We start from the raw sequence: 144,179 nt of genomic DNA, 5'->3' as shown, positions 1-144,179 counted from the left end.
CTCCAATATGTTCTTCCAATGATCCAAGACGTTGTGCCGAAAAACTTGTTGGTACAACTCTCTCATGCGAGCCATCACCCTCCTCCCCTCATCATTCATGATGATGGCTCCTGACCTACTATCAACCAGGTATCCATAACCCCTAGGAGTCTTCCTAAGATGGGTCATCTCCCATCTCCATCCACGCTCCTGGGCATATCCAGGAGACCCCTCTACATCTGATGTACCGACGGGGGTAACCTCTCTCTGAGTGGCACTCAAAGGGGTGCCACCAAAGGGGGTGCACCTACTGATGGCTGCGCAAAAGCCGGAGTAAGTGGAGTAGACGTCCCCACAGGTGTGACAAATCCTGGAGGTGACGCAGCTCCAACTGAATGACGAGACCGAGACACCACATCCGTGTCCCCACAACATCATCCCCCTGATCCCAATGCAGTCCCTCCCTCTGGCCCAAGTCGTGAGCGTCGAGATCGTCTGCTCAAAGCTGAAGCATCTGATCGCGTTGAAGCAGATCTAGCAGAGCGCCCTAACGAAGAACGAGACAACTCTCGGTCTGCCATCTCTCTGAATCTCACGAGCTGGTCTGGAGACATGCGTGTCATTATGTCCTGAAACTCCTCATCTCTCATCCCTCGACTCATCCTGAAAATGTCACTTGCACAGATAAAAAATGGTGTTAGAATAATCAATTTAAACTATACAAAGCACAGTAATATAAATCATTTTTGAAAAATCTCTCTTAAAATGCATATCTTATGTACCTTTATGGAAGATCTAAACAACGAATTGAGTAATACAATTCTCCAAGAATGAAGTATCCTATGGTCCCATTTTAATCTCCTGACACAACTCTGTATACACTGGAAGGTCGATAGACATGTCACCACAAAAGAATGAGTCTGCCTCGTTCTCAAAAAATTCCTGGACTCTTGTATTTCCATCATTGTTAGCCGATGCGGGCTCCAAGCTTGCGGCGGCCTCCACCCTTTGTAATATCAACCCCTCTATTTGCATATTATCTTCATCTATGCCCGAAACATCGCTTTGATCATATACTCTCGCACTTCGAGGAGTTGAAGGTATAACATACCACCATCAAGGTTGTCGGGGGTTTGGATAGAAGATTACCTATTCACAAACACGTACAAAGCGAGTTCAAACCATTGTGACATAAACCATGTTGTATTACAATTAGCAAGCAAATGACTCTATGCACATGTTCACAATGGGCCGACAACACAAAGGTGTCGCGCAAATCCGTCCATTTTTTTTCGAAATCTATTTTGAGAAATCCAGATGGACCTCGTCAAACTATTGCTCCAGCTCCTCCAAGTACCACTTTGAACCAGTGCACATTGAATAGTATCATGGCGAAGCTACGGTAATCCACCGTAATAATACTTTGCAAGTTCCCAAAATACTCCATCTCATCCACAACCGTGTTCGGATCCATTGCTCGTCGCCGGATCTCTTGCTCAAACCTTGCCATGATACCACAGTCCATTGTGGAGCGCATTTTGTCAATACGCTCCACGTGAAAATGCCGTCCGTGCGACCACGCTGCACTATATATTTTGTACTATACATTGAAACACTCAAATTAGATGTCGCATATAAAATTTAGATACGACATATTCTAAACCCCTCATCACCTTTGGACTACATCCCCTCGAGAACTCCCACTCCTCCATTGAGACCTCTGTCCCTTCGCTGGATGTTGCGGTCAAGGCTCCATACAACCATCGTGTTGACATAAACCGGCATCTCCTCCATGCCTTCGGGATATCGAATCGGTCAATGACGCATACTGCGTCGAATTCAGCTCGTGCTTCCTCTCGATATTGCCTTGCAATCTGGTACTTGGCGAGCCACGTCTCCATGGAGGCATGGTGCAACATACAAAAGCGATTCACCTTCTCTTCCATTGAGGCATCCATTCTTTTTTCTACCCCATTTCCAACCACCACATCTCCAGTCAGTCTATCATCGTCCTTTAGCGTCCATAGCATTTCATTGTCTAGTTCCACCGTTGGTAGCCATTGTGAGATATACACTAACGCCTCTGACACCAACCAACCTTCCGCCATGCTACCTTCTGGACGAGCTCGTTGTCGCACAAAGCTTTTCAGGGTTTTCATGAAGCGCTCTAGGAAGAACATCCATCGCGTATGGACAGGTCCAACAATCTCCACTTTGTCCACAAGATGCACAAGAAGGTGAACTTGTATCATGAGCATGCTAGTGGGCAGGTATTTCTCAAAGAGACAAACCGTCTCCACTGCTCCCCGCCTCGCAGATTCAATAGAGAATGTCTTAATCTCTTTCTGTGAGATCTATTGCACCAAAGTCGACAACTTGTAAATGGCCCCGCGAATTTCTGGAGTAAGGCATCCTGCGATCACGATTGGTAGAACAAACTGCCACAAATGAGAAAGCATTATGAATAATGGCCACTTTTTAAATTCCAAAATGCCCGCGCTAATTACAATCCATTCTGTTCACAAAACTGACATATCTTATGCCAATCATGGGATTTTAGCCTCGACAATTGGTCATCTTTAGAAAATGCAGACCTGAGAGAACGCATCATACCCGTCGGAGTGCGGATAGACTTGATTACTTGCTTCACAATGCGCTCTTCTTTGGTGGACAAAACCCAAGGAGCGCAAGGAAGCTACACTCCCCCTTTAGCACTCGACTGCGGCCAAAGCGCCTCCATCTTATCTACCTCCTTCAAATCCATTCGTGACCCTATAGTGTCTCTCTTTCCTGTGATGTGGTCCCATAGCAAGCTGCCCACATTCTTGAAAATATGCATGGGATCCAACAAGTGGTTGACCTGTAAGTGGGTCCAATATGGCAACTCGTAGAAAACTGAGAACGGTCGCATTCCATTTGGATGTGATTCCGGGTTTACCATTTTCAGCTCGTACCAGCTTGCAGCGTTCATACGTGTTGGAGGTTGTCCAAGAAAACCTTCCCTGAGTTCATGATCCTCTGGCAAGAAAGCGGCGTGTCCTTGATACACCATCTTCTTCATGGTTCGTGACCTTCGGGAGTCTAACTATGGCCCACACAATGGACATGCATGATAACCTGAGGTAACTAGACCTGTAAGGCGAGCCACGACCTAGTGAATACTTGATTGAATGAAATAAAATATAGATATTACGAGCAAGAATGGAGGTCTGCTCACCTGAGCACTCTCCCAATCCCGGAAAGTCATGCATCGTCCACATGAGAATGGCTCGAATGTTGGCTGACCGCCGACCATCGTGCCTGCTCATATCTTGCACAGTGACCCCCTCCTCCCACAAAATCTTAAGCTCATCGACTAATGGACGAAGATACACATCCATATTTTTTACTTTGTAGCGGCCCGGGACGAGCAAGCTAAGGATGAGATGTCCTTTCTTCGTAGAAATCCATGGAGGGATGTTGTAGTTGACAAGCACTATAGGCCACACACTGTAAGAAATCGAGCGCAGACTGAATGGGTTCACACCATCCATGGCAAGACCGAGCCGAAGATTCCTTGGCTCTCGTGCAAAGCCTGGGAAGGTAGAGTCAATGTGGCTCCATGTGCGTAAATCCGCTGATATTCGTTGAACTCCATCCATGGACCTATTCTGCACATGCCACGTTGTCAAGCTTGCCATGCCAGATGTGCGAAACATGTGGTTTATGCAGGGGATGAGCAGAAAGTGTCTGAGAACTTTTTGAGGGATGGTTTTCCCTTGCAAGTCCTGTTGATACCTGTGAGCACCACACTTTGGACATGTCTTCATAGTCTCGTATTCATCTCGAAATAGTATGCAGTCGTTGATACATGCATGGATGTTATTGTAGTCCATGCCAAGCTTCCGTAAAACATGTCGTGCATCATCACGAGACTCAGGCATGGTATTTGCAGGTGGTAATATATGATATTTCAATAACCTGAAAAAAATCATAAAACACCTTGAAAAAGCATAAATGTTTGTAATAATACTGTAAAAAATAATAATCAATGAAGCCTATGTGCAAGGTACCTGAATAACTCGGTCACACTCGTATCGCTCCAACCGTATTTTGCTTGCACACTTAAGAGTGCAAGCAATGTCTTCAACCAAGATACTTGGCACCCATCATATAATGGTATGGATGCTTCCTCTCTAAGCGGGTTAGATGTCTCAACATCCATGGGAATCAATGCATTGATCATTGCCTCCATCTCAGGCTCCAAGATTGTAGGTAGGTCGGGAAGGTTGTCTATCTCCTCTGGCATTGACGGTATAGATGGGCCTTGCGAGTGGTGGATTGGCTCATGCAATCCATCCATCCCACGTCCACGAACTCTTCTAATTGGCCGCAAAGGGTGCACTCCCCCTTGGGTCAAGACATCACCCCCTTGGATAGAAAATTTGCCAACAAGACCCAATCTTATTGTGTATGGTTTTCAATTAGCTTGCGAGTACAATGCATGATTAATATTAACTTCAAATTACTATTTGCTGAAAATTCGCAATCGCCTGATCAATGATCTCAGATTGAAACTCGCCAAATCGTCATACGTGTTCTATAGACAATCGGCGTTTTTGTCTAATTGCCAACTTGCATTGAGAGCAATGACATAGAACACACTGATTAAGATACGTCTCGCGATCTTGAACAATAAGACCTTCTTCGTTTTCCATCTTATCTACATTACAGCAAATGAGGCTTAAATGGATAGCTTTATGGAGATGTACGTCAAGTTGCAAGTTGACCATAAATCTTGCATTGTACATAGTAGTTGAGAGATTTATTGATGTTCTATCTCGGCCTTGTATCATGCTCAAGGATTTGTTTGTCCCGGTAGATAATTATTCGTTATTGTAAAAAACTGCACTAGAGGGCTTTGAGTATAAGTAATCCATTTATGAGCATCATTGAGGATCTCTTAGTCTAATAATAAATCAGTCTCAACAAAAAGCATCTTAGAAATGTGGTTTGTTTGTCCTAGGATCGCGTATTAAAATTAATGCCATCTATGAAATTTATCAACTATAGTAATAAAATTTATTTCAATCAATTCTACTCATAGTCATAAGACCTGAGAGAAAATATCCTATACTCAATTTAAGGGATTCTTCTTCTATAACAATACTTTTGGGTTCATTTTGATGAAGTACCGTAATGACCATTAGCTAGGGTATCATTTTCTTTTAGTCCTTCCGTTGACTAGTTGGCATGATTTCTAATTTGTTATGCCTATAAAGTTAATACAAAAACAATGAATTATGCATATCACAATTAGATCCCCTACTTGGACATTATGAAGGACATGACCAATTTTAAGCCATCTTAAAGAGTCACCAATGTACGTGGCCCATGGCAAAGCACATTGCATACCATTATCGATAAGTCTATTATTGTGCATCTTAAATCTCCTAATTAGACTTTATAAACGGTATGACTAATTTTTAGCCCCCTTAAGGAGTCAATGTAATGGTACCCATAAAAAAAGTAAAGTGGATACCATTACCATAATCATGGATATGCTATCATTCCAATATATGTTATCTTTCTCTTTCTCTCCCTCTCCCTCCCTCTCTTTCTCTTTCTCTCGTATTTCCTCTCCCTCTCACAATATATCTTAACACTCTCCAAAAGCAAAAGGGAGAGGGAGAGAGAGAATGCACTCTCCCTCCCTCTCCCTCTCCCTCTCTCATTTCCTTCCCCTCCCTCTCCCTCTCTTTCTCTCTCTCTCTCTCCCTCTCCCTCTCTTTCTCTCTTTCTCTCTCATTTCCTCTCCTAAACAAGCAAAAAAGAAAGTGATTCAAACATTAAACAAGCAAGAGGGAGAGTGAGAGAGAGAATGCACTCTCCCTCCCTCTCCCTCTCCCTCTCTTTCTCTCCCTCTCTCATTTCCTTCCCCTCCCTCTCCCTCTCCCTCTCTTTCTCTCCCTCTCTTTCTCTCTCATTTCCTCTCCTAAACAAGAAAAAAATAAAGTGATTTAAATATTAAACAAGCAAAAGGGAGAGGGAGAGAGAGAATGCACTCTCCTTCCCTCTCCCTCTCTTTCTCTTTCTCTCCCTCTCTCATTTCCTCCCCCTCCCTCTCCCTCTCCCTCTCCCTCTCCTTCTCCCTCTCTTTCTCTTTCTCTTTCTCTTTCTCTTTCTCTTTCTCTCCCTCTCTCTCCCTCTCCCTCTCCCTCTCTTTCTCTCTTACTCTCTCATTTCCTCTCCTAAACAAGCAAAAAAGAAAGTGATTTAAACATTAAACAAGCAAAAGGGAGAGGGAGAGAGAGAATGCACTCTCCCTCTCCCTCCCTCTCCCTCTCCCTCTCCCTCTCTCTCCCTCTCTTTCTCTCTCATTTCCTCTCCTAAACAAGCAAAAGAGAAAGTGATTTAAACCTTAAACAAGCAAAAGAAAGAGAGAGGGAGACTCACCGATGAGATATGGCGAGCGTGGAGCGGCTCGTCTTTGCGATGAAGGCTCCTCCTCTCCTTCATGAACAACGGCGACGGCGGTGGCAAGTCTTCTTCCTCTCCTTCTCTCACGACAATCGCTCTCTCCCTCGCTCTCGCTCTCAAAACTCACAAGCCGCAAACGCAAAATGAAAACCGCACTCAGTTTCGGCCGCTTTTTTTCCCTGCGTCGCATTTGCGACGCAAATAGCGATGCCAATAGCGACGCCGCTATCCGCCGTCGCTAATCGGTGTCGCTACTAGCTCAAATCCTTGTAGTGTCTATATCATTTTCTTCCACTTTTATAATGTTCTCACTTTTAAACAAAGCAACATCAAATCCCTACACTAATTGGTTCTCAATATCCTCCTAAAACATTTCACCCTTCTCTTCAACTTCTTTGTCTTTGCATGCAATATCCTCCATCTTGTTCTCTTGTATTCTATCTGAAGAACAACTATCCATATATTGAAGATATACAAGAAATCCAACATCCTTCTGTACAAGAAGACATTGTTGCTAATTCTGATGAAAAGGACAATCTACTTTCCACTTCTTGAATTCTTCATTAATAAGGCTAAACCTTATTTGCGAAGTTGTTCTAGCAACATTAGAGGCTTCCATTACATCTCTATAATGAACGAATCCCTCAATCTCTAGGCCTTCCACATGTTTATCATAAAACACCTTAAAATCCTTCAGTTTATCTTCAAGATCCTTCAAAAGCTCTTACAAATCAAAGGGAACATTGAGCATATCTTTGATGTAAATAAATCTAGATGAATTTCCAGTTGCATGAAGAAAATCAAATAGCTTTTCATCACAGGTGACCTCCATATCCTCCTTCTCCATTCCCTCTAATGAAAACTTTCTTTTAGTCATCTTGATTACTCACAAAAGAAAATCCAGAAAACAAAAATAAGAGTCATAATATACAAATCCACATTTACTCATATGTAGTAGACTAAAGAAAGATCGCTAAGAAAATTTAGGAAATGCAAGATGAAAGAAATGAATTAAAAATTTATATAGCAGAGAAAGCATGAAATTCCAAGTCTCATCGATCAAAATTTGTTTAACATTTTTGACTCATGAAACGTGAAAACAATTATTTAGACCGTCTCACAATTCACAAAATCACGTTTCACATGTCACTTGTAAAAAAAACTTGATGAATTTGCATTTTAAACATCCGAAAAATTTGAACAAAGCAATGTCTCAAGAACATCAAAACCCCATCGTTTTACATGTTTACTAGACCAATACTACTAGAAAAACAAAGTAAAACCATTATAGAATTTCTAAGTTCCTAATGTATCTTTCTCGTTTTAAAATGACTAACATCTTCAATGCTTCGAAATTCAGGATTGTAGAGAAAAATATTTAAAAAAGTGTGATACCTGATATTTGCAAGCCTTGCTCCTGAGAATAAATGGTTTCTTGTAAGCATATGCTTGGTTTGACTTGTGATGCTTACAAGATAAAAAGCTGGTCGAAGAGACAAAACAAGATACGTGAAAGAAATAGTAACCAAGACCCGAACCTGAGTGTTCTTATATATATGCCAACAATCACAGTACGTTTGATCAAACATTACGCTGCACTAATTCGGAGGATTTGCGCTTAAAATGAAAAAGAAAAAGAAGAAAACTGGAAAATCGGAGCCATAAAAGCGCTATCATGCCGAAAACTAAGTGACACGTGGCACAACTTCCCAGGCAATCTTCAGTCGCACGTGTGAAATTAACTACGGATTATAGCAGCCACACATGTAAACCAACATTGTTATAAACATGATTTCTGAACCACAAAACCCTCTCTATGCTCAATCACACCAACACAACGCTAACTTGATCACAGTACAAAATTATTCTTCCACGCAAGGGTACTAAAGAAGGTTTCATCGACAGCATACACACTCAACACTCAAGAATGTAAGTTTTTTTAAAAAATATGAGTAATTCTAAACACTCCTACTAAATCATCCCCAAAAATGCCAAACATATGAAATGTGATGGGTGCTAGGTTTCTCTTGTCTAGATGAGACCTCCTCGTGTTTCATACGACAAAGGTCTGCAAGTTTATGTTGTAACGTGGGTGCTAGGTTATAGAACTTTGAATCTCTTTTAAGTTTCATAAATTATAGAACTTCAAGCTTCAAGTAAATAACTAACTTGAAATAAAAGAATATCTTTTAATCTTTCAAATGCATGTGTGTCTGTTGGAAAAACATATACTACAAAGTCAAAATTTTAAAAAAGTATCAATCAAGAAGGATAAAGATGTTTAGGGTAAATAATTTTGTCAAAAAAGTAGTCTAAAAGATGAGTTGATTCTCCTAGAATATATGAAACATAAACCGTGTTATGAAATTTTTTCCGAGTAAGGCCATATCACCTTTCATTCAACTTGATCATGCATTGTTCCCGTTGTGCTATATGAAACACGATATGGTGTTGAGTTCCCTCTGTCTTCAAGGCCTACTCGTGTTTCATACGTCTTTGTACTGTTTTATTGAAATTGGATTTATACTTTGTGATTAGTGTTTGCCTTCTACTTCATGATTGTAGATATATTGATATGAGAGATTAGGAGATCTTTCCTAATTTGTTAGTATTATTTGTTTTTTTGGATGTTTCAGATGGCTAGAACTAAGTCCACTATAAGGAAGCAGAAAGTTGATCCTAGAGGTCTTGCTTCAAAGATACATCAGTCCTCCAAGCCTTCCAACCTTTCAAGGAAATCAAAGCCAAGAAGAAGGTTCTCACATCATGTGAGGTGCCTTAAGGAGATTAGAAGTGCAATGAAGGCTCTCAATAATGCAATTTCAAAGCTGTCTTTTCAGAGGCTTGTCAGAGAAATCTATGACAAGCATAGTCTACAGAGTTTTAGATGGACTAGGGTAGGTCTCAACTGTATTCAGGAGGCTACAAAGGATTTTTTGATTGAATTTTTCCAAGATTCATATATCTGTGCTGCTCATGCGCATAGGCTTATACTTATGGATAAAGACATGATTATTATTAGGAGATTGAGATATAGGATTTCAAAGGACCTTGAGCCAGTCTCTCTTTCTGATGTTAAGGCTTTCAATATTTTAAATGGGCCTCCATATAGAAAGAAGAAAAATGATACTGGTATGAAGGTTAAAGATGTTACCCATGAAAAGGACACAAGACAACAACATGAGAAAGAGGAAAAGGCCACAGTAGAGTAGGGAGATAAATGGAGGGAGTTTAAAAGAAAGAAGGAAGAAGAAAAGGAAACATAAAAATTCCCATCTTTTGAAGAGGAGTTATCTACCCTTCTTGAAAGGGCTGACCCTAAGGGTTCAATGTTTCTTGTATTTTACCTACTAATATTAACAAGAGATCTGATATAGTATTTTTGGACCATGATTGTGTTCAAATTCTCCAAAATAAAGTGAGAGAAGTAAATGACTCGATTCTTCTTGTTGGGATTATGTATAGTTTACCAAAATTTGTTTAAACTCACTAAATTTTTCTAGCAATAGACTTTCATGTTGATGCTTACTATCTCCATTCCTTTGCTAGGTGTGTAATGCATGAGCTCCCCTTTGATATACAAAAGATTGAGGTTCTTGATCCATCCATCTCATACTATATGAGGAGTGAGCTTGATGCAAGTGCCTTTGACCATTGGTTCAATTCAATTGACTTTGAATCTTTGGAGCTTCTTCTAATTCCATACAATGAAAAGTAAGTAATTTGATATTTTTTAGAATTTATGAGATCTTATTTTGCTAGATTATTGAAATATTTTTGTTTTCAGTTGTCATTGGAGCCTAATTGGAATAGGCTGTGTGGAGAGGCAATGTTTCCTCATCAATTCTATAAAAGGAAGCCATGGAAATGCCAAGTTGTAAGTTATATAATCTAGGGTCTCCTTGATATTTTGATCTTTTTGTTGCAGGTAATCTAAATATTTTGATCTTTCTTTTGTAATAACTCTAAATTTTATTGCCTTTTTGGTATAGAGTTTGCAAAAGATTGATTGAAGTGTTGGAGAAAAGGCCTCCTATGCCTCTAACTTACTTGCAATAATGCAATATAGAAAGTTGCGGTAAGTTCTTGATTATTATGGCTGGAACAAACTAAGAAAATTTATTCTAAAAACTACCATAAACAAGTTGCTCTTGTTGATTGCAATGTCCTCATCAAGATGATAGTTACTCTTGTGTAGAGAAAGAAACCTAAAGAGAGAGGTCAAGGAGACATTAAAAATACTACGAGCGCCAAGAACTTTGAAAATTCTCCCGATTCTCAAAATGGTCTTAATTAACTTAACTTTGTAACTTAACTTTGTCATGTCTTTGTCAGAGGTTTTGTCAGCTTTTATTGGTTAATAGGGACCGTTGGGACTATCGAAACTTGTCAGGGCTTGAAGATTTTGGCTAAATAGGAGGGGAGAACCACAAAATAAACTCTACTATCTCAAAAGCAGAGGAGACAAGAATATCATATTTTTGTCCACGTGGCGAAATCTCTTCGGCCCTAATATGATAGGAATAATTAGGAGTCAAAGTACTTTTCCTTTTGGGATGATTTAACACCTTTAGAAGCCAATCAGGGGGTGGAGAAATAAGGATTTTAAATACTCTTTTTTTTTGTTTACCATACACCCATAGGCTAGGAAAAACTTTGCATATAATTCTAGAAGGTTCTAAGAGAGGTATCTTCAATTCAAACTCACTATTTGTGTCATCAATGAATTTGTTTCAAACTATTTGACGATTGCAATTTGGTGGGTTAATCCCATGTAGTCTACTAGCATCTATTTTAGATTGGATGAGCCATCCAAGGGTATCTCTGGTTATTGCAAAAAGAAAGGGGGCAAGTGGGTATCCTTGCCTAATGGATTTCCTAAGAAGGAAGGGAGGAGTTAGTTGACCATTAAGAGAGACTCTAAAGATGCATTTCCAAAAAGAGTCATCATGAACTTAATAAATCTCCTTCCAAATTCCATATCACTCAATGATTGAAAAATCCCATTCTAATTGGTCATGCACTTCGCCAAAGTCTATTTTAAAGAAGACAAAGTCTCACTTGGTGTCTTGGGCATAGTCTGTACACTCCCAAAGAGCAATTACTGCATTCAGGATAAATCAGCTAGAAGAAAAACGTAAGCAAAGTAGTCAAGCTAGCCACTGTGCATCACCGCCTATAGTCACACAAGCTCCATGGATATCTCACTATGACACCAATATTCCTTCACTAGAGCATCAACATGCCCTTTCGGTCCCCTCATGAAAGATCACCACGAACACAAGATGTTACTTGTCCCAGCATGAATTTATTGACACTCAACAGTACACCAGCCTAAGGTTTGGATAGTTAGAAGATGTGAACTTGATGACACACCAAATCCACCAGTGAAAGAACATCAACATGCCCTCTCTCCACCCATACATCCCACATCACTATAGGAGAGATGAACCATTCATTTGAGCCATTGGTAGGCCTCAAGAGAACCAGAATGATATAAACATGTTTATGGTCTCATGCTCCGCCAAGCATGACCATGATATCAACCGTAGGAAGGATAGTTAGAAGATGTGAACTTGATGACACACCAAATCCACCAGTGAAAGAACATCAACATGCCCTCTCTCCACCCATACATCCCACATCACTATAGGAGAGATGAACCATTCATTTGAGCCATTGGTAGGCCTCAAGAGACCCAGAATGATATAAACATGTTTATGGTCTCATGCTCCGCCAAGCATGACCATGATATCAACCGTAGGAAGCAATAACATGTCTTTTGTATTATCCTTCTCTTCATATGTGACACTATGCCACACTGCATTCCATCTCTTCACCTTCATGTGCATGATCTCCATGCCATTGTATTGTGATGGAAGTAGAGACTCTTCCGAAGGCTGGAGCAATCCGATAATGGCTTTGAAAAGCACTAGGAAGTATAGGAACACGAAATCATACCTCCATGAGATAGATTGCAAGGTATGATTTGGCAACCCAAAATAGCATTCATGGAAAGGCAGCTAAAAGATACCATCCATTTTGACAGGAACAGTGTAGTAATACAATACGGTGAATTAGTCAAGGATTATGTGATAGAAGGACTTCATGATAGCATAGGCATTGCAAGCTATTAAGGGATCAAGGAAGTAGTGTTATGGTCTTCTTCTCCTCCTCAATTCATATTTACATGGTCTCTTCCTCAGTTACTCCTTGCTCATCCCCCTCCTCCTGACTTCACATTCGGCTGTCTTCCTCTTTACTTCCTCCTTCCCCCACTATTTGGGTCTTGAAATTTCCTAAGCTCTAATGATTTCCTTGTGATCCTCTAATATGGTGTAGCACAAGGAGGGCAATTGAGCTACTTCAGTCCATTGTCATGCATTTTCTCTTTGTAATTACCTTCTAAAATGTACTCTATGCTCTAACGTCAGTTATTAGACCCTATATACACTTGATGGAATATATAAGAATGATCTTTTTTGGATTAATTGTATGTCTCAATATTGGATAATGGTAGTTAACTATGTTGCTATGCTTTGTTGTTAAGTCTGCAATGCTAGCATTCCCCTATGTCGAGTCCAGGTATGATAAGGCTCTACAGTTTTGTAGAGCTAGTGCAACTAGTTTGCACTTGACCACCACATTCGGAACTTGGACCCGATTACAATTAGAATATTAAATCTCTCAATCACAAAGGGCATTGGTATGATCATAATGAAGGGAAATGAGAATGAAAAATTATGCGCTTGTATCTTGGTAGAAAGAGAGTAGCAAAGGAAGTGTGAACAAGTGGCATATATTGTTTAGCTCAAACAAGGCAACCAAACGATTGAACACGAGACAAATGCAATATAGCTCATAAATTCACAGAAATGGCCAAGGTACAAACATTTAATGGGAATGAGCAAAAGGGAACCGACCATCAACGTCATTAGCCAATCAATGAAGTCCACACATTAAATCAAGGCAAAATGATTTGAAAACGCAAAAACTATTAAGACAAATTAATCACAACATCATCAATGTCCACGTAGCAGCCGAGAAGATATTAAGAGGAGTAGCACGTCCAAGATAACCCGGCCTAGGTCAATAGCCAGTCAACAATGCAATTGGTCAACAGCAAATGATGACTATCGCGCAGCAGAGGCAGCAACACGTCAAAGTACACAGGCGCAGGGTGACAAGATAATGTCAGCGGCAACGAACATCGCACCGGGTAGGGCAACGACAATAGACGTAGGATCAGCGCCTGGTACGCTGACGGGCACATGCTATAGAGAGAGCACAGGTCAGCTCACAGATCAACGCAGGCAATGCACTGTACCACATCACTGCCCAGTTAAGTCAAGGGACGACAAGAAACCAATGCCGCAAGCCAAAGCAGTACGGCCTGGGCGCAAGTCAGAATCGTACTCGGTGATTGCCAGCCCACGTACAGTTCTCATCATTATCACTCACTAACATGCCACATGCCTTAGCAAGTCACATGCAATCAATCATTGCAAGTTCGAGCAACATGATCAAATATCACAACATCGTCGACGGCCGGTCATGAATTACATGCAGAATCAGCAAGGCCAGGGCCAACCATGTGACACGGATCATGTGGGCTAGTATATAAACGGAAAGCGCAAGGTCAACGTGGGTACTAATCAACACCATCACCATAGAAGCAAATGCAAACCCACCAAGGTCGATGTAGGTGGCCAACTGTCAGCGTAGTACTGGTCTCAAATTTGCAGCAATAGTAGAGGCATGAGCATCACTCCTTCCATCAAACCTAAATATCACATACCTTGTTAGAAAACTAAAACGGGCAGCAAAATAATGAAAGACACAATATCAATCAAAGAGATTACAATGCATAAGATGTCATTGGGAATAGGAATCCACTATGACAAGAGTACAAGGTTCAGTACCAACTTACACACTCCACAAGCTCCCTCTCTCCACACAAAGAATATGCAAGTTTCTTTTATAGACAAAAATAAAGGAGTTTTCCTACTATAAAATAGATTAGCCAACTACAAAATAAAGAATAAAGAGAGTTCCCATAACTTAGGCCATGGGTGCTTGTCAACCAATAATATGACCACTTCTAACGGAATCCATCCTTTATAAAGCCTTTTTATTCATTTATTATCCATTCGTCCTAGTTCCTTACAATTCTATGAGCTAGGGTTTTGTAAAAAAAATTATAGCCCAAGGTTAAGGCCTTCAATTGCCTAGAACAAACTTGTCATCACATTTGTGAATGAGTTTTGATATCTCCTACATTTATATAGTGGGAAAGGGGTCAAGCTCGAAAGTGTAGGGCTTCATGCCACAATTTAGAAGGGGGTGAATTAGGCTTTCTTTGAATTCCTGAAAGAACTCATTTGGGAGTCCATTCAATCCAAGGGGTTTTCCCTTCTTTAGTTCATCAATGGTGTCTTCAACCTCTTTCCTCGAGACATCCGTACCTAGAAGTGCAACAAAGGATTGTAGGACTATAATTTGGTCTAGCCATTCTTATTTTAGATTGACTATTGGGATATCAACCAGAGATATGGAATAGCAACTAGAGATATTTTGAGGACATCGATTTTACTTAAAATAACAAAGATTAAAAGAATGCTAGAAGCCACTAAGATGGCATCTTCAAGAGGAGGAGGTTGAGTGCACATTTGAGATGTGGGAGTAGGTCAAAGGTTAGTGACATAATGGCATGGCATGCTAGATTGTCTGAGCAACAAGGCAATGTGCCATCAACTAGATGGTATGTAACATTCTACTTTTTTTAATAAAGCAAAAGGTATCAATAAATCCTTTAATAGTACCTTCTCTCTTGCAAAGAAAGCTCCAGTTCCATCAAAATTCTAATCGGATTAAAATGACAAAATAGAACGCTTTGTCAAGCTACTCACAAATGAATTAATTTCCATCACGAGCATTATGAAGAGTAAGATTAATTCCAATAAAAGATACTAGCCCTCCACTTTCTTTTTATTTTAAAAGTGTAGTAAATTATGTTAGTAAACAAAAAGAAAGTGTTTACATGAAGGAGGCTAAAGTATCTTCATATGAGAGGATCTTTTCCTTCCTACACAACCAATGGAAGGATGAGGGCATGTAAGCTAGAATATTGTATACATTATTGTTTCATGGACACGTGCTTATCTCTATTTGTGCTTTTGTGGAGCCAATGGGCCTTAATATTTGGTAGGTTTCCATATGATATGAGCCCACAATTGAAAAATGCTTCATTTAGCTAATATCTCAAACTAGACTGGGAAGAAAGAAAGTGATGAGTTTCAATTATGTGAGTAGTTTCTCCCTCATTGATATGGGTAAGTTTGACATAATCACCATTAGAATGTCTCGTGTTATAGAATTGTTGTAGCATATATTTGTTTGCACATCCTCTATGCACTAACCCCTTGCATACACACTCTTTCATGTGAGCATACCTCCACAATAGTGTGCACAACCCTTACACATCCTCATGCACTATGCACCCATGCACTCACTACCTCCACATGAACACTCATGCATTAGTGCACCCATGCACTATGCACTTGTGTATCCACCAATATGAACCCCTGCACACATGTATTAGTACACCCGCCTTGCACTTGACCATGCATATAGCTTGCACTTTGCACTTCCATACCTTGCATTTAGCCTTGTGTGCACACATCGTGCACATTCCTTAGTGTGTACATGCACTATGCACCCATGCATTTGTGTACCATGTGCCCAGCTCATAGTGCACCTATCACTATGCATACATGTGTTTGTGCACCCATGCATATGTGTACTGTGTTCCCATCATAATTCGCATATCACCATGCATCCATGTGTCTATGCACCATGCATCCACCCTACACATACACTCTTGCACTTAACCTAGTGCAAACCCTAGCACCTAGTTTAGTCACACACTAGCACCACTACAGACTATTGTGCCGATGTCCCACCTTACACTTGACTTAGTCCACAAACCTTCATGCACAACACCCCTACACACCATCATTTGTAAATCACTTTAGGGTATGCACATTGGTAGTGGCATAAGAAGTCCTGCATGGAGCCTTTTACTCCTTATACCTAGATCTTCATGCACAAAACCTTGTTGGGGATTCTCATACACAAAGACTAACAAACATACACTTTGTGCACAAGGATCTTGGACACCCAGCATATTAGTGCACTTTCACAATAAAGCACCAAGTTTTCACCTTGGAATACCCTACATTAGTACACGCTCACTAGACCACTTGTGCATATACATACAAGCATACTAGTGCGCCCATGTACTTATGCATCATCCTTGAGACTACACACACATACACCGGTGCACTCGTGTACCAGTAAACCCACCTTGCACTTAGCCTAGTGCACACATATCCTAGTGCACATCCCCACATGCACATCCTCATGCACACATGCACTAGTCCATATGTTGAATTACTCTAAGTGTACACACCCCCTCTACACATATAATCCCTTACACAATAGAATGCTTACATGTGCACATGCACTAGTGCACACTTGTAATAGTGCAATCACCCCACACTTGGCCTAGTGCACTCAGTCAAGTGCCCAAGTCCCTCCGCACATCACTTCAAAATTGATATCCTCAGCCCACCTGTGCACAAGAAGCCTACACACATCACTTTGAAATTTATATCCTTAGCCCACTTGTGCATAAGAAGCCTTGCAATACATCACACAATTTCTCATGGCTAAACATTCATGCACACAGTCTTGTCAAGAAGTCTCATATGTAGAGATTGACAAGCATATGCCTTGTGCATAAAGGACTTGGACACTCATCACATTAGTGCACTCTCATAATTGGGCATTAGGGTTCATCTAGGAACACCATCCTAGTATCTCTACACTAGCCTACTAGTGCACATGTGCATAGGTGTGCATACCAAACTAGTGTGCATATGCACATGTGCACATGCACTACTAATGCTCCCATGAACTAGTGCACCATCCTCAAATTGTGCCTAAGGTCAACACATTGTGCACACCCCTAATACACTTTCTATCTAGGTTGATACACATCATAGCCCTTTGAGTTTCACCTCTTAGAGTATTCCTAGTCACTCTAATACACACATGCACTACAATTATTTCTTGTGTGGTGATCACCAAGCGAGGAAGGCCCCTCATTGTGTGGTAGAGGGCCATCCATTGCTTGGTGACCATCATGTGAACTTTCTTGGAGGACCCCCATCGCTTGGTAGAGGACCTCCTACCGCTTGGTACTTTTTTGGTAATTATGGTACTATTTAGTATTTTTTATTTTTGAATATGAAATATGGTTTGGTACTCACCATCCCTTGGTGGAGGACCCCCATCCCTTGGCAAAGGGCCCCTCCATCGCTTGGTAGTGACCCTCATTTGAACTTTTTCAAAGGGGTATCTATACCCTAGTGCACACTATCACTGCACATGTGTGCAAGATGTTGCATGTACATCCTTGTGCATACCATTGTAAGTCCACCTAGCACTCTAGTACATTTGTTAATACACCCCTCCTAGTTCACACATACGTACACCATAGTGCATTGTGTATATGTGCACCAATACACCTTACATACCCAACACACATCATTTGGTGTGTGCATCTAATTGTCTGACCTCACCCATAGTGCACTATCCTTGCATACATACACTAGTGCACGGCAAGCCTCATACACAGATGCTATTGCCCATTCCTATGCGTGCAATTCTTGCATACTAATCCTCCACACATCACTCCATTATATGAACATGGGCACACTTGGCCCAAGCACCCATTGTCATCTAGTCTAGCACGTACTCTAGTGCACATGTACATGTGTACATGTGCACTAGTGCACCTTGTGCATGCAACTTTGGGTGTAGAGTATCGTACATAGAGGCTCTTATGCACAAACCATCGAGCACATTCAAGCACATTAGCGCATTACACTCAACACACTCCACGTACATTCACACAATCCAATGCATTGAAGTCTCAACTTTTGTGCACACATCCACACATATATGTGTGTACAAGTGCACCTCCTTTGTGCACCCCCATAAATAAATATATTGGCACACACACTATTACACTCCGAAGAACCCTCGATCATGTGTAGATATAATCCTTTGTCCCTAGTAAGCATAATGCACATAGGTTTTTGTATTTCCTTGCACATGTGCAAAGGCACACACCCCTATGCACATGTGCACTAATGAACACCTCTTGTACATAGTCCCATACGTATGAGACCGGTCCATATGTTGTGATGCATTTTCAACAAAACCCTAGAAATCCCAAAGTTTGCAATAGGTAGCCAGGTTCTCGGACCCTGTATATATGTGTAGTTGTTGATTTTTTGGGTGTTTGTACAAGAAAATAGAAGGAGTCTAATGTAAAGAGAAAAACAATGCAAGAAAGGGGCAAGGTGATTTGATACCCTAACTATTTCACATCATAGGGGACTAAGCCAATCCTATGCATTTCATTGCAAAACAACGATCAAGGACCTTTTGGAACATGTGACCCGTTGCTAAAATATTAGCCTTCCTTCATTATATGCACTTGCAAAGTGACAAGGAATCCCCGAACCCTTCCCAACAATTCTTGCCTCTTCTCTAAAATTGAAAACTTTGCACCCCTAGTCTAGTACAATGGATGAGGACACATTTCTTGACTCTCTTTCACAGAGATGTTCGAGAGTCGTTGGATAATTACCAATAATCTACACTCCTTGATTGTGCTCTGACTATCACATATGGACCTAGAAGTAAAACTCATGGCCTTCAAAAGATCAAAGAACGAGTACTTTCAATAAGATATGGACCTTGATTGTGCTCCGAGTATCACATATGGACCTAGAAGTAAAACTCATGGCCTTCAAAAGATTAGAGAATGAGTACTTTTAGCAAGATCCTTGAACACACAAGGGATATGATGCAAGAAATTTTAAACATGGAATCTTAATTGGATGGGATCAATAACATGCTTTTGAAAGCCGCAATGCCAGGCTCATCCATCGATTCCTTAACAGACCTTGTTCAAATTAGGCTCTTTGATCACATAAATCTACTCACCATAGGAGCTCACATGGCCCAAACTTGTTGATTTGGATGGGGAATACTCCTACCCAACAATACCAAGCCAAAGTACACTTAGTGGCCAAGCAAATTGATAAGTATCATGTGGGTGATGATCCATAGAACTCCATAGAGCAATTCGAGCAAGGCCAATAACCTTCTGTGAGATGCCAAGCAAGCTCAAGCCTTTGGGCTCTACATGGGTGAGAAAGGTCATACTTAGTTTGCTGTCCTCAATGCTACCGAGAAGGGTTCCTTCACAACCCTTAAGTCTCTCTTTATTGAGAGATTCACAAAATCCGTGGCTAGGGGGACAATCTTATTTCCCACCTCATGAACATAGAGCAATAGGCTAAAAGAGCATGAGAGATTATGTATCTAAAGTAAGAGAGCCATACAAACACATTTTGCTAGTAGAAAAACTTTCAAGACTTGGTGGTATTGAGCAATATGCAGTTCTACTTGTGGATACCCTTGGTGACTCCACATGATGAGATACAAGTGTTGGTGTCAATATCATGAATCAGGGAATGCTTAAGATATGGAGCAACCCCCTAAGATTAAGCCTATCCATTTAAATCTTACCCTCACATCGATGGCTCTAAGGTGTCCCCCTTGGGTGAGCTGAAGGAGTAGCTTGTGAAGATCACTAGTGTATAGTTCTCTATCATATTTTGTGGCCATGAAAGGAGTTGACTATCACCTATTGCTTGGCCAACCCTACATGCGTAATACCCAACTCATTGAAGATTACGACAATGATCTAGTCTTTTGGGAAATCGCACTAAACACTATATTTGGGAATTTGGGATTTTCCATGAAATTTGGGAACCCCTAATACCTTTATTATTTGACCACATGGTCAAAATCTTATTGTCTTACTTAAAGGTGGAGACTACCCTAAATACTATATAAGCTACCTTTCCAAATCTCACTTTCAAATATGGATCAAGATTTAGCCATGTGGTCAAATATTTATCACTTATTTTAAAATAGAACTTGAGAAATTGCCAAATTCTCTAATATGATGTTACTAAGGCTATGTGCATTGAAATGAATAGCTAGAAGACTATCCTAGATGACCTAGAAGCTATTTCTTGCTTGTTGTCTAGTGGCGCAATCTATCCCCCAACTGCTACAAGATATAGGCCTTATACCGACGTTAAAAGTGACGAAAATGTAAATAACAAAATTTTCCCCCGTCGTTGCAAACATCGTCGTTATTGGTGATGCCATAGAACAGTCGGTATTAGCATTGTTATCAGCATTGCTATTTGCATCAATATCAACGTCGCAAATAACAACGCTTTACGATGCAAATAACAACGCGTGCAGGTAAATTTGCAACGCTAATAGCGATGGTAACATGCAAAAAAAAAAGTGACAGGGCAACAAGTTGCCCTGCTACATATAGCACTGTGTGCTTTATTGGGCCATACAAAATAGTTTCTGCACTGTATACAATGCTCGTGTAAACAAAAACAAAATATACTAAAATCATAGCATTGATACATGAAATAAATACATGATCGCATAATGAAAGTGACTGGTACAATCATGACAAGATATCACTACTACATAGAAAATGTCTACACAAATAGGGTGACCAAAAAAGAAGGGTGTGTGAGCTCCGGGGATCCAACGCGAGCTACATATCCTCGCCGTCTGAAAGCTCATCCTGCTGCAAAGGAGCATCAAAGGGACTCTACAAAAAAGAAACAACAACACATCAGTCCACCATACAATAATGCATTCTAATTAAACATGGTAACTATGAACAAGAAAGATGAGTGACTTACAGGGCCGTCGCATCTATACAATCGGTCGATCAATGCAGTGAAACCATGCCTCTCTGCATATCAAGTCTCAAGGTCGGTCGGATCACGATTTGTAATGGAGTGCTACAAAGAAAATAAAATACTAACTGTTAGAAACATGATTGTCAGTACAAAGGATATTGCAAAAAAAAAAAGTAAGCAAAACAAAAGAAATACTTACAAAGTCCTCCAGATATATCATGTGGCCGCCACTCCCAAGATGATGGACCACTCCAACCTCTAGTCGTGCCCTCGCCACCTCGCGCTACTGACTCCAACGTCCTAGAGAATCTGTATCCTCCTCCCTCAGTAGGCGCCAGTTGTCCGCGTCTAGCTACTTGGGCTTTGCAGCCCCACTCTTGAGTACCTTACGTGCGTCCGATAGTCTGTGTGACATATAGGCATGCATGCAGTCCATCATCCAACCTGTAGAAAATCTATTTGTTGTGGCTGGACCTGAAAACTCCTCATGCAAGGATGCTACTATGTAGTCCTTGCTCCCCTCCGGTATGTTTTTCCAATGATCTAAGACATTGTGCCGAAAAACTTGTTGGCACAACTCTCTCATGCGAGCCATCACCCTCCTCCCCTCATCATTCATGATGATGGCTCCTGATCTATCATCGACAAGATAGGCATATCCCTCTAGGGTATGCCTAAGATGGGTCCTCTCCCACCTGCGTCCACGCTGCTGGGCATATCCAAGAGACCCCTATATATCTGGTGTACCGACCGGGGTAGTATCTATTGGAGTAGCACCCATAGGAGTGCCACCTGTAGACAACTGAGAAAAAGACGAAGTAACTGGAGTAGACGTACCCACAACTGTGACAAATCCTGGGGTGACGCAACTCCAGTAAAACGACGAGACGGAGACACCGTGTCCGTGCCTCCATAGCATCCACTTGAGCCAGGCTCCCTGGAACTTCCACGAGAGTAAGGAGTCGCACATGTATCCTGTGCCAACTGTAGGCTCACTGCCTCTGTATATCTACAGTATCCCCCTGACCCTGAAGCACTCCCTCCCTCCGGCCCAAGTCTGGAGCATCTGATCGCGCCGAAGTAGATCTAGTAGAGTGGCATGATGATGTCCAAGACAGCTCCTAGTCTGCCATGTCTCTGAATCTTGCAATCTGATCTAGAGACATGCACGTGAAGATATCCTGCAACTCCTCATCGCTCATCTCTCGACTCATCTTGAAAAGGTCACCTGCACAGACAAAAAATGATGTTAGCATAATCAATTTAAATCATACAAAGCACGATAATATAAATCCTAAAACAATGATCTCACTTAAAATGCATATCTTATATACCCTTATAAGTGATTAGTCAACGAATTGAGTAAGTGGATGCTCCAAGTATGAAGTATCCTATGGTTCCATTTCAATCTCTTAACACAACTTCGCATACACTAGAAGGTCGATAGACATGTCACCACAAAAGGATGAGTCCACCTCGTTCTCAAAGAATTCTTGGACTCCTGTATTTTCATCATTGTTAGCCAATGATGGCTCCTCTACATGCTCCAGGTTTTCGGTGGCCTCCACCCCTTGCAATATGGACCCCTCTATTTGCATGTTGTCCTCATCTATGCTCGCAACATCGCTTTGATCATATACTCTCGCACTTCAGGGAGCTGAAGGTATAACATACCACCATCGAGGTTGTCGGAGGTTTGGATAGAAGATTACCTGTTCACAAACACGTACAAGAGAGATTAAACTATTGTGACATGTACCATGTCGTAATACAATTAACAAACAAATGAGTTCATGCATCTGTTCACAATGGGCCGGCAACACAAAGGTGTCGCGCAAATCCGTCCATTTTTTTTCGGAATCTATTTCGAGAAATCCAGATGGACCTTATCGAACTATTGCTCCAACTCCTTCAAGTACCACTTTGAACCACTATACATCGAATAGTATCATGGAGAAGCTATGGTAATCCACCATAACAATACTTTGCAAGTTCCCAAAATACTACATCTCATCTATAACCGTGTTTGAATCCATTGCTCATCGTCGGCTCTCCTACTCGAACCTTGCCATGATACCACAGTCCATTGTGGAGTGCATTTTGTCAATACGCTCCACGCAAAAATGCCGTCTGCATGACCACGCTACACTCTATATTTTGTATTGTATATTGAAACACTCAAATTAGTTGTCACATATAAAATATAGATACGACAAATCCTAAACACGTCATCACCTTTGGACTACATCCCCTCGAGAATTCCCACTCCTCCATTGAAACCTCTGCCCCTTCGCAAGATGCTACGGTCAAAGCTCCATGTGGCCATCGCGTTGACATGAACCGAGGCATCTCCTCCATGCCCTCGGGACATCGAATTGATCGATGGTGTGTGCTACGTCAAAATTCAAATCGCGCTTCCTCTCGATCTTGCCTAGCTTGCTGGTACCTAGCGAGCCACGTCTCCATAGAGACATGGTGCAACATACAAAAGCAATTCACCTTCTCCTCCATTGCAGCATCCATTCTTTTTTCTATCCCATTTTCAACCACCACATTTCCGGTCAGCCTATCATCGTCCTTCAGCAAGCATATTGTTGTTTGGATCCACTGTTGGTAGCCATTGTGAAATATGCACTAGCACCTCAGATACCAACCAACCTTTAGCCATGCTACCTTCTGAGCTCATTGTCACACAAATCCTTTCAAGGTTTTCATGAAGCGCTCCAAGAAGAACATCCATCATGTATGGACAGGTCCAACAATCTCCACTTTATCTACAAGATGCACAAGAATGTGGATTTGTATCATGAGCATGCTGGTAGGGAAGTATTTCTCAAAGAGATAGACCATCTCCACTGCCCCGCCTCGTGGATTCAATAGAGGACATCTTAATCTCCTTCTGTGAGATCCATTGCACCAAAGTTGACAACCTGTAAATGGCCCCCCGTATTTCTAGAGTAAGGCATCCTGCAATCGCGATCAGTAGTACAAACTGCCACAAATGAGAAAGCATTATGAACAATGGCTACACTCCAAATAGCAAAATGTGCATGCCAATTACAATCCATTAGTAGTATAAACCTGACATATCTTATGCCAGTCATGGGATTTTAGCCCTGATAATTGGTCATCTTTAGAAAATGCAGACCTGAGAGAACGCATCATACCTGTTGGAGTACGGATAGACTTGACTACTTGCTTCACAATGCGCTCTTCTTTAGTGGAAAAAACCCAAGGAGCGCGAGGTAGCTGCACACGACCATCAGTACTTGACTGCGGCCAAAGCACCTCCATCTTGCCTACCTCCTTCAAATCCATTCGTGCCCCTATAGTATCTCTCTTCCTATGATGTGGTCCCATAGTAAGCTGCCCACATTCTTGAAAATATGCATGGAATCCAACAAGTGGTTGATCTGTAAGTGGGTTCAATATGGCAACTCGTAGAAAACTGAGAACCATTGCATTCCGTTTGGATGTGACTCCGCGTGGACCATTTTCAGCTTGTACCAACTTGCAGCATTCATACGTGTTGGAGGTCATCCAAGAAAACCTTCCCTGAGTTTATGACCCTCTGGCAAGAAAGGGGCGTGTCCTTGATATACCATCTTCTTCATGGTTCGTGACCTTCGGGAGTCTAACTATGGCCTGCACAATGGACATGCATGATAACATGAGGTAACCAGACCTATTCCAACACCTCTATCCAGTGAATACAAACTTGAATGAGATAAAATATAGATATTACCAATGAGAACAGAAGCCTATTTACTTGAGCACTCTCTGAATCCCGGAAAGTCATGCATCGTCCACATGAGAATGGCTCGAATATTGGTAGACCGTCGACCATCGCGCTTGCTCATATCTTGCACTACTATGACCCCCTCCTCCCACAAAATCTTAACCTCATCGACTAATGGACGAAGGTACACGTCCATATTTTTGACTTTGTAGTGGTTGGGGACGAGTAAGCTATGAGATGTCCTTTCTTCGTAGCGAGCCATGGAGGGATATTGTAGTTGACAAGGACTATAGGCCACACACTGTAAGAAGTTGAGTGCATACTGAATGGGTTCACGCCATCCATTGCAAGACTGAGCCAAAGATTCCTTGGCTCTCGAGCAAAGCCTAGGAAGGTAGAGTCAATGTGGCTCCATGCGCGTGAATCCGCTGATATTTGTTGAGCTCCATTTGTGGACCAATTCTACGCATGCCACGTTGTCAAGCTCGCCATGCCGGACGTATGAAACATGTGGTTTATGCGGGGAATAAGCAAAAAGTGCCAGAACTTTTTGAGGGATGGTTTGCCCTTGCAAGTCCTGTCGATACCTGTGAGCACCACACTTTGGACATGTCTCCATAGTCTCGTATTCTCCTCGAAACAATATGCAATCGTTGATACATGCATGGATACTATTATAGTCCATGCCAAGCTTTCGTAAAACATGTCATGCATCATCACGAGACTCATGCATGATATTTGCAGGTGATAATATATGATATTTCAATAACCTGAAAAAAATCACAAAACACCTTGAAAAAGAAAAAATGTTTTTAATAATAGTACCGAAAAGAAATCAACGAAGCGTACGTACAAGATACATAAACAACTCGGTCACACTCGCATCGCTCCACCCATATTTTGTTTGCACACTTAGGAGTGCAAGCAGTATCTTCAGGTGAGATACTCGGCACCCATCATATAATGGTATGGATGCTTTCTCTCTAAGCGGATCAGAAGTCTCGACATCCATGGAAATCAATGCATCGATCATTGCATCCATCTCAGACTCCAAGATTGTAGGTAGGTCTGGAAGGCTGCCTGTCTCCTCTAGTATTGACAGTATAGATTGGGTGGTGCCTTCCAAGTGGTGGATTGACTCATGCACTCCATCGATCGCACGCCCACGAACTCTTCTAATTGGCCGCAAAGGGTGCACTCCTCCTTGGGACGAGACGTCACCTCCCTGGATAGAAAATTTGCCAGCCACACCCAATCTTCTTGTATATGGTATTCAATTAGCTTGCGAGTATAATGCATGATTGACATTAACTTTTCTTACCGTTTGTTGAAAATCTGCAATAGCATAATCAATGATCTTAGATTGAAACTTGTCGAAGCGTCGTACGTGTTCTATAGACAATCGACATTTTCATCTAATTGCTAGCTTGCATTGAGAGCAAGGACATGGGACACGCTGATTAAGATACGCCTCGCGATCTTGAACAACAAGACCTTCATCATTTTCCATTTTGTCTACATTACGACAAACAATTTGTTTTTGTTATCATTCTTTTTTTCTTTCTTAAATTATTCTCCTCTTCTTCTATCTCTCTCTCTCTTTCTCTTTCTTTATTATGCTGTATGTATTTCCTCTCTCTCTCTCTCTCTCTCTCTCTCTCTCTCTCTCTCTCTCTCTCTCTCTCTCTCATTCTTTCTTCTTTTTTCTCTTCCTTCCCCTCTCTCATTTTCCTTAACGATCATAGCTACGACTACGATGAAGACCACGACCATGACTACGACTACGACCACGACCACGACCACGACCATGACTACAACTATGACTACGACCACGAATATGACCATGACCACGACCACTATGATGACCACAACCACGATCATGACTACGACCACGACTACGACAATCATGACCACGACTACGACTTTGACTATGACCACAACTACGACCACGACTACGACTACGACCACGACCACGACTACGACCACGACCACGACCATGACTACGACCACGACTACGACTACGACCACGACCACGACCACGACCACGACCACGACCACGACCACGATGACCACGACCATGACTATGACCACAACCACGACTATGACCATGACCACGACCAAGACCACAACCATAACCACGACTATGACTACTTATATAGAGATGAAGAGAGAGACAAGAGTTAGGGAGAGAGTAAAGTTAGAGGATAAGAGGAGAGAAGTGAGAGAGGTAGAAATAGAAAGAAAGATAGAGAGAGAAAAGAGATAGGGGAGAGAGAAGGATTTAGGGAGAGTATAGGAAGAGAGAAAGAGGGAAGATTGAGAGAGAGAGAATGGTTGAGAGAAGAGAGAGGAGAAAGAGAGAGAGATCCGACTAGAGCATTTGACACCCATAGCCAACACACCGTGGAGAACACAAGCACAAATTTACTACGACTACGACTATGACTGCGACTATGACCATGACCACGACTACGACCATGACTACGACCACGACCAAGACCATGACCACGACCACCACCACCACCACCACCACAACCATGACTACGACCACGACCACGACCAAGACCAAGACCTTGACCACCACCACCACCACCACCACCACCACTAAGAAGAAGAGGAGAGAAGTGAGAGAGGTAGAAATAGAAAGGGAGATAGAGAGAGAAAAGAGATAGGGGGAGAGAAGGATTTAGGGAGAGTATAGGAAGAGAGAAAGAGGGAAGATTGAGGGAGAGAGAATGGTTAAGAGAAGAGAGAGGAGAAAGAGAGAGAGATCCGACAAGAGCATTTGACACCCATAGCCAACACACCGTGGAGAACACAAGCACAAATTGACTACAACTACGACTATGAACATGACTACGACCATGACCATGACCACGACCACAAGTTCCACTTTACCATTTACAACTCACCCACCTTCTCTCCACACTATTGCACACTACAATCTCTATGAGGGCATGAGATTGGGATCTCCACAGATACCAAAGCATGATCTGTAGCTTGATGGTTGCATATATACTACTACTACTCATGGAAGAAACCTTAAAATAGTTATTATGCTCAAATATATGCTTGTTAGAGAAAAAATTTGTTCCTAAGACTATTCTAAGGATGAAAGAGAGTTAATGATAAGAGATTATACTTCCTTGCAAGTGATTATTTATTAAATTTTTAATTAAAATTGATAGTTGAAGATGAGTTTCCTAAAAGATCTTGTGGTGATGTTATTTTAGTTTTTGCGAAGCATTAGAATGATGTTGTTTTAGTTTTTGTATTTGTCTTTTTAAGAAGAGATTGATTTTTATGGAATATCCAAAGTTATTTTTGGATTTACTTTATGAAAAATGAATGTTTTTCTAACTAATAGGCCGATTGCCTTCGTTGTATACTTCTACAAAAGTTCTTATGCCCTCATAGGTGGATATTTGGTTACACACTAAACCTCCCCCAAGGTTACTAGCTAGATCCCTTCACCAAGGGGATAGTTTGAGCGTGGTGGAGGCCAGGACAAGCCCCATGTATAAGTGGTCTCTTTGTAGGAAGAACATTATGCTAGGAGGTGCAAGTGTGCTAGGGTTCTCTAGCTATATATCCCTTAAGTTTGTTGAGGATCGACCTAACCCCTATGAGCCTAGGATGAGCTTATTGTAAGGTCTTATTTCCTTTTCTCTCTTTCTCTCCCTCTCTCATTTCCTCTCCCTCCCTCACCCTCACCCTCTCTTTCCCTATTAGGTTCAATGATTTTTCTCTCTTTTTCTCTCTCCTCTCCCTCACTCATTTCTTTTTCTCTCTTTCTCTCCCTCTCTCATTTCCTCTCCCTCTCTCTCCCTCTCCCTCTCTTTCTCTCTCATTTCCTCTCCCTCTCTCAATACACACAAATTTATATACCAAAAACAAGTAAAAGAGAGAGAAAACTCCCTCTTCCTCTCTCATTTTCTCTCCCTCCCCCTCTCCCTCTCCCTCTCTTTCTCTCTCCATACCTCTCTCTTTCTCTCATTTTCTCTCCCTCCCTCTCTCTCTCTTTCTCTCTCATTTCCTCTCCCTCTCTCAATACACACGAATTTATATACCAAAAACAAGTAAAAGAGAGAGAAAACTCCCTCTCCCTCTCCCTCTCTCATTTTCTCTCCCTCCCCCTCTCCCTCTCCCTCTCTTTCTCTCTCTCTCTCCCTCCCTCTCCCTCTCCCTCTCTCATTTCCTCTCCCTCCCTCTCCCTCTCCCTCTCCCTCTCTCATTTCCTCTCCCTCTCTCAATACACATGTTTTATACCAAAAACAAGTAAAAGAGAGAGAGAAAAATCCCTCTCCCTCTCTCATTTTCTCTCCCTCCCTCTCTCTCTCTCCCTCTCTCCCTCTTCCTCTCTTTCTCTCTCTCTCCCTCTCCCATTTCCTCCCTCTCCCTCTCCCTCTCCCTCTCTCATTTCCTCTCCCTCCCTCTCCCTCTCCCTCTCTTTCTCCCTCATTTCCTCTCTCTCTCTCAATATACACAAATTATACAAAAAACAAGTAAGAGAGAGAGAGAGAGAGAGAGAAAACACAAAAGCAAAGCAAGAATGGACAGTACACTCATCGTAAAGACTCGAAGAAGGGTTTGGCGGCTCCTCTTCGCAACGGCGGCTCCTCGTTGCCCTCCGTACACCTATCCTCTTCTTTGCAAACGGCGGTGGCGGCAGTGGCGGTGGCAACGGCAGTGAGAAGCTTTCTTTCTCTCTTTCTCTCCCTCTCAGCAAGATGGTTGCTCTCCCTCTCGCTCTCTGTTTCGTGAATGCACGAAAAATGACGCGCTCGAGTTTCGGCCATCGTTTTTTTGCTCTGGGTACTGTCGCTATTAGTGTTTGCAAATGCGACGCTAATAGCGATGCAAATAGCGACACCGCTATTTATCGTCACTAACACCCGTCGCTATAGGTTCATATCCTTGTAGTGAACATAGAAGTCATTTAACAAATATGTTTCATGCCCTAAGGATGAGCAAGACTAGCTTCATATTCTTTCCACCTTGGAGCTTTCATTCACTAAAGAGAAGGAGTACAAAAAAACTAACAAATGGCTAAGCTAACACAGACTTGAGAAAATCTCTACCCACCTGCTTGATGCCTAAGAGGATCTTCCTTTTGTGCCCTTTTTCATGGTGCACGTTGGTCCCTTAGGAACATCTAAGCATAAAGGCTTTCTTTCACACACAGGTAGGTTGGAACTACATGAAATCCTCTCATTGTGGAGACCATCCTTCAAGGGTTTGAATCTCATCATGCTCGAAGAGCTCTTAACATGCCCCAAGGACTACATCCATCAAGTGGTATTTGATTATCACAATAATCTATTTGTCTCGATAATCCCCCCTAATGAGTTTGATACTGAAGATGCAAGTGACTTTGTCGATTAACTGCCTACATACGAGAGTGACATAGACCTGGATGAGGAAAATGACTTTGATGGGAGGACCATTGATGTAACGTGCAGCCCGAGCTATTTCTTAGCGGTATGTTCTTAGTAGCCCATCAAGATATGTCCTAGGAAGCATCATCTATGATTTTGATAAAACCCTCAGAGTTTACTAACTAGGCTCGCTTGAGTCTACACCGCAGTAGTGGAAGTTTCGGCCACTCCCACAAGGATTGACCTAAGTTTTTCTAGTCAAATCTATTACTAGTGGCTAATTAATATTAGTGAATTCTAAAGTGATGTGAGTCAGTCTTGGTGGTTTCTAATGGTCCATCAAGTGTGATTTTTATTCCTTCTTAGGAAAGCTCTCGGCTTACTGAGACCACCCAGCCATAAGTGTAGATTCGTCAGGGGTCCATCCTCCCACTTCACTCAAGAGGGTAGTTTTAGTTATTTAATTACCTACCACTTTAGGTTCAACATATAAAATCAACTTGCTTGAATTATCTCCTGATATAAATTTGTTACACACCTTTTATTCACAATACAAAAATAGAGTAAAGTTATTTCTTCTTGATAGTTCCTTTCAGAAAAAAACATCACATTTGTAATGTTTTCTATTCAAAGTATTATCCTCTCCAAGTTCCCTTTCTCAACTAGTATTGGAACGTCCAGACACAGTCTGAAAATCGAAGGATAGTTAGTAGTTTGTAAGAGCCTAAGTATTTTATGACTAGAGCCCCATGGTATCCTCACCTCATTCTGTCGATTAGAGTTCCCTACAAGATCTTTCACTTCATGATTGGTCTAAACTCACTAATGCAAAACAAAAAAAAAAACCCTTGGAGTAGATTTTATTCACGTTGGCCTTGGGAGGTCTAATCAAGAACACTGCCTCAGTCGGTATTCTGTGTTCATCAAAATACTTCCTCAATCGCTGATCTATACTCAGTCATCCATCGTTTAGCCTAATGATTTTAGGAAAGATCAGTACCTAGCTTACAATCACAAGCATCTTATTTCCAATGCATTATACATAAACTTTTAACAATTTTATTTCTAAGAAAAATATCTTCTTTCCAAAAATAATAACATCCAGGAAAATTAGCATAAGTGGCAAAAATAACTTCGAGACAATTCAGCATAAGTGGCAAAAATAACTTCAAGACAATTCAGCATAAGTGGCATAATAGCTTTGTGACAAATCAGCATAAGTGGAAATACCTTCCAATAGTCTTCTTGGACTCCCTCTTTCTTCTTCGGGATTAGTTTGGATTTATTTTAAGCAAGAATTTCATACTTGATGATAACTCCCTTGGAGTTTTGTGGGTTTTTGCCTGCAATAAAAGAAAATCTTGATTAGTTTAATTACAAACAATATCATTTGGCAATAGCCATTTTTTTAAAAGAGAATTAGTACCTGAAGATCCATGACGTGTGCTTGTTTGATGGTATTCGCGACTTCATTTGTAATCCTCGTACTTGCCATCCTGTTTATAGTAATTATGTACGTAGCATTGGCAACTCCTGCCTCCACCACCTTCGTAACTTTCTTCTTCAAGGCCATGAACTTTAATCGCAAGATTACAAAAAATGAAATTTGGCAAAGGATCTTGGAAGTAATTAGATTGACAGAATTTTGATTAATGGGGGGAGAAAAAAGTGATCACCAAGAATTTTGAGAAATCAACAAGAGTCTTGATTCCACATGGAGGAAATATGATAGAAGGGATGGAGGAATTTAATTTGAGAGCTCGCATAGTATCCTCCTTGTCTTCTTGACGAGAAGTTTCTGTGCTCGTGCTTCTCTTGCTCCACTCCCTCTCTGCTCTATACTTCTAAGAAGGGCCTCTCCCCTCTTGCTCCGACTGCTCTCAATGGTTCTCCATACCTCTTATTTACAACTAAATCAGAGAAGAAGGGTTACGGCTAAGAATAAGAGTTCTTTATGGAGGGGATCTTGGCAAAATCAGCAATTTGAATCTTCCAAGATGCAATCTGATGCTCAGACCACAAATCTGATGGTTCTGTTGGCTCAAAGGGGAGTAAAACCTTAGGATGTCTTGTTAGAATTCTTCCATATCATCCTCCTTGTTCGAAGTGATGTTTGCTAGTACATGTAAACTATGATCACAATGCTTGCAATTTTGTCAATCCTTCTTTTTGTATTAAATCTCCAAAACTGGCTAAAAAAGCCACTTGTTTTTTTTACTTAACACCCTATTCTAGAAGTCTTCATATCTTTTTATTATATTTACAATAAATAATATCCAATATATAAAATATATGCTAGTTTTCTCCAAAAATCTAGTGTTTTTGGACCATCCATACTATAGACACTAACACTAATGACTAATATGGCTCATAACTCTGATTCACGCGGTAACTTGTGTGATGGGTGGCTATAGTCCTTGTCAATCCGGAAAAATGTCGGGTTACGATCCTCAGGTCTTTTTGCTTGAGATGTTTTCTATTTAATGATTTTAGAGTTCTTCAAGTCCATTTTGCGAGAAGTTGGAAAGATGTTAAATTAGAGTCTAGATATCACATCCTCTCCCCCTTCCAGGAATCAAGATGTCCTCATCTCAAATGAAACTAGGGATATTGGTTACATAGTGACTCGTGGTCAATCCAAGTCGCATCCTCTTCAAGGTAGTCCTTCCACTAGATGAGATATTCTCGAAGGGTTTTGCTTATGAGAGTCTTCTCCCGCATGTCAAGTATCTTTTCTGGTTGAAGTTCGAGGATTCCTTGACTAGGCATTACAATTTGTTGGTTGTTTAGTACATGGTATGGGTTAGGGACATATGCTTTCAATAGATTGACAGGAAATACATTATGTACTTTTAAGTTATTAGGGAATGGCTATGTGTAGGCATTTGGCCCTAGACACTTTAGTACCTTATATGGCCCACAAGATGTGGGACTTAGCTTCTTGAATTCCCCCAAAGATAAGGAACTTTTCTTTGGGCGAACTCGTAGGAAAACCATGACACCTTCTTTGAAGATGCGTTCTTGTCTTCATTGATCAGCATATGCCTTCTATCAATCCGTGGTGGCTTAAATATCTTGCCTTATAGCTTTCACTTGTTGCTAATCCATTTCTTCCAGTATTTGCCTAGATGCTTCTACCCATAGGGTAGGATTGGAAAAATTTAATGGTGTAAGACAATCTTACCCATATAGTGCGTGAAAAGGAGTCATTTGAATACTTTGATGGTATGATGCATTGTAGGAAAATTCAACTAAGGGTAGGTATTGGATCCACCATTTGGGTTCCCTATTACAATAAGCCCTCAATATGTCCTCAATAACTTGGTTGACCCACTCTATTTGACCATCTATTTGGGGATGGTAAGCAATATTGAAGCAGAGCTGGGTTCCTAGAGCTTTGAACAAACTTTTCCAAAAGTTTGAGGTGAAAAGAGAATCATGATCTCACTGATGATTCTTTAGGATAGTCCATGTAGGCTGAAATTTTTCTTAATGAAAAACCAGGTAATATCAAAAGCCTTGTAATTGGTTTTTACATGAATAAGGTGTGCAACTTTTTTGTCAGCATATCAATGACTACCATTATGGAGTTATATCCTCCTTATATCAGGTGTAATCCAACTATGAAATCCATGCTGATATACTCCCATTTCATTTGAGGGATGCCAAGTGGCTAGAGCTTTCTTGGCATCGTGACACACTCAGCCTTAATTTATTAGTAGTTTAGGCATTTAGTGGCATACTTGAGTACATCACCCTTGAATCTTTCCCAATAGAAGCTTTTTATGACTGTATTAAGAGTCTTAGCATAACCAGGATGACCTAAAAATGGGGAATCGTGAAATTTCCAGAGTATTTTCCTTTTGAGTTCCTAACTTGCAAGAATACATAGTCTTGTCTTCTAATAGGCAAGCTCCTCATTTATGGAAAAAACTTGATACTGAGTCTCGATTTTTGGATTTGAATCCTTAACGAAAATTTCTCTTAACAAGTACTGATAGCTTGGATCCTTCACCACCTCTTCTTTAGCCATTTCTAGGAGAGGGTTACTAGGCATTGAAATCATTGTGGCAAGATTTCCAGCCCTAGAGGGTTCTTCTAGGATTAGAGCATTAAGGAATGATTTATGGCTTAGGGCATCTACAATCACATTATCCTTACCTGGTCTATACTTGATTTCAAAGTCAAATTCTTGCAAGGTCTCAATCCATCAACGTTGTCTCATATTGACATCTAGCTGAGTAAAAATCCACTTTAGGCTATCATGATTAGTGACTAGAGAAAACCTATTACCAAGCAAGTAATGTCTCCATAGTTTAAAGGCATGAATTACAACAAGTAATTATAGATCATGTGTGGCATAGATTCTTTTGTGGATCCTTAATTTTCTTGAAGCATAGGCTATTAGATGTCCTTCTTGCATAAGCACACAACCCAAAGCAAGAGAGCTTGCGTCAGTTATGGCTTCAAATTTGTTGCTAACGTCGAGTAGCCTTAGGATAAGGGGCAGTTACTAAACTCTACCTAAGCTTCTCAAAGCTAGACTATTTGGTGGACGTCCATGTAATGGAGACCTACTTTTTGAGAAGATCTGTGAGAGGTGCGGCGATTGAGGCATAGTCTTTAATGAAGACTCTATACCAACCCATTAGCCCTAGAAAGCTTCGCGCTTTCTTGATCCTTGTTGCGGGTGGCCAGTCTTGTATATCTTCGACCGTGGCAGGATCCATTGAAATGCCATTTGTTGATACTATGAGTCCTAGATATTCAATCTTCTTCTTGAAGAAAGCACATTTTTTCTTTTTAGTATACAGTTTGTGGGCTCTCATTGTTTCAAGAATTGTTCGTAGTTGTGGTTCGTGGTCTTCTTCATTCTTCGAATATGTTAAGATATCATCAAAGAAGATGAGAACAAAATTATCAAGGTAGGGTTGGAAAATGTCTTGCATCAACCTGTTGAAGGTGGTAGGAGCATTTGTTAACCCAAATGACATCACAATAAACTCATAATGATTGTACCTTGTGTTAAAAGTTGTTTTAGGGATATCTTCCTTCCTAATTCTTATTTGATATTATCCTGATCTAAGATCGAAAAAGTCATTTTCTCCCTAGAGTTTGTCAAGCAACTCATCTATCCTAGGGATTGGATATTTTTCTTTCACTTGTCACTTGGTTTAATCCACAGTAATCAATATAAAGGCATGATAAAACTAGGGCTCCCATCGATGAATTACTTGGTCAAATGTATCCCTAGTCTAATAGCTACTTGAGTTGTTTTTCCAACTCAATGGCTTCAAGAATCAACATTTGGTAAGGCCATTTGGCGACGGGGGCAACGCTTGGAATGAGTTGAATTTCATGATCTACTTCCCTTCCTTGTGGGAGCTCTGTTAGGTATTCTAGAAAAACGTCTGCATATTCTTTTAGTCAAGATGGTTAATCCTAAGCTTCACTATCTTGCTTAGTCTTGTTGGGTTTAAGTAGATAGATGGGTAATCCTTTCTTCAATCCCTTTACTGTTCAGGAGGCTTTAGCCAGCTAAACCTTAGGGTTTCCTACTTTTTCCTGAGTGGTTACTTCTTCTCCCTTTGAACAATGAATATGGGCATTATTTCGAATTAACCAATCCATTCCTAGCAAACACTCATTAACTCCAAGGTTCATAATTTGGAAGTTCATTTTGGAAGAATTGCCACCCAAGCTAAATTCTACCTTGCTAGTTTGTTGTGTTGATAGAAATTCTTTGTCGTTTGCAATTCCACAAGCATTCTAGGTGCAAGATTACTACTTATGCCTAGCCTTTTTGCAAATTTTGGTGATATAAAAGAGTGGGTACTTCCACATTCAATTAAAATTCAAAAGGGTTTACCTTGATAGTCTGCTGGTGTTTGAATTACTGAGAATTGGCGATTTGGGCACTTCTATTAAGAGTGGTGTATACTCTGGCTCTTTCCATATCGGATTCCATCGTGGGATCTTTATCATTATTGTCCTCCTTTAGGTTTATTCCAACAACCTTTTCCCTTGCAGCTTAGCTTTGCCAGCGAAACTGACCTTGGCTAAGCTTTGGGCACTGTCTCTTGAAATGTCCTAGTTCATTGCAATAGAAACACTTTGGAGTCTCATTGCTCCTTCCTATGGATATAAAGCTTCCCACTACATTTGATTTGGCTTTCTTCGTCTTTTTTGGTTGGTACTATCCTTGGGCTCTTTTTGCATAACCTTGGAAGTTCCCCTTATTCTGACTGTTTCTGTTCCAAATTTTTGCATTTCTTGGCCTTTGTTCAATCTCCTGAACTATTGAAGCTGCTTCTTATGTGGGCGGAAGATATGTGGGCGGAAGATATGTGGGCGGAAGATTGAAGAACTCGTCCATCTTCTGGGCTTGATATGTGGGCGGAAGATATCTCCCACGTACGACGTCCCTAATTTTATCCCAAGTGATAGCGCCTTTGGCATTCTTTGGTCCTTGCACCACTATTTCCACCAAAGATGAGCATCTCCTATGAGTTTTAGTTGGTCAATTATGGCTTGATTTGACGGTGCAGTTCTTGATGTAGCAGTGAAATAGTCTTCCATAGATTCTATCCATGTTTTTGCTTCAATTGGAATGTCCCTTCCTTTACCATCAAACTTTGGTGGCTTGTACTACTTGAGAAGAAATTTCTTCTCTTGGGCTTCTGTAGTACTGAGATTCAAGGTGACGTTCTGAGGATTATCCAATTTTATTATCAATTTTCTTTCCAACCATATTTTAAAAAAACATGTTTACTTTCTTACTTTATCTCATTAATTTAGGAGGGAAAATATGTACTACTTGTCCTTCTAAACAATGATCAAGGTTTATACTTCAAAAGAGAGTTTTAACTTTTAATTAGGAGAAAAAAGTCTAACTACTATTTTTTATTTATCAAGGAGACAAACAGATGGACTAAAATAATTCTTTATGTCAATAGGAAGGGAATACATTATTAGAGGAGTTCAAAAGCTCATATTATTCTTGGAAAATATTTTCCTACCATAATCTAGGCATGGCATTGCGATACATCCATCACATAGTAATTTGGATTCTGAGAATAGATATCCAGAAATCTATATTTTAGAGAAAGATCAGGTAATCCATCTTTCTTGTAGTTGCAGCAACTAGAGCATCCTACAACCATGACTCGATCAACTGGTATAACCCTTGTAACCTCCTCATAGATGTAGTGGTTTAGTTGACATGTCGCCCTCTAGTTAACATATTTGAGTTTACTCTAGCCCCATAGAGAAGATAAATCTTGGAAACCTTAAGGGCTTTCCTCCACCTTAGTCTCTTTAAATTATTCTAGAGGTAAGCAAGATAGTTTGCACCAATGTAACAATACCCTCTACTTAACACCCATTGCCTTTCGTAATACAGGGGTGAAGGATTGTATATCTGATCTAATATCCGCATCATCCGATTTCTCCAGCTGAAACTAGAGGAGTGCATTGCTAACATAAACGTAACTTGGAAAATCAAGAATTGTTTCCAAGGTTCATCTTTCTACCATAAATCAAGAATATATATCAACAAAAGAAGATTCTACTATTTAAGGAAATGATATTATTTTGCTGTAAATATAACTAGTTTTATTTACTTGTGTCATGTCCTACATCAACATATGCTTTGATACAAACTGTAATGCGCCGCCCAAGCTATTCCTTGGTCGTAAGTTCTTAGTGGCCCATCAAGATATGTCCTAGAAAGTGCCATCCAGGATTTTGATAAAACCCTCAAAGTTTGCTAACTGGGCTTGCTTGAGTCTACCCCACAGTGGAAGTTTCGATCACTCCCACAAGGATCAACCTGAGTTCTTCTAGTCGAATATATTACTAGTGGCCAATTAATATTAGCGGATTCTAAAGTGATGTGAGTCAATATTTCTGGTTTCTAATGGTCCATCAAGTGCGATTTTTATTCCTTCTTAGGAAAGCTCTCGGCTTACCAAGACCACCCAGCCACCATAAGTCTAGATCCATCGGGGGACCATCCTCTCGCTTCCCTCGAGAGGGTAGTTTTAGTTATTTAATTACCTACCACTTTAGGTTCAATATATAAAATAAAATTCCTTAAATTATCTCCTGATACAAATTCGTTACACGTCCTTTATTCATGACACAAAAATAGAGTGAAGTAATTCCTTCTTAATAGTTCCTTTTAGAAAAAAAAAAGACATTTACAATGTAATCTATTCAAAGTATTATCCTCTCCAAGTTCCCTTCCTCAACTAGTATCAGAACTTCCAAACAGAGTTTGAAAATTGAAGGATAGTTGGCAGTTCATAAGAGCCTAAGGAGTTTATGACCAGAGCCCCCTGGTATCGTCACCTGCTCTTGCTGAGTAGAGTTCCCTACGACAAGACCTTTTGCTTCATGATTGATCTAAACTCACTAACGTGAAACAAAAAAAAAGAAAGAAAAACCCCTTGGATTAGGTTTTATTCATGTTGTCCTTGGGGAGGTCTAGTGCCATCAAGAACACTACCTCGGTCGGCAATCTATACTCAGCCATCCATATTTTAGCCTGATGATTTTACGAAAGATTAGTACCTAGCTCACAATCACAAACATCTTATTTCCAATGCATTATACATAAACTTTTAACAAGTTTATTTTCAATGCAAATCTCTTCTTTTTAAAAACAATAACATCAAGGAAAATTAATATAAGTGGTAAAAATAACTTTGAGACAATTCAACATAAGTGGCAAAATAGCTTTGTGACAAATTAACATCAGTGGCAATACCTTCCAATAGTTTTATCAGACTCCCTCTTCCTTGGGGATAAGTTTGGATTGATTTTAAGCAAGAATTTCATGCTTGAGGATAACTCCCTTGGATTTTCATAGGTCTTTGCCCGCAATAAAAGAAAATCTCGGTTAGTTTAGTTAGGAACGGTATCATTTGGCAATTGCATCTCAAGGTCTCCTATATACTGAGGATTAGTGTTTGTGATTCAGCGATTTTGTTTGATCAATACAAAAATAAAAAATATTAAATCTTTTAGGGACACTCATCTTCTGCAGACCCAAGCTACCCCTTGGAATTTGTGCTTAAGAATTTCTCAAACAAATTATATGCATGAATCGAATAAAATCTTATTTTATGCATGCAACTTTTGTTGCCTATTCATGGGATGAAGGCTTGCTAGCTGTTTTTATTTAAGAAAATTAGTACCTGAAGATCCATGATGGGTGCTTGATTGATGATAGTCATGGCTTCGTTTATAATCCCCATCCCATTTGTAGTAATTGTGTCTGCAGTGTTATTGGTAGCTCCTGCCTCCGTGACCTTTGTAGCTCTCTTCTTCGAGGCCATGGTCTTTAATCGCAAGATCACAAAAAAGGGAATTTGGCAAAGGAGCTTGAGGGTAATTAGATTGACAAAATTTTGATTGGTGGGGGAGGGGGGGGGGAGGGGGGGAAGCCATCACCAAGAATTTCGAGAAATAAAGAAGACTCTTGATTCCACATAGGGGGGAAAGGATAGAAGGGATGGAGGAATTGAATTTGAGAGGTCGTGGAGTATCCTCCTTGTCTTCTTGACAAGAAATTCTCCTGCTCATGCTTCTCTTGCCCCACTCCCTCCTGCTCTATACTTCTGAGAAGGGCCTCTCCCCTCTTGTTCCGACTGCTCTCAATGGCTCTCCATGCCTCTTATTTATAGCTAAATTAGAGAAGAAGGGTTGTGGCTAAGAATAAGAGTTCTTTATGGAGGGGATCTTGGAAAAATCAACAATCTGAAGCTTCCAAGATGCAATCTAATGCTCAAACCACAAATTTGATGGTTCCATTGGCTCCGAAAGAGGGGTAAAACCTTAGGACACATTGTTAGAGTTCTTCCATATCACTCCTCCTTGTTTGAAGTGTTATTTCATGTAAACTGTGATCCTGATGCCTGTGATTTCGCCAATCCTTCTTTTTGCATTAAATCTCCAAAATTGGTTGAAAATTTCACTTGTTTTTTTGACTTGACACCCTATTGTAGAAGTTTTCATAGCTTTTTAGGATATTTACAATAAATAATATCCAATATATCAAAAATATGCCAGTTTTGTCCAAAATCTAATATTTTTGCACAATCCATACTATAGACACTGGCAATAATTACTAATATGGCTCATAACTCTTGTTCATGTGGTGTCCATGGCAGGTGGCTATAGTCCTTGTCAATATAGGAATATGTCAGGTTACGATCCTCGAGTATTTTTGCTCGAGATCTTCTCGTTTTAATGATTTTAGAGTTCTTCAAGTCCATTTTGTGAGAAGTTGGAAAGATTTTAAATTAAAGTCGGGATATCACAATTGAGCACATTATCATCAACCAAAAAATCCTCAAAACATTGCTCATTGCTCATTGATGCTAGCCCTTATCCACATCAAGCAAATTTAGAATGGTTGAAATACCTAAAAGCCATAGATTATGATCAACTCAATTCCCACACCTTTGACTTACCGTCCAACCCTTATTTAATCACTATTAAACCCTCAAAACTACCCTTGATGCTCCACCAATCTTCGAGGAGTCCAATTTAGAGTCGTGCTAGTACTGATTGGAATCCTGAAATACCTCAATCTACCCCAACCCCTATGCTCCAAGATGAACTTGCCCATTCATTTGAGAGGGAATCATCTTAAGAAATCCCAAAAAACCCCTACTCTGATGCAAGCTAAAGATCTCAAAGGATTTCCACCTCACGTACTTACTCACACCATTCCCTTACGGCCTGATGCTAAACTTGTCAAGAAGAGGCCTTATCCCATGAATCCTCATTACGCTCAATATATGGAGGAATCACAAAAATTGTAAAAGATATGATTCATTTATGAGATTGAACATACTAACTAGATATCACACATTGTCATGATACTCAAGAAAAATGGTAAAATGAGGGTATATGTCAACTATAAGAAAGTCAATGTAGTGACCAAATGAGACCATTATCCATTGCCATACATAAATTATATGATTCAAAGACTGCCCAAAAAGGAGGCTTACAGCTTCCTGGATGGATTCTCTTGACATAATCAAGACCAGGTTCAGCAAAACTACCTTTGCCATGGAATGGGGTGTCTTTGCTTACATTATCATACCATTTGGGTTAACCAATGCACCTTTCGATGATTGATTCGCACCATTTTTAAATACATTTTGCAAGTGGTTGGAAGATTTTGTTGATGATTTGTGTGTTAATACCAATTGGGCAGAATACCTAGCCAACAAGCTTTGCCTTGTCTTTAAAAGATGTTGGCAATATTAACTATCCCTACATTTGCGAAAATGTCGATTCTGGATAAGCACCACATTATTCCATGACATATTATGTCCAAGAATGGCATTGCCACTGAAACAACCAAGATTAAGCTTATTATAGAGCTTCCACCTTCCACCAATTTGAAAGGCATTCAATGCTTTCTTATGCACACTAGCTATTATTGCTACTTTTCTCAACTATGATGCTATTTCCATGCCCCTTAATAAGCTTTTGATTGTGTGGGCATGGACTATTGAAGCCAACAAGACGATGAGCCCCTAAGGAAGCCTCTTGTTTCAACACCTATTTTACAAGCCCCAAGTTGAATAATTACATTCCATGTTCATATAGATGCATTCAAAATTGCCATTAGAGTTGTTTTGTGCCAACCTAAAGAACACGACCTAGACTTTTCAATGAACTTTGCAAGTAGGCAACTCATTAAGATCAAGATAAATTATTCCACCATTGAATAGGAATGTTGAGAAATGGTTTATGCAGTTATGAAGTTTTGACATTATTTTCTTATCACTCCCTTCACATTTTTTGTTGATAATCAATCTCTGGTTTATCTTGTGAACAAGCCATGCACTATAGGATAAATTTCCAGGTGGCTCTTACTTTTTCTTGAGTTTGATTTCTCTATGGTCGTGTGCAAAGGAAAGCAACATCACATGACTAATCACATGTCCCGATTGACAAGTGGAGAAAAGGAAAATGGTGTAGATGACAACTTACTTGATGCACATTTGTTTCAACTTCAATAAGAGGCCCAATTGTTCAAGGTCGATCTCACACCTCATTAAGCAAAAGATATTATTGCTATTTTGGAAAATGGGATTCTTGAATGCCCGTTGAGAAGGTCATATCACTTGCTAATTAATTAAGAATCGACCCTACAAGATGGTTCCTGGTCAACTTTATCCACTAGGATATGATGGTCTTCTTTGATGATGTGTGTGTGAAGATTGAGTGTATGCTTCAAGAATCCCATGGTGGCATTGTGGGTGGACATTTTGATGGGCTAGAGGCCATAATCCACAAGGTTTTGCAATCCTAACTGTGTTGGCCCACCTTGTTCAAGGATGCATCACATTTTATTAAGCATTATGAGTAATGCCAGTGCGCTAAACTTCTAATTTGCAAGGACAAGCTAGAGCGCTCACTAGTCATTGCTCAACAACCCTTTGAAAAGTGGAGAATTGACTTTGTAGGATCTATCACTCTAGCTACCCAGTACTCCCAAGCATGCTACATTATTGTTGCAATTGATTATATGACCAAATGGTCTCAGGTATGAGCCACATGCAAGAACAATGACCACACCATGGATAAGTTCTTGTGGAAGCAAGTGATTTATCACCTTAACCACCCTATTGAGTTGATTAGTGACCAAGGGACTCACTTTTTGAAAGAGATTATTGAGCATTTTCTCTCTACCTTTCTAATTATCCACCATAAATCCTCTCCTTTATTATCCTCAAGCCAATGGCCAAGCTAAGTCTACAAACAAGATTTTGCTTTATATACCAACCAAGATTGGTTCTGCCTCACATTCGGATTGGGATAACAATCTTATGGCATTCCTATGAGCTTATCGCACAACCTTTAACTCCGCAAGTGGCCAAACTCCATTCCAACTTACGGCCTTGATGTCAATATGCTAGTAGAGTTTCTTATCCCCAATCTTGACATTGTAGTTTAGGAGCATTGGGAAGGCAGTAGTACTTGGCAATTGCCTTCTAGAGATACAACACCTCATGGAAATCCATATTTTGGCCACACATGTCCTCGTTGTTTGTTAAGAAGGCCCGATGTAAATCCTAGTTTGATAGTCATGTGCAACAATGATCCTTTGATAAAGGTGACTTTGTGCTCCTATACATATCTCTTAAGGGCCAAGAGTATCAATTGAAACTCTGAGGTCTATGATCCTATCGTGTTTGGCAAATGAGTAGGATAGTCAATGTTGAACTTGGGACACTCAAGGGGGAAGGCATTGGACACTTTAATGACAGCCATATTAAGAAGTATGATCCCCTAAGCTATCACTTACGTGAATGCCCCATGCACCCTCTTAGTGTTCATGCTCACATGATCCTAGTGGTTGAACAAACATGGTATGAGCAACTTGAGCAAAAGGCTAATGCCCAAGCTGCTTCCAGCAAGCCCTACACAAAACTCCCATTCATTCTTTAATGTTCAGGCTATCTCTATTTCTTTAGTGGATCTCGAGAACCTTGTTATTCCTTTGGCATTTCTTTGATTCCAAATGACTATTGCACAAGTCACTATTGATGCCCTCGTTGATGAGGGTTTTCAGACTATAACACTCTTCCATATAACATCTAGATGCAATTGGGCCAACCCACTTTGAACCCCACTCATACCAAACTCAATCCCTATGGTGGTCAATCCTACTCACTCTTGGGAAAATGTAAGCTCTTGCTCAATGTTGCAACTGAAAGCATCCCCCTTCTTTTAATGTTCTTATGAACCAAGTAGAAGTGGGGAAGACACTTCTCTTGCATCAACCCTTTAAATATCAAGGTCCTTCCAATATCAACTATGTTGATCTGCAATTTCTAGGTGCCTAAGTTGTTTCTATTTTCAAAAAAAAGGATCTTTCTGTTGGGCCAATGCCAACTACTCATCCCAACCCTTCTCAATCCAATGGTTCATTACTTCATTAATTGCTTACAACTCAACACCATGAAGCCACTCCTATTAGTCATGCCTCTACACCAAGCCCTACGAAATCCATCCACTTCCAATGGCAACCTCCCATCATCTTCCCAGTTCCACCTCCCCCTTCTAAACCCTCACAACCCATGCACAAAAAGCCAATCCAACATTGTAAAACTCCTCAACAACCCAATAGTTCCTTGTGTTGGGTGGCCCATTCCCTTTTAGAGACTCAAGGCTACTACAAGGATAATGCCTATATTTGGGACCCCCAATAGTGTAAATCCCCATCTATCCTTGCCCCTTGCTCTTTCCCTATAGTTTCTCCAAGCAGATCCCAGCACCAAACTTCCCATCAATAGTACCTTTGCCAATCCCCACCCCTAGTTGCACTGTCTCAAGTAGAGTTTCCTCCTTTTGCCTCTCCCTCTCTACTTATGCAACCACTTTCTGCAAAGTCTAATATGTCCTCCACTTCCAGCCCATGACCTCCATCTCCTACTACTTCCCATTTCCATGACCCACCTACTTCACCTATTGCATCATCCTCCCTTGACATATCCAAATCCTCTAAGGCATTCTTCTCCACTCCCTCTCGGCCAATCCATCAATCAGCGCAGGCAACACAAGCTAAACTCTAGCACGCATACAGAAAACTAATACACCCTCATCTCCAAATGAGTTCCACTACTCCTGATCCCCTCTCTGGTCTTAAACCTTCACTTGTCTACCATTCTCTCAAGGACATGGAAACCAACCTAGGTAAGAAGGACAATTCTTTGAAATCTAGTTGGTTACTCCTATTTGATTCCATGTGCACCACTTTTGCCAAGCTGTTTTTTATCTCAATCTTACCAAGATGAGGCACTTCAACTTGCTACATGATGAAATTCCACTTGGGAGGAGAATGAGCATCCCTTCTACAAAAGTCTCCTATAGTATGTCAAGACTCTTCCTGAGAAGCATCTCCAATCCTCCCAATTCACTCCAACTTATGCTTGCGTGACCAAATGGGGTGTCATTGATTCACTGCATCTTATGCTTTCGTGACCAAATGTGATGTTGCTAATAAAATTACAATTTAAGGCTAAATGCACCATTTCCTGTCAGATTCATTTTGGCAATCACACCTATTCACCAATATTATCACTTATTTGTGCGGCTTGGCTATGCACCCATTTGATCTTGATGCATTTGATGAGTTGGAGTATAACCCCAACTTTTACACTTGGTAGTTGTCCACCATCCCCTCTTCTTCACCCTCAATCTAGCTACTTTAGGATTTTCCTTGTACGTAATTTGTTCTTGTTTCATTCTTTTGTGTGTGTGTATGTGTTGCACTGACACCTTTCCTAGTCCTTTGCTTGTTACAATTGAAAGCTAAGAAGCTTGCTCATATTTCTTGTCTGCAAGGGGAACTATGGCCAATCAATTTTGAGCATTCTTTACTAACAAGAAATTATATGGTTTATTTATTATATTTTTCGTTATTGGTTAACCAAAATTTCTCAAGATGTGGTCGTATTTGTCTATTAAGAAAATGGCAAGTTCACCAACCAAAATGCCTAACTTGATGGCTGTCAAGAAGGATCACTATGAGGAAAGGGGAGTATTTACCATGGAGCAACGTAAGGAGTTTTGGTCTTGAAGTTAGCTTGTGGAGCTTTTGAGCTTTGAAGTTCCACTAACTTACCAATTTGAAAAACATAATCAACAGAGCAGGTATCCTACGACTAGAGAGTTGGTGGTTGAATGTGGTTTGAATGACTATGTTAGGGTGACCAATGGACCTATTCACTTTCCAAATTGTTAAAATTTTTCTCAAAACTATGATCCCAATTCTAGAACAAGTGTGATGAGATACAGGGTAGGAGAAGAGCATAAATTTTGGGAGGGAGCACTCACTTCCAAGTTGGTTGAGCAAGCCTCAGGTTCGCCAAGGGAATGGAAAACATAGTAAACCATATAAAACTCCTCCGGTGGACCAAAGGTGAGATGGTAAGCCTAGTGTCACATAGTATGGATTGTTGTTCACATCATTCATAATCATTAATGAGGAGGACCTTAGGGCCATCGTTCAATTTTTCCATCACTTGTTTACCTATAATAAACCCTCCACATATCCTAGGAGGATACCCAAGGTCCTCATAAGAAGATATCTTAACTCTTGGTAGTGTACTTAAGAAGGACTTGAATGCCTTTTGGTTAGAATACATTTGTGAATCCCTTACCAAGACACATACAACTCTCCTTAAAAATATTGAAGAGATTTTCACCATTGTTGAGGCCAAGTTGTGCATGAATTAACTATGGTGTTGCTCTCAAAAAGTTCATCACTATTATATTAGGACTCTCCAAACCATTGAAGGTGGATTCAAAAAATAGAGTTTAGGTGAGTCAAAAGAAGGACAAAAGACCAAGGGAGGAACATGACCTAAATATTGTGAAGCCACTAAAGAAATCGAAGCAAAAAGGAAGTAAAACAAGACAACGGCTCATTGGAAATTTATGAGACACTTAGCCAACAGTTACCTGACTTGTGAATCCAATTTGTGGAGAAAAACAAGGGGATAACAAGGCTCAAAGATAAGCTAAAAGAAGTGGAAGTTATGAGAAAGAGGGAAGAAAACACTTGTGCACCTGTTGCAAATTTTATGGTCTTGTTGGAGAAGGAAAAAACACAAACAATAGCTCTTACTAAAGAGTTGGCAACATCTCATCAAACTCAAGCACAATTGAGGGTAGCCTTCACAAGGCCACAACACACCATCGAGAAGAGTTTGACTAATGCAGTCAATCAAGTGGAAGAGAGAGCTAACACAGCCTATGAGGAAATGCTACAACAATTACTTATAGACTTGGCACCCTTCCTTGACAAGGAACGTTGCTTCAAGCTTCATGTTGCTGCCTATATAAGCATGCATTGTCACTGTAGCAAGGGATTCATCAGGAGGCTCTTTGCACCGTCTTCCAGAAGCATAGACAATATCAAGGACCTCAAGGATCAGTATAGGGATGGTACAACCCAAATCTATTGAGCCACCTGACATATAGACTAACTCATTATAACTGAAGGCATCATTGTAATAGAGCCTCTCAAAGTTGTAGATCCACCATCATATTACATGGAGCCACATGGTTTTGATGAACTATAGAAAAGTCTTACAATAGTATCCCAAGAGTTATCACTCATGATTGAGCCAACATATGAGGTCCAAGTGTGCTTTGATAGAATGCTACAAGTTCTTCACACTTCCACTCAACACATACCAAAGTATCCACTTGACTTGTAGGGAGTCAAAGCACAGAGAGGAGATCTAGATGTGTCAATCAAGTCCTATCGCGAGAAGAAAACAGTAAAAGAGATTATAGATTTTGATTTTAATGTCTATGGGAATGCCAAATTCAAGAAACCCTTACCTCCTCTTAGCACAATGCAAAGGCTCATCAAAGCAGGAGGCACATAGCCAAAAAATGGTTGGAAAGACAAGAAAAATTAGCTTTGAATTTGTAAGGCTCCCAAGGGGGAAGAATAGACACAGAGAAACCACATGAGGCATGGACGCTACAGAGCTAGACTAGAAATATTCCATCCTCGAAGCAAATAAGCTCACCTATTCCACCTTTTGCTACTCCAATTTGAGGAAATATGAGCTATATGTCCCTTATCCACAAAGGTATGCAAGTGACTATGGTGTTGAATAGCATGGCAAATATAATTTTCCCAAGAGCCCCAATGTGAATGCTTCACATGAGAGTAAAATCTACCACCTTTAGTTGCAGGATCTATAGCCCTCCTTCAACAAGTGCACAATTTGTCCAAATCCGGCATTCAAAGTGACATGCAATTATCTCCACCTGATTGTCAAGATCTTACAATAGCCATTGACTCCCTATGAGGATGGCTTGCCACTACTATTCTTTGGCATCAACATAGAGATTGACCATGTTGCCTACCACCATTGTTCTTTGACATCAACATAGGGATTAAGCGTGTTGCCATGACATGAGTGAAGATATCTTCAATCTATACTCTTCCCATCTCAGTGTGTAGCCTTATTAGAGAATGCAATGGACAGCAAGTTTTCTCAGTATACACATTCTTTTTACCCAAAGTCACCCATTCACCTCTACACCTTTCTTAAGCCATATCTCCTATGCAAAGGGTGTCTTTCCCTCACCTTGTAGCCACTCCCTGAGGAGTGATTCCTTGTATCATTTGAATTTTTTTTAAAGCGACAATAAAAGGAAAGAGGAAAATCAAAATGAAAGAAAAGGGGAAAAAGGGGAAAAAATCCAACAACCAAAGTAAAAGAAAAAGAGAGCAAAAGCTCCACAATTAGTCAGGTGTACTAACATTCCATTGCATCTAGGGGTTCCCAACTTAGATTCGTCCAATAATTTTGATCGACCGGCTCCATCTCTAACCCCCTAGCCCTTCCCCTCACTACACAGTCTCAAGGCACATCAAGTGCATGACAAATTTGAAAGCTAAAGTGTCAAATGTATTTGATGGTGGATTATATTTTGGAGTGCTTCAATGTATTCTTTTGGGCACTTGTGTATTATTGTTGTACTCCATGGACATTAAACCTAAACCCACAAAAGAAGGGAAGCTCTCACATAAATAAGTATCCCTATAAAGTTCCACCAATTGTGTGTAAAAAACATCAAATAGAGAATGCTACACAAGAACAATAAGAATTTAAATCTTTAAGTCAAAAATGCAAAGCCAAAGGGCTAGCCAAGGCAGTCAAATTATAGTCAAAGGATTCCTAAGAATAGTCAATGATTAAGAGAAGAATTCAAAGCTACTTATAGCATAAAAGTGTGTTAAAAATGAAGATGATAATTTTCTAGAAACCATTCAAAAGCATAGATGCCAAAATTCTGCAAGTGGAATATCTAAATTATAGCTAAATCTCAATTTATCATTACTTTTTTTTTCAATTGACAATCAATCTCAATTGATTGATAGCCAAATCTCGCTTTATCTCACTATAGTGTTGTTTTTCAATTGATAGCTTAATCTCATTTTATCTCACTACAATGTTTCTTTTAAATCTCACTACAATATCTTTTATTAATTAACAACCAAGCATAGGTGCCAAAATTTCACAATCAAATTATCTAAATTGATAGTTAAACCTCATTTCATCTCACTATAGTGTTTCTTCTTTACTTTCTAAATTTCATATTCATGTATATATGTAACATCCACGTTGTCGTGCCGCTACACGCGGATACAGTGTGAAAAACTCTAGAGTGTATCATCATTCAAGTTTCTTATTAATCTAGAGAGTCAATGGCATATCGGTCATTAGTGTCAGTGTCCATAGTTTGGATGGTTCAAAAATACAAGATTTTTTTATAATTTTAACTTATTATATTCTAGATATTATTTCTTGCAAATATCCCAAAAAACTATAGAAAATTTTTAAAATAGGATGACATGCCAAAAGCAAGTTGCTTTTTCAACTAGTTTTGGAGATCTCATGCAAAAAGAAGGATTTCTGAAACCGTGCAACACGCAGATCAAAGTTTACATCCATCAAACATCGCTCCAAAATGCGAGAAGAAGAATGAGCGATCTGGGAGAATTCAAAGCAAGTGTCTTGAGATTTTACTTCCCTTTTGAAGCCAACGGAATTATGAGGTGTCCTAAGATTTGCGGTTTGAGCAGCAAAGAAGAAGTTAATGTTTGATGCGCGTTTTTTGTCTACCAGGAAGCTCCAAGAGATCTAATGCTTGGAGATTGCTTCCAACTAGTCCCAAAGAAGGATTTGATTATCTTCTCAGGTTCTATCAATACACAATGCTTTGATTCATTGAGGTTTGTCTTTATCTTGTGTACCTCTTGTCTATTCTTTTTCTTCTCTTCTATCTCATATTCTCTACTTCCTTCTCTCCCAAATCCTAGTGGATATAAGACCTTTCAACTAAAACCCCTATAACATTGGTGAACCCAACATGAAAGGTCGTCAGAAGGAAAGACAAGATGGGAGAACCTTTAAGCACAAGTTCTAGTGATGTTTTGCAACAATTAGTGCAAAATATAAACATGCTTATGCAGGTACAATAACAACATCAGGTGATGCAAGCTTTTTCTCAAACAGAAACTATTGTGATAAATGGTCTGTAAGCAATAGAGTAGATGAAATTGTTTAATAGCAAGAATGTATATGCATATTTGCATACCTATGCTCAAAAGATGGAATTCTTTGGGGTAGGTCATCTTGCATGGAGCTAGTATTTTGTATGGGTCATTGTACATGAATTAAAAGCCCTAGTTATTGAATTATACATGCAAGATGTTGACTAGGCAGCTTTCAAGAAGATACTCAAGGAAGAATTTTGCATTGAAGAAACCAGCTTGATTACCCATAAGACTTTCTAAGAGTGGATTCTACAATCCAATAAGGATCTGGTGGTGGCTATAGATTTATTAAGAAATTTTGAAAGTCATTTTGAGCAATTAGATCTTGTAGAACAACAAGCTCTTGCAAGTCAGAAAATTGAATTATTTCTATAAGCGACAGACCCTCGGCTTCAAGAGAAGCTTGATGATTTTTTACAGGATCAGGCTACAAAGGCATGGCTTAAAACAAAGTGGAGGCATGGTGAGGAAGTTGTTACATCACTAGTGAAAAAACATAGAAAAAGAGAAAGATTGCATGTATCTAGCTTGCCCACTGTTACGGGAAAAATAGTTGATGTATCAAGTAAGCCACCCACTTCTATGGCTAATCCTATGGCTACACCTGTTGTTCCCATTGTTAGGGAAGATGTATTAGATGAATTGGTCAAAGACATGCGTGGGATCTTCAGTTGAAGGTCCCAAATTTGGATGAGACAGAACAAGAGGAAAGGGGATGGGTAGTAGCCCCCTAAACTAGGGAAAAGATGTATATGGTGTGATAGTTTGCAACATGAAAGGAAGGATTGTGCTGCTTATCAAGAGGCTTTGGCACGACAACTAATCTTTTGGAAAGATGGCAGCATCCATGCATAAGAAACGGGATTGCTTCTTGCTTTGAATTTTAGAAAGGAATGTATACAAAAGTTGTTGGAAGACTTAGCTATCCAAAATGCTTATGCAACCCTACATGCTTCTACTTTTGGCCTACAATTGGATAGAATGCTTAGCCAAGTGAGACACATACTTTTCATGCAGCTAAAAAGAGAAAAGTTACTAATAGTGAAATGTCTCATGCAAGGCAAGGAATTCATGACATAACTAGTTGGGAATCACAAGTAGATGCATATTCAATGTATACATATTTAGTAAATGTGCAAAACACGGATGTTTTTGTGGAAGAGAAATAAAAGAGAGATGAAGATAATGTAGAGACATCTAAGAGAGTGACAAGAAGAAGTGTGGATCACTGCCTAAGGCTGCAAATCAGCCACCTCCCAAGCATGTTATGGAAAAGGTTGGTCAAGAGCAAAAACAAGATAGCAAACAAGAGGACAAAAATAAGGGCAAGCAGCCAGGAGATAAGGTGCAATCTAATATTGAGACAGCCATAGATCTTAAGAAGGTTCTTGAAGAACAGATTTTAAACAGTCGAATGGAATTCACCTTGGAAGAGGTGCTTGGCATTGCCAAGTAGGAATCTCATGACGATATCATTGGCATAATTAAGAGGAAGTATCAGTTTCTTTGTGATACCACTAGTGCATTGTTACAATTTGAAGAGGAAACTGGTTTGTTGGGTACTCGAGCTAAATATGAGCATGATGCAAGTATTGATTTATCTATGTAGGACGTTGCTATAATTAGTGGACAATATGTGAAAAAAAGAAGAAAGTGGTTAAAAATACATCGTCTTGTAGCAATATGCATGGTGGAGTAAGGAAGATGCAACAACATAAAAAAGAGACTTCATGATTTATTCCTCAAAGTCATTACATAATAAATCACTAGGCCAAGGCTACCACTAAAACAATAGTGAAAATAGAGGAGCATGGAACTCCTTGTGTTGCTTTGCTTGAGCATGGATCCAAGATTAGTGTCATTGAGCATGGATTGTATGAGAATGGTGCATGGCCTGTGGACACCAATCATGGTTGGCATATGAGGGCTGCAAATAATTATTTGGGAAAGCTCTATGTTGCATGTCCTAATGTAAAAGTGATGATTGGTGATGTACACACTTAGCAACACTTCTTTATGCAAGATAATTCCTCGTATGCAATGATTTTGGAACAGCCCTATATTACGAAAGTGTGTATGGAAACAAAGGTGCTTGATGATGATTTTACTTATACAAGAGTCAGAAGCAAGTGAAAGGTGAGAAGGATCAAAGCTTGCACGCGAGCTATGGCGGGAGAGCAAGAGCAAGAAAGAGAGAGACAAGAAATTGGAACTCCAACAATCACAATGTGTGACCGGGCCTTCCTTTATTTACTAGTCACTAAAATGAATGTAAAGAATAAAGTGACGTGACGGGCGCCCACCACCTGCCTGCAGTGTGCAGTGGTGGGTACTGTCAGTGTAGTAATACACGGGGCGGCACGGCAGAGGCGCCTTTACCCCAACAACCTCCCACTTAAAGGTGATCTACCCCAGTGAGAGAGAAAAGGAAAGAAAAAAGACAGTACAACTGTACATAGGTAGAAGGGATGAGAAAAGGCAATATCTCATCCAACGCCCATCAATCGCCTGAGGAAGGCAAAGCCTTAGTAGTGAGGCTTTTCGTGAGAAGATCTGCAGGATTCTCGTCAGTGTGGAGATCTTGACAAGGTCAACAGACTTTTCCTCCACGACACCATGTATGAAGTGATACCTCATCTCAATGTGTTTCGTCTTCGCATGAAAGATCGGATTCTTAGCCAACTGAACGGCACTCACAGAATCCAAATGCAGTGTAGGTATAGCATCAATCCTAAGGTCAGCAACTAGACGGCCTAGCCATATGGCCTCCTTGCAAGCCTCAGTGGCTGCAATATACTCGGCCTTAGTGGTAGACAAAGCGGTACACTTCTGAACCCGGGACATCCAAGAGACAGCACCTCCAGCATAGGTGAATACATAGCCAGAAGTGGACTTCCTACTATCTGCATGTCCTGCATAATCGGAGTCAGTGTACCCCACGACCCCTGTATCCTGGCTGCCATAGCAAATACACATATCTATTGTGCCCTTCAGGTACCTCATGATACCCTTCACGGCATCCCAATGTTTCCTGCCAGGTGTAGCCATATAGCGTGTCACAACACCAACTGCAAAGGAAATATCTGGATGAGTGGCTATCATGGCATACATCAAACTGCCCACGGCTAAAGCATAAGGGATTTGGGCCATCTCGGCCCTCTGCTCATCTGTCTAAAGACAATCGGCCTGTGATATCTTTACATAAGAAGGCAATGGACAGCCAATAGGCTTTACGTCCTGCATGCAGAAGCGCTCAAGGACTTTATGAATATACTCTCTCTATGACAAGTAGAGGAGTCCCTGATGCCTGTCGCATCTAATGTGCATACCAAGGATGTGAGAGGCCTGTCCCAAATCCTTCATCTCAAAGCTCTTCTTCAACTAAGATTTAAGAGCATCTAGCTCATCATGAGCTTTCCCTGCTATCAGCATATCATCAACATAGAGTATCAAAATAAGCAATGAACCATCAGGGGCTTTCTTCGTGTAAAGACACGGATCCATAGCACTCCTGTTGTAGCCCTGTGTGACTGCATAAATGCATAAAACTTATGATACCATTCCCTAGGTGCCTGCTTCAAGCCATAAAGACTTTTCTTCAACTTGCACACTAGGTGCTCCCTGCCAGATTCTGCAAAGCCCTTAGGCTACTCCATATAGATCTCATCATGCAAGTCCCCATGTAAGAAAGCCGTCTTGACATCCATCTGATATAGATCTAAGTCAAGCTGAGCAACCAAAGCCAAGACCAAGCACAGGGTGGTCATCTTAACCACAGGAGAAAAGACTTCATCAAAGTCTACACCATGCTCCTGCTTAAGACCCTTTGCTACCAGTCTAGCCTTGTATGTCGGGCTTGGGGTGTCCAGGGGTACTTTTCAGCTTGTACACCCACTTGCATGGCAAAGCCTTCTTGCCCTTAGGCAAGAAGGCTAAGGCAACTAAATCCCAAGTCTCATTACTATGCAAGGAGTCGATCTTAGACTGCATAGCCCTCTCCCAGGAGTGACTGTCACCCCTGCGCATAGCCTCATCATAAGTGAAAGGCTCTCCTACATCTGTAACCAAAACATAATGCATAGAGGGCTGAAATCTATCAGGTGGACGTCTGTCTCTAGCAGATTGTCTCACTGTAGGCTTTGTTGCCTGCCTAGTTGCCTAGCCAATACCCTAACCATGAGTATCTGCTCAGCTGTAGACTGTTCAACTAGCTGTGCAGGAGCTCTAGGCTCCTCCTAAAAGATCACTCTGTGGATCTCAACCACCTTTTCAAGCTGCCTGTGCATCTTGTCTTCATGAAAGACTACATCATGGCTGCGTACTATTTTTCGCGCCTGCGGATCCCATAGGCGATAGCCCATCTCTCCTGAATCACCATAACCAAGAAAGATACATTTAATGCTCTTTGGATCCAACTTACTTCTCTTGTCCTTGGCCACATGGCAGAATACCTCACATCCAAAGACACGGAGATGCGCATAAGAGGGTGGCTTACCAGCCCAAACTTCCTCTACAACCTCGAAATTTAATCCACTTGAAGGCGATCGGTTTATGACATGCACTGCCGTACTAACTGCCTCAACCCAAAAGCTCTGTGGTAGGCTTGCATGGCTAAGCATAGAGCGGACATGCTCTTGAATAGTCCTGTTCATGCGCTCAGCCAAACCATTCTAGGGTGGGGTGTAAGGGGCGGTCAACTAATGCTTTATACCCCTGTCATCACAAAACTGCTCAAAAGCACGTGAGACATATTCTCCCCCATTGTCAGTCCTAAGGCATTTCAGACTATACCCAGTCTGGTTCTCAACAAGAGCAAGCCAACGCTGAAAGAATACCAAGACATCAGAATTTTGCTTTATGGGATAAGCCCACACTTTCCTAGAAAAATCATCAATGAAGGTAACAAAGTACTTCGCGCCACCCATAGACATACACGGCATGGGCCCACAAACATCTTAATGCACCAAAGCCAAGGGCTCACTCATGCATGGCCTACCCGATTTCTTATGTGTAGACCTATTCTGCTTACCATAAAGACAATGATCACACGAGTCAAAATGTGCATAGTCCAAAGGCGGAAGATATTGCAAACTAGATAACATTTTCATTCCCTTCAAACACATATGCCCCAAACGGGCATGCCAAAGTGATACATGTCGGATAGAGCCCACTGCCAAAACATGGTATACAGAAGACCCAGATACAACAAGAGGATAGAGAGTACCAGCCTTGGCGCCTCTAGCAAGCACAAGTTTTCATCTGGTAATCTTCCAGGCAGAATCCCCAAAAGAAATATGAAACATTGCATCATCCAACCGTCCTGCAGACATAAGACTGCGCGTAAGCGCAGGTACATGACGTACATCCCTGAGCAAAAAGGAACTGCCAGTGGAAAACTACAACTGAATATCTCCACAGCCCACAATATCAAGAGATCTCTCATCTCCAAGTAATCCAGATACAGTATGGTAAGAGTGAAACCACTCACGGTAAGGCATCACATGGAAGGATGCACCTGAATCCAATAACCAACATTGTGCATACATACTAGGTATCTCAGTCAAGTGTGAGGCATCAGAAGAACTAGCTACAAGTATGAACTCATCACCACCATCGGAATTCTCGGTCTGCATGACATTAATTTCCTCAATCTTGACGCTGGACTTCGCAGGTACTATGCTGTGATCAGATGACTTCTCCCGCACTTTCTCTTTCCCCTTATCCTTGAGCTTCTCATTGCGCAACTTATGACACTGTGGTCTGATATGGCCCTTTTTCCCACAATGATGACAAGTGATTAGCGTTGCACCCACGCAACTTACTACATGACTTTCCATGAGATTTAGACTGACCCTTCTGCGAGTCACGGCCACGGCCATGACCACGATCATTCCTATCGTTCCTACATCTAACTATCAAAGCATGTGAAACACAAGAGGCATCCAAGTTTTTGCGATTAACCCCTTCCTGCAGAAGAGCACTCTCAACATCATTCAGTTTCAGAGTAGCACTAGAGGCACATAGGGCAGTGCGGAATACATCCCATGACTCAATCAAAGTCCCAAGCAAGAAAAGAGGAGTTACTTCCTCTCCAAAGGTGATATCCTGCGAAGTCAGGTTCTTCAGTATAGCATGGAACTGGCTCAAGTGAGCAGACATAGTCGCATTATCCTTCATGCGCAGATCCATAAGCTGCTTCAACCAGTACATCTGACTCGTCGGACTTTTCTTATCATAAAGATTCTTGATCTTATTCCATAGATCCCATGCACTCTGTGCTTCCTCAAATACATTATAATGTACATGTTCAGTGAGACACAATACAATCGTGGACTTGCATAACTCATCAAGTTCAAGCCAGTTGTCATTGTCCATAGTTTTAGGCTGCTCCCCGCTCAACCGAAGTGGCTTAATCTAAGATTTCTACACCAAAACCTGCCAAATTTGACTCTTCCAATAAGAGTACTTGGTACCATCCAACTTTGTGATGTTAAATATGGCATTATTAGTCGAAGAGAGCGCCATAATGCAGCCTGGAAATGCACAGACAATGTAAAACTACTGGCTGTTTTACTGCGGAAAATGCCCAAAATCCACTGAGATGAGCTCCAAATGGCGAGAAAAGTCTGCCAAAAGATGCTGCCCACTCAGTACTAGGTGCGGTATACCAAATCAGGATATTTCAGCATAAAAAATATTGCTCAGTCCACCAATAAATGCTTGCTATAATAAATTTCAAAATTGCAATAATGAGAGCAAATTGTCCCAAAACTGGATCTAATGTCAACTAAAGAATGCTAGGTCCAAAGCCAGCATAGAGAGGACAAAGCAAAGCCAAATGACAGTGAAAATACATGAGCATAACACCAAGAAATGTCAAATAGCATCTGCCAGTAAGAGGCACACCCCAGACAATCTAGGCAAAATATACCTGCAACTGCCAAAACCTGACACAAATAGGTGTCTGCTCAAAAGAAAGCGGATCCAAAACTGAGACTCGGCTCATAAGCATCATGTAAACCAAGACATATACTCAATGCAACATCCAAGTGTTAGAGTATAATCCCAAAGTCTCAATACATCTGTAACTGCTCAATGACATAGACTGCTCCAATACATGTAACTGCTCCAATAGCATGTAATCCCTGCTCAAGGTCAAGTAAGCATGCAAGATGCTCCCATTGGCACAAAAGGCGTACAAACGAGCTCAAGGGCTCAAGCAACCCAAGATAAGTGACCAAGTCAATGCGTCATACGCATCCCAAGAGCATGACATACATGAAGCAATTGATGGAAGCAACCAACGAGCAATACATAATTCCAAAATAAGATCTATGTCAACTCAATGACATCCGATAGCAACCAAGTAAATAATCAAACTGAGTCAGAAATGCTCAAATACATCCAAGGAAAAGCTCCCAATGTCAGTAAAGCATAGACGAACCAAGCGACATATATCACAAACCAAAGCATGTAATGTATGAAGCCTAACTGTCAAGCATAGACATGAGGCATAAGCGGTCCAAGAGCATGCCAAGTCGGTCCCCAAGTCGGTCCAAATGCCAGTGAATACCAACCAAGAAGGAGCTTATGCGTAGCTCAAATACATTCCATATATTCAAACATGAGCTCAAAGTCGTCCCCAAATGTCAGATACATGATGGCAAATCCCAAAGCATACATCCGATACCAATATGTAAGTGACAAAGCATCCAAAGTACCTTCAGCCCACTGTTATTACAGCCAAGTTTGACTATCAAAACTGATTCAGCCAATATTTTAGGCCAAAATCATGGCATAATCATGTGCATACATTCCCAAGGCACTAGGCATCATGTAGGCCGCATAGGGGCATCAAACAAGGTAAACGGAGTAGAGTATAAGCATCAAATGCCAATGCCAAGTGTGGCTGCCCTATTTCCAGCACTGTATAACAATAAATGATAGTCCCAAATCAACCAATATTTCAAGCCAAAATCATGGCATAATCATGTGCATACATTCCCAAGGCACTATGCATCATGTAGGCCGCATATGGGCATCAAACAAGGTAACCGGAGTAGAGTATAAGCATCAAATGCCAATGCCAAGTGTGGTTGCCATGTTTCCAGCACTGTATAACAGTAAATGACAGTCCCAAATCAGAGAATGTTATCCCCAAAGCTTCAATGCCAAGCACAAGGCCTAAAGAGGCTTTCAAAGTAGCTCAAATTCCTTCTAGAACCATTTTTTAAGTGCTCATTCAGGAGCCAAGGCATATAGGCTGAAAACTTGATAAGTAGGCAGGCAGAAATCTGGCGCAAATTCAGCGCAAGCTGTCCTAGGAAATGGCTGCTCCATGTGGCAATGTTGGTGTGGATGGGAGGCTCAAAGAGGCCCCAAAGAGGGCATACAACAAAGCCATGAATGCCCAAAGCAAAGGGCAAGGGAGATATGGGGCTTTGAAGCTTCAAATGATGGCTGCCCCTCTTCTTCCACCTGTTTAAAACTGAGAACTGAAGTAAAACCCTTCAAACTCTGATGCAATACCTCAAGGGCAAGGCCCTGAAGAAGCCCAACAATGCCGGGAGGGAGCTCGGGAAGCCGAGGAGTGTTGGAAGCTCGGGAGATCAGCTATGGCTACCAGGATGGAGACCCAATGCATGAAGGGAGTCGATGCGAAGGTAGAGAAGCACCGAGTCAAGCTCGAGCAAGAGGAAGCCAAGCTCTGATACCAATTGAAAGGTGAGAAGGATCGAAGCTTGCACGCGAGCTATGGCGGGAGAGCAAGAGCAAGAAAGAGAGAGACAAGAAATGGGAACTCCAGCAGTCACAATGTGTGACCGAGCCTTCCTTTATTTACTAGTCACTAAAATGAATGTAAAGAATAAAGTGACATGATGGGCGCCTGCCACCTGCATTGTGCAGTGGCGGGTACTGTCAGTGTAGTAGTACACAAGGCGACACGGTAGAGGCACCTTTACCCCAACAGCAAGGACGGAAGAAAAGCATTCCAATTTCTTACCGTTTGTGTTAATCATCCTAGGAATCAAGATACGCTTCAAGAGCCTCCTTTGCCTCCAAATGCAAGGGAATTCAAAGACCTAGATTTTCATTAAGCATTGTTGTAATACAGGGCTATATTAGTGTTGTTTAGAGGATGTACATACCTCTTGATGGAATGAAGCATGTATTTACTCCTAGTTATTCTAAGTTTATAGCAAAGATTTCATGTTGGTTTAAGCCTATAGAAGCTATATACAAGGTTGAATGCATATCTATGAAATGGGCTACTAAGGAACTGAGAGCATTGGGATTCTTAACTAAAAATGAAGGCATTTCAAGCCTCTTTTATGGTTTGAATAAATGTGACACTATGGTTGAAATTTCAACAACCATACATGTAGAAAATGAGGCTAAAAATAGAGTGTTGTCTGTATGTTCTTTGGACATGTATGATGTTATAGAATTTTTTGCTCAATAGGAAGAATTACAATGGGCTGAAGCAATTGTGGAGACAAAGTATAAGACGATTGACAAAAAGGTGAAACCAGTTGCTTTGCCGCTTCCACCAAACAGTGAGAGTCTGTATGAGAAAGTGTGAAGGCAGCCAAGTTTACGAGATCCTAAAGATATAGGTCATCAGTTTACAGTTGAAACATTACAATAATTGAAAGTTGGTGCAAAAGGGTTTCTTTTGCCTACTGAAAGAGATGTTTTATGTAGATGTTGGCTAGGCATGGAAAAGCATTTGCATTTTAGCCAATTGAAATAGGTTGTTTGGATCCGAATTTTGTCTCTCCTATGGTAATATTTACTATGCCACATGTACTATGGAACTTGAGGCCTATTCCAATGCCTAAAGCTTACTTGCCAAAGCTAGTAGATTTGCTAAATGAAATGATTCGCATGAAGATCTTGGAGCCCTCTTTAGCCCCACCATACTCAAATCGTTGGCTTACTGTGCCCAAAAAGAATAGGACTTTGAGATTTATTCAAGATATGCGACTGGCCAATAAAGTGACCATAAGAAATGTGGGTGCATGTCCTCTGGTTGATGAATTTACAAAGGCTTTTGCAGGCATAGCATTTGGGTGATCTTTACTCTGGGTATGATCAATTTTAACTTGTAGTTGAGAGCAGGGATATCATAACCATGAAGACTCCCTTGGGGTTAGTATGGATGTGTACTCTCCCGCATGTGCAACGAACTCAATGGCCCACATGACAAATACTATGAATAGGGTACTCATGGATTTTATACCACAATTGACAATGCCCTTCTCGGATGATTGTGAAAGGATTTTGATGTGTCGAGAAGAGATGCATTTAACTCTTTCTGGATATAAGTTAGTCTTTGGAGTTGAAGAGGTTTTGATTATTGGGCATATGTGTGCGTTCTATGGGCAAAGGCCATCACCAGCAAAAATAGATGGGATTGATAGAATGCAAGATGTATGCATAAATGTATCTGAGAGGTGTGAAGATTGTTGGGTGCATGTGTGTTCTATTTGATATGGATCCCTCACTTTGCATATATAGTTGATGCTCTATATCAGCTCTTGATGAGGAAAGGTCAGAGGTTTCACTGGGAAAGGAAGCATCAGAAAGCAATGAAGAAATTGAAGCAGCTCTTGAAATCTACTCCTACATTGAGAAAAGTTGATTATTCACATGAAAAGCCTATCATTATTACTATTGATACGAGCCCAATTGAGATTGAATGGGCAATTGGGCAAGATGATAAGGAAGAGCAAAGATATGCAATTTGATTTGGTGTTAAAGTATTGACTGAACGACAGAGAAGGTATCCACAGTAAAAAGAGAATTATGGGAAATTGTGACAGCTCTTAAATGTGATAAGGAGTATTTTATGGATGCTCCTGTAGTCATTGAGACTGATTGTTTGCCAGTATTGGGTATGTTTACTAGCTGTGCTACCCTGAACATTGCTATGCTCTAGTGGATTGTACACCTCAAATCTTTGAACCCTGAATTTCAACATATTGTAGGAAGAGATAATCTAGTGGAAGACATGTTATCTCAGGCATGCTATGAGAATGAAGATGGGATGCTGGATAAGGAGGAAGATGATGACTTTCTTACCATTGAAAATGATGTTGCAAGAGTGAATTTAGCAATGCAAGGAGTTGCTATAGTACTAACAAAATCTTGGACAACAAAGAGAAGACACTTTAGATGTTATGTATCTTATGTAGAAGTGTTTTTGAAAGACAAATATACAGGAGAGTGGCTGAGAATTGGTCAATACCTCAATATATTAACAAAGAGAGACGAGTGGTCAGATGAGGAGTTTAAGAATATCAAGAGGAAAGCCTATGGGTTTTAATTAAAGGATGGATACTTGTGGAAACATGCTAAGAAGAAATAAAGTATGCCATTGCGAGTTTTGGGTGACAGAGATTCACAAGTAAACGTTATGCAAGAATTTCATGAAAGATTATGGGCTGGCCATAGAGGTGTTTGGGGTACTTTTGGAAAGTTCAAAGAAAGATATTGGTAGCAAGGCATGTATAAGGATGTTTCTCACTTTGTGAAAACATGTATGACATGTCAAATGTATTCATCTGTGAGACATCGGGATGGATTGCAGTCCACATATCCCTTGTCTCTTCATTTTAAGTGGGTGATGGATTTTGGTCACAATGCATACATGCCTTTGGCAAATGAGATATCTAGTACTTGCCCAATGAAGACTTAACTATCAATTAGAAGGGAGACTTCTACATACTAAGACAACAAATGCAGTGTGTATTTTTCTCTTAGAAGATTTTTTTGTCAATATGGCTATGTGGAAAAAATTACAACAGATAGGGGTGAACTGGATGCAAATGAAGCCCATGATTTCTTTGCACAGCTGGGGATAAAGCTTGCTTCAACTTCAGCTTAGACCCTAAAGAAAATGGAAAAAGTGAAAGAGGTCATCCACCTATTGTGAAGGCATTGGCAAAAGCATGTGGAAAGAAGGTAAAAGATTTTGGCCACAATTTCTCCCTTATGCTTTATGGGCTAATAGAACAACTCATAGTTCTATTACACGATATATGCATGTTGAATTGATGTATAATCAAAAACCTATCATGTCGATAGAAGAGATGACACTCACATGCAGTGTGCTACCTTGGAAAGAGAAGTTGAATCAAGAGAAGTTGTTGGCCTTACATATTAGACAATTGAAAGGGAAGTCAAAAGCCATAAAGGCAGCAATTACAAAGTTAAGGGCAACAAGGATACAGATAAAGAAACTATTTGACAAAAGACATAGATTGAGGCCAAGAACCATACAAGATGGGGATTGGGTACTAGTTTATGATAGCAGTTTAGACAACCAGCATAGTGCCATGTGTAAAGTCTCCAAAAGATGGTTCAGACCCTATGTGGTAAGACGTGTTTGATAATGCTACTTATGCATTAAATGAGCTGGAAGAGACAATCATAAAACTTTTAGTAGCAAGGAAAAGAATCAAAATATTCAAGAGGCGGGAATCTACATCCTATGAGTTGCCAGAATTGGAAGAAAATAGTGGCCATGATACAAAGGCTAGCCAGGAAGATATGGAAGATGAAAAAGCAAAGAATATGGTTGCAGAGGATAAGGAGGATTCAAAATCTCATGACAACTAGGACTTTGACACATACTGGAGGATGTGCAGATTCAAAGAGAGTGGATGTTGTGCTACTATGCAAACACTATGAAAAACTCTAGAGTGCATCGTCATTCGGCTTTCTTGTTAATCTAGAGAGTCAATGCCATATTAGTCATTACTGTCAGTGTCCATACTATGGATGGTTCAAAAATACGATATTTTAGATCATTTTTACCTATTTTTTATATTTTGGATATTATTTCTTATAAATATCCAAAAAAGGTGTAAAAAACGCCTAGAATAGGGTGACATGCAAAAAGCAAGTTGCTTTTTCAACTAGTTTTGGAGATCTCATGCAAAAAGGACTTCTAAAATCATGTGGCATGTGGATCAGAGTTTACAAACAGCAAACAACACTCTAAACTAGGAGAAGGAGCGATCTGGGAGAATTCGAAAACGGGTGTCATGCGGTTTTATCCCCTTTCGAAACCAAACAAAACCATGAGATTTGTGGTCTGAGAAGCAAAGAATAAGTTAATGTTTGGTGTGCATTTTTCGGTCTACCAAGGAGCTCTCCAAGAGATCCAATGCTTGGAGATTACTTTCGAGTAGTCCCAAACAAGGATTTTGTTTATCTTCCCACGTTCTATCAATACATAGTGCTTTGATTCATTGAGCTTTGTCTTTATCTCGTGTACCTCGTCTATTCATTTTCTTCTCTTCTATCTCCTATTCTCTACTTTCTTCTCTATCTGATCCTTTGTGGATACGACCTTTCAGCTAAAACCCCTCTGACAACGTTGGTTCCATTTTCCTCATCTTTGTATTTTTACCCTTCCTTGAAACCATGTGGTATATATTTTTCCTCAATTGCCCATTTGAGTGAGAGAGTGTGAAGGATTGAGGAAGAGAGAAATGAACAAAGAGGGAGAAGCCTCTTCTCCTCCTTTGCTCCATTGTTGCTTCTCATAGTGACTTGGAGAGAAGTGAATTAGTGGTTGCTCAACAATTGGAGCACAAGAAGAGATAAATATGAATTATGAGACCATCAAGCTCTCTTCTTTCGATGGTAGACTACAATGTGAAAATTGCGCTTTGATGAGTCTACTATAAATTATTAGATGCCTATTGCTTTCTTACTTTCATGGGGTTGAGAGGAGAGGCCATACATAGTTCAAAGCTATGAGCAAACTATGTGAGAGAGAGCCTGAAATGACAAAATAACGGAAGGTCTTGAATGAATAACAATCCATCTAAAGTCTCATCCATTGTGTGTAAGCCTAAAAGTTGAGAGGTTTTTCAAGCCATGCAAGATATTGTAAGATATTCACTACACTGTGTAACCAAAGAGATTCATTACTCACTTTATAACTAAATCAACTCCTTTGTGTAAGCTTTTAAGAAAAGACAAAAAAAACTTATGTTTTCCTAAATGTGAGGCAACCTTTCACACCCTTGACCAATGTCTATCTAAGACACCAAACCTCTAGTCTTTGAGTAGATGGATTCCATGTGCATATAGGTGCATTGGTGGAAGGATTAGAATAAGTCATACACCAAAGAGGACCTTTCCAACCAGATCATCCCACACTATGCAAGCCACTATGTAATGGATAGAGAAGGAAACTATGTATTGAGTTGATTGGAGTGCTTAGCAATGGTATCTACACTAGTTTTGTCATTGCCTTCTATCCATCTATTTCAAGTTCTATATGGACCATAAGACGAGTATTTAGCAATGGTGTTTGGACTAGTTTTGGCATTGCCTTCTATTCATCCATTTCTATTTCTATGTGGACAATCAAACCTTGTTCTTTATTATTAACAAAGCTAATGTGAAAGGTTGCATGATGCAATGGCTACTCCTCTTCTAAGAGTTTTATTTTGAAATGATGGGAAGCCACAATCACTCACATGTACTTACTATATTTTGTATCCCTCCACAATGAGAATCACCCTTGCTCCTATGACGACCTTCAATAAGAAGAAACCATAAAGTTGTATTCTGCTTATACATTAGCCTATATAAGGATGTAGACTTACATATTAGTTACACTACAACCTACACACAAATTGGACCCTCAGTGTGCCTAGTATTAGACCCATCTCCTAATCCAAAACCACATGTCATGGGCACAAGAAAAGTCACACTTTGCTTAAGAAGTGACTACATGTGAGGTCTTTAATTGCAAATACCAAAGCTCATGAAGAACTCTATATCCAACATCTAGTTTTTCTTCATTTTTCTATATCAAGAAAATCCTTAGACATAGAGGAGAAAGATTATCCAAACCTTCTAGATCCCTCGTTATTTTTAGCTAAAAGTTACTCTATGGTATGCAAGTTTTGTGAATCTTCTTGCCATCCAATAGTACCCTCTGGATTCTCCAACAAAGAAAAAAAGTTATAGGCTATACTTCATATAAGAAAGGAAAAGATGTAATGCTTTGTAGATATGTCTCTAGGGATGAAATTGATGTGATCTTGAAAGCTTTCCATGACAAGCAATGTGGTGGACACTTTGCAAGAGAAGCAACAAGTGATTTCTAGCAAGATTTACTTGGAATGCCAATACCTTGCCTCCAATTAGATCATTAATGGACTCAACATTCTGTCCGATTTGGCTTAGATTAGCAAGCATACGAAGAAGGATTTGCATGGATCACTTTGTCCTATTCTTTGAGATTGACCATATCGATATGGATATGATCAATCTTGATAGAGCCCAAAGTGATCATTATAGGATTTTGGATACAAAAGGAAAAGTACAAGCTAGGGATATCGGCTTTAAGGCAATGTCCTCACACTAGTTGGTGTATATGTGGGTGCACCTATTTGGGAGGATCAATAGGCATGATGAAGTTGATACTCCATTTCTTGACTGGATTAAGGGAAAGGATAGGGTCATATCACCATTGCACTAGCTTTGGTAGGCTTACGCATCCTTTGACATGTCACATCACATGTAGTCATAGGCATCTTTATGAATAGTTGGCCCCACCACTAACTAGTAAGGAGAGCCTCACTCTGCGCCCTCCTCCCCCCCCCCGTTTTTGGATGGTTCCAGTATTAAGTGCAGGGACGTATTATTGATAACACATGCACTCAACTACAATGTTGGTGTGTACAGACCATAACCAGTTTGGATGAGACTAAAACCCTTTTCCCCCATGACTATTCAATGCCAGTTCCAATGTTCATGCTCTGCACAATGCTGGCCAAATCCACAATCTGCTTGGCCTATGGGTGCAATAGACGTACTATATTCCACCTTGAGGATATCATGTTGAAAGTGATCGGCTGCAGTACTGGGGGAGACCTGATCCATGGATCTTTATGTGATAAGCAGGGGTATGTCTGCATTTTTCTTATGCCATTGCTTTAGCAGCCAGAGCTGCTGGTTTGACAGGCCACAATGAAGACAAGATGGACATGTAGGGTGTGCTTGTTTTAATAAAGGTCTGGGCTGCAGAGATGAGGCTGGGACGCCAGAGGGTGCTACGGGCCTCTAACAAATACAAGACCGCCATTATCCAGGACAACAGGCCATTAATAAGAGCTCGGATTTCTTTGCAACCGTAGCAGATTTTTCAGTCCGAGGAGCAAGAGGGCTATATTATTGTGGAAGGAGACAGCTGCATACAATTTCAGATCAAAGGAGAACATCAGAAAGAAAGAAAGAAAGGGAGCAGGAGCCAAGATGGCGTGTACTGAAACCAGCCATGTAGGCTTCTCTATCTTCAAGAGAAATAAACCATGTCAGCTCAAACCGCACAGTTTTCCAGGGTGGCCTGCATGAAGAAGGCCACTCTCTCTGTAATCCCTGATGCAACTCCATCCACTGGCACGCAAAGATGCTTCTCTAAAGCAGCTCAAATTTCTAACTTGAATGGTTCTTGGACCCCTTCTCTTTGCAAAAAACACCTAACCATCATCTTCCTTTTGAAGTTTAGCCCTAGATTTTGATGAGGCAAAGCATAAAACCCACAATAACTTGCTATCATACCTTGTAAGCACAATGCCTTTCTAAGCTTATTGAAAGTCCTTATGAAGGTCCACACATCTAAGTCACAGAATTGATGGCTATCATCCTGTGACTTATTAAACTCTGCTTACAAGGAACAAGCTATTTTTTTAAATCTCACAAGGGCATAATCGCTTCTCATGTGATAGAATCGCATAATAATGATAAATAACATAAACACAACCTGTTCCTAACACTTTGATCTGCCATACAATAGTGAATATTTATTAGAACACAGGCATAACTTGGTCTATAACGAGATTATCATGTCCCAAATGTGATAATCACCCTAGGCCATCCATATTTTCAACAATAGATAATGTCATCCATCAGTTGAGCCACTTATGTAAGTGTTGTCAAATATTTGGTTCATGCTCCTTTATTTGGATGGACTTGATAATAACTTTAGACTTTTCTGACAGCCTGTAATCATGCAGTGGTCCATGTAGACATGAGTGCCACTGTAGTCTGTATGTCTATTGTCTAATAGCTCAAATAAAGGAAGGGTCCCTCAAACTGGTTCATGAATATGATTTTTGGATAGAAAAGCTTGGACAAAGAATTTAAAACTCTCTTTACCATGTCAGTTTTAGCCAAGGTCCAAGAAATTTTGTCAATCTAAAATATAATGTACTTTACATAGACTAGCTCAAAACTGTATAGGGCTTCAATCTTCCATTTTATTTACATAAAAGGTCTCCTCAATCATCTTTACACTCCGGAAAATATCTTTTGCTGAGGCCCTGGGCATGGTGTACTCGCCAATTATGTACAGTTGGTAACAGAGGTATAGCCAACGCTTCAGGACAGACTATAGTAATATGATTGATCTGCCTATAATGACTACAGTTATTGTTGCCTCTTTTTGTTGCAAAATATGAGGCATAGTAAGGCAATGAAGCGAGCTACAAACCCCATGACAAATAGAACAGAAAGACATTTTGCCCAATGATTCAAGTTGAAGCCTGCTCCATATAAGAGGGCACACCGTGTTATCAACCACACTCCAGAATACCTGCAAGTAATGTGTCAATGCTCAATCATGAGTAATAGACATATAAAAATGAGAGAAATCTGATGTTACTTGGTCAATCCATGAAGATAGTGAAGATGTAATACTCTTGTTGCAGTAACAAACTTGCCTTACCTCTTAGCATTTGTGATCACATACGCTTCTAGTGCCCATCGCGTATAGGTGACATACTGAAGTATTTTGATGAAACTCGAACTACTTCTGTTTGTGGCAATAAGTGTGGAGATAATTGGAAGAAAGACTGCCCACTGCATATGGAAATGCAAAAGTCAATAAAATGTTGAAGTAACATGTAACAGAGGAATATTTATATCACATAAGCAAAACCTATTGATGTTGTGAATTATTAAATGACCTATTGAAACAAAAGCACCCACATCTGCCAAAAAAGTTTGATATAAATATGTGGTCACAAGTAGAAATGGAAGAAAGGATACCAATTGGGCTGTCCCACTGTCGACGAGAATTGCAAAGATGTATGCCAACCCAACCACACAGTATACTAATGCAAGAGTCACGATGTAGTTCTCCACAAACGTTGACCTTGGGGCATTGAAATAATAGAACATAGACAAGAAGACAACGGGCTTTATGCAATTGTTAAATTGGTCCACTGTGTCCTTGGCCAAAAAATATGCTACTCTGTTGATCCCTGAAGCACTCTCTCGCCAAAATTCCAGCTTGTCATTTGTGAATGTTCTCAATGCCGAGACCATGCAAAGGAGGGCTGTTAAATAATCAGAGTTTTAGCTGGCACCAAACAGAATTGATTGCAACTTCACCTTAGGGAAAGTGAAAAGTAGCTCCTTCCTTAAGTGAAATCCAGCAGAAAATGCAGCTAGAAACTTACACAGTGCTATCATAACATACGCATAACTATTAGATCCCAGGCTGGCATCTCTAGTGGGAGCTATCACTCCCAGGCAGGCACCTGCCAAAAGTAAGATGATGTAATCTTGAGTCTGCAGCCTTGCCTCTCGAACTCGTTGCAATGCAAGCCTACAAACCATAAGCAAAACATTTCAAAAGGTCACATGCTGTAAGAGGGGAACAGGAGAACGAACAGAAAGAACGAACTTAATTAATTAATCAAATGAGTTTTATACAGATCCCATCTTTTGTACCTGGAACAAATGAGTTTGAACTGTTTCCAGAATCCGGGAGTTTTTCGATTGGATAGATCTTCTAGGGTGGTGAAATTAGCTCTGAAGTTATCCCAATGAACTGTTAAAAAATTGCTTAGTTCATCCCATACATCAACAAAAAAAGATTGGTTTCCTACACGTCTTGAACCCCTGAGATCATCCCCTTGCTTCAATTGCGTCTTTTCAGGAGGTGCATCAGGTTCCAATATTGCAGCCCGTAGATCTTCTGGGATCTCGTAGCCATTATAGCGCATCCACTTGATCGGAAGGATTTTGGTGTCAAATTGAGGATCTCCCTCGGGTTTGGTGATTCCTTCCAACACATCCATGTAATGATCTGGTGGATTTATACGCTCTGGAACTACAATGCCCAGCATTGCAAAGTAATTTTCGACATCATCCACAGGACCCAAGTAAACTGTTCGACCACCTTTCGCAAGAAACATAACATCATCAAACATTTTGAACAACCCATAGCTGCAAAATCAGCACCAGTTAAAAATGTGGGTTGAGTTAGAATTCTGCATCTTAGTTATGATGGAGCAAAATGAATGGCAAAATCAAATTGAAGCATGAATTTACATCTAAATAGCCAGGCAAATAACTGTGAATGATATTGAAAGTATGACGCTACGGCCAAGTAAGGCACTATCTAGTATGGTGCAACATAATTTTTGGTGAAGAAAGCATTCGATTCAGGGCCCATGCACTATTTGGAAATTATATTAGCTTATCACTCAACGCAAGGACAATGTTGCCAAATAGAGAATTTGTGAGCATCCAGATCAAACAAGCAACAATACACATGTGCGACACAGAGAAAGCTGACACCGCCTGATTTGTACTTTCAATATTCTTTGACACAGGTTACAAGCTCTTTTTTCTTTCTGGAATACACACAACCACAAACCAAAAAGAACACTGGAAGAACATTTTAGAGAAAATTACCTTGGCTGATGGAGCACAACACCAACATTCACTCCGGCCAATGCTTCCCTGCGAAGGGCTCTCAACACCAACTGCGAGGATGTACTGTCCAACCCCGACGTTGGTTCATCCAAGATAAGGAGTGATGGCTCCATTACCATTTCGAGTCCAACATTCACCCGCTTACGTTGGCCTCCTGAGATTCCTCTTTTTTCAACTGTCCCCACTTTTGAATTGCGTATTCCTCCAAGACCTAGTGCATCAATGATACGTTCAACCACCAAAACCTTATCTGGCTTAGGCATGTCCACTGGGAGCCTTAACAAACAGCAAAGGTCACAAAACTTTTCATCTAGAAATCTCTCTCTCTCTCTCTCTCTCTCTCTCTCTCTCTCTCTCTCTCTCTCTCGTAAAAGATAATTGTATTAGTTACAATAAAACTACAAGATTACATAGTTACAAGATACAGGATGGCTCTCCGCCATCGTGCATTAAATCTGAGACGTCACAGTGAAGGTACAAAGTAAGCAGAGTGACTAACAGGGGGCACAAGAAACTGCAGTGTGCCAAGCAAGCAGATCCTATCTAAGGAGAATATCTGTTAGCTCAATCAAGTCGAGCTGCCAATGAAGAAGCCCTTTCAAGCAGGATATATGACTCTACATCCCTGAGGAAGTATCAAAGATGAATGCATTCCTAATGCTCCATATATGCGAACAAACCCAAAAATGTAAGCAAGGAAAGAGCACTTTTTTATAAGCCTTCACTAAGTTCACTTGGGATGTCTAGAGACCTAGTCCTTTGGAAGCATTGATAGACCAACCACTCAGAAACAAATGGCCACTAGTAGTGACCAAACCTCTCTCTCTCTCTCTCTCTCTCTCTCTCTCTCTCTCGTGCGTGCCCTCACGCACTTGCATGTGAAAGGGATGCTTCCGGTCACATGTTGCTGCTGGTCACATGAAGGAGATGCTATTAATCATGTGATGCTGGCACTCCCTGAATGCAGTTGATTCTGAGCTGCACATGACTAATGAACTAACTCTATGTATGATACTTAGTGAATGCACTGAATGCAGCCATGAATCACTGGGGTGGAATGCAATAACAGCAGTCGTGTTCACTGGAATGCAATCTTGAATGCAATGAATGCTGTTGTGAACATTGATAGTAACCACTGGAGTGATTTGTGAACAATGAATTAAGCTGGAAACAGAAAATACAGCTGCGGACATTGATGTATTAACACTAATTGCAGACTTGAACAGTGTACAATTGTGAATACATTTTGCAGGCTTTGAATGCACTAAAACATTGGTAGCGTGGTGGCCGATACACAGTGAAGGTTTGATATTCAGCAATGGCAATGGTGAAGAGAAAGAGAGAGAGAGTGATCAGCGATAGAGACTAAGAGAGAGTAAGATGCACGATGTGTGGGTACAAAGAGTTGTACCTCTTTTAGGTTTTTGTGATAGTTATGTTTAGGTTTTTGTGATAGTTATGTGTAAAGTACAAGTGCTAAGGATATATTCACACTGGAGCACATATAAAAGGCACAGTGGCCCTTTATTCCCAACAACATCCCACCTAAACGCAACGTGCCTTAAGGTTGAGAAAATAATCAGCTAAGTCTAAGTATATACAAAGTTGAAATACATATACTCCCAACTCCCACCATTTGTTGGCGGCAATGAGTAAGACACTCTGCTAGAAGACCCTTCATGAGAAGACCTACACGATTATCATCTCTGTGTACCTTGACAAGCTCAATGCTTTTGTTGTCAAGTACATCCTTGGTGAAGTGATACTTCACCTATATGTGCTTCATCTTTGCATGAAAGATAGGATTCCATACTAGCATGATAGCACTCTGACTATCACAATAGAGGACAGAAGTCTCAGTAATGCCAAGCTCTTCCACTAGATGTAAAAGCCATAGAGCCTCTTTGCATGCCTCAGTGGCAGCCATATACTATGCCATTGTAGTCGACAATGCAACACACTTTTGTAGCCTTGAGATTCAAGAAACTGCTCCGCCTCTGAACGTGAATACATATCCTAAAGTAGACTTCCTACAATCAACATGACTAGCATAGTCTGCATTTGTAAAGCCAACGACAAATGCCTTCTACTTGCGAAAGTAGATGGACAAATCCTTTGTGCCATTAAGATATCTCACAATACCTTTCACTACTTCCCAATGTTTTCTACCAAGATGTACCATGTATTTGTTAACCACTCCCACCACAAACGCTATGTTACGACATGTAGCAATCATAGCATACATCAGGCTATCCACATCTGAAGCATATAAAATCTTAACCGTTTCAACTTTTTCATCATCAAATGTAGTGCTATCCTCTGCATTGAGTTTCACAGATAGAGGCAATGGTACACCAATTGCTTTTCCCCCTCTCCATATTGAAGCATTGCAAAACCTTGGATACATACTCCTGTTGTGACAAATAAAGAAGACCTTTCGATCTATTTGTGAATATACGCATGCCAAGGATGTGATTTACTTCACCAAAATCCTTCATATCAAAACTGCTATGTAGGTTTTACTTCAATGTGTCTAATGCAGAAACATCCCTACCATCGATCAACATATCATCCACATACAAAATCAGTATAATAAGATTGTCATGTGTTGCCTTCTTGGTATACAAGCAGTGATCCACTTGAGATCTTTTAAATCCTTGAGATTGCATGAATGTATCAAACTTATGATACCATTCACGCAATGCATGTTTCAACCTATTCAAGCTTTTATTAAGTTTACATACCATCTTTTCTTGCCCTTTGGCCACAAAACCTTCTGACTATAGAATATATATGTCATGCAAATCACCATGAAGAAATGAGTCTTTACATCCATCTGTATGAGTTCCATATCCTCATATGCAACCAAGCTCAATATGGCTCACAAAGTAGTCATTTTGAATACGAGAGAAAATTTCTCGTCAAAGTCAATCCCATGTTCTTGCTTGTACCCTTTTGCAACAAGTTGTGCTTTGTAGTTTGGCAAGGAACCAAAAGTGGCCTTCATCTTGTAAACCCATCTCCATGGCAAGACTTTCAATCCCTTGGGCAAATGCACCAAATCCCAAGTACCATTCTTCTTTAGAGATTCCATCTTTGATAGCATAGCTTTATGCCATTTCTTGCTATCTTCTTTGTTCATTGCTTTCTTGAAGTATGACGGTTCACCACAATCTATCATTATGACATAATCTGCAACATAATTTGCACCAGGAACAAACCTATTGGGCAGTTTGGTATTTCTAGTCGACCTACAGACCCAATGATCAATGTTTGCTGGTTGTTCTCAGCCTGCAAATCTGCATTAACAGCTTATTATTCAAGTGATTCAGCATGTTGTCTTGCTTGTTCTAACTCTTCTAATGGCACATTTTCTTGTTGAAGCTAAGGTATATCATAGGAAACTTCTTGCTGATCAAGTTCAACATCATTCCTTGCATTTATAGAGTCATTTACAATAGGTATTTGCTGTTGTATAGTGGGCACTCTTTACTATCCTGCAAGTATTTCTTCTCGGAACACGATCCTTCTAACTTCCTTACCCTTTTCAAGCAATTTATGCATGTTTTCTTCTCAAAAGATAACATCATTGTTGAATACAATTTTCCTTTTCTCGAGATTCCATAATTTATACCTCATTTCTTCCTCGTCACTATATCCTAGGAAAATGCATTTATAGAAATTTGGCAACAATTTGCTATGTTGTTCCTTGCATATGTGCATAAATGCCTCGCAACTAAACACTCTCAAGTGTACATACGAAGATAGATTGCCCAACCACACTTCTTGAGGAACTCTCATCCCCCCCCTCCCCTCCCAAACACCTATTCACTGACCGTTTTATTAAATGTATAGTTGTCATAGGAACCTCTCCCCAAAATCCATTAGATGATGCGGTATGAGACAACATGGTACAGACCTTTTCTTGCTTAGTCCTATTCACATGCTCTGGGACACCATTTTGGAATGGATTATAAGGAGCAATGAGCTCCCTTTTTATCCCTTTGCTATCACAAAAGACCTAAAAAGATTTTGACACATATTCCCTACCATTGTCAGAGCAAAGACACTTTAATGTCAATCATATTTTCAACAAGTGTCACAAATTTTTAAAATTTATCCAAGGTCTCGTCTTTATGATGGATCAAATAAACCCTTACTTTGTGTGTGGCATCATAACCAAAAGTAATAAAATATTTCTTTCCCCCTAGAGACAACCCTAGCATCTCACATACATCTGAATGTATCAACTCTAAGGGTAAAGATTTTAATGAAAGAGACTTTTGATGTGATGTTGAGCATGCTTGCCAAAAATACAATGATCACAATGGTCAAAATCAGCATGCCTCAAACACGACAAATAACCCAATTGAAAAAGCACTTTCATTCCAATTTGACTCATGTGTCCCAACTGGCTATGCCACAAAGACACACTTCGCTGCTCAGTTATGGAGACAACATGATCATGCGCACTAGATACATATAATGGATACAAAGTATCACCTTTAGAGCTATTAGCAACAATCCTAGAGCCCTTACATATCTTCCATTTGCTATTCTCAAAAGTGATGTGATAGCCTTCATCATCAAGTTGCCCTGTGCTTATCAAGCTTCTCTTGAGCTCAAGTACATCCCTCACATTATGCAAAGTAAATACTAGAACTATGCTAAAACGTAAAGTGCACAATCCCAATCCTTATAATGTCACATACAGAGTTGTCATCCAAGTGGACAACACCATGTCTATCACCACTATAGTCAGAGAGCCACTCACGATGTGGTGTTACATAGAATGAAGCACCTGAATCAAAAATCCAAGTGTACATGTCATTATCACAAACCGCAATCAATGACTGTACACTAAAAGAAGAAGCAAAGAGCATATCATTGCCTCTGTCACTCTCGTGATTGACTACATTGACTTAATCTATCTTCACATTGCTTTTCTCTGCATGTTGATTCTCATCCTTTTTATCATCAATGCTTTTGCCCTAGCCCTTCTCTTTTTTCCACTTAAAGCAATCCTATTTGAAATGCCATTTCTTGCCACAATGATGGCACTCTACATTTTTTCCATGACTTATTGCTTGCTTAGTTGTCAAAGTTACCCTCCTACTGGGATTTGCCTCTAGTATGCAATGCATTGGAAGACTTGTGCTAAAATATAGTCTATTGAGCTCTTCCATGAGTAAAGAGCTCTCCACATCTAAATATAACAACATAGCATTGGAATTACTCATTGTTATCCTAAAAGTGTATCAACTTTCAAGCAAAGTACATAGCAAAAATGTTGCCTTGAACTCCTCATCAATGTGAAACTCCAAAGCAATCAACTGGCTGAAAATAGAGTTAAACTCATTCAAATATAGAGACATAGTTATACCTTTTTTTATGCGAAGGTCCAATTTTTTCAACCAATAAACCTTACTGCCTGCACTTCTTTGAGCATATAACTCCTCAATTCTTTGCCACATATCATAGGCTGATTTCAATTTCTATATGTTGAAGAGCAAAGTGTCTAACACTAAAAGTTCTATGGTAGAGCGTGCAAGTTCATCTAACTCATCCCACTCATGGAGATCCATGGTGGTTGGTTTTACCCCTTTTGTGTTTATGGGCTTTACTATTTCTTCACCAAGACATTATAGCACTTCTTCTGCCATATAGCAAAGTTGTGTGCACCCTCAAGCTTCTTAATGTGCAAAACATTGTGGCCATCACTACTCCCAGCCATGATTTACAGCTCAAGTGACTCAAAAGTCAACAAATATGAACCCGACTGTCACACAAATGACCAAAGTACAAAGCAAGTACTAACCAACAATGAAAAATCAAGTCATTGCAAAAATTTCAGATTTGCAACTTAATTTTCGGAGGTATAAAATGTGTGCTAGAGCACACCCCAAGCAATTGCAGCCATGTCACGGGCTAATACATCAATTTCATGAGAAAGCCCCAAATTTTAGCTGCAATTTCTGCTCCAAATGCATCCACGGGCATAAATTTGACTCCCACGGTCAAAAGCCCCATAATTTCTCTGCTCAAACTGCTCAAATTACATCAAGCATAATTCCTGAGTGGATTCCACAAGCCAATTTTGCCAAAATTTCACACTTTTTGAGAAAGCCCCAAATTTGTCCAAGGTCCAATGTGCTCAATTTGCATAGAAATTGCACTGAAGTACATACCAAGACCAAACTTGACCAAAATTTTGCACTTTTCGCAAAAGCCCCAAATTGTGCAAGGTCCAATGTGTTAAAATTTCAAGAAATTGTACCTATCCCACTGCAATTTCTGTAACATGAAAAGCCCCAATTTCTGAGACTTGAGAGTGTGCAAGATTCCATAAATTTTACTCAACCAAGCAAAATCTTCAAGAATACGCCAAAATCCCCAAATTCCATGAATAAATCTCTGAGATTTGTCAGACTGTGCTTATGCATGCGTGAAGCCCGTAAAATTGACCAAGGATGAACCTTTGAAAAAAAATCGTGAATTTTTTTGCCTTAAAAAAGCATTGACCGTCGAGATGTTGCGTGTGACCTATGCCTGGGAATTGGTGCCACACGCTTGTGCTGCCTACACTTGCTTGTTGCCTGCCTGCCTGTCGCTTGCCCTACCTGCCTGTTGCCTGCTTGCCTGTCGCCTACCCTACCTGCCTGTTGCCTGCTTGTCGTGGTCTGCCTACACGCAAACTACAACCTACTCCTAGTTGTTGAACATCCCATGACCTGCTGTGTACTTCAACAAGCTCCACAGCCATCTTGACCAAGCTTGTGGAGCTTGTTTGCTGAAATGAGAACTGAAACCATAAAGGAAATGCACAGTGCTATGGAAGGGAGAAGAAATGACATGTATGAGCATGCAATACAGGAAACCAGAAAGTTTGAAGGCACATTGCTAATGAAAATAAGGAGAAATGACATGTATGGGCATGTAATACAGAATAAAAAAAGAAAAGTTTGAAATGCAATCTCTCCAAAGAGTTGAAGCAGATGCAATATCAGCCAGATTGCAAACAGAAGTAAATGATACACTGAGTGAAATCAGTGGAACCACATTGCAAGAAGAAACGACAAAACAAAGATAACTATAGGCAAGCTCAAGACGATAAAAAAAAGAAAGAGGAGAAGCATAAAGGGATTGCAGCACCCCAACTCAAAGTGGAATTGAGCGAATTGAAAAAGGAATTAAAACCTTTGCAGAATTGGCTAAACAGATCGACATAACAAGTGAGAATGCATAGTGGATTGAGGTAGTACAAAAAAGAAAGCCACACATGCAAACAAGAAATAACTCATAAATGAGTTAGTATAGGAGGAACCAGAAGAACTAGAGCCTTCCACAATGATCATGGGTTGGAGGCAGTTGTCAGGAAAGGAAGTGCACAAAGATCGAAGATTGGTGTGGCAGGGCTACCAATATCAAGTGCATGGTGAGTACTGAAATTTGAAATTTTGGAACAAAAGAGATCCTTGCCAAGAGGGGGCACCAAAAGGGGAGAACATTTACCAGGATGAACATCTTATACTCGCTCGGGTGGCATGCATGAACAATCAGATGTGAGTGTGTTGGAAGTAGGGAAGCTGGGTAGCAGGCTATTTACAGAATGGATCATTACAAAGCGGAAACGGTCTGTTTACAGAATGGGAAGGTCATCATTACAAAGCACAGGACCACATTACAGATATCTGTATGGAACTGTAATGGGAGCCTATGAATGAATATGAGCTACTTTGAAGACAGCTTCAAGGATAGGGAGATTGTCTTCTACACAGACACCCCAGTGCACAAGTAGCAGGTTCCCAGTGGTGCATGGATATAGATGGGAATCTGCTTTCCAACCCACAACCACGGACCACAAGGGGTGCCAATAGCTCAAGAGGACTGGTAGTATTATTTAAGAGGCCAAATGGACAAGATCTAGATCATTTAGCATAATGATCAGAGATCTAGGAGCTTATAGGGAGCCTCACAGCAGGACGCATTTGGAAGCCCAGCTTCCAGCTGGTCTTCTGTAGAGAGCACTCAGCACTATTAATGCACACCATACTTGCTGATGTCCTCTAGTCTTCTATCATCCATTCACTTCAAGGGCATTGCTGGAAGCCACAGGGTGTCTTGACACAAGTCTTCCTTCACAGTTGAGGATACCATAGTCTATGGCACTCCTCAGTGGTCTACACTCCCTTGCCTTGGCTTCTTTCACCAGTTCCACCCATAGAACTTTTGATAGGCTTTGTAAATACTTTATGTATCTCTAGCTACATTGTAACCTCTACCTCTCTCTCTCTCTCTCTCTCTCTCTCTCTCTCTCTCTCAAAAGTTTGAATTGATGAATTGAAATATTTACGAAGGGCCATTCAGCTAATCAGACTCGAAGACAGGTTAAAAACAATACATGGAGTCAAAAGGCTACAAGAAGAGAGTGGGCACAATTGGGGTGGTGCGGATGAGCCCAAGTTTAATCCTTTCTAGTTGCATGCAAATCAGCACTCCTCTAGACCTCCAAAACCTCACTCATTTCGTTGTCCATTGGCTTAACTTACATCAGCAACCTTCCTCAAGCACTGATGCATGCATGCATCCCAACCCAACCATGCAAACCCTAAATCTTGCTGGTTCCAGACTGAGATCAGCAAATCTCCAATCAGCAACACATCAGGATCAAATATGAGGCCCAAATCTGCAAGTTCCAATGCCACATTTAGCATGGATCTGATATATATGAGGAAAAAGGAGCACACAAGAGAAATCTCTGACTTTCAACCCTAAAACAATGACCAGCATCATTAATCCTTAAATTGTCCCTTGTTTTTGAAAGCTTGGGGAGCAAATTGAATCTTCCCCATTTGCACACAAGTCATGCTTGCGATAGATCACCAACTACTGCCAAACTAAGCTGTTTGATCAGTTCCATAGCACATCCACTCACTCCTTACAGGGGGCTCTTGTTACCACTTCTCAAGAGAAAGGCAAGAAGCAACAAAATCAAAATTAAAACCAAACTTAAAATCAATCAAGTGAATCACAAGGAAACACCCAGTCATCTCTCAAACCCAAGTGGCAAAATGTACCTAAGAAAAATAGGTATTGCCAACAATGTCAAAAGGTTGGCCATTTTGACGAGGAGTGTCACTCAAACACTAGAGGCGCACAACCCAAACCTAAGAGTCAAACCCCCACCCCTCAATCGCGTAACCAATAAAGGGGCAAGGTGGTAGCAACCAACAAAATCAAGGATAGTGGTGGACTCAAACCCACATTGCCACCATTCAACCACGACAACTAATATCATTCTCTGCATGGCATGAGGCCCACTAAGGCTATACTCAGCAAAATATAGATGCATGAGCACATGAATGTGCACCCTAACTGAGCACACACATTTTGGCACTACACAAGGGGACATTCATGCACTTGATAGGAACCCTAGGGTTGGTGTGTGAGATGGTTGGGAGGGTTGAGGGCTATGGAGGCCTCCATCAGCAATTAGAGGTGTCGTGCAATTTAAAAACATCAATCATAACTACTAGTCAAAGCAAGGGGGAAAGAGTATATTTCCTTTGAATGAGGAGTGAGGTCTCAAGTGTTAAAGAAGGGTAAGTTAACTAAATAAACCTTTGTGTATGACTATGTATATATCTTTCCTTCATGTGCATTGAATGATTGAAGTGCATAGCATTTCCTTCAAAATTGCATGGGTATGTTTGACGGGCGTGTTGGACCACCACCCACCTCATCTTTGTCGAGACATTAGAGGATATGAACTTAGTTCATATTTGTGAATTACCTCCGAATGAGGTGACCGCAAAGGCCCATTCTACCCAATCAAGAAGCCCTTTACTTGCTTGGATTTTGGATAGTGGAGCCACACATCACATGGACCCCCATTGAAGAGAATTTTTGTCATCTAAGCCCCTAGCCAAAAATGTCCCATGTGGAAAAAACTCCTTGATCAAGATCCAAGGTTTAGGTCACATTAAGATTTGGGCTTCGCTAGACAACTAGTGTTTTAGAACATTAAAGTAGTGACACTAGGCTCTAGAGTAAATAAACCTAAATCTAGTTAGTTGGTGAAAGGCTCGTTAGGTCAGCCCTTGATCTAAACATTAGTTGTACTTTCACTATATCCTTCAGTTCAGCAAGTAAACTCTACTCTCTTGCTTCAACTCACACACTGCCACTGTCTCTCGTTTCTCTCTCCTCCATAACTGGCACCATTTCACAAAAATGGAGTCATAGAGCATAAAAACCGGACAGTGATGAACATACCACGCTCTATGTTGTTTGCAATAGAGCTTTGGGCCAACTGCATGTGCTGAAGCTTTGTATGCAAAGGATTTAGTACCGTGTCGAGCAGTCTCTTTAGTGTAACCTGCCCTGATTTTTGTACTCCTTGGTATTCCTTTCACATGTTGCTTGTAAAAGAGAGTTGAGTTTATGCATGATGGCCTAGAGTCATCTTGCATCTTCCAATCATGTAATCTTGTATTTTTTTCATGATTAATATAACTACTTATTATGGGGGAAAAAAAAGAGAGTAGTTCGAAAACACGGCACAAACTCAAACTGTCACATGTAATAAAGAGGACAGCCAGTCACACAATGAGTGCTGCAAAAGGGGGAAATCTGATCAAACACAGCCAGAAAAGGATCAATCTCAAAGATTACAGCCAGAAAACACTATGAAAGACCAGAAAATGCAGTCACCAAGCCTGCAGAGGCAATTAATGCAGAAAACGAAGTTGCCGATTAGGAAAACGCAGACTGTCAGAGCATTAAATGCAGCTGGACAGTAATAAAATAATGCACAAATAAAAAATGCAAGCTGCTCTAGTCAAAACACAAGCAGCAGAAGGCTGTGAACAGGCTGATTTTGAGCAAAAACTGGTCGCCTGGTCAGCAGTAGACTAGAAAAGGCTGATTAGTAGTGGAACAATGAGAGGCTAGGCTATCAGCAGCAGGAAACAGCACCAAGATCTAATACGATGTTAGAAGTGGGTGCAACAATGGAAGAGTGAGAATCTTTTGTAATAGACTGCACACAAAAGAGAGAAGAAAGAGATTGCAAAGGAAGATGAACACTACAAAAGAACTCAAAAGAAGAATGCTTGGGAACTAGAATCCATAAACCAAGACAAAGTGACAATACGAGACAACAGTGAGTCACCACTTGAGTAGACGTTAGAAATGGATCCCTCTCTCCAACAAGATCGGCCGGTCAAAAAGTGACTAGTCGGCCAAAATCTAATGCCCACAAATCAGATGATTGCATCATAAATGCTCAGCCCATTAACACAAACTGAAACTCACTCATGAACTGCCTAATCCACTAATGGTAGTAGATGATAATGTTGAGGTAAATGCAGACCTCAAACCAGCAAACGCAACAACTAGAGATGACTCAATTGCTAGAGGATGATCTTCCGATCCTCCTCTGAGACTCGAGAGGGTGGTAATGACCTAATTAATCAACAATTACAGCAAGCATAAAATTCACATAAACAAAAAATGCATACTTCACCACTTTAATCTTGGAAAATGGACAACCTATTGGCCCCAAAGCTCACGCCCCTTGTGGTATTTCTTACCTTTTATTGCAAATAAATGGATTACACTGAGATTCTCTAATCTCCTCTCTAATAATCCAAGTGCTCTTACTGTCAAAAAAGACCAACAAGCCTTCAAACCAATTTGTCCCTTGGTTTACTTGGGGATTGGCCTTCGCCTTACTCCTTGAAGGACAAATTAAGCCCCAAATCTGATATGGATTGGCTAGCCTCTTAAATCTCCTTGAAATTCTCTAATCTAGTCGGCGAATCCAAGTGCCTCTTGCTGTCAAAACTAACCAACAAGCCTTCAAACCAATTTGCCTCGTGATTTGCTTGGGGATTGGCCTTCACCTTACTCCTTGAAAGACAAATTAAGCCCAAATTTGATATGGGCTGGCTAGCCTCTTGAATCTCCTTAAAATTCTTTCATTTTAGCTTATGAAAAAGGCCCTCAATTTTTTTAGCACGCGTCCCAAGGTGGCTATGAGTTTACAATAGAGATTTTTCAATATCTCTACCTTTGATAACTCAAATGGCTAGATTTTACTACGATAACTTAAGAGATGATTATAGGATGAGAAAGAGAGAAGTTTCAATGTTTCATCGCAAGAAAGGCTAGAAATTTGTTGCTGCCCTGCTCAAACAGCCATGAAAGCTATCACCTACAACTTAAGACCACCAAAAAGGCTGTTGGTCCCTCCTATATAATGTCACTTGCACTAGAAGGACCTTGGATGCTATCATGTGCACTTGGAAGGCTCCAAATTGTTGTCACCTACTGTAGGGCTGGTCCTTGGTGGCTGCAAGTCACATTTGCACCATCTTGTTGCCCTCTAATAGCCATATTCTCTCTCACAATGGCTGAAATAAACTTCCAACAAACCCCAAAAACGTTTTTTTACATGGACAAGATTTACCGAGTGACAGCCTTCTAATCCCATTTTACAACATTATCCAACTTATTAAATTAATTTTCAAAATATTAATTTTGAAAACTAATTTAATAATTTTTTTACTAGCCAATAAAATAATTCCACCAACCAATAATTAAATTGGCTAGGCAAATTTCTCTTCCAAGTATCCCTAAGTAGTTATTAACCCTTAGACTAGCATTAATTAATTAGTTAATGCCTAGTCTCTAATGTCCACACACTAACATTAGTGACTAATAAATTGGTCTAGGTCAAAATTTGACACCGAGTATCACCTACTATCAATCAAGCATAACTTGTTACAACTTTTACCTTTGGCACCAACTAACATCTCATAGTCCTTGACCCATCATTGTAAAATAACTAACTTGCACATCATATGAGCATCTCACATTTCCACATTTAATTAACATTTACTCAAATGCTAAGCAAAGCAAAAAAAATTTGCGTCCTCATGGCACTAACCATTGGGTGCATCTCATGCGGCAAGAATACGTATACCACCAAAGATTTGTCAACATCAACCTTTGCTCCCTACCCAACTTTAGTATATGCGTCTTCCTCCCGGCACTCGTTGTGCCATCTCACCTTTCTAGGCCACAGAGATTATTCTATATCAACTTCCATGTTTTTATGCTCCAAGCAATCAGATGCATCCAATGCGCAGTAAGTCCTTACAAGCACAAGGAAGCTATAAGATCTCATTAGGCGCTATGAAGACCGCCTCAATGCGCTACAAAGATTTCCCCCACCCATTTTCGGGTGACGTGGCTTTTCTGGCTCCACCAAGACATAGTGTCAGTTGGGTGCCTTCCATAGCAGCCAGAAATGTTAGAAACGTTTAGAAACGAAACATTAGAAACGTGTTTCGTAAGTTTCTTTCAAGAGAAGGTAAAATAAGAAACGCGGGTTTTTTATATAGGGATTTTTAATAGTTTTGACTGGAGAAAGAGGTTCTAAACCTCTATGGAACCCTCTTTTAAACAAAGAATGGCTAATTGAGCTTGAGTAATAATAGAGTCAATTTAGAATAATACATTATACGTTACATATCTATGATCCATTATTGACTTGTCACTTAAGTCAAAGTTAGTCTAAGCTATACTATGGTTTAGATTTCAAACATTATGATTCATACATATCATACAAAGAAAATTGAAAGTAACATGTAAATAGCCTATCTATAATATGGACTCAATCAAGTTGCAACATCATGATTCTCATTTCAAAACAAAATGACAAAATATCAAAATCGAGAATGAATCGTAATATATCATAAATAACTCATAAATGAGGCTAAAGTTATATAATATTCAAATCTCAAGACAAGAATAGATACTAGATTGACAAAGTTCAATAACTAAACAAAATCACAAAAAAAACTGTCTCTTATTCAAAATCTTGAGCCCTCACGAGTCATTACACATCATCATTATCATATTTAACATTGTTCAATAGTTTTTGTCAAAAAAACCATGTTTTGAGTTCCAACTAACCAGAAAATTTAAAAAAATAAAAACACCCATGTTCTTTACTCTTAGAAACGTTTCGTACTTTAAGAAACATTTTGTAAGTTTCAAACTTAAAGAAACGCATTTCTTAGTTGCTATGGTGCCTTCTCATCAGTCCGCTCCTTTGAGAGATAGAGGATGTTTAACTCCTTCCTCTCCTTCGACTCTACAGTTCGCTTCACTGAGAAACAATGACTATTATCCATCCCGACTCTGTGATACCCCTCCCTCCACTCTATCCTCTACTATCTCTAGGAGTTGCCTAGCCTATGTTTCATTGAAGCCTTGGATACCTTCATCGACACCACCGACAACATTTTCATTGTCTTTCAATATTTCAAAAGCCATGATCCATGAGTTTCTTGATTCCTCTCTCTCTCTCTCTCTCTCTCTCTCTCTCTCTCTCTCTCTCTAGGGGGGACCCAGTAGGGGCTCCAAAGGGGACTCGTCTTTCTTCTTTTACCGAGGGGCATCCCATTCCTCCAACTTCAGAGAGGGTCCTTTCTCATCCTATGGTTCTTCATACACCTTGTCAACTAACCTTTACTTTCTTGGGGTGGTTGACATATCTATGCCACATCACCCATTTCCTCCCTTATTTTCTCATCCATTTACTCATCCTCATTTTACCATTGATACCCAAGATCTACAGGTTCTTCCTAGTTCAAGGCTTTGGATATTTCAACCATAGCAGCCAAAAACGTCAAAAACGTTTAGAAACGAAACATCAGAAACGTGTTTCGTAAGTTTCTTTCAAGAGGGGGTAAAATAAGAAACGCGGGTTTTTTTATATAGGGATTTTTAATAGTTTTCACTGAAAAAAGAGGTTTTAAACCTCTATGGAACTCTCTTCAACAAAGAATGGCTAATTGAGCTTGAGTGATAATAGAGTCAATTGAGAATAATACATTATACGTTACATATCCATGATCCATTATTGACTTGTCATTTATATCAAAGTTAGCATAGCAACTAAAAAACGTGTTTCTTTGAATTTGAAACTTACGAAATATTCCTTAAAGTACGAAACGTTTTTTAGAGTAAAAAACGTGGGCGTTTTTAACTTTTTTTACTTTTTTGGTGAGTTGAAAGCCAAAACATGGTTTTTTTGACAAAAACTAATGGGCAATGTTAAACATGATGATGACGATATATAATGACTAGTGAGGGCTCAAGATTTTGAATGAGAAACCGATTTTTTTATGATTTTGTTTAGTTATTGGACTTTGTCAAGCTAGTATCTATTCTTGTCTTGAGATTTGAATATTATACGATTTTGGTCTCATTTATGAGTTATTTATGGTATATTACGATTCATTCTTGATTTTGACATTTTGTCAATGTTTTTTGAAATGAGAATCATGATCTTGCAATTTGACTCGGTCCATATTACAGATAAGCTATTTACATGTTAATTTCAATTTTCTTTGTATGATATGTATAAATCATAATGTTTGAGTTCTAAACCAAAGTATAGCTTGTCCAAAGACTAACTTTGACATAAGTGACAAGTCAATAATGGATCATGGATATGTAACGTATAATGTATTATTCTCAATTGACTCTATTATCACTCAAGCTCAATTAACCATTCTTTGTTTAAGAGAGAGTTTCATAGAGGTTTAGAACCTCTTTTCCCAATCAAAACTATTAAAAATCCCTATATTTAAAAACATGTGTTTCTTATTTTACCTCCTCTTGAAAGAAACTTCTGAAACACGTTTCTGACATTTCGTTTCTAAACGCTTCTGACGTTTCTAGTTGCTATGAAAGTTAGTCTTTGGACAAGCTATACTATGGTTTATAACTCAAAAATTATATTTCATACATATCATACAAAGAAAATTGAAATTAACATGTAAATAGCCTATCTATAATATGGACTGAGTCAAGTTGCAACATCATGATTCTCATTTCAAAACAAATTGATAAAATGTCAAAATCAATAATGGATCATAATATCATAAATCATAAATGAGAGACTAAAGTCGTATAATATTCAAATCTCAAGACAAGAATAGATACTAGATTAACAAAGTCCAATAATTAAACAAAATCACAAAAAAATCTGTCTCTCATCCAAAATCTTGAGCCCTCACGAGTCATTATGCATCATCATCATCATATTTAATATTGTCTATCGGTTTTTATCAAAAAAAACCATGGTTTGGGTTCTAACTCACCAAAAAATTTAAAGAAGTTAAAAACGCCCACGTTTTTAACTCTCAGAAATGTTTCGTACTTTAAGAAACGTTTCATAAGTTTCAAATTCAAAGAAACGTATTTCTTAGTGGCTATGATTTCAACCATGGCTTGGCGGCTAGGCCTTTGTATAACTTCCAACATGGAGTAACAAAGTTTATGGCTTCTCTTCCAAGGTTGAGTTTCAAATACTATCAGCTAATCATGTCTACTGTTATTTACTACACGTTATCTGATAGATGGAATACTAGGAACCCTGGATTGATCTTCTACTCAAGAGGTGGGCACCCAAGACAATTTGTGCCTATAGATACAGCACGAACTCCGTCCATTCACCCAATCCCACACATTCATTCCTTGTAACCCTCTGTTACTCTCTTCCATATTTTTCTCTTATCTCCATCCTCTTCACTATTGTTCACACCCTATGAGGAGGACATTATGGTTCGTGGCTTCTGCATCCATCTCCACTTCACATTTTACTGTAGCATTTTACTATTGTCGTTTTACTACTGTTTTATTGTGATGTTTTACTGCTGCGATTGACTACTACAGCACGAAGCGACCATCATTCCAAGCTACGTTTTGCTGTCTAGTGACTTATCAGCATTGGTTTCACCTCCAGCAATCACCAGCTATTCTATCTAGGCTGCATTTTGCAGCTTTTGGTCCATTTAGGGTCAAATTCCTTCATCTGTAGGCCGCTGTATGATTTCTCATCCTCCGAATTTCTCATCCATGGCTGTTGATCCTCTTTCTTAACTTTGATAGCACTTGAGAATTGCATTCCACTCCCCCTTCAGCATTACCTTCTATATCCTACTACCCTAAGGATTGTGTTTTGCTCTCTCCACTATGCAGATTCCCTATAGGTGCTACCGCCCGATCAAATCTTTAGAGCTTCGACTCCACTACATCAACTTGATTCACTTAGCATGATTCAGTGATTCATCATTCATCATCTTCTTCTTCTTCTGTGTTTTCTTGGAGTTTCTTCTTCTCTCGGTGTTTGTTGTACACTCTTCGTTTCTTCTCACAAACCCTACTATCTCTCTAATATGGTATGAGTGCATACCATCCCATCACACTATTTAGACATGGTATCAGAGCATACTTGTTATTTTGACAACACGACCTGTTCAACAATAAAACACAGCAGCTAGAGTGCCTCAAACAGGTCACCTAGATGACTTAATATGGGAACTACAAGACAAGCCAAATCAAGGTTGAGAGACAACTTGACTAAGGAAAGAAAAAGGGTGCTAGCAACTAAGAAAGAGAACGAGGTAAATTAATCTAATGAAGTATCAATGGGGTGGTAAAGAATGCCCAAACATGCCCTATCTATGACCATTACACCATCTCCTCATCTCTAATGGGACAAGGAAGTGGCCACAGTTAGGGAGAAACACATGCTTCCCACATGGAGGGGGCAACACAATGGATTACACATTCAGATCATGGGAGACAACCCAGCTCATACATGGGTTCTCAATACTCCCCCAACCCATTGGGGTAGGCCATACCTATCCCTCTTCCTGCATCACAACCCCTCTTCCCCCACTGGATCATGAAGGGGTGAGTGCGCAATGGAGTGCGAGATCAAGGCGTTAGCTGAAGAGCTGAACTGAGTTGAGAGTTAGAGGAAGTGAACGTAGAGATAGGTGTACCGTTTGTGATGGTACACAAAGAATAAAAGAATGTATTTATATATTAGGGTACATTAAGGGTGTGTTCACACCCGTAAGTCTATTTACATAGAGACAAAGGGACTTTACACCCAACAACCTCCCACTTAAAGGCCCGAAGTGGTACCTTTAAGATAACCAACTCCCACTAAACGAATGCAATGCTCATGCTAAGCCTTTGTAAGACACTTAGTGAGAACATCTGCAGGGTTATCTTGGGTTTTGACCTTAGTCAGTGTGACAAGTCCATCATCCAAGACCTGTCGAATGAAGTGATGCCAAACATCTATGTGTTTGGTACGTGAATAAAACATGGCATTCTTAGCCAAACATATTGCACTCTAGCTATCACAACCAAGCACTGGAGTACATGAAGAGAGACTAAAATCCTTGACCAGACAGCCAAGCTGAATAGCTTCTTTAGAAGCTTCTGTGGCTGAAATATATTTAGCCTCTGTAGTACTCAGTGCCACAATTTTCTGCAATCTTGAACACCAAGAGAGCCCCACCATCCAAAGTAAAAGCATACCCACTAGTAGATTTCCTAGTGTCAAGATCTCCTGCCATGTCTAAATCACAAAATCCCTGCAACTCTAGTGTACCCTTTCCATAGCATATACACTTTTCTTGTGTACCGTTCAAGTATCACAAGATACATTTCACTGCTTTCCAATGTGGCTTGCCAGGGTTAGACATGAATCTGCTAACAACTCCCACTGCATGAGCAATTCTCAGGGTGAGTTGCAACCATGGCATACATCAAACATCCACAAGTTGATGCATAAGGTATACCCTTCATGGCACTAACAACTGCATCATCCTAAGGGCAATCAGATTTGCTAAGCTTTGTATGTGGCAGTAAAGGCACACCAAGAGGCTTAGCATCAGCCATATTAAATCTATCGAGTACTTTGTTGATGTACTTGTCTTGTGAGAGAAACAACAAACGCTACCCTCTGTCTCTTTTAATGCGCATGCCCAAAATGTGTTCAGCTGCCCCCAAATCTTTCATACAGAAGGTTGAACTCAGCTGCCTTTTAAGAGCATTCAAAGTACTCTTATGCTTTCCTGCAATCAGCATATCATCCACATATAAAACCAGCACAATAAGGCTGCCATCATCAGCCTTTTTAGTGTATAAGCAATGATCTGCATGACTGCCTTCAAATCCATGGCTGAGCATAAAGATACCAAATTTTTTGTACCATTGTCTAGGGGCTTGTTTCAGCCCATATAAGCCCTGTTTCAGCTTACAAACCAAATGCTCTTTTCCTGGAATAGTTTACAAAACCTTCTGGCTACTTCATGTACAACTCTTCATCCAAGTCACCATGAAGAAAAGTCGTCTTCACATCCATCTGATCCAACTCTAAATCCAAGGATGCAGTGAGAGCAAACAAAACACGAAGCGTAGTCATCTTCACCACTAGTGAAAAGACCTCCTGGAAGTCTATGCCTTCCTTTTGTGTATAGCCCGTAGCAACAAGTTGTGCCTTGTACTTAGGCTTCCCATCAATACATTTCACTTTGTAAACCCATTTATTAGAAATAGCTTTCCTATCCTTGGGCAAAGGTACAAGCTCCCATGTGTTATTTGCATATAGAGACTTCATCTCTTCTTGCATAGCAAGCTCCCACTTTCTCTTGTTTTCACATGACTGCGTCTCTTTAACTATCAGGGGCTCACCCTCATCAATCAACAAAATGCAATCCAAAGATGGCTGAAACCTCTATGGCTGCCTTCTAACACGTGTAGACCCTCTTACCCAATGATCTGTATTATCAGGCAATGGGTCTACATCCTAAGGAATGTGCACGCCATCACCAAGTGGCGTATTTTCATCATTTTCTTGCTGCTGTAATCTGTTTTCAGCATGTTCTTCTTGCTTTCCTATTTCATCATGTGCATCTATTTGATGTCCATGATCTTTTGCCTGTAGCACAATAGGTTGCTGCTCATTTTCAGCATCAAAAGGGACAGAATTTTCAACTAATGGCTGGCTGTTCATGTTGAAATTTGACCTTCTTTTTGTTAAGATCACCATGTGTAGCATTTTTCAGCAACTTTGCCTCATTAAATACTACATCTCGGCTGCGTGCTATCTTCCTACCCTGAGGAAGCCAAACTCTATAACCCATCTCTCCCTCATCTCCATATCCCATAAAGATGCCCTTGATGATTTCATGTCTAGTTTGGTTCTCTGTTCTACAAGTACATGCACAAAGGCATCACAGCCAAAGACACGCAAATGGTCGTATGAAGCAAGTTTGCCAAACCAAACCTTTTCAAGAATACAATTTTCCAATGCACGATTGGGAGAGCGATTGCATACATGAACTGTAGTTTTAAGAGCCTCTCCCCAAAACTGCTGCGGGAGATTAGCTGTGGACAACATGCATCTGGCTCTCTCACAAAGTGTGCGGTTTAATCTTTAAGCAACGCCATTTGATACAGGATTTTAAGGGGTTGTCAACTCCCTCTTAATGCCATGCATCTCATAAAACTTATTAAATTCTTTTGAGACATACTCACCCCCATTATTTGTTCTTATGGCTTTCAACTTAAGCCCTTTTTATGTGGTAACAAACGCATGAAACTTTTTAAAAGAATCCAACACTTCCTTTTTACTATTAAGTACATACACCCATGACTTTCTACTAAAATCATCAATGAAAGTAACAAAGTACCGTGCACCCCCATACGAATTAACAAGTATAGTGCACACATCAGAGTGTACTAAGTCAAGAGCGTTAGACTTCTTAACAACACCAAAGTAATAAGAAGACGTCACCTGTTTTCCATATAAGCAATCATTACAAAATGCGAGACCAGAGCCTTTTACATTAAATCTCCCTAAAGAGGAGAGAACTTGAAGGCCTTTCTCGCTCACATGACCAAGTCCTTTGTGCCAAAACTCCATTTGTGAATGGACTTCAGCCACAGCCAAGAACTTGTCAGGTAATGCTTTACAATGCAAGTAATATAAAGTCCCCCTTTTGCTGCCTTTAACAATTAGCATAGAGCCCTTACGGACCTTCCAAGATCCACCACCAAAGATAGTAAAATACCCTTTAGCATCAAGCTGCCCAACTGATAGTACACTCTTCTTTATGCCAGGTACAAATCTGACATCCTGTAAAATCAGCTCTTGGCCATTTTCAAGAGCCAAGTGAATGGTGCCAACACCCTCTATCTCGCATGCATAGTTATTACCCAAGTAAACCTTGCCTAGACAACCTGCAATGTATTCAGAAAATTACTCCAAAGAGGGAGTAACATGAAAAGAGGCACCGCTATCCACTATCCATGATTGTGACAGCCCATCATGAGCTGAAAGTAAGGCATTAATTACGTCCTTTTTTATGATGTGCATATCACCTGTTGCTACCATAATATCTACATCATGACATGAGGCTACAACAAGTATCTCTTCAATGTCAGGAAGCTTTTCAATGACCACACTAGATGCAACATTTGCCTTTGCAACTTCTTTTGAGGAAGAGCTATCATCATCCTTCTTTTTCTTACCTTGTTGTTTCTTTTTCTTACTCTTTCTTGAAGTATCCGCAATCGGGCTTTTTATGCCCTTTATGCCCACACTGATTGCATGTGGCATCCTGTTGTTGCCCTTGCTTTTGCTTTTGCTTCTACTTTTACCTTCACTAGCTGCATTACCCCTCTTTTCAAACCTGCCTCTCACATTGTAGGCTAAGCCACTGCTTTCACCACTAGACTTTCTTCTGATTTCTTCATTAAGGATTGAACCTCTTGCACCATCAAAATTCAAAGCAAGATTGTTGCTAAGTGACACAACTAAAGATTCCCAGCTGTCAGGCAAAGTCATCAATAAGAAAATAGCTTTCAATTTATCATCGAAAGCCTCCAAACCAGAGTCTTGCAACTGACTTAAAACCCCTGTGAAAGCACTCAAATGCTCAGATGCTGGCTTAGACTCATCCAACTCCATGTTCACAAGTTTACGCATAAGATGCACTTGATTCACAGGAGTTGTATTTTCATAAGTATCCTTAAGCTTTTTCCATATAGCATAACCTGTATCAAGACGCTTGATGTCTGTAAGTACATCATCAGACACTATCATCTTAATGTATACAACAGCCTTTTTATTAAGTCTAGCCCAATCCACATCTGTCATAGCTGCAGGAGGCTTAAATCTCCAAGAGAGTATCTTCACAGTCCTTGAGAAACAAAATGCCTTGCATCCTATCCTTCCACAAGTCAAAGCCAATGTCATCAAACCTCTTGATTTCAAAGAGGGATTTAGTGTCACTGCTGCTAGAAGCATTTGCAACCATTTTTTAGCAATAAACTAGAAATTCAATGCTGCAATTTATGACAACCAAAATGAGCTGAATATTCAGCTGATTTCAGCCCAATGTTTCAGCAAATAATAGCAAGATTCAGTCCAAGTACATGTATAGCAATAGAATGAATGACTTTCAGCAGTATGACTGCAATTTCAGCATACATTAAATGCATACATCACTACCAGATAACTCCCACTTCAGTGATATCACCAAGAATACATCTGCACCAATCCCAGATCTGCAAATGATCACTAACACTGCTGCAACATGAATAATCAGCAATACATCAACTCAATGGGAGCTGTCCAACATGTGTACTGCATATGTATGCGCTCGTATCATCTTTTGATACCCAAAACACCAAGAAATCTCTGCAATTTCTCCAAAATCGCACAAGCTGGAGATAAAAAATGCTCAAATCACTCTGCTTATAACCACAAGATTGCTTCAAAAATATTCCCAAAGTGCATTTCACGCATTAACTTTGCCAAAATCCACAAATTTCAACAAAAGCCCCAAAATTTCACTGACGGATCTGCCCCGATTGAATTAATACATGTTCCCGAAAGCATAAAACAGGAAAATTTAGCCAAATTTCACAAAATTTTGCAAACGCCCCAAATACTCGGGTCCAATTGTGCATCGATGTCAGCCAATCTAACTCAACTGAACAAAATTTCACCAATACAGCAAAAGCCCCAAATTTTATGGGTCCAATGTTGAGAAATTTCACTTGAATGAGTAAAATTTCAATAAATTTGGCAAAATCCCCAGTTTAAATGCGCACAAAGTCTGCAATTTCTGATGCAGATGCCTCAATTTTGCATGAGCAGAACTCAATCTGAAAAGCCCCAAATTTCCAGGTATAAATATACACAAATCTGAACTCTGTGCTTGCGCGTGTAAACCCCCATCAAGCCAAGGGGAAATTCCAAGAGAATTTGGAAGAAGAAAAAAAACGAATTTGTGGCCCAAAAAAGATGATGTGACAAGGTCCGTTGACCTACCAATCACGACCTGTCCTTCTGCCCGTCACTCACGCAAGCTGCAGGTTGCACCCGTCGATAGTCGCAGGTTGCACCTGTCAATAGTCGCAGGTTACACCGTAGGTTGACTTGTCAGTCTCCTGTGACGCAGGAACCCCGTCGACAGTTGCCCGTTTGACTCTGGTTGCACGCTCATTTGTGCCCGCTGGTCCCGCTGAAGCATACACTGGTATTCTAGTCAATCTGGTCGCTTTTACTCCTTAACTCCATCTGGTCGTCTGCTAGTGCACTGCAAGTCATAGTCGCTGGTCTGCAAGGTCGCACTAGATACGAAGTCCACTCTTGTTGCCTCACACCCGTCGCCCACTGTCTACTAGGACTGCCCTGTCACTTGCTGTCAACTATCTTCAGCACGACCTGCTAGCGAGCTACCTGCACTGTTATCTGCCCTTGGACTCGGGAAACGTGCAGGACCTTGAGCTCTAATACCAGTTTGAAGGGGTGAGTGCGCAATGGAGTGTGAGATCAAGGCATTAGCTCAAGAGCTGAGAGTTAGAGTAGGTGAAAGGGCGGATAGGTGTACCGTTTGTGATGGTACACAAAGAATAAAAGAATGTATTTATATGTTAGGGTACATTAAGGGTGTGTTCACACTCATAAGTCTATTTACACGAAGACAAAGGGACTTTACACCCAGCAGATCATAGAGCTATGCCCATTGCCCACCCCTATTTACTTTTTCAAGATGCCATCTATCACAGCTTTATGATATGGATCCAAAGGTGCCCCTATACATACATCACAACTTATTGATCGTTTACACTCTTTTGCCATAAACAGCTTCCCCCACACCATCCACCCTTTCTAGCCAATGTACAAAGGATGCCTCAAAATAGTCAGTATGATGACAAGTGCCACAAGATTTGGGCACGTCTCAAACAATAAAAGGAACTATGGAAGATCTCTAAGCATGCAGTTCAACAAATTAGGGATAGATCCAAAGATCTTACTACTACGCACCATGCCGCTTCCTCCTGACAGCATAGCAAGGACCAACAGTGCAAAGACCTCACATATCAAGACAGCCGAAGACCGAGACACTGTCACAGGCCAATGAAATCCTATTAGGCGCAGACCGATCAAATCCTAGAGGCTAGCATGACCTTGTGGGCAGAAACTACAGTAGGGTGGGGTAGATATGGGAACCCTTCTTGCCCCTTGCCTGATGTATGATATATTACACCCTATCATGCTCACTGGATGGATCTACTGATAGGTTGCTCATTTCTTATCGCAGTTGAATTCTAACAGCACTCTATGATGCATTCGACTAGACTTAGTTTCTTTCCAACCTTTACATGATATTGGAGACACAGATTGTCATCATGTATTCATTTATCTCATCGGTTGATCACTCAGCAGTCGGGCGCTGTTTTGTCTTCTGTGCCTCGAAGGTGTTGAGTGTGTATGTGGGTCTTTTGGGTGGGCGTCTGTGCTAGCGCATTATACTCAGCAACTTAAAAGCATCACAATTAAATAAGGCTAGCCACTAGTCACTAGCAGTTCTCACACAAAAACAAACACTGCAGTAAGGGCATTTCCTTTGGTGTACTTTGGTTCTAAGGCTACAACTGAAAGTTCTGCCAAGCATAGCATGGATCTTGTTCCAACAAAAGACACACTTCTACAGTGTCAGAAACACTGCTTAGATTTGGTGATTCAACCACATCTAGCCGGTCTGGCTAAGATAAATCATGTAATGGAATGTATATGTTTTGACTATCATAATCATCACCTTTTGTACGACATTATACTTCACTCAAAAGGAGCTTATATTTTGTTCCTTCCCTGGGTGTAAAAGTGGATGCACACAAACATTTTCAGGTGAAGGGAGGGCAGGAGAAGTTCTGCACCTGTAGCGCGCACTAAACCAAAGATTCTCTTCCACTGTTAGATTTCCATGCACTATATCATCTTGTGGGACGAATCCAATAATTTTCTTGTAACACCTTATAGGATCTGGCTTTCCATTGATTAAAACAAGGCCAGTAGTGTAGCTATGGTAAGCCTTCCCTGCCAAAGCGTTCAAGAAGGTGGTCTTTCCAGCACCAGATGGCCCCATAACAGCTGTAACACGACCTGGAGACAATTTTCCTGTCACATTACATAAAATCTTTTTCCCGCTTCCTTTCAAAAACAAAGACAGGTCTTGAAATGTTATCTCCATTTCTAAGCGCTTCCTGTTTCTTTGTTCCATGCCTGCTTGCTGTAGTAATTCATTCCAGCTCATGCCCTTATTTTGGAATGCCTTCTCTCTTTCTATCTGACCATAGGCGTACCTTAAAATTTGACTTCTTGTATGAAGAACAGCTGGTTTATCTGCCACACCTTTAAGACTTTTATTGCTTGAAGCATGTAAACCTTGTGATGTGTATGAACCATCTTCCAACGAACGAGAGATGATTCCATCCTTAATTGTAGACACAGCAGACTTCTCTTTTCGACTATATGCACTTTGCCCATCAGATCCTCCTAAATGCCCCTGAATTTCTCCAGAATAATGCATGCTTGGGGATCCCAATACCAGCATATTGTCAGCATGCCCAGACATACGCCTGGAAAGCCCCTTCACTGAATCTACTGCATTTTTCCACCTCTCAACAGCACTAAAATGTTCTTTCACTTGTTGTATTGCCTTTTCACGAGTTTTTGCCTTCCGTTTCTCACGAAAATGCCTGACCTTATTTGAGCAATTGTAGATGACAACAAGGATTACAGCTAATCCTGCCTGTGATTCACACGCAGAATGCATAGTACAAATCATTAGAAAATCTCAATACCTGAATATCAAAAAATAATTGATACAAAACTTGGTGCGTATGGAACTGCTGATGTATAAATGTGCATAGATATGTGTCCATGTACATATATGCATGCATAAATGTGTGTGTTTGCTTGTTGTTTTACAGGAAAAAGGATGTGGTTGCTTGCATGTCCATAGGTGTGTGCATGTGTGTGCGCACAGTTGTTTGTGCATGTATGCAGGTGCCCACGTGTGTGCACGTGTGCATATTTGCGCATGTGCAACCCCATATGCATGTGTGTGCAAGCATAACTGAGTTCTGCATTTTTCTTTAAGCCCACCAATATAAAAGATAGTTTGAAGCATACGATGAGCATAAGACCATAAGTCTGAATGTGCTGCGTCGCTGATTGAGCATCACAAAATGACAATTGATAGCACTCTGCCAAAAGACCATAAAGTGAATAAAACATTTCCAGCCTTACCTGGAGCAAGATGCACACATTCTACAAGATAACTGTCTGTACCCTACTATATACTACTTATATCCATGATCAGATGTTTCAAGTTTCAACAGAGTACATATTTGTGAACGTACTACTCTGCTTGGTAGATCCTTGTCTGCAGTAATGCCTATCAAAAGAAAAGCTCCGATTATTATCTTTGTCAGGACGTAAAATTGCTGCATGAAGAAAATTAGTGTGGCTGAGGAGACAACTTTTACCCCTTGTGACAATGTCGAATATCTGTGGTTGTTGGACAATAGGAGCCTGCTGGACAAAATAATCCTGCAGATGCTGAAAGAGATGCCCATAGGTTTGCTCCACCACATGTATAATTCCGACCGGGTGAGATTTGATATTCATACCTGAAAAAACCATCTCTCTCTCTTTTTTTTTTCGTAATAAACATCTCTTTTTTTTTGTAAACGTAATAACCATCTCTCTCTCTCTCTCTCTCTCTCTCTCTCTCTCTCTCTCTCTCTCTCTCGGAGAAAAAAAAATCTATTGTTGTTTTGTGGATTTTCACAAGGCTTTTGATACTGTACCACATGCAAGACTCATGCAAAGGTTGCGTGCCATTGGGGTCCCAGAGGATATGCAGGGGTGTATTTATGCGATGTATGAAACTATAACAAGGAGAGTACAAGTGCCTGGAGGTACAACAAACTCAGTGTCTAGCGTTGGTGTAAAGCAAGGCTGTCCCCTCTCTCCTTTGCTGTTTGGACTGTACATTGATGAGATTTCTGATTACATACAAAGATGGGGTGGTATGGGAACCAGCTTGGCTGGGGTACTGATACCAATTTTGTTATTTACAAACGATATGGTGCTTATCTCAAATTCACCCGAGGGACTACGACATCTGGATGCATTGCATGTGTTCTGTGAAGATAAAGGTCTCAAGGTTAATCTTGGAAAGACTAAAATTACGGTCTTTAACACCTTGACAGCTTGTGTGACACGTTCAGAGCATCACTTTATGTATGACAGTCAGCCTGTGGGAATGGTTAGACAATATGTATACCTTGGGGTCACTTTCAAAGGGCCACAATTTTCATGGAAGGAAACTTCAAAGGCTAGGCTTGCACAGGCATATGCAGCTTTGGGTACCCTAGAGCAGCAGTGTGCACACATACAATTTCAAGATCCTCGTACCAAATTGTGGCTTTTTGACACTTTTGTATGCCCACACTACTCCATGGGGCAGGCATTTGGGGCCCAAGCCTTTATCATACTAGACGGATGCCACTTATGGATTGTGATGGACCGGAAGCACAACATTATGATGGTTGGGAACATATGGAAAGACCGCTAGTCATGATGATAGCACGTATGATAAGGGAAAAAGCCTCGGTACCACAAGAGATCATCCGAGCAGAATTGGGCACTGCACCCATGGTAGTTGAGGCATTATTCCAAGCAATTACTTTCCTCTAGAGGATATGGTAGCTCCCTGAAGACCGATACCCTAGTCTAGCCTTGGAGTCTTCAAGATAGCTTGCAATAGAGAAAGATAGACAGTGTTGGTATGCACATATAAGCACATGGCTGAACTTACATGGCATGAGTACAAATAGACTACCACCATTCGATTACAACCTTGATTGGCCTACTTTGAGTCTTAGTCATGCAAAGCTGAATAGTGTGATGAGAGCAGATATCACTAAAGTGGAGATAGGAAAGACTTGGTCCAAGCCCCCTTTCCCATTAGGCATGAAAATGGCACAATACCAATGCTACTTCTTGCAACTCTCTCATGATGGTTTCATAGTGAGGCCAAGATACATTGATGCTCAACTCTCCCATGGACTCTGAGTTGCTATTGATCAGATTCACACCTCATCGCATCAGTTGTTGATTGAGACACGTCGATGGAGCCATATTGCAGCCAATGAGAGGATGTGCCAACTTTGTGGTGGGAGCCAAAAACGGAGGAGCACTACATTTGCAAATGTACTCTATACTATGATATTCGAGGCCGCTATCATTGCATCTTGAAGGAGAGCTTTGGACCACTAAGACGGGTGATGGACTATGAGGACCAAAGATGTTTGGGTCTTGTCTTATTGGAGCTCCAGCGACACAGAGAAGTATTGTTACGAGATAGGAGGCGACCCCAACCTCATCCACCCCTCCAAAGAGCAGTTACAAACTATTTCAATGTAGTTGAACCCCCATCCACTACCACCCCAAACACTACATCTCCTGCTAGTAGGCGTCATCGAGGGACATCATCAGGCGGCATCACAATTGACAGAGCTACAACATTACACAGAGCACGACGCCCTAGTGTACCTACTCCGCAACATAGGCATGCCCATATGCGTCACATTCGCATCACAATTGCTCACTACAAATGCAGATTGGCACGCTAACTCGGTCAAATGTAGCTTGCATAGTCTTGGTGGATTCCACAGACCAAGGGGGAGATACTCTACACTCTTTTTAGTCTTTTTAAACCTAGTTTTTTCAGTTTTTTCAGATTTTTCAATCTTCCATACTTCTCATCCCAATCCACCATGTAGACCTACACATTTATCTCTATCTATTCTTCTCTGAAGAGAGATGATGATACCAATTCTATTGGTTATGGTCTCATAGGCCATTCTAGCCTTTTAGAGACATTAATAGATCTTATATTACCTTATCTTATCTTATCTCTCTCCTGAAGAAGTTTCAATTAACATATAGAGGTATTTACATCAAACCAGAGATAGGCAAGAAACTCTCATGAAGCCAAAAGGCTACAAAAACACCACTCTAGAGGAACAAAAGAAGAGGATCAAGAAGCCGGCACAAAAGGGGTGCAGCAAACAATATCCAAAGCATGAAGCAACGACCTCTCCAAGTATCAACCCAACCAAAACCATGGAAGTAATATACCATAATAGCAAGCCTCACACATGACCCACATGACCATAGATGCCCAAGGCCAAATCAAAGATAAAAGCATTGTGAGTCTACCACATGTGCCAAGGACCTATCCATCGTATAAACTAAAAGAGAGAAGGATGATGGGACTGCAACCTGGCCATAGACGACATCTTGCCTAAAACCCAAGAATGAATGGGCATTCTCTAGCTTGTGAATGAGGTCCATACTCTAGAAGTGCAGTCCCAAACTTGTCCTGGCAACTGAACAAGAGATAAAGAGATGAGCAGGGATCTCATCACAAGTAGTACAAAAAACACATCTACCATGGGATATCCTGCAACCACACAGCACATCACCTATCAGAAGACCCCCAATAAGTCTCCATATGAAAACATTCCCCTGGGCCTTGATAGGGAAGCTTAGACTTCCATAGATGAAGCAAGTATGGAAAAAGCAATTGATCACGCCACTTAGCATGACTATCACAAACACACCAAACTTTATTTGCTTTCTCAGTGACCCATCCCTTATCCTCAACCATTTTGCAGTAGATCTGATTGGCTGACCGTTTCAAAAAGTCTTTCAATTTCACAAAAGCCCAATCCAACAACAACAACAAGGGCTGAACAACAAGCAAGGGAGAGTGCCTCCGAAGGCGGTCTTTTGGAGTATCAAATCAACCTATAACCTTGATGTATCCGAAAGAATTGACAAATATAGCGGAAAGAATAAACCCTAGACTAACCCAAAATAGCAACAACTTGAATAGTCTTCAAACCCAATCCGGCCATCCTATTAAATTTATCCCTTCACATTTGCTTGTCAGGCCAATCAAGCAACCTGGAAGTCACCTAAACCTTTGCTTTAAGGAATTAGCCTCCTTTCTAAAATCAAGAGGACACCAAACAATGAAGCAAAGAATCTCCTACCATGATTCAATCAAGTGGTGAGAAGAAAAGACTACGAAATTTTCAATGTTGCATCAAATTCAAAACATTCCACCATTAGGCCTAAAAAGTAGTAAATCCATGTGAAATGCAAATATCATCAATAAAAGACCTAGCAATATCTATCCAAGGATGGTGCTAAGCACATAAGAATTGCAAGAGGGCAAGGAGAGAGAGAGAGAGAGAGAGAGAGATTGGGGATATGTACAAGTGTGTTGTGGATAAGCCTAAAGAACACCTACAATTTACCCCAAAGTAACCCCAAATGTGTTGAGATGGCAAGCTCAACACGTGCGGACATTAATGATGGACCGCCTGGCTAGATGAGTCCGCACGTCTACACTTAGCACATTAGTGGTCATTATGATACTCACATGGCCACTGACTTATCACTTATTATATTTAGTCTGTTACACCTACCAACAGCTGGCAAAGATATAACGTCAGTCGACTAGTATAGTCGGTTATGCACTGTTTGACTTAGAAGGCCACTTTCCTTTATGTTGTATCTTATCTATACTTTGTGTACATTGTATAGTGTGTGAAAGAAGAAAAAGAAACCAACAAGAAAACGTTTTGGCCTTCTTGTGTTCTTGAGTGAGCTTTCTCTTGTGTATACAGTGTGTGTTTGACGCAGCAGCTCAAGCATATCCCTCCATCACGCGATTCTTGACATGGTATCAGAGTTGCGCCACTGAGAGAGGCTGATTTTGAAGGCTAAAGTGAAGGAGAATAAGCAAGGTTCGAGCAAGCAAGCAACGAGTAAGAAGCTCTTCCATTTTTCCACTCTCTCTCTTGGATAGTGCCTGTGGAGGCACCGGAAGCAGGGTTGAGCAAAAATCTCAGATTGCTGTGAGATTTGGTATGCGAGCAAATCACTGTATATTCTGCAAATTAGCCCTTTAGGGCTTTTCCGCAGCTATTTTGGGCATCTGAGGCCATTTCAGGCCCCGTTTTAGAGCCGCAAGCTTGCGGACAACAATTTCAGAATACACTGTGATTTCGACTATATTGACCGAAAGTAGATGCGTAGGTTACAGATTGCGAATCTGTAATTTTTGAGATGTCTGCAAGAAGCAAACATAAGGTTTATCTGCAAACAGGTTGCAGATTACATGTACTATTGAGCAATCAGTGAAAAATGTTGTTTGGTATATTGTTGTGCACGTGTTCTAAAAGATTGCAAAAGACTAGCTTGCTGTGTTGTATCCTTGTTTGTGATAATGGCAGAGAACAATGGAAATCCCATTAATGAAAAGCTCGACAAGAACAACTACCATTCATGGAAGTTTCGTGTGACGAACTTCCTCATTGGAAAGGGCCTTTATGAGTTTGTTTCAGGTGAAGAAAAGGAGCCAGAGCTGGGTATCCCTCCGACTGCAGATGAGTTAAAAGCATGGAAAGAGTGAAATGCGAAAGACAAAAAGGTGATGTACTGGCTATCTGCAGTCATTGATAATACTATGTTGGGACATATCAAGAATGCAGAAACTTCACATGCAGCTTGGACAATTTTTTAGAGCATGTTTTCAGTAAATACAAAGGCACGAAAGATTCAACTCAAGCAAGAGTTGAATGCCTTGAAGAAAGGAAAAATGTCTGTCAATGAGTATGTATTAAAGGTGAGAAGCATTGCAGATGTTTTAGCAGCAATTGATGCAATGCCGGATGATGATGATTTGGTTTCATCCACTCTGAGTGGCATTAACAATGAGAAGACATGGAATGATGATGATTTGGTTTCATCCACTCTGAGTGGCATTAACAATGAGAAGACATGGAAATCATTTGTTACTTCAGTATATGTACGGAAGCCATTTTCAAATTTTGATAAGCTGATCTCTCTCATGATTACTGAAGAGATCAATATTCACGGTGATTCGTCTAAAAGAAATGGTGAACAGGTCCAAGCATTTTACTTGAATTCAAGAGGGGAACGTGGTAGATCCTCTTCGAGAGGCTGTGGTATGGGACGTGCTGGAGATAACCAGCAAAACAGATTCAATCAACACTTTGGTGAAATGCAGGTTTCTAGAGGCAGAGGAAACTTTAGAGACAGGGGGAGCTCTAGAGGAAGAGGTGGATGGCAGAACAGAGGCTACAAAAATTCTGCTATTATTTGCCATTATTGTGGCAAAACAAGACATATTGTAACCAATTGTTATGCTAAAAATGATAATATTCGCAGTGGCAAATTGCATCAAGAAAACTATGTATCGTCTTCACGACAGAATGAAGACAAAAATGAGCGTCTATTTGTTATACAGCATATGATGAATGCAGTTACAGAAAAGAGGACACATCATGATGTATGGTATATCGATTCATGTGCATCTAATCATATGACCAGTCATATTGAATGGTTTGAAGAGATACAGAACTTACAAAACCCAAGTTATGTGCAAACGGGTGATGATTCATGCAATCCAATTTCACATATTGAAAAGGTTTCCTTATCCTTGTATGATGGCCAGACAAAGAGTCTAACAGATATATTACATGTGCCATCAATTACAAAGAATCTAGTGTCTGTTGGCCAAATGATAGAGCAGGGGTTGCAAATCCAATTCAATGCAAAAGGTTATTTTGTAGAAGACTTTAATGATGAGTACAGGTTGGTCGCAAAAGGAAGTAGAGTTGGCCGAATATTCACTTTAGATATTGGAATTCCTACAATGGATACTGCTATGTATGCTAAAGGAAAATCAGTAGTTGTAGATATTGAAATATGGCATAAATGTATTGAACATGCAAATGTGCAAAGGCTGAAATTAATGCAGTCTAAAGGATTGGTTACAGAGTTGCCTTCTTTTAGAGTTACAGAATTGTATAAAGTCTGTGAAACATACTAGTTTGGTAAGCAGGCGAGACAACCCTTCTCGCATGATAGAGAAGTGAGCAAAAATATACTTGATGTAGTACATACAGATGTTTGGGGACCTACACAAAATGTATCTCTTGGTGGCAGCAAATACTTTGTCACATTTATTGATGACTGTTCAAGGAAGCTATGGATATACTTCATGAAGGAAAAGAGTGATGTGTTTGAGCACTTCAAATCTTTTAAGGCAGCTGTTAAAACAGATACAAGCTTAAAAGTGAAGTGTTTGAGATCAGATGGAGAGGGAGAGTATCTCTCTAATGAATTCAGTGGCTTCTTGAGAACTCATAGGATAAAGAGGCAATTTACTTACAGGTATACCCCACAGCAAAATGGTGTTACAGAAAGAAAAAACAAGCATATTGCAGAAGTTGAACGGGCATTAATGGCTGGAAAGAATATGCCCAAATATTTTTTGTCTGAGACTATCCATACTGTTATTTACATTATGAACAGAATCCTCACAGCTACAGTTCATGGGATGACTCCTGAAGAATACTTTACTGGCAAGAATCTTGATGTACCGCACTTGAAGATATTTGACTGTGTTGCATACATTCATGTGCCAGATAAGCTACGGAAGAAGCTTAATCCAAAGGCAAAAAAATGTGTTTTTATTGGATACTCTTTAGAGCAGAGAGGGTATCGCTGTTATAACCCTGTCACAGGTGAGTTCAGAGTGAGCAGGGATGTTATCTTTGATGAGATGAGAAGTTGGTATACACCTGTTGGTGATATTTTCGATGATGATAATGATCAGGACAGCTATGTGCAGAAAGATAAACAAGAATCACGGAGTCTTAGTGGACCAGAAACATCATCTGGTACTACACCTACAGTGAGCCCTTGGTCTGGGAGACTAAGGAGTAGCCCCACATCTTTAGGTGGATCTATAAGTGTCGCAGGGAATGACAAAGGAAAGAAGAAAGTGTTGGATGGTAACGATGCATCTACCAGTCATTTGGGATTTGATGGAGATTCTAGTGGTTTGAAGAGTTTGGATGATGAGCTTAGCATTCCTTCAGTTAGGATACCAGGTGTACAGAGAGCTCCTAGTAATGTAAAGGCTCCATTGAGTGATCCGGTGGTACGCAGATCTAGCAGGGTCAGATACCCTGTTAAAAGATTTGGTTTTGAAAGTTATGCAGCTCACCATTATGCTTATATAGTGAAACTGGTTGAGAATGTTGAGCCCACTTGTTTTGAGGATACTATTGGTCATGCTCATTGGGATGTAGCAATGGATGAGGAGATAGCTGCATTAGAAGCCAATAAGATTTGGGATTTGGTACCCTTACCTAAGGGTAAGAAAGCTATTGGCTGTAAGTGGGTTTACAAAGTCAAGCATAATGCAGATGGTTTAGTTGATAGATATAAGACTAGGTTGGTTGCAAAAGGCTATCTATGCTCAAACATATGGCATAGATTATGAAGAGACATTCAGTCCAGTTGCTAGGATGGCAACTGTTAGGTATGTGATTGCCTTGGCAGTAACCAAAGGTTGGAGTTTGCAGCAAATGGATGTTAAGAATGCCTTCTTGTATGGTGAATTGTAAGAAGTGTATATGGAGCAACCAGCAGGTTATAAGGATTTAGAGCATTCCACATATGTGTGCAGGTTAAAGAATGCGCTCTATGGGTTGAAGCAAGTACTTAGAGCATGGTCTGACAAGATCAGAGAGTATCTTGTCAATATTGGCTTTTATGTTTCTGATGCTGATCACTCACTTTATGTGAGAAAGGGAGATGCAGGTTTGGTCATCATAGTCATCTATGTGGATGACTCGATTATTACATGTGATAGTGATAGTGGGATTGCTGAAGTCAAGGACTTTTTGAAGAAGAAGTTTGAGATGAAGGATTTAGGTGAGCTAAGGTACTTCCTTGGCATTGAGGTGATCAAATGTGATGATGGTATATGGCTGTCCCAAAGACAGTATGGCTTGGATATGTTGTCCAAGTATGGTATGATAGCATGCAAACCACTTTCAGTCCCATTGGAGCAGAATGTAAAGTTGAGTGCTAATGTTGGGGATGAGATAGAAGACCCTACTATGTTCAGGAGGATAGTGGGGAGTTTGATTTACATTACTATCACAAAGCCAGACTTGAGCTATGCTATTGGCCTTATCAGTCAGTTTATGCAGATGCCTAGAAAGCCTCATTTGGATGCAGTTAGACGTATATTGAGGTATCTGAAGTCCACTTTACATTATGGACTTTTTTATAAGGCAGGTAAGGACATACAGGTCTTTGGATATACAGATGCAGATTGGGCCGGTAGCATGTTAGACAGAAGATCTACGAGTAGATTCATGTTTTCCCTTGGTAGTGCAGCAATTACATGGAGCAGCAAAAAGCAACCTACAGTTGTTTTATCGAGTACAAAGGCTAAGTATAGAGGTGCTGCTATGGCAGTATATGAGGTGGTATGGCTGCAAAAGTTATTAGGTGATTTGGACGTGCAGGGAGATGGTCCAATTGTCATTCATTGTGACAACATGAGCAGCATACAGCTAGCTAGGAATCCAGTGTTCCATGCTAAGACAACATATTGAGGTGCACTACCACTTTGTGAGAGAGAAGATACTTGCAGGAGAGATTGACTTGGTATATATCAATACACAGGATCAGATAGCTGATATTTTCACAAAGACATTGGGTGCAAAGAAGCTTCGAAAGTCCCGAAGCTTACTTGGAGTTGCAGAGATAGAATTGAGCTTGAGGGGGAGTGTTGAGATGGCAAGCTCAACACGTGCGGACATTGATGATGGACCGCCTGGCTAGATAAGTCCGTACGTCTACACTTAGCACGTTGGTGGTCATTATGATACTCACATGGCCACTGACTTATCACTTATTATATTTAGTCTCTTACACCTACCAACAACTGACAAAGATATAACGCCAGTCGATTAGTGTAGTCGATTATGCATTGTTTGACTTAGAAGGCCACTTTCCTTTATGTTGTATCTTATCTATACTTTGTATACATTGTATAGTGTGTGAAAGAAGAAGAAGAAACCAGCAAGAAAACGTTTTGGCCTCCATTTCTCTTCTTGTGTTCTTGAGTGAGCTTCCTCTTGTGTATATAGTGTGTGTTTGGCGCAGCAGCTCAAGCACATCCCCCCATCATGCGATTCTTGACAAAATGCTCACAAATAATCTCTTTGAAATAGTCAAACAGCTTCCATCGAATGCCATTGGACATGTCGTACTAAACATGACAAATCGGAGGAGTTGACCCATCCGTCCAATGTGAACAACTAGGTCCTTAACACCTATCCAAAGCATAGTTCTTAAAGTAGTATATCCTCAAACAAAGACAGTTTACTCGATGAAGACAACCGAAGTACCAAAATGGGAAAGCCCATAGACTAAGAGGAGATGGAAGCCCAAATCCAAACATGGAGAACTTCCACTATGAAACTCAAAGATGGATGGTTCATGAAGACAACCCGGGTCCTAAGTACCAAAATGGACAAGGCCATAGACTAAGAGGAGATGGAAGCCCAAATCCAAATATGGAGAACTTCCACTATGGAACTCAAAGATGGATGGTCGGGAAGAATCGACATGGTATCCATATCACCAATAGACAAAGATGAGGGAAACACAGGATTTTGGAGCCAATCAAATATACGAGTCACATGACTCAAAGCACCACTATCCACCAATCAAAGCTTCTTAAAAGATAACCAATCTATAAGAGAGTCCTCAATCTAATGAATATAAAGAAAGATGAGCTCAGGCATAATGGTAGAAGCATATATGAATGAAGAGATAGGCCCCTTCACTCCATCCTTTGCACCCAGACGAAGTTGAGGATACCTCTTCGAACACTTCTACAAAATGCAAGTCCTTCCCACATGAGAATGTTCAGAAAAGCCCTTTGGCTTGTCCTCTTTGTTAGAATCAAAGTTCAAAAGATCACTATGATTGGCTAGCCCAAGGTATGGAGTAATTGGAGGGAGGATGTGTGTGTGTGTTTGTGTGTGTGTGTGTGTGTGTGTGTGTGTGTTGTTGAGCTAAAATATGCATTACTTACTGATTAGCCTCTTAAACAGCCCCAAAACACAATAAAAATACTCTTTTAGAGTAAAACCCTAAAACGGGGAGCAGTTCGAGAAAGTTTAGTGGAAACCCTAATATTTGGGGCGCCCTTCCACATCAATAAATAGACAGGCTGCCCCCATTCCGCAATCATCCCTGTTTTGCAGGTTACACCAACCCACACACCCTCTGCTACTGTTCGCGCCCATTTTCCAACCTGCAGCCTGCCTCCATCTGCTGTCCAGCCATCATGGACTGCAGCCACATCATCTTCAGCCTGTCCATTGCTGTAGGCAATAGCTCTCAGCTGCTGGAGACTGCTCCAAACTGTCCCTGACTGCTGTTCAGCCTGCTGTCCATCATCTCCAGGGTCAGCCAGCCAGCGTTTTCAACATTGCAGGCCCTAACACTCTCAAACACTGTTTCAGCCTGCTGTTTACAGAAGACTGTGCACAGTTTCCAGCCCTTGATCAATGGTACACTGCTGCGTTTACGGGTTTCCAACCTCCAGACTGCTGTGTTTTGGTGACCAGCCTGCTGCCATTCACTATTCAGCACTCCTACACTCCGATTGGTGGTCACATACTTGGGATCCATCTTCCATGGACATCATACTCCGACATTGCTCTTGAGCACGCTGTACACTCTTACATTCATTTACAGCATTCATTCACTTCAAAGTTGTGTTCTCTCTCCCTTCTTCTGTTTGTATTTGAGTTTTGCGTGAGTTTTGCCCTCTGTGTCTGTGTCTGTGTCTTTGTGTTTCTGTCGTGGTCGTACACTCTGTGTGTCCTCAGTGCAAACCCTAGCACTCTTCTTAACATGGTATCAGAGCCGGTGCTCTTGTGAAGAGTATCCTGCGGATATTGTTGAGAGCTAGTCTTTGTGCAAGGCACACAATACGACTCGTAACCGAATCACAATGTCCCAGACACCTTCTTCTCCAGTTCCTATGATGTCTTATCAGGCTTCTCCATCATTGGAGGCCCTGAGACGGCATTATGGACTCCGTGAGAAGGGCGGCACTCCACCTTCACCAGATTTCACTAACATGACAGAGGAAGACTTTGAGGAGTACTATCACAACAAGTACGGTGATGTTCACACCCCTCCTACCAGTTCTACTACCACATTCGGACTGGTTGGTGAGGCTGGCCACCTCTCCGATCATGGAGGACATACGGCATTCGGAACGTTTGGCGATCCATCTTCATCATCTCCACCAGGTCCAATGTCAAGTTTGTACAATTCTTTTGTGTTGCATGAATCAAAACCCTCACCTATTTCTTCTTTTGCCATACAGGATCCGGATGACTTTGCGTATGTGAACTTCAATAGAGGAGGCTCATGAAGCAAACGAAATTCAAGTACATCTACACCTGTTTCATTTGAGCATATTACACACACTTCTCACTTTCCTCCCATCCCGCCCTCTTCTATATCCCACCTTGATCATCTCTCATCATCATCCAAAATCTTGGATTATACTCCACATCTGCATCACACACCCTAGGGGTTGGATCTATCATCTCCGCTCCTAGCACCTTTTCCTTCTCCACAACCCCATTCTCTACCTCTTTGCACTATGGTACTTCGTTAGGGGGAATGCCACCCTTTAACACAGTGCCTCTCACCTTTCAGCAAATGAGCACACCCATCACTCCTGGGTCAACTATGATGGGCATCCCCCTCACTATCCCCAGCTTCACATCTCCCATGACCACTCATACGCAGGGGTTTCCATCCTCTACTGGGTTCCTCATGTGGCTACCATACCCATGCCTAGTCAGCCCATCCCTACCTATGGATCCACCTTGCACACTACTGGCATGCCTGGTGGGCACTCTAGGGCCCATTCCCAAGTGTACTCCATTCCCCCATCCTACCTCCACTACACTTTTTCACACTATCCATCTCCAAGCACTACCACTCCTGTTGCAACGGCCAAGAATGTCTCACAGATAAGACACGTTTTAATGGGTCAAATTTTACTACTTGGTCGAATTTCATGCAACAAGTGCTTGACTCTCAGGGTCTTTGGGACCTCGTCATTGGTCTAGAGCCTATGCCGGACCCTCAACTAGCTCGCCCTAACTACATCCGTCAATGGAGAGTCCACAATGCTACAGCCAATGTTGAGCTAATGTAGGGATTGCTTCGTGAGTTTCACTCTCAGTTGCAGCACTTTTCACTCGCGTCAGAGCGTTGGAGTCACCTTCTCGACCGCTATGCGGCTCGTGATCATACTCGGCGCATCAATCTCAACTTTGAGCTTCAAGAGTTCTCTCTTAAGGAAGGGGATGATCTGAAAGTCAAGCTGACTGACTATAGGCCGAGTTTGCCACTACTATCTCTCCAAAGTCATATGACGATCAGGTTGCATTCTTCTTGAATAAGTTGCCCGCAAAATACTTCAATTTCATTCAACACATCATCTCCCAACCTAGATTGCCAACCTTCTACGAGTTTGAGTGCCAGTTTTTGCGTTTCACAAGGCTGCATGATCAAGTCCACAAGAAATCCTCATCACAGCCTTATTCAAAGCAAAAGGGGTTGGTTGCTTCTTCTTCGAGAGGGAAAACCACCAGTGGCAAGAACTCGCTAGATAATAAGGCAAGCCAATCAAAGAGTGACTCCTCTTCCTCCGATGGAACCAAAGAAACAAGACCTATCTGGCAGCAACTCCCTAAGAAAAACCGGTTTTGCACACATTGCCAGAGAGCAGGCCATGTGGACGAGGAGTTTTGCTCCAAGGTCCAAGGTCTTCCACCTAAAAAGCCTCCACAGACCGCTGCGACTGCACAATCCAGTGGGGCTACGCCTTCCGCTCCTACTTCATCTGCTCCTTCAACACCTACCGTTGCTGCTGGACATGTGGCCCGAGTACAGCCTCAGCAGCCCATATCTTTCACTACCCCTAGGGGACTGGCTGATTGGTCTACAGGTTCCGATCCCGTTGCACTTCATGCATCTATCTCACCTTCTTTCCCACCTCGTCAAGCGCTCACTTAGCAGAGCCTTGCTACTAGACATACGCGATGGTGGCCACCTTCTTAGACTAGCATATCTCTAGGTCTTTTCAGATACCCTAGGTCAGTCTAGCATTCATTTTTCACACTCTTAGAGTCAGGTCCATAGGATTTTTGTCTCTACATTTTAAGTCTTCCACTGCATATACTCACACACACATACACGTTTGCATCTTTGCACTTGTTCCTTCAGTTAGCTTTTCATTTTTGTTTTGTTTTGTTTTTGGAGCATCTCACTACTGACCTCTGTGATTGTAGACTTTGATCTCCTTTGCGAGTTTTGTTTTCAGTGTAGGGCTAACATACAGGTTTGCCCAATCCTACCTAGGCTAGAGACTTGGGTGTGCGTCGTTCCTTCATGGTTTCATCATCCTTGGAGTTTTGCTCTTCTACCAGCATGGAGGCTTCCCCTCCCGAGGCAGATCGTGCAGCATCTCTCGTGATGCTATCATGGCGGTGACTTCTACCTAGCTCTTCCAGCTGGGATGCTTCCTCCTCCTCTTCATTCCTTATGGTTCTCGACACCACACGAAGACCGACATTGGGCTCCTCTTCCTTCTTCGACAACTACATCCAAGTTGAGAGGGGGTTTCTACCCTTCTTGGTATTCTACAACCTTCAACTCTCTGTCTTCGATATCGATTTCTCCCCCCTGTTGTACCTTACCCTTTGCATTGCATGATTTCATTATCTTTGTACTAGGGCGCTTGGGCAAGTGAACAATTTTTCCATGAGAAACACTGTCCTAGTGACACTTGTTGTATGAGCATTCTTTAGCATGTAGCATACTTTGCATCTCATTGTGCAGAGCACCACTTAAGCGGATCCTAAGCTATTTCCACAAGCGGCTGTTGTTACCACACCACCATCCTTCTTCATCACATGGATACCTCATCACCTACTTTTCCTCGTCATCAACACCCTGAGTGGATAGGTTAGCTTGTAATGTTTTGTGATGTGTTGGGTGTACCCTCCCTACTCTCGTCTTCTGGGTCACTATTCCTCAATCGGCCGTATCCCATAAAATTTACCACACTTATTCAACAAAAAAAAACAACACACAAAAGTTCCATGTAGTTCCATCCGCCTTTGTAGGGCTTGGTAGACCACTGGGCAGCCGACGTACACCCTTTGTCCGATGCCCTGTCCTCTCTGGGTGACTACTTGGATTCCCTTGGTAAGATAACCATCGCCTCTGTAGTCTTGATAGGCCACTAGGCAACCGACGTGCACCCTTTGTCCGATGCCTTGGCTACTTTGGGGTGAGACGCCTTGGGATACATCAACATCACAATGGCTGGCCTAACCTTTTGGCTCAGTTTTGGGCCTGAGAGGGGGTGTTGAGCTAAAATATGCATTACTTGTTGATTAGCCTCTTAAACATACCCAAAACACACTAAAAATGCTCTTTTAGAGTAAAACCCTAAAACGGGGAGCGGTTCGAGAGAGTTCAATGGAAACCCTAAAATGGGGAGCGGTTCGAGAAAGTTTAGTAGAAACCCTAATTTTTGGGGCGCCCTTCCACATCTATAAATAGACAGGTTGCCCCCATTCAGCAATCATCCTTGTTTTGCAAGTTACACCAGCCCACACACCCTCTGCTGCTGTTGGCACCCAGTTTCCAGCCTGCAGCCCGCCTCCATCTGCTGTCCAACCATCATCGACTGCAGCCACATCATCTTCAGCCTGTCCATTGCTGTAGGCGACAACTCTCAAGTGCTGGTGACTGCTCCAAACTGTCCCAAACTGCTGTTCAGCTTGCTGTCCATCATCTCCAGGGTCAACCAGCCTACGTTTTCAACATTGCAGGCCCCGACACTCTCAAACACTGTTTCAACCTGCTGTTTACAGAAGACTGTGCACAGTTTCCAGCCCCCGATCGGTGGTACACTGCTGTGTTTACCAATTTCCAGCCTCTAGACTGCTGCGTTTTGGTGACTAGCCTGCTGCCATTTACTATTCAGCACTCCTACACTTCGACTGGTCGTCACAAACTTGGGATCCGTCTTCAGTGGATGTCACACTCCGACATTGCTCTGCCCTTGAGCACACTGTACACTCTTACATTCATTTACAGCATTCATTCACTTCAGAGTTGTGTTCTCTCTCTCCCTTCTTCTGTTTGTGTTTGAGTTTTGAGTTTTGTGTTTAGGGTTTGAGTTTTGCCCTCTGCGTCTATGTCTGTGTCTTTGTGTTTCTGTCGTGGTTGTACACTCTGTGTCCTCAGTGCAAACCCTAGCAGTCTTCTTAACATGTGTGCGCGCGCGCAGGTGCATGCATGCATGCATGCACACACACGTGCCAGAGATCCAAAGATAATGCTGAAATGGAACGACAAAAGATTGGAAACCAAAACACAACAATCTTTGGGACTGGAACTCATAAACACAGCAATGTAACCACTTGAAAGTAATGGCAACTAAGGGCTAATGGCTAAAAACATGCAAACAAGGGATAAACTAAGTGGCCAGACAATCTCCTGTTTATAGATGTGTATCCTCCCAAAGTTTGGGTGTTTATTTATGAGACACAAAAACTTTGGTGAAATTTGAGTTTTCCGCTGTTTTAATGAGCTAATGAAGATTTAATGTGTAATGCATCTTGTTTAGCTTAAGATTCCCTCCCAGGCCCAAAACTAGAACCAAAAGGGGACTGCAAGCATGCGACCCCAAAGCAGCCAAGGCATCGGTCAATGGGTGCACGTTGGCTACCCAAGAACCGGTTGAGAAACCCTTCACCCGCAATTTTGCGTTTGCGTTTTGTGTTTTGCATCGAGGGTTTCGCATTTTGCGGTTTGGGTTTCACGTTTTGCATTTAGGGTTTCACGATGGACAGCCTCAAAAAGGGGCTAGGCACCCACAGTGCATGTTACATTAATAAGGTAAATTATGGGAAATAGGCGCAAGGGATGACTGTCCGAGGGCCTTGGGCACCCAAATGAGGTCTAGGGGAGCCTAGAGAGTTAGAGAGTCCGAGAATAGTAGGACTCACCTGAAGTGGACGGCTCGCAGAGGAACGAGAAGGGAGGTGCCAGTAACTATCTAGGCAAGGTTGGGAGGAGAGACGAGGCTCTCGTGCACTGTTTTCAAGATTGTTAGATGTTTCACTGAGTGGATTTGGCTCTTCGTCAATCTGGTTCCACGTTCCATTGGTATCAAAGCCGCTTAGTCCTGCTTTAGCTTGTCTCTCATGAAAGCTTTTGATTGTCCTCGCGAAGGCTTTCTCCAGGGCCCATACGTCACACGTCACTCAGGTACCAGATTCGAGTAGTCTTCACCAACGCCCACATGTCATACGTCGTATGGGTATCGAACGAGAAGACGGCACCTACACGTTACACGGGTACCAGATTTGAGAAGACGACGCCCATATGTCCCTCGTCACACTGGCCCGTTTCCTATCATACACGATTGAATTCGTGTAGTGTAAGCAAACGACAATAGCAATCGAACGGCAGTTAAAGCCAGTCGGACGAAGCCAGTCTAACGATTCTGACATAGCAGGCGAAAAGCTGGTTCACGTGACCATTGGGAAGGGGTATGCTTAGTCCCCCCCTTACTTGGTGTTTCTGCCAATAAGCTTTATTTTCAACGTGAATGGCTCAGTTGGGGAAAGACAAACTGTTCCTCACTCTTCGGGGTTATTGTTAAAAGCCATCAACAGCTACCCTATCACTATAACCAGAGAAGTACTTCACTTTGTACGCAAATTTCTTATATTTGCTTTCTAATTCCAATGTATTAATGGAGGGAAAAGGGAGAGAGGGAGTAGTTGAGGGTTCTCGTTCTGGGGACCACCCTATGGTAGATCCCCATGAAACGGAGATACAAGAAGAGCAATGGGAAGAATTTTTTGCCACACGAGAACAATTTGATGATCTAACTGCTCATGTGCAAGCACAGGGGCTAAATGGAATTTTTAACTCAAACACTCACCGAAATAAAATCTCAATTAACTTTATTATTAGAAAGGGATAAAAATAAGCTAGAAACCTCGGATATTCCATCTTCATTGAAAGATTTGGATGTGACTATGCGAGATCCTAAAGAACCCCACCAAAAGTTGAGGGATAATCCAGTTTTAAAAGATATGAAACCCCCTCAATTTCACGAGGAGGAAAAAGATGGAAATAAAGACACTATCTTTAATTTTCTCCAAAAATAGGAGGATTTGCACAAACTTAAAAATACTCCACCACATCTCCAAGCACTGGAGGCCAATTTAACTTTGGGGCCAAAGGCGTATAAATGGTGGCGAACTTTAAAGGAGGCAAATAAAATACCTGAAACTTGGGCTCAATTTGAATCGGTCTTTTTGAAAAAATTCCTTCCTGAAAATGAAATGGAAAGAAATTGGGAAGATTGGGATTATGTCAAACAAAAGGGAAGACCCCTGCTGACATATTTGGAGAAATATCGTGAGATAATCCTCAAATTGGAAGAAATAGATGAATTTCAAAAGACGAGGATTCATTAGGGGACTAGATAAAGCCTGCAAAAAGGAAGTGAAAAGGAGTTCACCTAAGACGCTTAAAGAGGCAATTAAATTTGCATTAATCAATGAAGATAATACGCGTCCAGATACACTCGCTAGTCTCACTGATACAGAGCCCAAGTCTAAAGAATTGGAAACCTCAAAATTTGTAGGCAAATTTAAAAGGAAAATGTCATTTCTTAAGGGCAAGAAACAGCCCTTTGAAAAGAAACAATATGTAAGGCCAAAATTAAGTCTAGATGACTTTGATAAGGCCAAAAAAGAAAAGTTGTGTTTCAATTGCCTATCCCCTAACCATGCTGCCTAGAATTGTCCTCAAAGGAAACAGTGGAAAGATAAAGGAAATGATAAGGACAAGAGCAAGGGAAAAGAAAAACAAATCCATGTAGTGCAAACCCTAGAATTAAAGGGGCATGAAAAGTATAAATCTCTAGAGGTTTTGCACAAGGATGTACAACATAGGTGTTGTATGTCAACTTCTATGTGGCAGCCTACTTTTAGGCCACATGATTTAGTTAGAGTGCATGGATTGATAGCGGGAAAGAGCGTTAGATTCATGATTGATGACTCCGCTATCCACAATTTTATAAATTATGCACTTGTCAAAAAATTGAAACTTCCCCAACAAAAGAGTGGGCATCAATATGTTGTTCGTATGATGCAAGGTCAGGATAATAAGATATGGGATACAATGGTATCCATTTTGGAAATTGAGATTCAAGGATATAAAGATAAACTTGATTTCCAAATTATGAATATGGAAAGAGCCGATATTGCTTTGGGAAGGGAGTGGCTATGGGGATTGGAACCATCCTTAAAACGTAGTTATCATCATAATACACTGGAATTTGAAAGGGATGGTAAGACTTTTGTGATTCAAGGTGAACATGAAGTATCTGATAATCCTTTGTTGTGTTCCACTAAAGTTCAGAAGCTGATAAAGAAGGAAGCTTGTGAGGTATATATGTTATGGTCTCTTCCTGTACATAACACTTTTACTTTCTGTAATATAAAGCAACAATTTTCTTATGTTTATGAGTTGAATGTAAGTAATGAATTAAGTGGTTTGTTAGATAAATTTAAAGATGTGTTCCTTCTGATTTACCAAGTGGCCTTCCACCAGATAGGGGTGATATAAATCACCCAATTGGCACAAATAAGGATACACACCCTATTTCTCAACCACCTTATAAGTTAAGTGAAACACAGCACCAAGATGTTGAAAGACAAATTAAGGATTACCTTGATAAAAGGTTTATACAACCCAGCAATTCACCTTGGGCTTCGCCAATTTTATTGATAAAGAAAAAAGATGGTTCTATGCGACTTTGTGTTGATTATAGAGCACTTAATAAGATAACAGTGAAGAATAAATTTCCTATGCCCAAAATGGAAGATCTTTTTGATCAATTACAAGGGGCAAAATTCTTCACAAAAATAGACGTAAGATCAGGCTATCACCAAGTAACAATTAAGACACAAGATGTTCCTAAGACAGCATTTCGTACTAGATATGGGCATTATGATTTTTTGGTAATGCCTTTTGGCCTCACTAACGCACCAGCTACCTTTATGAAGCTGATGAATAGTGTATTACGGCCCTATCTAGGACACTTTGTGGTAGTCTTCTTGGATGATATCTTGATCTTTAGTAAATCAAGAGAAGAACATTTGGAACACTTAAGATTAGTATTCCAATTGTTAAGAACACATTCCCTTTATGTGAAGAAAACTAAATGTGAATTCTTCGCACAAGAGGCCAAATATTTGGGGCATATTATCTCGAAAGAGGAAATCAAGATGGATCCAGAAAAGGCAAGGGCAATTATTGAATGGCCATCTCCAAGGAACCTGGAAGAGCTGCAGATCTTCATAGGATTATCTGGATTTTATCGTAAATTCATTCGAGATTATGCCAAAATAGTTGTTCCAATGAGACCAATGAGTTGTTCCAATGAGACCAACTTAAAGGGAAAGAGAAGAGTTTTAATTGGGGAACAGACCAAAATGAAAGTTTTCAAAAACTTAAGGTAGCTATTGCTACAGTTCCAATACTATTAATTGTGGATCCCAATAAACCATTTGTGGTTGAAGCTGATGCCAGTGATAAGGCGATAGTCGCGGTCTTATTACAACAAGGTCGACCAATTGCCTTTGAAAGCAAGAAATTAGACCGTGCAAAACGGAATTATTCTGTTTATGAGAGGGAGTTGTATGCAATAGTATATGCAATGAAGAAATGGAGACACTATTTGTATGGTGCCAAACTTTTGATCTTGTCGGATCATGAAAGCATTAAGTGGCTTAATGACCAACCGGATCTACAAGGGCGTAAAGCCAGATGAGCCGAACTCCTCCAAGAGTTCGACTATGAGATAAGGTATAGAAAAGGAAAGTATAATATAGTGGCTGATGCACTCAACCGAATGCCCATCATAAATGAATTGAGCTTTACTCAGTTCACTTCCGATTTGCTTGAATCCTTAAAAGGGAAATGCCAGATTGACCCAGCATATTCTAACATATGGGAAGCAATAGAAAATGGGGATCCAAATGGAAGGGCCTCCACTGAGGAAGGAATATCTGAGGATGTTCAACAAGGAAATGGAGTATCATGGGTTGCTCAAATGGGATTCAAGTGGAAGAATTTTACCATTGATAATGGTTATTTACTCCATAAGGGCCTAGGATATGTGTCCTGAAAGATAAAGAAATAAGGCGCCAGATACTCTTTGAGTGTCATGATACCCCTAGCACGGGACATCCAGGAGTTAATAAGACTTATAGTCTTATCAAAAGGCAGTTCTATTGGCCTGGAATGAATAAGGACGTCCTTGACTATGTGGTCAAATGTAATAAATGCCAAGTTAATAAAGCTGAAAGACTGAAAATGGAAGGACTTCTCCGTCCATTAGAGATTCCTTCAGGAAAATGGGAGAGTACCTCCATGGACTTTATTATTGCATTACCCAGAACACAGAGGGGGCGCGACTTTGTGTGGGTGATTGTGGATAGGTTAACCAAAATGGCTAGGTTTATTCCAACTTCAACTGATGTTAAAACACCAAAATTGGCTAGATTGTTCGTAGAAAACATATACCGATTGTATGGCCTTCCGACAAATATAGTTTCTGATCGGGATAGAAAATTTTATAGTCAATTTTGGCGTGCAGTATCTAGGAAGTTGGATACTAAACTTAGCATGGGTACGGCGGACCACCCGCAAACTGATGGGCAAACTGAAAGGGTTAACCAAATCCTTAAAGATATGCTTAGGGCATATGTAAGTAAAAGGCAAACTAATTGGGAAGAGTATCTACCAATAGCAGAGTTTGCATATAATAGTGCCAAGCACTCTTCCACTGGATATAGTTCATTTATGTTAATGTATGGGTTTCAGCCCAGAGCTCCTCATGCAGTGAGACTGCATAAGGAAAAGGTTTAGGCAGCCAAGGATTTTTTGGAGGATATGAATAGTATGTTAAAATTTGCTCAAGAAAATATTAAGAAAGCTCAAAATCAAGCTAGAGCTTATGCAGATCCTCACCGAAGAGACATCTCCTTTGAAGAAGGAGAATTGGTCTATCTTAAGGTGCCTAAACAAACTAAAACCATGAAAACAGGACGATGTCCAAAGCTTTCACCTAGGTATTGTGGTCCTTTCACAATACTTAAAAAGATGGGAGAACAGGTTTACAAGCTCCAACTACCTACTGGTAGTAAAATACATCCAGTTTTTCATGTAAGTAAGCTAAGGAAGAAGCTGGGTGATTTGAATAATCTAATCTTAAATGATAAACTTGAGGAGCTATTAGATAACCAATCTAATCCACATGAACCAGAAAGAATATTAAATGTTTGTAACAGACGAACAAGGAAAACTATTTATCAAGAATGTTTGGTTAAGTGGAAAGATTGTTCAGAAGAAAGCTCAACATGCGAGCGAGTAAGTACCCTAAGAAAAAGGTTTCCCAATTTACAATTGGACCTTCCAAGTATTGTTTTTGAGGACGATAAGGTAAATTATGGGAAACAGGCGGGAGGGATGACCGTCCGGGGGCCTTGGGCACCCGAACGAGGTCTAGGGGAGCCTAGAGAGTTAGAGAGTCCGAGAATAGTAGAACTCACTTGAAGTGGACGGCTTGCAGAGAAAACGAGAAGGGAGGTGCCTACAACTATCTAGGCGAGGTTGGGAGGAGAGATGAGGCTCTCGTACACTCTTTTCAAGATTGTCAGACGTTTCACTGAGTGGATTCGGCTCTTCGTCTAGTTTCACGTTTCATTGGTTCCACTTTTACCATCTAGACAACACGTTTCAGTGCACCACCCTAGACAACTAGTGCCCTCCCTTTGAGCGCCACTCTAGATAGTCTCTTGCCTATTTATAGGTTACCTCTATTACCCATTCTTCACGGGTGATTCATTCAGCCCGTTACCTCTTCTTTCTAGCCTCTCCACTCCCCTCATACCCCTTCAGGAGGACATTGCGGTTCATAGTTCATAGTTGTCTTCATCATCTTCCTTGTGCTACCACACCCTTGTTCCCTTGTATCACATTCACTTCATGATTCAGATCTTCATCGTTCCATTCAACAGAGTTTCTCCTTTCTTCTCTTCACTTCTCAATGTTTGCCGAGTTCACTCTATGTTCCTCCCCGCAAACCCTACTATCTCACCGGTACATCATCTTTTGACAAAACCTACCAAGTGAAGGGCGCAAGAGGAAGAAGTCGGATAGTCTATGCGTCCATCGAGGTGCATTCAACAATGCAGTGCAAAGAGAGAGTGGAGAGTTGAGAAATGGGTGTGTACCATTGTGATACACACAAAGAAGAAAAGAATGTATTTATACTTAGGGTACGGTATACTTACATCCACAAGGGTGTGTTAACATGTACAAGTATATATACACGGGAGTAGTAAAAGAGCCTCTCTCCCCCATTGTCTATTCTTATGCATTTTAATTTTAAACCCTTTTGAGTACTAACAAATGCATAAAAAAATTTAAAGACGTCCAATGCCTCGCTTTTTTGCAAGTAAACCCATAGCTTTCTAGAATGATCATCAATAAAAGACACAAAATAACGGAAACCACTATGAGTTTTTATTGGCATGGTACATACATCAAAATGGACTATATCCAAAATAGATATCTTTCTAGAGGCTCCATGAGAGTATAAACTCTTTACATGTGTACCCAAAATACAATCATCACAAAAGTCAAGCTTTGAGTTTTTCACATCAACTCTCCAAAGTGAAAAAAGTGCCTGTAAACCCTTCTGGCTCATGTATCCAAGACGCTTGTGCCATAACTCCATGTGTACCTGCACTTTTGTAACTGTAAGAAACTTTCCAAGAAGTGCCTTGCAGTAAAGATAATATAGAGTTCCATTTTTACCACCTCTAGTGACTAGCATAGATCCTTTCTATATCTTCCACATTCCACCACCAAATGTAGTAAAGTAACCCCTGTTGTTTAGCTGCCCAAGAGAAAGCAAGCTCTTCTTAATGCCACATACATACCAAACATCATGAAGAAAACCATTTTCAAGAGCTAGGTGTCACGGACATGCCATGATGAAGTGTACGGATTAATTCTTGCCCATGCCATATGAATCCACATCCCATACAAACGCACCCTTAACAAGACATCCTCGAGCCAACCATGCAAACTTATCCTTGCCATATCATCATAGAACCTTCTAGAAGATATGCCATATCATCACCTTCATTATCCATGATATCGTCATGGAATATTCTAAAAGATCTTTAGTCGCCCTCCAACACCTACAAAAGGAGAGCCTTGCCATAGAGCTTCTCAATCTTGTCAATGCCAATCTTAGGAGCTCAAGGAGTCAAGATCTCCGAGTAAGTAACTTCAAGTTCCAATTCTAGTTCTTGTCTAGTCATGGTATCTGGTCTTGCCTTATCTCCTATTGCCCTCTTAGGTTGTAATCTCATACTACAAGATCTTGTCTACTACTGTAGTCTGTCTTGTATCTTGTTCATCCCCATCGAGGGAGATCTTGTAATTCTAATATCTTGTATCCATGCCTACGGTCCCGAGTTGTGAAAACCTTCATATCCTATCAAGTCTTGTTGTCCATACCTACAGTCCCTAGTTGTAGGATTTCTCATATCTTGTTAAGTTATAATTGTACCTTGTGCCCCTACACATAAAATTATGCAAATAGATAATACCAAATTCCAGCCATTGACCCCACAAGAAAAGCAAAGAGGAAGAGAGAATCATCTATGCCTATATTGTGAAAACCCTGGACACATTGCCCTAAATTGCCCAAATAAGAGCCCCAATCAAAGATCGCATCAAAGAAGAAACCAAGACCAGACCAATACAAATAGATAATACCAAATTACAACCCTTCACCCCACAAGAAAAGCAAAGACAAAGAGAGAATCATCTATGCCTATATTGTGGAAACCCTAGACACATTGCCCTCAATTGCAAAATAAGATAGCAAGAACCCCAAGAGTTGTTGCAACCACCCTTGAGCAAGAAAACAAGGATGTTTGGTCGTAAATGAGACCGTACAACCGGACCTTGATATAAAAAAGGGTCTCTTGATTCCAACCACACCCATGGAAACTTTCCTTGTCATAGTCCAAATAATCTTGTTGAGAAAGACCCTTTTCCTCAAAGCCCTAGTCAATTCCGAGGCCTCCATATGTCTCATTGATGATGGCTTTGTGAATGAATACTAGATTTCAGTGCTCCAAAAGACCAATCCTACACCAACTAAAGTCGTGGATGAAAAACCTCTAGCATCTGGAGATATTATCAAGGAAACCTGGCCACTCATGGTAACTCTTGGCAATCACAAATCTTGTGTATGCTTTATTGCCATATCTAGTCCCACAAATCCAATCATCCTTGGGATGCCTTGGCTAAAGAAACACAATCCAAAAATTGATTGGATTAAGCAAAAGATTACACGTCATGAAAATCAAGAAAAGTAAGTATATCTAGAAGTCAAAGTCTTTATGCACACAACAAGACAAGAACCGACCTACATGATATATCATATACCAACTCAAGAAACTAGTAAGGATGAGTTAGTCAAGCTACCAAGCCAATGTCAAGAATTCCAAGATGTCTTTGAAAAAAATAATACAAATCTCTTGCCCGAGCACAAACCATATGATTGTGCTGAGGAGGCTCAACCACCTTTTGGACCCATCTACAAGCTATCCCCTCATGAACTAGTTGAACTACGCAAGAACATTGATGAGAACTTAGCTAAGGATTTCATTAGACACTCAAAGTCTCCTGCTAGATCTCCAATTCTGTTCGTGAAGAAGAAAAACAGGTCACTTCAAATGTGTATGGATTATTGAGGACTTAACAAGACAACAGTCGAGAATCGATACCCTTTGCCGTTGATACCACAGCTCTTGAAACGCCTTGGAAAAGCCAAGATCTTCACAAAGATTGATCCAGGAGGAGCTTACAATCTTGTACGGATCAAAGAAGAAGACGAATGGAAGACAACCTTCCGTACAAGGTATGGGCACTTCGAGTATGTTGTTATGCCATTCGGTCTCACCAATGTTCTTGCAATGTTTCAACATATAATGAATGATATTTTCCAAAAGCATCTAGATGATTTTGTAGTTATATACTTGGATGATATCTTGATATTCTCAAAAGATCCAAAGGAGCATGAGCACCATGTAAAATTAGTTTTGAAAAAGCTCAAAGAAAAAATACTATATGCAAAGTTGAGAAGTGGCTTTTTCTATCAAATAAGTACAATGTCTCTCAAAGAGTAATCTTCATGGACCCCAAGAAGATCGAGACTATTCTTTATTAGCAGACACCTACATGTTGTGAAGAAAATACCCTAACACAGAAACACAAATAATACCATATAACAAAGCACAATCTGATAGAAAAACACAGTTAGCATTAGGGTAGCTCAAAGACAATGAACACACAGACTAAATGAAATGATATGATTCTTTAATATACCATGCTCATGCAACAAACACACTATGCAGTGAATTAATATTGTACCTCGAACTCCTGTATCTCAAGAATCACGGCAGGGGTAATGAGCTGGACAGTATGACATACTCCGAACAGATCCCGGATCGCAACAAGGCAATCTTCAGATATCGAACAACAACAAACGCAGCCAAGGAAGGCTAGATCTGATACATGTGAAGAAATACCCTAGCGCAAAAACACAAATAACACCGTACAACAGTTAGGGTTAGGGCAACTCAGAGACAATGAACACAGAGAATGAATGGAGTGATATCACTATTGGATATATAGTGCCATGCAGCAAACACACTATATAGTGAATAAATATTGTACCTCTAACTCTTGTATCTCAAGGACCAAGGCAAGAGTAATGAGATAGAGAGTGTGTTGTACTCCGAACGAATCCCGAATCGCAACAAGATAGTCTCTAAATGTGAAACACCAACAAACGCAACCAAGGAAGGCTGAATATGATATAGATAGCAATGCAAGAGAGAGAATGACTAAAAACGCAAGGAGAGAGAGAGAGAGAGACGAAAAACGCATGTGAGAAGGAAGAAATACTAAAAACGCTAACTACAGGAGAGAAAAAACAGCAAACGCAAGCTACAAGAGAGAAAGACTAAAACCACAGGAGAACTACCAGTAGCAATCAGCACGCTGAAATCAGCTCCGAACAGTGTATGGTAGGCTCGAAACAGGCGCCAGACAGTGTATGGTAGACAACAATGGCCAGCTTGGACCACAATGTCCTCCACGCCCAAGGTGTGGGCAACAAGCTGAAATACCTAAAATCTGCAAAAACAAGATTAAGACTAAATGGAGGGCAGCATACCTATTTACAAAAAGTTTGGGCCCTCCCAAGTGGGTTTGTGCTTATGGGATACAAACACTCTCCAAGAACACATTTCCTTTTAAATAAACAAGGTTTCTTCCTTAATTAAGCATGTTTTGGGACTGTTTAAGTGAAGCTAATGCACTTTTAGCTCAACACATCCTCTCAGCCCAACAATGGTGCCACGAAAAGTAGGCCAACTAAGTCCCTCCTTTTTTTTTCTTTATCTTTTTACCCCAAGGCGTCCCACCCCAAAGCACCCAAAGCATCGAACAAAGGGTGCGGGTCTACTGCCCAGTAGCCTACTAAGACTACAGAGGCGATGGTTATCTTACCAAGGGAGCCACAATGATCACCCTAGAGAGACCAGGGCATCGAACAAAGAGTGCACATAAGCTACCCAATGGCCTACCAAGTCTTGCAAAGGCAGATAGAATCGCCTATGGACTTTTTTTTTAGCACTTTGTAGTTTTTTTAGATTTAACATTAAGTGAAGGTTTCAAATGAGTTTTCATCCTATTGAGTATCCATGCCCCAAACAGAAGAGTGATAATGAATGGTCAAATCCCACAAAACAAGCATATTATCCCTACGATCTACCATTACTAGGTATCGGTGAAAAAGAAAAATGGCTAAGGTGTGGGTGACACAAATATAGCAAAGATATGAAGCAAGCAAGCAAGGTAGGAAGAACTGCCTTGGAGATTGCCATTTGCAATGCCATGAATATGGTGGATCCAGAGTCGACCACTCCAAAAGACTAAAAAGGGATAAATACACACAGATACATGTTTACATGAACAAAATGCCAATGCATGGGTAATGCAAAGGAAGATGCAAGATGTCATGCTCACGCAAAATGCAATGTAGCGGTGTCACTTAGATAGTGTCCGCGCAGGAAATTGCTCACTTGTCCAAGTGCCCTTTTACAATCATATCATATTGTTACTATCAAGAGAAATAGTTACTGCCTCTCAAGCTGGAAAAAAAAAAAAGCAAAAGGAAAGCACTCTCTCCCTGTCAATCTAAAGAAATAGGAAAGAGTGTACCCAAGGCTCAAGCCGATCCTGGGTAAAACGTAATGAAGAACCGGTCCATTGATCGCTTTGATCAAAATGTCTCCAAAATTGTCTGATGAAGATACAAACTCTAGGTGGATAGTGCCTAGCTCAACCTACTCTCTCGAAAAGTGAAAGTGAACTCCCACGTGTCATGTCCGTGGTGTGATGATAGGATTGCCCGCAAAGGCAATGGCACTTTGGTTGTCATAGTAGACAACGGTGGAAGAGTCACAAGGAAAGTGAAGCATCGCTAGTATGCTCCTCAGATAGATGGCCTCGGTGGTGCCATCAAAGAGAGCCCTATACTCAATCTCAGCCGTGAAACCCGCCACCATCTCTTGCTTACGACTAGACCAAGAAATGGGAGCTTGCCCAAAGTGAAGAGGTAGCCACCATGGGAATGCAGAGTATCAAGATCTCTTACCCAATCAAAATCAGTATACCTGTGCAAGCATAAACCAAAATGATAAGTGAGGCCATAAGAATAAGTACACCATAAAATAACACATAACACGAAGACATACAATCCAATGTGACATCCTAGGTACTGTCAATACTAACTAAGAATATTGACTAAGTAAGCTAAGTTTGACCTAGCATGAATTAACCAAAGAAGTTTCCTTATTTTATCATCAAGAGTGTGTGTGCGCACAAGTGCGCGCACGATATCCAAAGACTGTGAAGTGGGATATGACAAGACCAGAGCCAAAGAATGCCTCATGTAGGGTCTTATGAGGGAGAACCGCAGTTGCGTACTGGTTGGAGATATACACCACAATGTTAGCAACCTCAACCCAAAGACGCTTAGCAAGCTCTACTCCAAATAGCATAGAGCATGTCATTTCCACAACTATCCAGATCCTATGCTCTACAACTCCATTCTGAGAGAGGGAGTTGATAGAGATGAGCTAGCAAGATATGCCACACTGGTGTAGAAACTCGAAAAACTCCTGGAAGATTAACTCACTATCGCTATCACTCCTCGTGCAACCAATATGATGGCCCATCTAATTATGAAGTAGCAGCAACCAAGCAAACAAATATGTGAAAGCATCGGACTTATGCTTGAGAAAGTATACCCACATATATCTCAAATGATCATCCACCATCTCACAACAAGACAACTCATAAAGAGTCATAGCCAAGATACCCTAGACAAAGATGCCAAAGATGCTCATTGTTTGTAGACTCCCGAGATGTAGCTAATGCCTGGAAGCTATGGAACACAAAGCCCTCAACTGTCAGCTCGATAAGAAAATGGATCATGTGGTATAGACTATTAGGCTTCACCGCGAAAAATCACTAAACCAGTCTAAGAGCCGAGGACCCTGACTGTGATCGTTGTTTTCTAGAGCTGGGATCAACATCCAGGTTCATGATAAGCTATTTTCTTTAATGTGAGCAGATTCAAATCCTAGAGTTGGGATCAACATCCAAGTTCATGATGAGCTATTTTCTTTTATGTGAGCAAGATTGGCTCCTAGTCTTGAGCTCATACGAGAGGACACTTTGGCAGTCTTGGCCAAAGGCGAGGAACCCATGGTCACATGTATTCAAAGGCATTTTTGACAAGTATGATCGACATTGACCTCAAGTTCTCTCAAAGGCACCTTGGCGATGGCTTGATAACCCACTAATTCAGTATCCATGGTTTGGTGGTTCTTTGTTGTTTATGAGTATCATTGTATCATTGTATTGTATCAAATCACCCATGATTTGAGAGAGGGTGTTAGCAATCTAGCCAACTCGTGTGAGTCTGGGCTATACTTGATACTACTAAGTAATTTAGGCCTTCTACAATGGTCATTTTAGTGATTATTTAGGCATTTATTTTTTTAAAAAAAACTAGCTCCAATTATAAAACTAACTCTCATTATGAAGATAATAATAATTATTATTATTATTGAGATATTATACGCTAGTTCATGGAAGAAAAACTTAGGAGACCCTCCCAAGACTAGCTTATTGAAACTATGTTTATAGTATAAAACAATAAAAAGAACTGGCCTAGTGGATAGTCACTTGGCAATTAAGTGCAATTGGGTGACAACACTGCCGGGATGGGTGACCTCGCATGCAACCAACCGCGCCAACGAAGCCTTCGTAGCCTGTTACCGTGTATGCCATGTGAAGGAAACTGCTAGGGTTTGCACTAAGGACACACAAAGTGTACAACCACGACAAAAACACAAAGAGATAGACACAGACACAAAGGGCAAAACTCAAACCCTAAACGCAAAACGCAAAACTCAAACTCAAACACAAACAGAAGAAGGGAGAGAGAGAACACAACTCCGAAGTGAATGAATGTTGTAAATGAATGTAAGAGTGTACAGTGTGCTCAAGGGCAAAGCAATGTCAAAGTGTGACGTCCACCAAAGACGGATCCCAAGTTTGTGACCACCAGTTAGAGTGTAGGAGTGTTGAATAGTAAATGGCGGCAGGCTTGTCACCAAAACGCAGCAATCTAGAGAATGGAAACTGGTAAACACAGCAGTGTACCACCGATTGGAGGCTGGAAACTGTGCACAGTCTGCTGTAAACAGCAGGCTGAAACAGTCAGTGTCTAAGAGTGTCAGGGCCTGCAATGCTGGCAACACAGCCTGGCTAACCCTGGACATGATGGACAGCAGGCTGAACAGCAGTCTAGGACATTCTGAAGCAGTCACCAACAGCTGAGAGCTGTCGCCTATAACAATGGACAAGCTGAAGATAATGTGGCTGCAGTCGATGATGGCTGGACAGCAGATGGAGTCGGGCTGCAAGCTGGAAAGTGGGCGCCAACAGCAGCAGCAAAGGGTGTGTGGGCTGGTGTAACCTGCAAACAAGGATAATGGCTGAATGGGGCAACCTGTCTATTTATAGATGTAAAAGGGCGGCCCAATAATTAGGGTTTCCACTAAATTCTCTTGAACCGCTCCCCCTTTTAGGGTTTTCACTGAACTCTCTCGAACCGCTCCCCCTTTTAGGGTTTTACTCTAAAAGAGCATTTTTAGTGTGTTTTGGGGCTGTTTATGAGGCTAATCAACAAGTAATGCATATTTTAGCTCGACATACCAAGGCCAAGATGCCAAGGTCTATGCCTTGGTCATCGCCTTACTCGTAAGCCTTGGAGTGACAGCCGCCCAACGACGCACCGCGCGGTGCTCGCCTATAGATTCGTAAATTTTTATCTTCGGCTACAAAAATGGAGCTTCCTCTTTGACGTCATCAATGATGTCAACAGAAGCGCTAAAAGACAGCGTTCTCTCTGTCATCAATGATGTCATTGAAAAACGCTAAAAAAACAAGCGTCCTCTCTTTTAACCCCCCCCCTGCAAAACTATAAATTAAGGGCTTGGGGATGACCAGGAAGAGGGGACAAGAGCAATCTTGATGAGGACAAGACGTTGATCGAGAAGAAGGAGACTATATTCCGCGAGACGAAGAGACATCATTCCATTCAACCCAAGGAAAGGGATACGCAGAAGGTCTCTCATCCTCTTCTATACTATTCCAAGAAGATAAGACACTGAAGAACTTTTACCTATTCTATCAATCCAATTAGAAGTTATACCTCTACTCTCGTTTCTATTCCGTCTACTAGAGAGAGAGAAGTATTGCTCTCCACGAGGCAAGAACCATCCACGAGGCCTACATCATTGAAACCTGCAATAACCACCATCATCATTGAGAGTCTTACACCCTTGCCAACCGGTATTACTATCGTGTTCTTCTTCTTCTACGAATCATATTTCCGTCATGGCTCCGAAGAAAACGAATTCAAAAGCAAAAATCGTGATTGACCCTACTAACGTGGAAGCAATAGTTGGAGTTGCGAGTACGAGAGTCACTAACGGAGTCACGGGCGCACATAACAACCCTTTACTAACCGCGATACCACATGTTTTTCTAAAAATTTCTATCCAAATTCAATAGAAATAAGATAAGTCTCTTGAGAAATACTACGATAGAGTATTCACTTGGTTATTAGAATATCTTATAGGCTAGAAACTATTAGGGCAACTACAAAAACCTTACTAAGAATGAAACCCTAAAGAAACTAGCCAATGATATAGTTTAAATCTAGAAGCTCTGATAGAATATTTTTATTTTTAAAAAAACCAAAAATAACTCTAGGTTAAAGAAACTGACTTAAGACACCAAGAAACTTGGTTACAAGAATAAACTTTAAACTAGGAAGTTAGAGACCCCAAAATCTAGATACCCTTAGTTAAATTCTAAGGGGAAGAGTTCATTATGTGAAATTCAAGTGTCAATTGCTACTAGATTAACCATCACTTGAAAGTAGCATGATTGATTGAAGTCATAATTGCTTGAAGACATCAATCTTATTTATGATTTTCTAGATTAGATCCTGATTGAATTAAGTATTGGAACAGAGAAAAATTGAGGAGCCCTATACCTCCCCCAAGGATAGGTGATGAATCCCCCCCATACCAAGAGATGATGTTTTTACCGCCCGCGAAAGCATGGACCGGCTCTGATGGCGAGAGGTCTCCCAACAGGGATCGTATTAAGTAGGAGGTGGATAAAGTGCCAAGGGGGCTCTGGCTAGTAAATCCTTTATGCACCTAGGAACTACTTGGTCCCCTGTATGGCCAAAGTTCTACTTGGGACACCTAAAAACACTAGCTATAGGTGGATTTGATCTTACAGATGCGCCGGATGAGGCAGCATGTGAAATTGTAATTTTTATGTTGTATGGGTGGAAGAACACACATTATGGAACATAATCAATGAATTTGTTTTATTCTGATTATATGTCCGTGAGTAAATTACGAAAACGAACAATTGTGAATAAAAGGATTCTTTTAATTAATGAAGCTAATTTTATATGTTTCACGTAATGTGGTAGGTAATTAGATAACTAAGAACTTCCATAGAGAGAAGCGGGTGAGTGGATTCTCGACGAATCCAATCCCATGGCAAGGTGGTCTTGGTTAGCCAAGAGGTTTCTCCAAAAATAAACGCTAGGAAGAAACTCTAGGAAGGGCCAATTCGCTGACTTACCTAGGGTTTGGTCTAGAACTCGCACTGTAAATTATCTTAGGGAAAAGGTAAGGTGATTGTACCAAAGCACTACAAGGGATTTCATAAATCCTTAGTCTACTACTCGAAAAAAGTGTTGTACTCCATGAATCAAGGGTAATAGCAGTCACTCCTTCCGGACAAGAAGCCTCTCGAAGGACACCTCTGAATGTGAGCTAGTTGTTGATAGGTGACTGTTAGGTCAATTAGGAACCTTTAGGTCGGTCCTCCGTGGGTAACTGCAGGACACTTCCCCTGCAGGGTAGACCTAGGGTGATAGAGCCAGACAAAATCCGATCATTCTCGTTAGAATGCAGATAGCGACGGCTGGAAGGTAAACTCTGGGCAACTACTAAAACGTTACTCGTCATGTAATAAAGGCGGGTACGTTACAGTCGTAGTCACAACCACCATCTAACATGAAAAACAAAGAAAGTAGTAGTATAGTAAATGACGGTAAATGAGAAAAAACCCTCAAGCTGAAAGGAAAGAAGACAGATGTCAAGATAAGGAAAAAGGATGCTTGATCTCAAGAGAGAAGATACCATCTCCATCTCCATGCTAATCCAAACAAGCCTTTAGATCTAATCCATAGAGCAAAGAACTAAACTTGTAGCACATGTACTATCAATTTAGCAAAGAAAAAAAATGGCACAAAATATGAGAGCTATAGCACTCTTTCACAACAGACGACACCAGATTGGCCCTCAATGTAAGCGTCACTTACGATATTTCTTTAATATTGAAGAAGAGCCTTTACACGAACCACTTGAGGCCCGCCCGTGTGATCAACATGGCTGTCACAGACCAAAACATTTTTTGCTAATAATTCCCCACATGCTTGGCTCTTCAATGGACCAAATTCACTCCAACTTCTATGTTCTTAGTTACTCTCACCAACCTTAACCAACAAGCTTTAAATCTATCTCAATTAGATACTCAAACTAGTGTATCTTTAAGCATACAGAGCTACAATCTCTCCAATGTTGACCAACGTGATATTGAGAAATGCATTTATGTTTCTCTCACTGCTGGCACACTATAATCAATGAGAATTTCGAAAGAATCTCCATACCAAACCAATCCAATTCGTCAAATAAGACCTCAACTCTAATTGTCCAACAATCTTAGAGCTTTGTCAATTTGAAATAATTCAAACTTGTGAGCCTCTTGACCATAAACCCTAATCTCTGGCATGCATTTTCCCTAAGATTGGAAGCAGAATTTAATGCTTTCATAAGCTGAAAAAGCAATCTTCCTGTCTGAATACATTTTCCCTAATGTCTACCCCAAATTTTCAATGCTTTAGCAACCCAAACGAAGGGGGAAATTGGGGATTTTGGTTGGAATATCTTCAACAAGCAATTCCACACCGAAAATGATTGATTTCTGCAAAACCTAGCCATTGATCTACTGCAAACAGCAAACCCTAATTCTGATCCACTATAAAACATAGCTTGCACAGTCGAGAGAGAAAAAGGAGAAGAAAGAGACCAATTTCTAGCTTGGGATGGTTGCAAAACACTCTCCTCTTATTGATCTTCATCACCAAAAATCACCAAGCATGCATCTCCTTTTGTTGCTACAACTCTCCAGACTTAAGCTACTCCAAAAAAATGTGAGACAAGAAGAGAGAAAGAGAGCCCCAAATAGCCAAGATCAAGTTTCCAAATGAATAACCCATTGCTCATTAATCAAATCAAATTTTTTTAGTAAAGACTAATTAATGACTTGATCATTAATCATAAATGAGCTACTCATTGGAGAAAACTTTCGCTCAAGGCTTGCTTAATAACTTAAGTACCCTGAATGATATGCTCACTAGGCGAAACTTTCAATGTAACTCAACTCCAACGCGTGAACTTTCAATTTGATGAAAGTTTCTTGTTGCATATTGTTCCTTGTGCCTTGCTCTTGTACCACATAGCCTATAAACTTATCCACTACATGCCTAGTGTCAAGTCCTTTACTACATGTGCAATGTGAGTGTCTTTGAGATGGCCTAAAACTTGAATGTGCATCAAAGACAATGTGACCTAAGACTGGATAATCTATGGCATGTCTAAAATAGGGTTCTAGATGGAATAGGAAAGAATCTAAATGTGAAGTGAAAGTGGAAGGGAAGGACGGGAAATGTAAAGATGAATGTGAACCACCAAAGTCAAACTCAAATGAAAAAGAAGATAAAGGATTACCTTGTGGAGCATCTCTAATCATAGAGTTTTCTTATACTCCATATTGGTACCAATTGAAGCCTCCGTAATGACTTACATTCGTTCCTTACAGTCAATCATAGAGTTTTCTTGTACTCCATATTGGTACCAATTGAAACCTCCGTAATGACTTACAGTCGATCCCTACATAACTGAAGGAGCAATATAGCTCACACAAAAATGGATTGTACGAACCTACAACCGATGGGCTTGATTTTGGTGTAATCAAGAACAAACTAATCAATCAACGATAACCTCAAGCAACTCTTTAGAAGAGCATCGGCTTTGATACCATATGGAGATATGCTAGGGTTTGGAAAAGAAAAACAAGGTGTACGACCAAGATTGAAACATAGTGAACTCAAATACAAACACAAAAATGTAAAACAAGAAGAAAGAGAACTCCAAAGCCAATGAAGGAATGACATAAATGAAGCAAATAGTGTACAAGATGCTCAAAGGCATTGCTGTCTAACAGCCAATGATCCCGTAGGAGTGGGCTGAGGGCATGGTCGGAGAGTGATCCACCGAAGATGGATTAACAGTGTTGTGACCACTAGTTGAAGCAAAGATGATGCTGAAAATGGAAGGACAGAAAGCTGGAAAACAAAATGCAGCATTCTCTGGGCTAGAACTAGTAAACACAACAATATAACCACCCAAAAGTGATGGCATCTGATCATGAGAAGCTGTAGGAGGCTGGGCAACAGCAGCAAAAGGTGAAGAAAATGCAAACTAGGCCTGCCCTACAAAAAGCACCAGCTGGAAGATCCTCTGGGGGAGCCGAACAGCAGAAAAGCCCGCATAAACTGCAAGCACGAGGCTGAAGAAGTGGTCCCAGCAGCAGGAAGCAGTAGATAGCAGCACTGGACAGGGGTCAAGGGCTGTAGATGACATGGCAGCAATCGCTTGGGACTGGACAGCAAGTGGAAGAGGGCTGATGGCTGAAGACTAGCAAACAAGGGCTCCATCTTCGGCAGGGAGTCAGCTGGATTCAAGTCCTTCCTGTCTAAACTCTCAAAACATTGGCCCTGATGACTGAATTCATCTCAGATTGGCATAGGAATGTGGAGCTATGTAGGCTATAATCAAACATAGAATCAAAAGGCGGGAACCGCCAGTCAAATGTTCAGCCCATGCAGACTCAGCCAAGTCACGTACCAATATTACCTTTCCCCTGCCACTACTAGCTATCTAGACGAAGTCAATGCCAGTTTGGGATATCTCTGGTATAAGAGCTCCCATACCTTGTGTAAGGTCATTGCTAAAAAGAGTGCATCCACAACTGTAGTTGCTTCCCCCACTCTACTTTGACAATAGGATGTGGGGTGGAGGGCTTACTCCAAATCATGCATGATATCATCATCATTAACGGCCTCTCTATTCAATCCCAACCATCATAGTGATCTCTCCCCAAAAAAAAGTCTAATAGCTTGTACAGGGGCAAAATGGCAACCAAATTCCAACACTTGGTAGGACAAGGACCCCCAAATCCTCAACCTACACACCAGCTTATGTTACAAGAAATCATTGCCTTTACATGACAGCTACTCTAGACAGCCAGCATTATCATGATCATGTATTAAAGGATGGCTTGGTTGTTTCATTTCAAAGAGAGTTACAAAAATGCCCCCATTTTGTGATAAAATTTGCCAAATACTACTCAAAGGTAAAAACTCTACCAAAATACCCCTCATATTTGGTCAGTATTCCCAATATACCCCTCAATTATGGTCAAAACTCCACAAATGCCCCTGAAATTCTCGTAATTTTACCAAAACGTTTAATACATCGTATTTTGCAAGTCTTTGTGAGGATAGGTTTTATGAGATATGTTTCATAAATACAAGATGACCAAATGACGTCCTCTCATGGTATGATATGCAAATGGCATACAAAAGCTTACAATTTATGGAGACAAATGTCACTATTCAGGAGTTCATTTAATGGTGATTATTGTTGAAGAAATACATCCTCAATATAGTTTTGATCGTCTCATAGCAATGTTATTTTCATACTTTTTTAAATTTGCAGGGTATTTGGGGAACCTTCAGAAACTATTTGGGTGATTTGGTGAGTTTCCCTTCGTTTTAAGCACCTGTTGGTTTTACTTCTTGATCTTTCCTGATGGCATCTCACATATACTAAGGTAAACTTATTTGGTCATAAATCTTTTGCAAAAGATTTTCTTTCTTCATACATGCACATAAGAATGAAAAGTTTGCATCTTGATTTTCAAGAAACCCACATGCCACAAAACTTATGGAATTCACACAGTTAATTCATGAGATTCTTAGAAATTCTGCTAAGAATGAGAACATACGGAGTACATATGCCATCACTCAGATTGGCTCTTGGACACCAAGCTCCTAGCGGACAAGCTGTAAAAAAGAAAAAATGTCAACATGATGTTTGCCCACATGCTCATTTGCATGCAATGTAAAAACAGCTCATTCGTAAATGTGATAAGTTTACATGGAAGATGTGTTCCAAAAAAGAATGTGTGCGTACATAACATGCTTCTGAGCTCTATAAATATATGGAAAATCCCTGTAATCACACAAACTCCCGTACCATGGATTGCAAATTGATCAGTTATTACATGCTCACCTTTACATGAACAGCCGCAATATTTCTTCTTACAAAATTATCACTCACAAGTCGGCTGATTTGAACACAGATGTCAAATAGTGTGGGATCTCAGGTTTAGAAAAATCATTGACAGTAACACCTTTACTTCGAAGGTATACACTCCATTTTTGTTTTGAGTCAGTTTTATAAATATATAAGAGTACAACCATAATCACATTCAAGAATAAACATGGAGAGCAGCAGACCTTAAACAAAACAAGACTATGCATGTCCATGCACAGATGTGCTACATGAATACTTTAGCTACTGGTCTGGGAAGCTTACGTAGCATGCACCCCAAGCCTTGGGGACAAAAGAATCCTTCACAACATGGTTGATCAGCTAAATTGCTTCGCTCAGGGATAACACTAATGTTCTGGTAAAGATCATCTATACCAGTTACACCCACCAATAGGCTCTTTGACCAACCAGCCTCACATCCCTGACTCCAATTGCTGTCATTGCAATTTATATTTGCAATGGGTGAGGATGCCGATCCTGTTGCGCTGCTCAAAATAACACTCACTAAAGAATTCAGATAAGCCTTTATCTCCCCTCCACTGCAAATGCGGTTGAGAATAGATCCTGACCACAAAAACTTTCAATATGAGTGATGTAATAATTTACTCAAGGAACTAAAAGCATTTTGATCGTGAAGAAATAGTTTACACACAACCTAGACTCTAGTAAATCAAAGTATTACAAACTTTTTTAACATGAAAGAAAGTTTCATATATTCGACACACCATGAGTTCACAACTTTCAATGCTATAAAAGACCAAAAGCTTTCACAAAGTGTTTTCTAGAGGCATCTCTTGGTGATATTGTGCAGCTCGTCTCCAATAAAGCCCAAAGGAAACACCTTGCAACTTTAAACCATGGGATTCAAGAATATCTACAAATGTTTGAGATGTCAAAGTAGAGGATCTATCACAAAACTCTGTTTTCAGATCCAGTCCCAAAAATCAAGTCATGGAGAGTTGAAACGTTTATCTGCTGTAGTTAACTTTGTCTAATGTAGGTAATAGAGACTGTGTACTGGCTTCATTCCACAGGCAAAGAAAAAAGTCTTTATACATGCCTTCTAGGATACTTCATAAGCTGCACCTCACAAGAAACTTTTCCTATCAACTGAATGAAGAGAAATGCAAGTAGAAGCAGTAACATCCTCTCCAGCTGTGGAGACAAACCTTGTGTATCTTGTAAACATGTTGTTAAGAACGTCAAGTTCTCACGAAAATCGAAGGCTGCATTTCTCTCCTGCACCCTGAAAGCCATAAAGAATATGTAAGTTTACTAGCATTCAGGAAGCAATCACGCCAATGCATTCTTGCTGGCCCTCAGAAAAGTAGAGTCCAGTCAAACACCTCAACCGAACCACATAAGAGAAAGAAAATGACTTACGGATCACCCATACAGACGCTATAGCTTTGGGCGAATTTCTGTGTGTAAAACTCTATAGTAACCCCAATCTTGCCATATAGATCCTGTTGGCATGATTTTTGTGATCCAGAAGAATTTGCAAGAACAGATATACAAGAAGGAGGTAAGGATCGTATGGTTTGAATACTGGGAATGGCAGGAGGTGAGAATGGTATGTTTGAGATACTGGGACTGGGTTGAGAAGCCATGAATGGCTGAAAGTATGTGTAGAGGAGAAACATAACAGGGAAAATCTTCTTCATAGCCAGGTTGCTTGTAAGCAACATATCAATGATCATCATCTTGATGTGAGAAATAATTGCTGCTTATTGATGATTGCAACTCTCAGCAAGCACAAATTCTTATGTTAGCATTTATGTGATTGAATTGCAGAAAGCTAGATTTTACTTAGCAAGCGTATCACATTTAAGCCACCATAACTAGGAAAGGAGCAGCAAGTAACACCCTCAAATGAGCTGACTATCAATGGAAAGAACACTTGTATTTAGCCACTCAGTTGTAAGATGACGAAAATGTGTTACATGAGGATGTATAATGTAGCCGTGCAAACAATTAGAACAAGCACAACCCACTGCTGCCATGTGCTGACAGAAGGGAATGTGAAACCATTGATATGGTAGTCTAGAGATGTTACTAAGTGATCTTTAAGATCATAGTTGTTAAGACCAAATCAGCTGCTAAAAACTGAATTTCCAATGGGCAGCAATACTTTCCATTGAGTTGACTTAAAGGGGAGACTTGATCAATTAGAACAGTGTCCAAGTAAAGAAACAGTCATTGGATTATACAAAGCACGTCCAAGAGAACACTACACAGCAGGACAATATCACCTTGAGCTTAAGGTGTGTCTAAATGGATGGAAGATTCAGTGGGCCCATTTCTTGTCAAAGAAATTCCTGAAGCTGATACAGGGACCAGAGCTCAAAGAGGCCTGGTCAACTTGCAGGGGTATGGTTCCGAAGTGGATGGTTGATCCAAATTCGAAACACAAAGTTGATCAATATGTTAATCAATGTTCAAACTCGATGTTGGCCTATTCCTTGGCATTCACAATGGACCTCTGATGGTTTGATGTCAAAGGAATGGAACCAATCAGGTTATGCAAGGCCTTTGGGCCAAGAATGGGAGGTCTGCGAAATTCTAGTCTGGGAGTAATTCTGCAGTTACTATCTGCTCAAACCGAACACTCAAATTGGATGCCAATCCATATTCAAACTGAATGTTGATCTGCTTCCTGAAATTGAATTGAATCTGACAGTTTGATGTCAAAGAAACGGAATTGGTCAGCTCGTGGAAGGCTATTGGGCCAAGGTTAGGGGGTCAATTTTGGCCACATTGGGCAGTTGAAAGAGGGAGCTTGGCAAATCCGGAAGATCCAGTTTGAGGGTATCTTTGCAGATGGTACCTGCTTCCTAATTTGCCTCTCAGCAGTTAGTACGTTGAAAGTTGAGACCAAGCGCGTTTGGGTATTATAAGAAATCTGTGAATCTGTAAGCTTTCTTATTACTATGGATGGTCAAACAAGCCAAGCAAGACATTGTCTTTCTCGGAAGCACGAGTTGGCCACCGATACATGTCAAGTCCTCCCCATATTGCACGTCGAAGGCCAATGTTTATTATTACAATTGATTTGCTTACGGAAACGTTAATCAATTCATCCATATACTGCCATTTCTAAACATGAATAGAAAGACGAAAAAAAATTGAGCCCAAACTCCTGTGATCAGGTTTAATATCCTGCAGCTTGTGCTTATTAACAAATGGCTCCAGGAAGAAAAGAACAAAAATCGAAATCTGGGATTTCGAGGAAAGGGAAGATTCTCATGTTTATTCTACACAGAGAGAGAGAGAGAGAGAGAGAGAGAGAGAGATGATCTCACTGAGTGACTGCAGTAAATATGCTGTTATGCCTCCTCCTCCTCCTCCTCCTTCTTCCTCTTCCTCTTCTCCATGGTTGTTACCATCATCAAACATTCTTTGACCCTTCTTTTTCAGTCGTCCCCTGTTCGTGGGCTTCATATCCTTCACCCCTGTTTTTGTGGGCTACGTTGCTTGAGAGAAGCCTGCTTTTTGGGCTTCTTTTGCGCACGACTTCTCTGCATCGTATCATCGTGGCTTCCTCCCACGATGGAAGCTCCGCCCGCCTGGGTCAACTCCACCCACCCCATTTCCAAACCCCCATACAAAAACAACTTGAGGTTTAATAATAATAATAGTAATAATAATAACAATTTCCAAACCCCATACAAAACCAACTTGAGGTTTAATACTACTACTAATGACTAATGATAATAACAATTTCCAAACCCCACTACAGAAACAACTTGAGGTTTTCATGTCAATACCAAAAACCTTGTAAGTTGTCTCCATAAGGCCTGCCCATTCTCTAGAATATTCAAATGATCATAGAATGTATAATTATCTTTAAAAACTTTCACTATTTTGAATCGAAATTAGCAACTATACTCACTATCATCAGCTGTTAGCAAAGAAACAGAAGAACAAATCGAAAAGGATACCTTTTGCAATGGAAAATGAATGGAAGGACATAGAAAGGACAACCTAGCACTATTATATAATTAACATGTGAGAGATTCACGAAAGTCAATCGAATAACCAATCAAATTTCCCCAATTTCTAAAATAATCTCCCTTCAGAAAGTTTTTAAACCCTTACAACAGTTAAACATTGTCAGCTCCCTTAGGACGGCAAAAAATCCAAAATTTCCCCCAAAAATGTTCGAAGCTTCGTGGATCAAACACCAAGGATTTAAAAATGGGGGCATAAACTTTGCTTGAGACGAAAGCAACTTTAGGTTTAATGTAAATGATAAATATGGTAAATTTCTACCAAACATTTTTTAGTCTTTGTAGATCAAACACCAAGAGTTTAGAAAATGGGGCATAGGCTTTGCTTAAAAACCTTGATTTCAAACTATTGTAGAACCTCCAATTATATGTATGTGTGAACTAGTTTTTGAGATATGAACACCAAACATTTGCCCCATGTCTCCCAAAAGACATTCAAAAATAGAAAATGGGTTAAAATTTGCACCTAATTTTTAAACCTTATAAAGTGTTTTTGTTGAACATTCAATAAACTAAGTCAAACTTTTGATATGTAGAAAACCTAATAAGAGTTTGTAAACTTATGAAACTATAACTAAGGCAAATGCATTGTTTTAATCAATGACTCATCTACATGAAATGTTTGTGGTAAATGTGTTTATATGAAACCTCTTTTTGTAAAAAAACCTTAAATGAACTTTTAATGTTGCATAAATTTGTCTTTTAAACTATAATGCATTTTGGTAGGAATTTCATTTTTAGTAGGAAAATCTCATATGAGTTTTTCATTTTCCACAAAGTTGGTCCCTTACGCTAAAACTTATTGTTGTAGGAAGTAAAGCTTATTTCCATGAGATTCATTATTTTGTTTAAAAACTCACAATCTAATATTTTCTAGTCATGATTGATATTTTAAAGAATTTTATTTGTATGAGATGAAAATTCAATTACATATCTAGTAGGAAATTTTAAAATTTATTTTGTGTGCCACACAATTTAAGTTATAATGAAAGACTTATTGACCTTGCTTTTTATAAGCCTTAATACACTTAGTGGAAAAATCTACGAGTCTTTTCCACACATGACATCAAGATGGTTGAAGTTCTTAATCTCGAAGAATCAAACTATGGATAAGTATGGATTGTTTGAGTTCTAACTTCTTCGGTGATGTGACAACAAAGAACAAAGATATTACATGCAAGTTTATGGATACAATGTGTTTGGTCCATTGCATGAGAAAACAATGTGCCATTCATCAAGTCATATGCTTCTCAAATTTGACCTTACTTAGTCCCTAGATTTGACAAACTTTATGGGGCATCAATCTAGCTCCCTTATCTTTCTTACTTCTAAGGTTATTTTGTTCACCATTCTTAATTGAGTTTGCCAAAATACTAACCCAAACAAGGGTTTTTGAGTTTCAATTTAACACAAAACATAAGCTACTATCACCATAGTCAACTAAGCACGCTAACCAAGGTTCGTGTCATTACAAAGCTTGTGAGGCTATGCCTCGCTAGCTCCACATTTTTATAAGTATATCACATAGTTGCTTCCCATTGCTCACAAAAATAAAACAAAGAGCATGTTTTATATGCAATAAACAATGCACTCTGCACATAATGAATAAATTTTTGAAGCTACTTGAATACATACAAATTCTTCGATAATGAATGTAGGTTTTATGTGAGTAAAGTAATTCGTACTCTCTATATCTTCATCTTCATACAACCTTCAAACAATGCACTCTTTACTATTATATCCTTAAATATATTCGTGTCTTAGTAATATTAACATAATAATAAACCATTCACATCTAGAAGACCTCTCTCTCTCTCTCTCTCTCTCTCTCTCCTTTTTATTAGGCAAGCCTTGAAGTTTCTATATCTTATTCATATTTTGAACTTGCTTGAAGTAAAAGACAAAGAAAATCATGCAAAAGGTATTTGTCCCAAGAAAAAAACTTCAAGTGATAAGACACATTCATTATCGAGAGCATGGAAGTTTGTACTTTGTCATCGTTTTGGAAGGGGCATACTAAGAGACACTTTGTATGTATGAGTAATGGGAGGATCTTCCAATAAGGCACCTTCTTTATCATTTTTATATTTTTACCTCTTGGAGCCACCAACTTTAAGGAATGGAAATAGAAGGAACCTCTATGATTTCTTGATTGTAAATAACTTAGTTGATGTTTTTATTATGAAAAGCCAAGAGTTTACAAAATGGGGCAAAATATTGCCTAGAAACCTTTATTTTGACTAATTTGGGATGAATTTTTGGCCAAAATCTCCAAATTTTGTTTATATAAGTTGTTTTAAAGTTTTGAAGGCCAAAATGTTACCCATGTTGCCAATAAAGACCTCCAAGAAATAGCCACTTAGCTAAAATTCACCCCTACTTTGTACGTTTGAACTATGGTTTATAGCCGCACCTTACATCATCGACTCTATCTTGAAAACTAGAAGAAACTCTGACTTTTCATGACCATCCACTTTGAAAGCGCAAAATTGTCTTAACCATTCAAAAATAGAAGACGTTCCAACTACTCTTAACCACCAAAAATGGAATCCATGGCAACTATGCAAACATAGACAATAAACAATAGTGACTTTTCAATGGGGTACCTATTGGAAATACCAATACTATTAGAAAAAGGTTTAGGCTTAGAATATTCCCCATTGACTAATAGCTCGCATTCAAGTATCTACTTGAATATTGGCCAAGATGTACCTAGAAATAATGTATTCACTACAAGAGGCTAACAATCTAGAGCTTAAAGCATAAAAAGGAAGTGTGTGGCATGTGAGTCCCCTACATCCATTTTAAAAACAAAGATTTCATCTAAAGCACCTAACTTTAGCAATTGGTATTGTATTTCTATTTAAATCACGTTGCCTCATTTTTTACAATTATTATTGTTGAAATTTCAACCTTAGTATCAACAAAACTCTGCCCATCATAAAGGCTTAAAATGCCCTCATCTACAACCGACAACCCATATTTTCTTAGCTCTTTTTCTACTTTCACTATGTAAAATTTTAAAGCCCTATACATGGTCTCCATACGCTTCAACAAACCTGAATTGCTTGCTATAAATTGAGTAAAACCAATTGTAAATACATCTTTTTCTTCTTCAAAAGGCGAGAGCATCCTTTAAACAGCACTATTGTAGCCTCGCATTACAACAAGGCCTATTGAAAAGTTGATTCTTAGAATTCCTTTGCATTTGGAGGCAAAGGGTAATCTCTTAAAGTGTTTGAGTCTCTTGGATGATTCACACATACAATGAGAAATTGGACATCCCTTTTACCATATTTACTTATGACATACGAATAGTTGTAACGTATGGCTATCCCAAAATTACTCAGTATGAAAAACTGCCTTGCACAAAGAAATGTTGCTCTTCTTGTACATCCATAATAGCTATTTTAGCATTAGGACATGAAGCACATAGATCTCCCAAAGAGTTATTTGCAACATGCATCCTCCAGCTCATAATTTATCTCAACTCGACATGCAACATTCTCATGCAAACTGTGAACCATCACATTAATTTCTGAACCATGGTCAAGCAAAGCAAGGCACAAAGTCTCACGCTGTTGAACCTTAACCATAGTTTTTGTTATAGCTCACACCTAATGGTTCCATGTATAATGACTACAAGGAATAAATCCCAAAGCCTCATCATCAGTATGATACATTTTACTAAGTCCCATACGAGTGTTGCTACAAATAATTGATTTTTCAATCACTATATTGCCATTTTTTACCCTCCCCCACTAATTTACAATATCAACCCTCTCCAAAACAACACATGAATTTTGCTCATGATTAGCTCATATGCCTTGTAAACTAGGCTCCTCTTCTACTAATATCAAAGCATTAGATGGCTCACTAAGAAATAGTCTCTTTCTCTTAATTATGTCAATGCTTTAATTGTGAAATTCATGCTTAACAATGCCAGGAACCTTTCCAAGTGTGAGTTTCACCTTCCTATTAAGAGTCCATTCTTCAAGCACTTCCCTGAGATTCATTGCAATTATATGTCAGAGTGCAAGTTGTAGCGTGCTCGCTATTGATCTTTGCCAATGGATCATCTAGCTTCTCTTGCAAAACAAGATCTACAGCCTGCAAAAACATTTGAATTTTCTAGGGTTCAAGAGCCTATTGCACTATAATATCCAACTGCTCAAATCTACTTTCAAACTCTTGAAGAAATTCCACAGCTACAAGTCCTTTATGCGACTTCATGACCCACTCTTGAAATGTTCTATGAGTAACTAGATTGGTACCTTCTATTTAAAATTCGTCTTCAAGTGCCTTCTTAAACACATGCCAATCAACATCCTATAAATACAATTTCATAATCCTTGCCTTTAATTCCTACACATCGAGTCACATACAATATTGGCTCCATGCAATTTGAGCCACCCCATGGAACTCCATCTTTAGTGCATACAAATCCATCTATGTGGATACATTTCATCCATTAAATAGTTTCATCTCTTGCTCTACAACCTCCAAAGCCTTTATCCTGGTCAGCTCTAATTTTGCAAAAGCATGCATCATTTGTTGACGTCGTTACTATTGTTATGCCTACAAAATCATATTTATATTTTGGATCAACTACTGAATAATATTACTTGAACCAATCTTGATGTATCTCCCATCTTGCACCCTACTAATAGCTTTCACATCAGGTTCACCAAATGTCGAGGGGTGAAATGATGAAAGTTGAAACCATGAGGGTTTTAGAAATAAGGGTATAGAGAGTGGTGGTTAAAGAGTAGTAGAAGAAATAAATCACACACCAAATGAGTTTGAAGTCGAGCTTTTGTATTACTATTAAGAACAATAGCGCTTGATCAAATCAACCCTTGCTAGGTCAATTGACCAACTCACAATCAAATACCCAACATATATCCTTTGTATTACTATCAAGAATAATAGTGCTTGATCAAATCAACCCTTGCTAGGTCAACTAATCAACTCACAATCAATTACCCAACATATACCCTAACCTTGAATAAGAAAAGATCGGAATCCTACTATATATAAGCCTATGCAATAGACATTCACATCAAATCTAAATATAAGTACATGAATTTTAATATGGAAAGGTCAATCCCATCACTAAAAAACAATATCAACTAATAGGAATTTTAATATGGAAAGGTCAATCCCATCACCCAAAAACAATATCAACTAATAGGAATGGATAAATATCAAAATCCTGAGGATAGCAATCATATTTTGAACTTGGCTGCAACTTGTTTTCTCTATAAC

At 40.4% G+C, this 144,179-nt stretch overlaps 1 protein-coding gene across 1 annotated transcript; it reads right to left on the bottom strand.

Annotated features, from left to right (window-relative positions):
• Positions 1-67,766: 67,766 nt before the first annotated feature.
• On the bottom strand, positions 67,767-137,797 carry LOC148029100 (ABC transporter G family member 28-like). The gene is made up of 14 exons (XM_087687858.1): positions 136,285-137,797; positions 136,071-136,147; positions 135,166-135,465; positions 134,573-134,630; positions 97,045-97,188; positions 96,919-96,953; positions 96,689-96,762; positions 95,431-96,305; positions 70,294-70,590; positions 69,325-69,822; positions 69,051-69,199; positions 68,638-68,927; positions 68,315-68,448; positions 67,767-68,182 (listed from the first exon to the last, which is right to left on the bottom strand). The coding sequence occupies exons 1-14, from the start codon at positions 136,602-136,604 to the stop codon at positions 68,017-68,019; spliced, it is 3,417 nt and encodes a 1,138-aa protein (XP_087543984.1). The 5' UTR covers positions 136,605-137,797; the 3' UTR covers positions 67,767-68,016.
• Between the last annotated feature and the right edge of the window lie 6,382 nt (positions 137,798-144,179).

The sequence above is a fragment of the Lygodium microphyllum genome, chromosome 11 (assembly GCF_053477565.2).
Source record: "Lygodium microphyllum isolate KBCC chromosome 11, Lygodium_microphyllum_v1.1.10, whole genome shotgun sequence".
In the NCBI taxonomy this organism is placed as follows: Eukaryota; Viridiplantae; Streptophyta; class Polypodiopsida; order Schizaeales; family Lygodiaceae; genus Lygodium; species Lygodium microphyllum.
Note: the sequence above shows the minus strand (reverse complement) of the source record. Positions and strands in the feature narration are given on the sequence as shown.

What these genes read in the sequence shown, in the direction of transcription:
- LOC148029100 (XM_087687858.1), bottom strand. Translation starts at nt 136,604, where the DNA reads ATGATGATCATTGATATGTTGCTTACAAGCAACCTGGCTATGAAGAAG. An exon ending in ATTCGACATTGTCACAAGGG is followed by an intron (nt 96,954 to 97,044) that starts GTAAAAGTTGTC and finishes TTCTTTTGATAG; the next exon opens with GCATTACTGCAGACAAGGAT. An exon ending in ACAGTGGGACAGCCCAATTG is followed by an intron (nt 68,449 to 68,637) that starts GTATCCTTTCTT and finishes TTCCATATGCAG; the next exon opens with TGGGCAGTCTTTCTTCCAAT.